Consider the following 128,059-nt stretch of genomic DNA (forward strand, 5'->3'; position numbering starts at 1 on the left):
TAGGATGTCCTTATTTTCATTGGAGAAATGTTGGAGGGTATGGAATAGGATGTCCTTATTTTCATTGGAGAAATGTTGGAGGGTATGGAATAGGATGTCCTTATTTTCATTGGAGAAATATTGGATGGGATGGAATAGGACGCCCCTATTTTCATTGGAGAAATGTTGGAGAGGATGAAATAGGATGTCCCCAGCATGTGCAGAGAGCTCAATACGTAGCAACTTCCTGTGATCCTAAAGCAGCTTACGGAAACCCATGATAGAAACAAAAAGAGAGATCATCATAGAGCAGGAATAAAAGCTGCCAATCTGAAACAGCAGCCAGTTTGAAAGTGGGCTGCATCAGGCACATTGAAAGCATGTTGATGGGCAACGCATTTGCTTCTAAGCAGTGCTGTGTGCGTTGCAGGACGGTGCTATTTAAGAAGAATATATGTTATACATTATACATAAAGTCTCGTTCAAACACAAAGACCGTTCGATCGGCGAAGGAGACGCGTTTTCTAAATGCTCCTTCGGGAATTGTCAAAGCTCTGATTGCGGAAAGAACCATTTGCTGGGTTATTTGTTCGAAAGACCATTTTCAAGCGCACAGAAAAAAGGAAAGAAAACCAGAGGTGTCTGAGAAGGGGATGAGGAGATGGGGCATTAACATTTTTTTATTTTGCTTCCCACCTGCTGGTGATCAATTTGTGGTGGGCAAAGGGGAAATCTCTTTTAGCTGAATCTCATACGCTACCTGTGGATCTCATTAGCGGAAAGGGAACAGTTCACTACCAAAGACATTTTCCACTTTAATTTTACTTCACATGCTCTGTGGATGACTTTCAGCACTGAACACCACAGGCCTTCGAACACAGGCTTGGATTAGATTCAGTCCTGCAGTAGTGGTAGCCGGGAGAAAAATTTGACAATACAGCTCAGGTTTTACAAGATCCTCTTTTTTCCTGACACTTTGGAAAAGTTTACACTTTGAACAATATTATCAGGGATAGAATATATACATACATTTAAAATCATAATTTAAAAACCCATAAAATCAGACATAAGAGGAAAACAGGGGGTGTGTGTCTAAAATAGCATTGTAAGGGGAAAAAAACCTTTAAATTTTAAATAATATTTGACAATGCAGAAATGCTTTATATATCCATAGCAGGTTTCTCACAACTGAAAACTTTTCATTTTGCAACGCTGAGGTTTTGTTATGGTGACAACTATGATCAAATTAACCAGCTCCCAAATCTTAACAAGTGAAGTCATCCCTTTTAGGTCTTAGGTGGGGTTTGGGGGTTGCGTGTTCAGATGATCCATGTAGACTTCAATATATAAAGAAAGGGTTCTCATATAAAGAAGGTATATTTTTAGTCTGGCTGAAAGGAAACGATAGCAGGTCTTGGTTTACTTGCAGATGAAAGACTTTAACTGCCGGCTACCACCATTCGCTCCTGCGAGGTTCCTGCAAGGCGTCTCCACTTCGCTTTTCTCAATGCTCCCTCGGAAAAACCAGCAAAAGAAGTGTGACAGAATCGATTGCACCTTCGTGGCAATTCATGCAGCCCTGACAAGGCTCGTTTTCTTCCTCGCGCAGCTCGCTTCTAGCAGTCCAGGTTGCTGATGCCCTGGCAAGGAAGGATGGAATGGGAGAGATCGAGATTCTCTTTCTGCTCAGGGAAATGAGAAGAGATTCCCCAGGCTGTTCTCCCTGAGTTTTTGCAGCCGCCGCCAAGATCCGCCTGGTGTTTCCTTGCCACTCTCTGTGTGTCTGCAGCAGAATGATGCTTAGGAGGGGAGGGGGAGAGGGGGGAGAGAGAGTTGAGGGAGCCTGCCTCTTTGCATCTTCTCCTCCAGCTGTGGCAGTTCTTAGCTTGCCCAGGAAATAGAAGCAGCCTCCAGAGGATGTAACCTGGCGACCTGGAACCATCATTTTCACTCTTGGATCTTTCTCAGGGACCACTGAAAGTCAGGCTTGAAGAGTCTCCAGCAATTTCAAAAAGGTAAAGGGACTCTGTGCTGCTGGACAGAAGATGTCCATCTCAAGAGACCAGGCAAAAGCCATCTCCTGCCTGACATTTCTCCCTCCTCGCTGCCTTAGAGGTGAGACTTCTTTTTCCCATTCTTTCGCAGGAAGGGTATCTGAAGTTATCAGAGGGGCAGCTTCTCATGCGCTATGTGCAGAAAGCCAATCTCAGCCTGGGATTTTTCAGGGCACAGTGGGGGGGGGGGGAGTTGTACTTCTTCTGCAGTAGATGTTTGGCATTTGTTTAAAGTGTTTTTAAGGGGAGTGAGGAGGAGAGAGACTTTTGAGAAGATGCATCTCTCTCCAAAAGAGCACAGCCGATTCATTGTTAACAGCCGAAGGAGACGAAACAGAGAGATGCGAGTACTAATGGGCACTCAGGAAGACGTCTAACCTGGGGTGATGTTGCAGTTCAGCACGAATCTGTGGGGAGCAGAGGTTGTTGCACTGCCTCAATGCTTTGCATGCGTGGCGCACATGAAATCTAATATGGTCCAAGCATCCATGGTGTTTAAAGAGATGGGATTTGGGAGAGCGATGTCTATTGGGAGTGCCAACGTCTGTTGGGAGTGTTAACTCTCTTAAGAGAAGCGGGGCACCTAAAGGTCCTAAAGTCTGACCCCACCACAAGCTCCCACTCTCCTACACATCCCACTTGCAAATCAAACCTTTGCTAGATCTCATATTGGCTGAAGGCGTCCAATCTAGACTTGTTTGCTGCCAAGTTCAAATGCCCTCTCTGTGGTTGGCAGCCCATCCCTGTTGCCTTCAGACGATGTCCCTAAATATCATGTTATTCAGCTGCTGGCTGTGGTAGGCCAGTTTCCCCCACCTAGAGCTTGCCAGTTGTTTTGTTCTACAACTCCCATCAGCTGGGACTGGTGGGTGTAGTCTAAACATAGGGAGTGCATCAAGTCAAGGAAGGCTCTTCTAGGCTATATGTGGCCATTGAGTTCCTTAATGCAAACCTTGTTAAATAGAGGGCATATTGTTTAATACTTGCACAGTAGCATTTATGTAAAATGAGGTCTCAAGGACCTTCCAGTGTAAATACCAGGATGTGGGTGAAAGGCAGAAAAAAGTTGAGGAAGGGATACCATGAGAGCTATGAACATAATTATGTTTTTGTGCTAGATTAGAAGTCTTATTGCCACTGCTCAGTTTTCAGAACTTCTTGATGATTAGAATTCATTGTCTGTCATGTTATGAGGAACGGCTAAGGGAGCTGGGCATGTTTAGCCTGGAGAAGAGGAGGTTAAGGTGTGATATGATAGCCATGTTCAAATATATAAAAGGATGTCACATAGAGGAGGGAGAAAGGTTGTTTTCTGCTGCTCCAGAGAAGCGGACACGGAGCAATGGATCCAAACTACAAGAAAGAAGATTCCACCTAAACATTAGGAAGAACTTCCTGACAGTAAGAGCTGTTCGACAGTGGAATTTGCTGCCAAGGAGTGTGGTGGAGTCTCCTTCTTTGGAGGTCTTTAAGCAGAGGCTTGACAACCATATGTCAGGAGTGCTCTGATGGCGTTTCCTGCTTGGCAGGGGGTTGGACTCGATGGCCCTTGTGGTCTCTTCCAACTCTATGATTCTATGATTCTATGATGATAATCTCTTTCTCTCTCTCCAATTTGATTTATCTGTACTTCTGATTATCTGAACAACTCGGATGTCTTGGGCTATTTTGCTAAAGTATAATTGTGTGTGCGTACCTTTGCAATATGCATCAATGAATTCACACTTGAATACATAAAATCAATCCAATATTAGACTTGCCAACTCCTTCCCACATCCCTTCCCAGGGACTTGGCTACAACATTTAATCTAGTTCCCTAATTAGAGAAGAAAGAATGTGGGGGATGGGGAGGTCCCTTAATGAAATCCACAAATGACATCCCTTCTCACTCCAGCAAATCACGTTCTCCCTCCACCTTTTGAAGTCTTCTAAAATCAGTCATGAATGGGACCAGGCCATTTCTGCCACCTTCTGCTCCAGCCACCGGTGACTCAAATGCTGGTTTTGAAGAGGTACCTGCAAAGGAAACAGAAAAAAAACAGATCTGAGATAAAGGCAATACCTTGCTTGGAGAAACTGCTGGGTGACCCTAAGCTTGTGACTTCCAACTCAGAGGTTCGCCCAAGCGAGCCCCTTTGAAATGGAAGAAGATTGTGTGGAGGCTACTCCATTAATGCAAACAGGTCACTGCCCCACAAACATCAGCCTTGATTCTTCCAAACCTGCCTGCCTTCTTTTGACCAGCCCAGAGGATGGTCTTACCTGTTTCCTTAGTCTCGTTTTTGCAGGGAGAAGCACAGGGGGAAATGTAGAATTAATTGGTTCTACCTGTCAGTGGCTCCATCTCTGTCTATCATTGGTTCTGTTGGCTTCTCTGCCCCGGCATCGTTTTTACGGTGTAAAAACACAGTAGAGAATGTCCATTTGGATTGTGGCCATTACCTGATGCTACAAAACCAGGGTAGCCAGAACGCTACCTTCCAGATGTTGTTGGATTACACGTGAGGTAATGTGGGGTATTATGTTCTGAGGCAGCACACATCTCAGTGAAATTGTGTATATCTGGAGCACCATTGGAAAAGCCCGCAAGCACCCTCTAAACGTCTGGAAACCCTTGAAAAACCCCTTTTTAAAAAATCATCAGCACTTACCAAGTCCACCAAACATTCGCTCCCCACAAGCCTCCTTGCTCAAAGGTTGCTAGGTTCATAGCAGGGGCAATCAGAATAAGGGCCACTAACTGACGGCTGATTCAGGACTTTAAATTGTGCTCTTATATCAAATTCCCCTTTCTGCGTATACTGTAATGTTTTACTGTTGCTATGGCCATTGGCTAATGCGAATAAAGTTATATCTTATCTCCTTGCTCAAACTCCAACTCTCCACAGACCTCAAAGGCAGTGGCATAGGAAGGGGGGTGCAGTGGGTCGCCCCAGGTGGCATCACTGAGGGGGTGACAAAATGGCAAAAATATGTGGTTTTGAAAAATAATAATTCCTGCACCTGCCTCACCCCCCTCTTCCTACGCCACAGCAGGAGCACTCTCCCCTCGAGTGATTTCCAAAAACCAGAAGCATTGTTGCTCCACTTTGCAGTCAGAGCACAGCCTTTGTGACTAGCAGCCTTTGACAGCCTTCTCCTCCATAAATCTGCCTAATCCATAGGCGTAGCTAGGTGAGGTGGGGGGCACTGGGTGCCAGACCACGGGGCCTGCATCGTGCCTGAGCCACGCGCCTCTCCTGAGGGGGAGGCGGTTGGTGGACTGCCTGCAAGTTCTGCGCTGCTTTTTCGAGCAGCGCGGGGCTTGCGTCTGCCCACCACCTCAGCTGTCCTACAGGGGAGGCTTGGCCCGCCCTGCCCCCACGGGCAGCTTGCCCCGCCCCCCATGGGTGGCTTGCCCCGCCCCCAGTTGCAGGGCACGTGCATAGCCCCGGGCACCCGAGCGACTAGCTACGCCACTGCTCAAAGGCTGGGGCAAGGCCTCGTAGGATTTCTGTTTTTGCTGTTTCCACAATCTTCCGGGGCTGTCCCCCCCCCCCCCGATTTTTTATTATTATTGATTTTCCAGAATTTTAAACAAACAAACATGTATCTTAACTATACTTAATCCAATCTTAGTAACATTGTTAAATGGCTTCCTCGAATCCCCCTGGCTGAGTTTCATTGTATATCTTTGTAACAGTTTTCCAAAACCAATTTCCTCATAAAATTAACTTAGTCACTTAACATCTTTCTTCCTTTTCATTTTAACTTTAAACATATTATTCTCTAACATCACATATTTAAATCCTAAGCCTATCTGGTATTTGCAAGTTTTTCCAATTAAGTTATCTTAGCATATTTAACGAAATAGTCTTTGAATTTCATCCAGTCGTCCTGGTACTCCTCCTCCTTCTGGTTGCGGACTCTTCCAGTCAGGTCGGCAAGCTCCGAAAAGTCCACCATCTTCATCTGCCATTCCTTTCGGGGCTGTTTTTGCCCCTTTCCATGCCACTTCCAGGTTCACAGCGATGCGCGCATGCGCGGTTGTGTGTGCCTTGAATGAGCGTGAATGGGGAGTTGCCTGTTCAACTTCCATCAGCCCCAAGCAGCATGGAATCATGGGAGAAGCAGTCCAACAACACCTGAAGGCTGCCATATTGACTAACGCCGCAAATATATGTTGTTTTCAGGGGAAGGGTCCGGCCTCAGAATTTGTGCCCTGCCAGTGTTCATATTTCCGAAGCAAACAATATTAATAAAGAGAGTGATCCTTTAGTGAGGAGATTTGTTGGGGTGGATTCAGCAGCACCCTTTCCCAGCCTTCCAGATACTTTGTACTACAGTTCCCATCGCAATGGCCATGGCGATTGGGACTGGCAGGAGTTATAGTTCTACAATGCCACTCCCGACATCCGGAGGGGTGTATGTTTGCGGTCTCACGCCCCATTCACACTCTCGTGGGGCTGGCTGCAGCCCCGCGGGAACAAGGGAATCCCGGGATCACGCGGTGGCGCGTAGAGTGGCAGCGATGGGTGGCCGGGTCATTGAGCACCCGGCCATCCGTTTCAGCGAGGAGGCCCTCTACCGCAGGGATGGCGTACACCTTTCCGATGCTGCTAACGACATTTGGCTGGCTGACATTTTCGAGGGGATCAGGGATTGGTTACAGGTTTGAGGGTATTGGCGGCGAGCCCGGCTCGTGTGGCGGTTAGGCATTGACAGGGGTATTGTTATGCAAATGAGATGGGGGGAGGAATGCCATCACCTCCACCAAAATGCCGAAGGGTAGTTCGTTAAAGGGGGGGCGTCGCCTCATCCGAAACCTACGGAGGCTAGGGCCTAAAGCGCGCTCCCGAGCGGTAACCCCTCGGGGAGCGCCCAGGGATGTGCATCTCAGGGGCTCCCCCTGTTGGTGCTTAACCCTTCCCGGTTAGACTGGATAGGGCCAATGCCTAAAGCCAATACCGCTCTTTCCTGTAATCAATAAAGTTGTGGCCATTTTTCGCCCATTAACCTTTATTTATTCCATTCAGTGGGAGGGGGCAGGAATAGACACGGAACACCTAGAGGGCAACTCGGCTGGGGAAGGCTGTAACAGTGAATCAGGAAAACAGTGAATCAGGAAAACGGTAGGCCCAAATGATTGCTGACCACCCAGTTGCACATCAGAATTTGCACTCAGCTCTCCACAATGTAGAAGAGCCGATTCATATAGGAACGACTACATAAAAGAAATCTTCCTGATAATATTAGTGCAGCTATCATATCTAAATGATTCATCAGCACGATTTAGCAATTTCAAGCACTTCCGAACTACTAAAAAGATGCTGTAGGCAGCAGATTGTTTTTTTAAAAAAATATATTATTTTTAATAAAAGGACTTATAAGAATTGCAGGTGGCAAGTACTGTCTTAAAAGCGACATGCCTCTTCTCTTTGACGAAGGAGAAAATGGCACTACTTGGAAGATTATACCTGCTATGAAATCATCTTCTAGCAAAGAAAGCATGCCTCTCTTTTTTGCTTTAGGACAATTCTTTTCAAACATTTGCAGATTTATGCCAGTTTTATTAATGGACCAGTGGGTAATTCAGCTTAACAGCCTTATATTTTACTGTGCCCGTTTCATTATGATTGAACTGCACTTGGGGAAACATAGAATATATATTTAAAAAGGAGACGGCAAGGAATAAGGGTTGAAAAGGAGACTGATAACTATGCTTACATGAGCTGTCTTAACTATTTATTCTCTTAGTCGCTGTGCATCCTGAAATTGGGTAATCTTTGCCTGCAGAAGTTAGTCTGCCATATATAAAACATGCAACTCACAGATCCACATAAATGCTTTTGCCAACTTCCCATCTCCATCAGATCAAGACAGGCTGCCATCTTTCAAACCTGTCTAGCTATGAGCTAGTGAGAGAACTAGCTTGAGTTGGCTGAAATCAGCTGTTTGGTTAAGCTGCTGGGGTGTCATGGAATGCTCACAAACATTTTCCAACTGGTTCAAAGTGTCAAGGATTCTCCACCCATAGAGTCCGGAAACAACTGGTGTTGGTGGGAAAGGCCACAATTCCACCATTGGTGAACTCTTAAACTAGTCTCTACCCAGCCTGGTGCCCTTCAATGCTCCCTGGTAGCTGTAGTCCAAATCAGCTAGAGGGCACCCGGTTGGCAAAGACTGCCTCAAACCGTGTGTGTATGAGAGTGGTAGGTGAGCAGTGTGTGTGAATGGTGTTTATAGCTGGCTCAAGTTTTTATGTTGCCTAAAGCAAAGAAATGGGAAGCAGGTGGCGCTGTGGCTTAAACCACAGAGCCTAGGACTTGCCAATAAGAAGGTTGGTGGTTCGAATCCATGCGACGGGGTGAGCTCCCGTTGCTCGGTCTCTGCTCCTGACAACCTAGCAGTTCAAAAGCATGTCAAAGTGCAAGTAGATAAATAGGTACCACTTCGGCTGGAAGGTAAATGGCGTTTCCATGCGCTGCTCTGGTTCGCCAGAAGTGGCTTAGTCCTGCTGGCCACATGACCCGAAAGCTGTACGCCGGCTCCCTCAACCAGTAAAGCGAGATGAGCGCCGCAACCCCAGAGTCGGCAACGACTGGACCGAACAGTCAGGGGTCCCTTTACCTTTACCTTAAAGCAAAGAAGAAGAGTTTGGATTTGATATCCAGCTTTATCACTACCCGAAGGAGTAGGCCAGATGTCCTCCCCTTATTCCACGTAGGGGAGCAGAGTGGAAGTTAACTCATATTTCAACACCGGCAATGAGACAGGGTCCCCACCCTACCCCTGAGGCAATTGGTGAGCTTAAGAGCAGCTCTGCTCAGCAGGAATGGCCAGGAATAACCCCTCTCCTAGGCACACCAGCATCTGTTGCCAGAGGCAGCTGAATCAATTGACCTAACGGTAGGGCCGGCCCTGATAATTTCTGTATCCGAGTGCTGCATTTTAGTTCCAAGTGGGAGAGCATGTGAGAGCATCGGTAGGGAAGCAGACAAAGCACACATCTGCGAATTTGCATCAGTCTCCATTTGCTGCGTCTAACGTGCCGGAGGTTTGCTTTATTTATTTTTTTGCAGCTGAAGCAATTGGCATGAAATGATAATAAGCTCGTGTCTCTTCTCTGCACAGCGGTCTGCTCGAAGCATGTTGGTCAGGATCGGCCCCAGCCCGTTTTCGGAACAGCATCTTCTCGCCGTGGAGGATTCGGGTCAGGAGTATTCCACCCGGAAGTCACCCTCAGCTCCATTCATGCCTGAAGGACCCTCCGCGTCCCCTGAGCCAGACCTTCTGCTGCCTGCCAATGCCACCAACGCCACGGACTGCGGGGAGGATATACTGCTGTACGGGGACACTGAGAAGGTCATCATTGGGACGGTCCTCTCGGTCATCACTCTGCTGACCATTGCGGGCAACAGCTTGGTCGTCATCTCCGTATGCATCGTCAAAAAGCTCCGCCAGCCGTCCAACTACCTGGTGGTCTCCTTGGCTGCGGCTGACTTGTCTGTGGCCTTTGCCGTCATGCCCTTTGTCATCATCACCGACCTGGTGGGAGGGGAGTGGCTCTTTGGGGAGGTCTTCTGCAACGTCTTCATTGCCATGGACGTCATGTGCTGCACGGCATCCATCATGACGCTCTGCGTCATCAGCGTGGACAGGTAGGGATGGTCTCCTGCTTTATGAATCATAGGCTCACAGAATTGTGTGTGTTTGTGCGCATATGTGTGTGGAAATGTTCAGTGGAAACAGCAGCAGGAGCAGAAAACAGAGAAGAGACTGTCCAGGTTCATAGAATCATTGGATTGTTGTGGGAATGTTCAGGGATGCAGGAGAAAACATATTGTTTTATTAGAGCCTTTCCAACTTGTGTTAACAAGTTCACAATTTAGCAGAGTAACAGTCCCCCTTTTAAACTCACAGCGGATGCGTTTGCTCAGGCTCACTAAAGCCTCTATAACTGTTCTGGTATTTTCCCCTTATTCCCTCATAAAAGATAAGACACGACACAGTCTTCTATAAAAGTATAAAGAGTTTACTCACATTCTGCTCACAGTTGGATCCCAGAAGGCAGACTTAGCTTAGAAAAGTAACATTTACCTGGAAACTATCTCAGAAGAAGACAGTCCCTTTGTCCTCTCTTGGCTGAAGCCAAGGGAGCATCTTTGGCTAAGCAGATGTTGCTTCTTCGATGCATGTAGTCAAAGAGAGAGAGATGGCTGCCCTGCCCTGTGCTTTTGTTGTTACCTGCACAGGTGAGGCCACGCCCACCTCTAGTCACATGCAGAGGAAGTCTGTCCCAGCCCAGAAGGAAACAGGAAGTTTACCTGCTGGCTGGACAAACATTCCTCCCCATGTGTAAACATGTTCACTCTAGGAATGTTGTACTTGACTGCTCTTGTGTTTCACATCCCACAAAATGCGCACATGGCCTTTGCAGGTCATCTAGACCAGCTTTTCTCAACTCTGGGTCCCCAGATGTCATTGGACTACAACTCCCACCATCCCCTGACCACTGTTCCTGCTAGCTAGGGATGATTGGAGTTGAGAAAGGTCTAGACCTAGATCAAAACAGGAAACCCCCGGCTAGAGCATTTGCTACGCAACTTGTTCTGTCGGCACAAGGATTTGCCCTTGTGCGAAGGAACGTTCTCCCCTCTCCTCCCCCCCCCTAAAAAATAAAACCTTTCTGAAGCAAATTTGGAGAAGGCATGGAGTGCACTATGGGGAAGAAGTAGGAGAGAGGTTCCATTTTATACCTACAAATCCTTGCGTGAACAGAACGAGCGTGTTGGATACCACCCTGGTCCCTGATAATTTCTTGCTGCTGAATGTGAAATGTATGCTATTGAAGGAGCACCGCTAAATAAGCAACTACCTTATGGATGATGATCGTGGATGTGGGTGTACAGCCTTTGCATTCAGATCCTTTTGCTCGATTGGGAACAGTACGAGGATGCGTGAAGATTGAATTCAGATGGGCAGAGTTATTGCTTAGAGGCAGGGCACATGTCGTGCATACAGAAAACCTTAACCAGGCCGATTATTTAGAATCACTGTCATTGTCTGGTGTGCTCTGTACTCAATTGCAAGATAAACTCTCTCTAAGTTCCTTGCTGCAGTACAGGGAAATTAAGAGGATAGTATGCATGGCCTAAAGGTGACATTTCCTGACGGAGGTCACCCGATAGTCTATTCAATTCAGTTGTCCAAGTGTCTTTATTTAAGTAGTGAGAACAGCCACAGGGAGATGCCGGCAGGCTTGGGGGAAATCGGAGACTTGCAGATGTAGGAGCGAGGAGAATCTGTAGAACATCACCTCTCCAAAAAGCAAAACAGCCCAATGAAGATGGCATGTACTCAGTGCCTGCAGAATGTTGAGAGGGGTGGAACTGAAAATAATAATAATAATAATAATAATAATAATAATAATAATAATAATAATAATAATAATAATAATTTATTTATACCCCGCCCATCTGGTTGAGTTTCCCCAGCCACTCTGGGTGGCTTCCAATTGAGTGTTAAAATTAATACAGCATTAAATATTAAAAACTTCCCTAAACAGGGCTCCCTTCAGATGTCTTTTAAAGAGAAGATAGCTGCATAATTCCTTCACATCTGAAGCTATTTATTTCCTTCACATCTGAAGGGAGGGCATTCCACGGGGTGGGCGCCACCACTGAGAAGGCCCTCTGTCTGGGTCCTTGTAACCTCACTTCTCTCGGTGAGGGAACCGCCAGAAGGCCCTCAGAGCTGGACCTCAGTGTCTGGGCTGAACAATGGGGGTGGAGACGCTCTTTCAGGTATACAGGATCGAGGCTGTTTAGGGCTTTAAAGGTCAACACCAACACTTTGAATTGTGCTCGGAAACATACTGGGAGCCAATGCAGATCTCTCAGAACCAGTGTTATGTGGTCCCGGTGGCCACTCCCAGTCACCAGTCTAGCTGCCGCATTCTGGATTGCAGTTTCAGCTCAGAGAGTATGGAGGATGCCATGGAATGCCAAATTTTTGTAGGGATGGGTTAATGAAAAACTGGGGGTGTGGGAGAGAGAGAGAAGTAATGGACTGGAATATTCGTTTTCCACTTTTCCTTTTTTATACATTTTTATTGGTTTTTTAAACATATTTCCAACAATCATATAACATATAACATATCTTATACAATATTTTAGTCTTCCATCAACTCCTCTGATGATTTTTCATTCTCTATCACTTATTCTGCATTTCTTAATTTCTCTATTACTCTTAATTCTCATTAACTCTCCTCATAGTCTTTCTTGCAATATTTCAAATAGTCCTCCTTACAAAACTTCTTGCAGTCCTACTAAAGTAATCTGTTCATTACAATTACTTTTCCATTTTTCACTTTTCCATACCAGTTCGTGATTGATTGATTGATTGATTTTTAAGGGGTCTGCACAAAAATCCATCAAAAATTTGAATGCAGCTTTCCCCTATGCACACGTCGATACTTTGAGTCAAATGTTGCTGAGGGCTGCCAAACAAGGGCTATATGTGTGTTGGACAGTGGCGTAGCATGGGTTGTCAGCACCCGGGGCAAGGCAAGTAATTTGCGCCCCCTAACCCGTGGATTTGCACCCCCTAACCCTAACCCCCAGATGTTGCGCCCAGTGCGGCCGACCCCCCCTGCACCCCCCACGCTACGCCACTGGTGTTGGACCACCCTGGTCTAATCCAGCCTCACACCACAAGGAAATGCCTATACGATAAATTTAAGCCCATTTCAACTGAGCCGCGTTGCGTCCAAACAACCTGTTCGTTGAGCATTCGCCTTGATTTGCTTACACAAAGATCATGGCTGGGTGTTGCAACATCCGCTGCTCATCGTGATGTCTTGGTGGGAAGATTGTGCCAAGCCATAGTGCCTTTTTCCATTGCTTTCCTTTCTAGGGAAGGGGGGAGTTGGGGAGGGGTTGAAAGCAGTTTATGGTGCAAGAGCACCCAAACCACTTTAATTTTACATCCTGAATTTTCTGGTAAGTGCTTGAATCCCAGCTACAAAACGCTCTGGAAGTCTAGAAGCCAAGCGGGCCTCACTACTGTAAATCCAAACCAAATCTGCCAAGATAATGAATTTGTTTCTTTGCGGTATTTATACCCCACTTGTCCAAGGAGCAAAAGGGGGTGCGCATGGACCTCTCCCTCCTCTCTTAATTCCCACAACAATCCTGTGAGGTAGATTAGGCTGAGGTCACCCCGTGAGCTTCGTGCCTAAGTGGGGATTTGAACTCGTGTCTCTCCCGGGTCCTAGTCTGGCACTCTGCACCGCGCTGTACAGCTATCCCTTGATGCTTTTAAAATACCCCGTTCTTCTCCCCCCAGTCTATGCACTTAATTCCTTGTCTGTGTGACTTTCTATCTTTGAAACAAAAACAAAGGAAAGAAATCTGAGCAGAATTAGGAAGCAGACACTTAAAGTTAATTGTGCAAGTTACAGCAGCAGCGTCTCTGAATGCAAAGGGTAGGCGTGTGGAATTCAAAAGCAATCCCAGACTGCACGTATTTAATGTTTGGTGCTCCCGTTAGAAGGAGCCATAAAGTCTGAGAGGTGGAGATTTATTTTATTTATTTGGAAATCTCTGCGCTGCCCTTCAGTATAAATATGCAGAGAAATAAAAAGGAGCAGCCTCTTCGGTGAAGGGTGCCCATTGTACACAAGCTGGGTTCAGCAATCGCATTTATCACTGCCTGTTGTTGTTGTTGTGGCTTTTTTAAAAAAGAATGGTTACGAAGCAGAAGTCCCTTGTAGCAGCAGTGGCGTAGCGTGGGGGGTGCAGGGGGGGCCGGCCGCACCGGGCGCAACATCTGGGGGGGCGCGCTGGCACTCGCAGCTCTCTGCCCCTACCTGGCTCACTCACTCTCTCTCACTGCAGTGCTGGCTGTGCGAATTCAATCCCAGCCACCAGGTCACTGCCCACTGTGGAGGGGGTGGGTGCCAGGCATGTGGTGCGGAGAGAGAGCGAGGGACTATCTGGGGGAGGGACAGTGCAGCGGCCGCCCAGCGCAGCGCTGAGCGCGGGAGAGAACCACACCAGACCAGACCAGGCAGCAGCAAGAAGAAGCTGGCAGCGGCGGCAGGTTAGGGGTTAGGGGGCGCAAATTACTTGCCTTGCCCCGGGTTAGGGGGCGCAAATTACTTGCCTTGCCCCGGGTGCTGACAACCCACTCTACGCCACTGTGTAGCAGGGATGGGGAGCTGTTTCCAGCCTGAGGGCTGTCTTTCCTTCTGGGCAATCTTCCAAGGGCCACATGCCAGTGTTTGGAGGGCCAGAGGCAAAGGCAGGTGGAACAATGAATATTTTTTATAGCTTTGTACAACACATACTCACACCCCTCTCTCTGCCCTCCATCCAAACAAACATGATCAGAGTTCAAGGACAAATCCTAGCCAGGCAGAAACCCTTGAGGAAGGTGAGAAGGAAGGCTAATGAGAGGTTTTGCTTGGGGATAACACAAGGGGCTGGGGTGGAGGCAATAATAATAATAATAATAATAATAATAATAATAATAATAATAATAATAATTTATTATTTGTACCCTGCCCATCTGGCTGGGTTTCCCCAGCCACTCTGGGCGGCTTCCAACAAGGATTAAAAATACATCAAATGTCACACATTAAAAACTTCCCTGAACAGGGCTGCCTTCAGATGTCTTGTAAATGTCAGGTAGTTGTTTATCTCTTTGCCATCTGATGGGAGGGCGTTCCACAGGGCGGGTGCCACCACCGAGAAGGCCCTTTGCCTGGTTCCCTGTAGCAAGGCCAGGGAGAGAGATCTAAGGGGCTGCATTTGTTCCCTTGGCCTGAGGCTCCTCACCTCTGCATTAAAGAGATGGCCCATTTGGAGGCCAACCCAGCTCAAGTGATTGATCTCTTCATCCATCCCTCTGAGATCCCTTTGATCTAAGGTTAAACACTCACATTTTTGCTAGCAGAAAACAACAATAGTTAGTTACCAACTCGGTTAGAGCTCAGTCTTTTCTTTAGCTTCAATATAAAAAAAAGGTAAAGGACCTCTGACAGTTAAGTCCAGTCGCGGACGACTCTGGGGTTGCGGCACTCATCTCGCTTTACAGGCCAAGGGAGCTGGCATTTGTCTGCAGACAATTTTTTCCGGGTCATGTGGACAGCATGACTAGGCCGCTTCTGGCGAGACCAGAGCAGCGCACAGAAACACCATTTACCTTCCTGCCGGAGTGGTACCTATTTATCTACTTGCACTTTGACGTGCTTTCGAACTGCTAGGTTGGCAAGAGCAGGGACTGAGCAATGGGAGCTCACCCCATCATGGGGATTCGATATAAAAATGGTAAAGGGACCCCTGACTATTAGGTCCAGTCGTGACCGACTCTGGGGTTGCTGCGATCATCTCGCTTTACTGGCCAAGTGGCCAGCGTACAGCTTCCAGGTCATGTAGCCAGCATGACTAAGCTGCTTCTGGCAAAACCAGAGCAGCACACGGAAACACCGTTTACCTTCCCGCTGGAGCGGTACCTATTTATCTATTTGCACTTTGACGTGCTTTTGAACTGCTAGGTGGGCAGGAGCAGGGACTGAGCAACGGGAGCTCACCCCGTCGCAGGGATTTGATATAGCCCCGTGGAAAATCCCCACATTCAAGCCTTCGTTAATGTACATTTGGGAATTCCCCATTTCAGTGTCAATTAAACAATTGTACTTAACAAGTCCATCGCCTTTGGCTTGGGCTGGGCACACCTGACCTGACCTCCAGTCGGTTGCATCATTGCTGCTTACTGGGAGGTTAGAGGGGGAGAGGAGTCAGGAGGTTGGTGCAGTGTCGACGCTCCAGAGGGAGTGCAGGATTGGCTCCGCTGGTGCATTTGCTCCACTGCGACCTCGCATGCCCCCTCAGCAGCGACGCAACTGATGGGAGGTTGGGTGAGTAACACCACCACACCTTCTTGGAATAATAGGTCCGGAATTGCCCAAGAAAGATGTTAGATTGTTTTTGTACGCCACAAATGCTGCTAGGATTTTGTTAGCCAAGAACTGGAAATTATAAGAAGCAGAAGCGCCAACAGTGGAGGAACGGCAGCTGAAGATGATGGATCCGTGACCAGAAGGAGGTGGAGTACCAGGAGGAATGGATGAAATTCAAAGACTATTTAGCTAAATATGCTAAGATAATTTAAATAGAAATACTTGCAATTACCAGATTGGCTTAGGATTTAAATATGCAATGTTATAGAACAATATGTTTAAAGTTAATATGAAAAGAAAGAAAGATGTTACTTGACTAAGTAAATGTTATGAGAAATTAGTTTTGGAAAACTGTTACAATGATATACACTGAAATTCACGGCCTAGGATCCTCGTACTTACGGGACCGCCTCTCCCGGTGTGCCCCACAGAGGACCTTAAGGTCCATAAATAGCAACACCCTAGAGGTCCTGGGCCCTAAGGAAGTCAGACTAGCCTCAACCAGAGGCAGGGCCTTTTCAACACTGGCTCCAGCCTGGTGGATCGCTCTGTCTCATGAGACCAGGGCCCTGCAGGATCTGATTTCTTTCCACAGGGCCTGTAAGACAGAGTTGTTCCACCTGGCCTTTGGCTTGGAGCCAATTTGATTCCCTCCCCCTCTTTATTTTTCCTTTCTCCTCCTGTGATGAGGCTGCATTTTAATATTTTAAGGTTTCAATATTTTAATGTTGTCTTTTAATCTTGTTTTTAAGTTGTACTCATTCAACTTGTTTTTATTATTGCTTGTTAGCCACCCTGAGCCCGGCCTTGGCTGGGGAGGGCGGGGTATAAATAATAATAATAATTATTATTATTATTATTATTATTATTATTATTAAACACTGAAATTCAACCAGGGGGATTTGAGGAAGTCATTCAATAATGTTAACAAAAGTGGAATTATTACTGTTAGGATCTATGTTTGTTTGTTTGTTCATAAATTTGGAAAATCAATACAAAAAATGGGGAAAAAATACCAAACACCACCACACCTCCCTGCGTGTTTCATGTCTTGCACACATGGTCCCTGGGGACTCAGCATGGGTGTCGGCGGGTCTGGCATCCGACCCCTCCTCACGTGTGTCTCAACGAGCTTCTGCGTGCTCTGAAATGAATAAATCCTGAGCGGTGCTGGCTGCCTGCAGGTGTCACTGAAGCAAATAGGACCTGACACTGTTCCCAGCAACTGGAGCAGACCCTGAACAGCATTTAAGCATGCATGCAGCACCCTTCTCTAAGCCTTACGCGACTCCAGATCAAAGTACAGATTAATTAATCACTTAACGATCCCTTGCAAGTCTTTTCACGACCTCCTTCCAGATGCTGTGTACGTGGAGGAGCGGGACTTCATTGCTGGTGATAGAAGCACGGCTAATCCGGATCTGTTTTTTTAAAAAACACAGAACTGAAATAAACTCTGCCGTCCTGAGGAATTTTCAGCCGAGTGCTCTTTTCTGCAAAGCCTCAGAAACTTCCGCCTGTTACCTCCATCTGAGACCTGCACCGGTGGCTGAACTGCTACTGGGCCAGGTTTAAGGTGGGGCTATTAGCATGCAAAGCGCTTAACAACTTGGGACCAAGAATGCCTGACCCCACATGCATCCACTCGACTGCTGCAATTGGGGGAACTCGCACTGTTACAAGTGCCACATAAAACCCATTTCTCATTGGTAAGAACTCAGTCTTTTACTGTGGCAGCACCTGCCCTTTGGAACTCCCCACCACTTGATAGCTGGCAGGCACTCTTTTTGGCACCTGCTAAAAACATTCTTGTTTAGACAAGCCTACCCAGATGGTTAAATAGTTGGTGCAAGTTGTTATTGTTGCTTACATATACCCTGCCCATCTGATTGGGTCGCCCCAGCCAAAGTTTAATCTATTTTTAGTCTATTGCCTAAAGTTTTCAAAAGTTTTAAATTATCAGCGTTAAAGTTTAAAATTTTCTTATTGATGATTTTGTCGCTCTATCTTTTTTTGTGAACTGCTTTGAGGCTGTGCTTGTGGGTTGGTGGTTTGTTTGTTTTTTTACAACTGAGAGATGTATAATTTTTGTGAAATAAATAAACATCATATATTTTATTTTATTTTTTGAGTTGGGTGGTTTGAGCCAGCCACACACCTCTTGTTCTACGAAGGATGTCTGCATAGCTTTGCCTTTCTAAACTTTCTAAATCCAGTCATTCCACAATAAACATAATAAGCATTTAGACAATTAAAGGTAAAGGTACCCCTGCCTGTACGGGCCAGTCGTGTCTGACTCTAGGGTTGCGCGCTCATCTCGCTCAAGAGGCTGGGAGCCGGCACCATCTGAAGACACTTCCGGGTCACATGGCCAGCGTGACTAAGCGGCATCTGGCAAACCAGCACCAGCGCCGCACACGGAAACGCCGTTTACCTTCCCGCTATAAAGCTGTCCCTATTTATGTACTTGCACTTAGGGGTGCTTTCGATCTGCTAGGTGGGCAGGAGCTGGGACCAAACGACTGGAGCTCACCCCGCCACGGGGATTCGAACCGCTGACCTTGCGATCAGCAAGTCCTAGGCACTGAGGTTTTACCCACAGCGCCACCCGCGTCCCATATTTAATAAAATTATTCTCAGCCCGGCTCTCTCAGCCCGGCTCCCTCCAGATGTTTTAGACCTCAACTCTCATCAGTCCTGGCCAGCCCAGATCCCAGTGCACCTTTGGAGGGGTTTCTGGGGCCACAGAGATTTCCTGGGATATGGATCACGACACTGCATGCCCACGCATGCCCATTTCTGTTTTGCTGGTTAAATCCTTACAGCAATTGCAAACAGTCCTCTGTATGATCTGCCATCGCAACGTGGTTATGCAACAGACCCTGGACCCTGCTATTTTTACATTAACTCCAAGAGCTAGCAGGACCCCCTGTAGGACAAGCACACACGTTGTTGCCTGGTAACCAAAGAGATGTAATTAGAACAGAGTAATTTTTTGAAAAAGAGAGGAACCCTACCACGTGGGTTCTAGTGGCGGTTCCTGAGAGGGTGCTTAAAAGGTGGCTGTGTTCACTGCTGCAAAGATTTGTGACCCACTTTGCATCGCCCAAAAGAAACTCAATTCAGCAGCCGCAGTGTCGTGGACCGAGGGAATAAGTGACCTGTGCGGAGTTTCGTTTTGCTGAGTTAGAGCATCGGGCCACCTAGCCCTGAGCAGCGTCTCCTTGGAAGGGAGAACTGTGCTTTCCCCCATCCCTGCTAACTGTGACACCGGCTGGAGAGACCAGGGATTGAATCCACCCTGGACGCAGCGCATGACAAGCACATAGAATCATAGAATCATAGAGTTGGAAGAGACCACAAGGGCCATCGAGTCCAACCCCCTGCCAAGCAGGAAACACCATCAGAGCACTCCTGACATATGGTTGTCAAGCCTCTGCTTAAAGACCTCCAAAGAAGGAGACTCCACCACACTCCTTGGCAGCAAATTCCACTGTTGAACAGCTCTTACTGTCAGGAAGTTCTTCCTAATGTTTAGGTGGAATCTTCTTTCTTGGAGTTTGGATCCATTGCTCCGTGTCCGCTTCTCTGGAGCAGCAGAAAACAACCTTTCTCCCTCCTCTATGTGACATCCTTTTATATATTTGAACATGGCTATCATATCACCCCTTAACCTCCTCTTCTCCAGGCTAAACATGCCCAGCTCCCTTAGCCGTTCCTCATAAGGCATCGTTTCCAGGCCTTTGACCATTTTGGTTGCCCTCCTCTGGACACGTTCCAGTTTGTCAGTGTCCTTCTTGAACTGTGGCGCCCAGAACTGGACACAGTACTCCAGGTGGCTCCACCTCAACCACTGGCTCTGCCCCATGTGGCGGGGACTGATGCGAGCGATGGGAATTGCGTTCAGGTCACATTTAAAGGTGTTCCTGCTTAATTCGCCTTTCTGAAATAGCATGAGAGTCGAAACGTGGCCACCTTTCAAAAATTCACACTTCCCCGAATTTTGCAGTGCAGTTCGCCAGTCAAGTAATTTGTATAAAAAAGGCATATGGCATAAATAGGCATGCCTTTGTGAATACAACATACAGCATGCATGAACCTAGCCGGACCCTGAGATCATCCTCTGCGGCCCTTCTTTGTGTGCCTCCTCTATGTGAGGTCCAGAGGGTGGCAACACAAGAATAGGCCTTTTCTCTGGTGGCTCCCTATTTGTGGGACGCTCTCCGAGGGAGGCTCATCTGGTGCCTTCATTATACATCTTTAGGTGCCAAGCAAGAATATTCCTCTTCTCCCAGGACTATCTATGACCTTTTAAACTGTGGGGGTACTGTATTTATTTGTTACGAAAATCCTCATTATTGCATATTTTTACAGGGCTGTTTATTTGTATATATATTTTTTAAAAGTATATGAATATTTTATGGTGGCCTATATTTCTAATTGGGATGTGGGCGGCGCTGTGGTCTAAACCCTGAGCCTCTTGGGTTTGCTAATCAGAAAGTCAGCAGTTCAAATCCCTGCCACAGGATGAGCTCCCATTGCTCTGTCCCAGCTCCTGCCAACCTAGCAGTTCGAAAGCACACCAGCGCAAGTAGATAAATAGGTACCGCTGTGGCAGGATGGTAAACAGCATTTCCATGTGCTCTGTTTTCCGTCATGGTATCCTGTTGTGCCAGAAGCGGTTTAGTCATGCCAGCCACATGACCCAGAAAGCTGTCTGTGGACAAACGCCAGCTCCCTCAGCCTGAAAATTGAGATGATCACCACAACCCCATAGACACCTTTAACTGGATTTAACCGTCCAGGGGTCCTTTACCTTTTTACCTTACCTTGTATTTCTAATGACTAATAAGGGTTTGAGGAAGCCAAATCCAACCTACCAACCTTTCCTTGGTGTTTTCCAGGTACCTGGGAATAACACGGCCACTGACGTATCCCGTGAGGCAAGACGGGAAGCTCATGGCCAAGATGGTGTTCATCGTTTGGCTCCTCTCGGCCTCCATCACTCTGCCCCCTTTGTTTGGCTGGGCGAAGAACATCACGGTGGAACGGGTGTGCCTCATCAGCCAGGACTTTGGCTACACCGTCTACTCCACCGGCGTCGCCTTCTACATACCCATGGCCGTCATGCTCGTCATGTACAACAGAATCTACAAGGCAGCCAAGGCCAGCGCTCAGAAACACCGATTCATGGACTTCCCCAGGCCTTACGAGCCAGACGGAGCCTACTGCATCGAACCCGGCGTCCGGCGCCAGCATAGCACCAAGAGGAGCAAGGCTGTGGAGCAATGCGCCACCTTGTCCAAATTCCTCCACCAAGACCGGAAGAACATCTCCATCTTCAAGAGGGAGCAGAAAGCAGCCAGGACCCTGGGCATCATCGTAGGGGCCTTCACCTTTTGCTGGCTCCCCTTCTTCCTGATGTCAACGGCCCGGCCGTTCATCTGCGGCAGCCGCTGTAGCTGCATCCCACTGAGGCTGGAGAGGACTCTCCTCTGGCTGGGGTATGCCAACTCCCTCATCAACCCCTTGATCTACGCCCTCTTCAACCGGGACCTGAGGACTACTTTCTGGAGCCTGCTGCGCTGCAGCTACCGCAACATCAACCGCAGGCTGTCCGCCGCAAGCATGCACGAGGCCCTGAAAGCCACAGAGAAACACGAGGGCATCATCTAAGGCTGCGGGCCCATGTGGACGCTGGCGTTTAAAAGCATTGCGGTCGCTCACTAAGGGAGGCAGACCCTCCCTACGGCTGCCCGCTCACACCAAGGATTGGGGGCTCACCTGGATGGGCACCACCAAAGCAGGGCAATGATTATCCAGTTCCCCTGCAGCCCCGGGGGAAAAGACAGCTTTGCAAATAAGTCTACAGAAGATGCTAATTCACAAAAGGACCCAAATAAATCTGTGCATCTATGGCAGCCGTTTGCGGTATAAAGGGGAAACAATATTTTGCCACTTTCAAGAATTTTCCTATGTGTGGGAATTGGGGAGAGGGGATTATAAGATCCTAGTAAACGCCTTGTAAGGGAAAGGAAATTAGCTGGCAAGCCAAGCGAGAATTGTATATCCGAGAGGCAGTAGCAAGGATGCTCAACAGAAGGCCTAGATCAGCTTTCCCTGACCTGACGCCCTCCAGATAATTTGGACTTCAACTCCCATCACCCCTGACCTTTGGCCATTCCGGCTGGAGCTGATGGGAGTTGGAGTCTCACGACATCTGGAAGTCACCAGGATGAAGAAGACGTGACATCTGCTGTGGAGCTCTTATGTAATAATAATAATACTTAACATTTATACAGTTCTTCCCGAGTGCCCAGGGCATTTCGCATTCATTTGCCTCGATTATCCTTACCGTACGACCCGTAAGGATAGTTATAGCCGCTAGAGACTGAGAGAGAGGAAGCGGTTTATGTTAACAGACCATAGATGAGGCAAGATCTCTATGTAGGGCTCTTTGTTTTCATGGGTGCACACACTGACCAAGTGAGGACTTAGATTTTGAGTATGGAACCCAGCATGCTGAGATGCTCTGTCCCCATCTGAAATAAAAACAAAAAGGCAAGTTTCTAGTCCTTTGGCTAGAAAGGGAAACGGAGCAAAAATTTTCAGGGGACCTGACATTAACACCTTGTGCCTCACTATGGTGGAGAGAAGTGGAGCATAAGATAACGGCTTTCTATCAGGCCCGATAGTTTGTCCATCTTGGCCAGCAATGTCTGCTCTGACTGGCAGCATGTCCCCAGGGTCTGAAGCAGTAAAAGGTCTTCCCCGGCTCCTGTTCTCCGATCCTTCTACCTGAAGATGCAAGGAATTGAACCAGGGGGCTTCCACAAGCATAGTATTTGCTCAACCGCTAAGCATTGGTTCAGTCCAGAAGGCGTTAAGCCAAATGAGTCAATACATTCTCATATGCACCCATGTAGACAGGTAGCAGAACACAGTTTTTCTCTGCCTTCCTTGACGATTCCCTGGCCTCCCCACAAAGAGCCATGTCCTGCGTTGATGCTGGATAGTATAGCAAGGGACTCTTAATCCCAGGGTTGTGGGTTTGAGCTCCATGTTTCGCGAAAGATCCCTGCATTGCAGGGGGTTGGACTAGATGACCCTTGTGGCCCCTTCCAACTCTACAGTTCTATGATTCTGTGATCAGAGATGCATATTTTCATTCCTTAGTTGGTGGCCTGGAGTACACCAGGCTCAACAAGCCTCTTCCATCTGCCAACTGAGCTTGCTGTCCAATGCCTCCCAATCTCCCCACATTTCTCGCATTTCGCAGCAGCTGCTGGCTCTCTTTCGCTAGTCTCTGCTGCCGTCTGGGAACCATGCATGTCCACGCATCCAAAGCAATGTACAGAAAACAAAAACACCGTTATACCCACCAGGCAGAAACATGGTTTGGCTACATGCAGTGGCTTTTAGAAAGAACAACAATGGGCTAACTTTATCACGAAGAGGCGTACCACATCGGACTGGGGGACGGCTATAGGACTGGAGGACGTGGATGGCATTGTGGTCTAAACCACTGAGCCTCTTGGGCTCGCTGATCAGAAGGTTGGGGGTTTGAATCCCTGCCACAGCGTGAGCTCCCGTTGCTCTGTCCCAGCTCCTGCCAACTTAGCAGTTTGAAAGCACGCCAGCGCAAGTAGATAAATAGGTACTGCTGTGGTGGGAAGGTAAACAGTGTTTCCGTGTGCTCTGGTTTCTGTCACAGTGTCCCATTGTGCCAGAAGTGGTTTAGTCCTGCTGGCCACATGACCCGGAAAGCTGTCTGTGGACAAACGCCAGCTCCCTCGGCCTAAAAGCGAGATAAGCGCTGCAACCCCATAGTCAACTTAGACTGGACTTAACTGTCCAGGGGTCCTTTACCTTTACCTTACTGGCTATCCATTCTGAGCTGCAACTGCAAGAGAATGGTGATGGAGCTTCGATAGCAGGTTAGAAAGTTTCACCACTCTGCCACTCTGGTAATGTAAGCAAGTAAATCGGCAGAAAGGAAATCCTCAGTGTTTTCCAGACCAAAGGCTCCTAAGTCTCAGAGATGAGAGTGATTTGAATGGCAGGGTCTAAATTGAAAACTTCAAGACACTCACTAGCTTCTAATTTCTTCAAATTTCAGCCAGCTTTGGAAATGAAAGGTCAGGAACACACTGGGTTAATTCAAGGGCAGAATGCAGCACCTTGAGAATCAATGGGAATGAAAATTGCACTTTTGTGTGGAGGCAACTTGTTTAAAATAGCAGCACCCTACAAAAACCTTTGCCAACCTGACCAACGTGCAGGTGGGAGTTGTCCTCTGAAACATCTGTAGGGCACCAAGTTGACAAGCGCTGCCCTACTCCGAACACACTCTAGAAAAACTGTGTGCATTTGTGTGAGCCTGGCGCAACCCTAGATGACACAACCATGTGGAGAACTTTCTGCAGGAACCACACAACCTCAATCATCAGCATAATCTTTGTCCCTCTGATCCAATATGGCAGACAGGGTAAAATCACTTGGCTAGCTATTCCATGGAGTAGAGATGAGAAGGCCTGAGGGGGAAACTGGGAAAATGGGGGGGGGGAAACAATTCCCCCCTGTTTTTTCCCCATTTTCCCCCAAAGCCATTTTTCCCCAGAAACATTGAAAAAAACAGTGTGATATAGTTTGAATATTCCACACACTTTTTTTCTCCATTTGTTCTGGAAAAAAACAACAACTTGGGGGGGGGAATGGGGGGCCTGTCCCCCCCCCATTTTTCCAGTCCCCCCCCGAACTTCGCATCTCTACTAGGGAGCTTTTTTCTGTCTGAAGGCTACATTCCCTTCTCACCCCCAGAAACAAAAGCTGGCAGAACAACGCGTGTGAATTTTACATTTGTACAATAAGCTATTTTATACACACACATACCCTGCAAGTCTCCCAGCAAAACCAGGACATCCCTTTAAAAAAAAAAAAATTGCTCGAGAACGGCTTGATTTTTTGAAAATAAATCAGATCTGAGAGAACACTGACAGATTCCAACCAGACTGAACTAATATCGAGAGGGTTTGTTTAAAAACACATTGGCATTTTTTTCTGCCGGGGCTGATGGGAATCCCGAGGGCACCTCCTTGGGAAAGGCTTTTTCTACCAGGAACCAGGAAAACAGGCCAGTTGTTCCAAGGGCTGAGGGTGAAATCTGTGGTAATCCAAGAGTCCAAATTAAATAAAGGTGTTACTGACTTACCAGTTGAGCGCCATGGTTATTTGAATTTTGTGCATGCCTCACGGTACTTTAGGTGTACCAAGGGCCACAGTCCTTCATGGACAACCTTTTGGGGGCCACAAACCAGCAATGGATGAGGCCAGAAGCAAAAGAGGAAAAGCAGGTGGAGAAATGGATAGGAGTCCTTGCATCAGAAGCATTATTGGCGATGGAAGACCTTCTTTGTGGTTGCTCCCATTTTGTGGAATTCCTTCCTGAAAGAGGTTAGACTGGCTCCGTTTTTCTTATCCTTCTGCCAGCAGATGAAGATCTTCAGACCAGCCCTTGGAAACTAAGGTGCAAACAGTGCTGGTTGCTCGCTCTTTCAGGAGGCAGAGACAGTCACCAACTTGAATGGCTTTAAAAGAGGGTTGGAAAAATTCATGGAGGAGAAAAGGGCAATCATTGTAATGATCTCAGACAGGCAGGCAAGCCTTGATAAGAATTAATAACTCTCTGGCAGTTTTATGGTATGTTTATTTATAAATTACATCCAGAGTGCGGCTCCCAGGCTGCTGCTCTTTGAAACGAGTTGGTCACTCTGAGTCTCCACCCTGTCACAGCAAGAAGGGCACCAAAGTCCAGCCCTTCCTCTTTTGCACTTTTGTTGCATTTTAACCCTTTCAGCTCTCCGGGTTCGGGGAGAAGGAGGGTGGAATGCCCCCCTGCTCTCAAAAGAACTCTCAGCAGGCTGTTTCTCTGCTGGTTGCATAGCAACTCTCTCACTGCCGTCTATCTCTCCCCCTCCACCTTCTAGTGAGCTGTCTGTGTCTGCTGCTCTAGCTGAGTCATGGAACTCTTGGTGAAGGGGGGGCAAGCCCTCCCCTTCCTGCTCTGTCTGCAATCTTCCCAGGAGTTCGATTCAGCCACGTCCCTGACAATCAATGGCTTCTAGCCACAATGGCCCCTGCAGCTGGAAAAAGCAATGTTTCTGGATGTCAGTTGCTGGAAAACATGGGAGGGGAGAGGGCTCTAGGGCTTGAATCCTGCTTGCTGGTTTCCCAAAAGAGGCATCTGGTCGGCCACTGTGAGAACAAGGATGTGGGACTAGATGGGCCATTGGCCTGATCCAGTAGGTTTTTCTTATGTTCACCAAAGACAGAATGTACAAAGCCTTGCACTACTAGATGGCTCAGTCAGCAGAGCACGGAACTCTTAATCTCAGAGCTGGGAGTTCGAGCCCCACGTTAGGCAAAAGATTCTTGCATTACTGGGGGTTGGACTAGATTACAGAGGGTGTTGGGCTTTTGGTCCCTTCCAAACCTACAGTTCTATGATTCCAAACCAATTGACTCATACCCTTTTGACTTGAACACAAATCTCTTTGTAGAACTGCGACAGTTCCATTGTTACGGGTGTGCAAAGTTAAACGAGAAAAATGAAATTCAGTCACGTTGCCCTTCATGACACCAGAGTGAAAGACAGAATACATGGTGCGTTTCCAAACATGGAGCTTGCACTATGTGTTTTTCTGACACTGGTGATTACTAACTGCTCTAAAGAAAGCTTTTTTTTCTCAGCTGAAAAGAATGGGGAAGGGAACCCACGGAACACAACAATATTTTAGGACAAATTTGACTCACTTTCCCTAGTGTGTTTTGTTGAGTCAGCTTCAATGAACTTATCCAGAATTCTGCAATCAGAAAATCTAGAAAGAAGCTATTTTAATTTTGGTATGCATCCTCCATAAATTAAGCTTTATCTTATGGTTTAGCATTGATTCTATTTTGAATTACATATTTGGGGCACCCTAATCTTTTCAGTGCGTAGGGTCTCTGAAGGTCTTAATCTGTCCCTGCCTCCACCCTGATGATCTATATAGTTCCCTATTCTGTTTTTTAAATAGCCAGCCCAGCCCTGTTTCTCCAGCCCCTGCTGCCTGAGGCTGCCATCTCAACTCTGCCTAACGGGAGGGCTGGACCAATGCCTCCAGGATGTCCTCAAACAAGACATGGATGCAGCAGCTTTCCACCATTGATTGTTGTCCAACAAGAGATACTCACAGGTACAGTGTCTCCAAAGCTGGAGGCTCCATTGAAGTGCAATGGCTAAATGCAGGGAGCGGAGAAGCACACAGATGTTTGAAGGCATCATTTTTAAAAGCAAATATTTATTGGACTATTAAACACTTATACATCTGGATTGTTTTCTGTCCGTTGAGTTTAGACATAAACTTACGAACATATTAATTAGCGTAAACTATCCACCAAGAATGGGGATGTGGGTGGTGCTGTGGTCTAAGCCACAAAGCCTAGAGCTTGCCGATCAGAAGGTCAGTGGTTCGAATCCCCGCAACGGGGTGAGCTCCCGTTGCCCGATCCCAGCTCCTGCCAACCTAGCAGTTCGAAAGCACGTCAAGTGCAAATAAATAAATAGGTACCACTCCGGCGGGAAGGTAAACGGTGTTTCCATGTGCTGCTCTGGTTCGCCAGAAGCAGCTTAGTCATGCTGGCCACATGACCCAGAAGCTGTCTCCGGACAAATGCCGGCTCCCTCGGCCTATAGAGTGAGATGTGCACCACAACCCCAGAGTCGTCTGCGACTGGACCTAATGGTCAGGGGTACCTTTACCTTTATCCACCAAGAATATTGAGTGGTTGGTATATCAAGGTCTTGATTTGGGCCATTAACCTAGTTAAAGAAAGGGGTCGATGTTTCTTGGAAGGTGTCTCTATTCGTTATGCCTTTAATTGGTGTCTGGTAAGATGCTCAGACATTGCTCTATTCCAGATATTATTTTCCATGTGTCCAAGGGTATTTCAGTCTGGCTCTGCTTGTGCCACAGTCAGTAAGAAGCCTACCAGTTCTCTGTGGCGCAGGGTCTATGTCCAAAGATACTAGGGCTAAGGCAGGATTTGGAGAAAGAGGTTGGTGTCAGGTTTGCGGTGTCTCTCTCACACCAAGACGCAGCAAGCTGGCAGGTTTATTACTCTTAGATTTATTGAGTATTGTCAGGGAACTGCCATCAGAGCCAGAGGCGGAGGGAAGGCTCCAGAGGGATGCCGGAGAGGGTCCCAGTAGGGAGAGAGGCAGCCCATCTGCTGGGGAAGGAAATCAGCGTAACACCAGTGGTGAAGGGGGGCAGATGGGGGAATCGGAGAGGAGGCTCCAGGACTCCTCACCGGAGACCAGAGGGGAGAGCACGGGTCCTCCGCTGCCCACACCCTCCCTGCGCAGAAGACTTCCGCGCAGGGAGAGTAGGAGGAGACTTGGCGTCAAAGAACTTCTTTGCTGGAAGAAGTTCAAGAAAAGCCCACTGACGGATTCTGCCAGCGACTGAGAGAGCCACGAAGTGAAGGGCTGTCCAGACAGAAAGGGTTCAACCCGGTAACCTAGCCAGGAGTGGCAGTAAGTTACGCACGAGCAACCCCTAGAACCATTACAAGTATTTACACAGTAGCTCAGTCCGAGCCCTCTCAGCTCAGTCCTCAACCGATGTGACAGTTGGACCGACTGGATGACGCTGTCAACACCAGCAGGATATCCTCCACTGATTGCTCCACCTCCTGCTGGGCCAGCATTGCACCTGTACTCTACTCTTCCGCCTACTCTGAGGAGACTCAGGAGCAGCCTGGTCGCTCTGGGAAGAGAAGTCCCTGACAGTTGACTTGTAATGATGGATATAATAGAGAATGCTCGGTTCCAAAAGTTTTTAACATGGGGGCACTCCCATCAAACGTGAATAATGAACCAAGTTTTTCACAACAAAAACGGAAAGGTAGGGATTCCTTTGTGCCGACCTGGCTATCCGGTGCCATCGAAGGATGACTTTGGGTGAAGCCACCTGTAAGTGAGCAGAGATGGTTTCAAAGAGGCGAATGGTCCAAATACTTGTCTGAGGGCATCCTTAGCAAAACAGCTGTTCTTCTGACTCAGGTTTTAGAGCAGAAAACAATGGAAGCGGCTAAAACGAGGATAATTCTGAAAACAGAGACTTCTTCTGTTTGGGGACCTCTGGGACACAGCCGTGGAGATCTCTGGACTTAGCTAAGGTTGTGTTTCCTTTGACAGAAGCTGGCACCATAACACAGCTATTTCTGAATATGTCTCTAAGGCAGTCGCTGTTCTGAGACAGCATCCAAGAAAGGTAAATGTTTGAAAGGCAAATCAAACAACTGCACTCAGCTTTAGCTGGGAAGTGGAGCAATCTAGTTACATTTTTTTTAAAAAAGACGTAATAACAAAATGTGGTTTTTTGGGTAGCCTTAAGGGACTGTGTTATCCTGAAGGAAGATGCGAGGAGCTTCCCCCTGACTTGAAATGTTGTGTCCATATGGTTCCCTTTAAAAAAAAGAGGAACTGCATATGTTTGCCGCTTGGGAAACATCGAAAGTCATCTGTTTCCCAGCAGGACCTCACTCTCCAGGTGAAACAACATCTGTCTTTCCACCTCGACGGATCTGAATGCCATTCCGGAATCAAACAGCATGAAATGAAGAAATGCTTTCTGGAGGAATGTGCAGCTGGCAATTTGACCAAAAGGATGCCCTTCAAATTCTCCATCCAGGGGATTAAGTTGTCTCGTGCAAAAAAGAAAATTGCACACACACACACACACACAAAGAGAGAGAGAGAGAGAGAGAGAGAGAGAGAGAGAAGAGAGAGAGAGAGAGAGAGAGCACTGTACCTTGGAAGTCGAACGGAATCCGTTCCACAAGTCCATTTGACTTCCAAAACTTTCGGAAACAAAAGTGCGGCTTCTGATTGGCTGCAGGAAGCTCCTGCAGCCAATCGGAAGGTGCAGAAGCCGCGTCGGACATTCGGCTTCCAAAAATAGTTCGCAAACCAGAACATTCACTTCCAGGTTTGCAGCATTCGGGAGCCAAAACGTTTGAGAACTAAGCTGTTCAAAAACAAAGGTAAGACTCGTGTGTGTGTGTGTGTGTGTGTGTGTGTGTTTGTGTGTGTGTGTGAGAGAGAGAGAGAGAGAGAGAGAGAGAACACGTATATATAGGATGCAGATATATATATATATACATATATAAAGGTAAAGGGACCCCTGACCGTTAAGTCCAGTTGTGGACAACTCTGGAGTTACACACTCATCTCGCTCTATAGGCCGTGTTTGTCCGCAGACAGCTTCCAGGTCATGTGGCCAGAATGACTAAGCCGCTTCTGGCGAAACCAGAGCAGCTCTGTCCCAGCTCCTGCCAACTTAGCAGTTAGAAAGCACGCCAGTGCAAGTAGATAAATAGGTACCGCTGTGGCAGGAAGGTAAACAGCATTTCCGTGCGCTCTGGTTTCTGTCACGGTGTTCCGTTGTGCCAGAAGCGGTTTAGTCCTGCAGGCCACATGACCCAGAAAGCTGTCTGTTGACAAACGCTGGCTCCCTCGGCCTGAAAGCAAGATGAGCGCCACAACCCTATAGTCCCTTTGATTGGACTTAACTTTCCAGGGGTCCTTTATCTTTACCATTACCATTACCTTACAGCAAAGCACTAAGACTGAGCCGTTCCAGTTGCAGAAGATAATTTTAGCAGATGCAACTTATTATAATCCATTAATGGCTCACCCTAATACAACTGAGCGGCGTCTTGAAATTTCCACCGTCAAAAGCCCAGCCAAAGACTTTCTCACTTCCTGCCAGAAAACAAAATGTGTGTTCAGCAAGCTGGAGCATAATTAAGAAGATTGTCGTGTGCTACGTTCCCTTGAATGTGCCTGATGGCAGCGAAGACGGAACAGCTGCCCAATTGCATCCCTCTGCTTGGCCAGGTTTCGTGGAATTGCTAATGCAAAAGTGTTGGGTGCCTCCTGGCTCCCGCCCTTTAAAGATATGTGTCATTAGGAAATGTGTCATTGGCAGCAATGGACTGGGCTGGTTGGACACAGAGGAACAGTGGGAGGAACCAGCTCGGGAACCACCAAGGGAAGAAGGCTCAGAGCCCGAGTTGGTGGTGGGACAATGAGTGCTCAGAGAGATAAGACTGGGAAGAGGAGGTCTCAGAAGCTGAAGAGACAACAGGGCTTAGTGAGCGGGGGGAGTCTGTGGCAGAGAGAAGTTCAGAATCAGAGGTGGAAAGATGAAGCAGAAGAGGAGGGAGACCAAGAGGCAGAGAAAAGTCAGGATTGGGGGAACCAGAAGAGGCATGAAAAGGGCGGAGGATAGGCTGGCTGAACGCAGGCATAGTCTCTGATTCCTTGGGGAAAGCTCTGGACAGGAGGGGACTTAGACGGCTGTGGGGAATCGGAGACTGATTCAGTCTCGGCGACTGATTCATGGGATGAGCTGCTGTGCTCATTAGGCCTGACATCCAGCCCAGTCTGTGAAGATTGTGTTTTTACTAACAAAATGTTAACTGCAACTTTGGACAGTGATTTATTGCCGGCTCGCTCTCTGACAAGCGGTTTACTTAAGCATGAGCAAACTGAACAGAGGATTCGTCTACTGGTAGTTACTAGTCGTGGCAGTTTTACTACCTCTGGTATCAGATGCAACATGCCTCTAAATATCAGGTTTTGGAAATTGCAAGTGGGCAGAGTGCTGCCCTTCTCATGCCCTGCTTGTTAAATTCCGATTGGGGCATTTGCTTTGCCACTGGGGGGACAGAATGCCCCCCACTCTTCCTTATGAGGGTCTCACGCAGGTGGGACATGAATCAGGGAAACTTAAAAACCTTGCCCATTGTTGCCCCAAATGCAACCTCGCCTCCACCCAGTTGTTGTTGTTGTTGACAGAAATCTGCACAAATTCTCTTTTCCCTGTGCTATAGACCTGGGCAGCACACCGTCTTAGCTCAGGATATCCTCCTTTTAAAATTTGAAATTTGATAAGGCAAAGTCGAAAGGTGAGACCAGAGCTGCTGGAACAGAAGGCAGCTCCACATTTGTCAAAATGACAAGGAACTGGTTGTGACGTTAACATATGAGAGAGTGCTGGAGGTGAAATAGTTAAACAGGTTGCCCAGTCTGGAAGGACAGATCCTGAAGCTGAGACTCCAAGACTTTGGCCACCTCATGAGAAGAGAAGACTCCCTGGAAAAGACCCTGATGTTGGGAAAGATGGAGGGCACAAGGAGAAGGGGACGACAGAGGACGAGATGGTGGTACAGTGTTCTCAAAGCGACCAGCACGAGTTTGACCAAATGCGGGAGGCAGTGGAAGACAGAAGTGCCTGGCGTGCTCTGGTCCAGGGGGTCACGAAGAGTCAGACACGACTAAATGACTAAACAACAACAAGCATTGGAAGGGACCCCAAGGGTCATCTAGTCCAACCCCTTGCAATGCAGGAATCTCAACTGAAGCATCCATGGCAGATGGCCATCCATCTTAAAAACCTTTTTTAAAAACCCGCTTGAAAACCTCCAAGGGAGTAGAATCCGTTTGGAGGCCCATCTGTCATGGATGTCCCTCAAAAATAAATAAATAAATATTCTAAATGTATGCAGAAAGGATGAAATGCGAATGTGATTAATAGATAGGCAGGAAGGGATGTTCTCCCCACCCCTTGAATTTTTGTGACACACTTAGCGTTGATTAAAATTCGGCTTCCCTCAGGATTCCTGCATTTGCTCCTCAACATTTTTGCTTCAGGAACTTGCATTGGTTCCAAAAACAAGGCCATATTCCAACGTCTCTCTCCCCCGCCCCCAAACTTATCTAATCCATGCAGACATCCACCCCCCCTCCTCTTAATAAATAGCTTCCTCGTTGGTCTAAATGCCTCTCTCTTCGCCTCCTTCAAAGTGACAGCTGTTATCATAACCACTATCCTGATGACTGTCTTCAAGAAATGTGCTTTTATCGTAATTTTTTTGTCCTTCCTGCGGCACATTTGTATTTATAGAATTCCATTATTATCTGTCAATCACAAGCCATGTTGAAAGCTGGAAAGAGCAATTGCTAAGCAGATCAAGGTAGAAAACCTCCAGGTAGGACCAAGGAAGGAATTGGGAAGAATTTTATTTATTTATTTATACATACATACATACATACATACATACATACATACAGTACATACATACATACCCTGCCCAGTTGGCTGGGTTTCCCCAGCCACTCTGGGCGGCTCCCAGAAGAATATTAACAATAACAATTAAAAAGCGATAAAACATCAAACATTTAAAACTTCCCTGCACAGGGTTGCCTTCAGATGTCGTCTAAAAGGCAGATAGATGTTTATTTCCTTGACATCTGATGGGAGGGTGTTCCACAGAGTGGGCGCCGCCACCAAGAAGGCCCTCTGCCTGGTTCCCTGTAACTTCGCTTCTTGCAGTGAGGGAACAGCCAGAATTGTCTGGCTTTCAGAACATGAAGGAAAAGGGGGGGAGAGAGCTGAGAAGCCTCTATGGAAGGTGAGGACCGTCAGGCTCCTATCCCAAAATACAACAAAAAAACACACACACTATTTTCTTGCAAGTAAGAAAGTGATTAAGGGACGCAAGTGGCGCTGTGGGTTAAACCACAGAGCCTAGGGCTTGCCAGTCAAAAGGTCGGCAGTTTGAATCCTGCAACGGGGTTAGCTCCCGTTGCTTGGTCCCAGCTCCTGCCAACCTAGCAGTTCAAAAGCACGTCAAAGTGCAAGTAGATAAATAGGTACCACTCCGGCGGGAAGGTAAACGGCGTTTCCGTGCACTGCTCTGGTTCACCAGAAGCGGCTTAGTCATGCTGGCCACATGACCCGGAAGCTGTACACCGGCTCCATCGGCCAATAAAGCTAGATGAGCGCCACAACCCCAGAGTTGTCTGCGACTGGACCTAATGGTCAGGGGTCCCTTTACCTTTTAAGAAACTGATTGGCCCTAACTTTGAGTCACTCTGATCAATGCGTCTTGCTTGCTTGGCTAGAGAGGGATGTTTGAGTGTGTTGTCGGCACCCATCTGCCTCAAGAGACAATGGAGTGCACCTCCAGGGGTGAAATCAAACCATTGCATTAGTGGCACTGAAGTGACCTTGCTGGGGCTCAAGCCTGGGCAGGGTATACGGAGATCCTGGGTTGTCAGCATGCAACAGTGGCCACATCTTGGGAAACGGATTCGGCTGGCCGGCTAAACCAGGTGAGGGGAGCCAGTGGGTCTCAAACCTTCATTGAGTTAGGGACTTTCCCTGCATGTAAAGACAGGCTCTGGCGAATTGAGCGGATGAGATGAATAGGAGACCCAAACAAGAGCCATGGAGCCGGTTTCTGCACTTGCTGTAGAGGGAAGTGAGACTCATGGGGGGGCTGGTCCACCTGGGAAGAAACCGGCAAAGACCTGATGAAGAGAGCACAGCAGAGGTTATATTTTCTGAGAATCCTCCGGAAAAACAATCTCTCAAAGGACCTGTTGATGGCATTTTACCATTGTAGTGTGGAGAGTGTATTGACTTATGGTCTGTGTGTGTGGTTTGGGAGCTGCACGGCCAGGGAAAAAACAATGCTGTCCAGGGTTGTAAAGACTGCAGATAGAATAATTGGGTGCACTCTTCCCACCTTGGATCAAATCTATGCTTCCAGGTGCCATAAGAAAGCTGCAGAGATAGCGCAGGATAGTGCGCACCCCGGAAATGATCTCTTTCCAGTTTCTACCCAAATGCGATTCTGGTTTTAAACGCAGTGTAAGGTAGTCTCTATGGGACTATATTGTATTTAATTATGGGGTATCGGAGTTTTTAGAGGTTTTTGAATGTCCTATGTAGATTTTCAATTTCATTGTTCTGTATGGGACAATGACAATAAAGATATTGTATCGAGAAGGAAGACTCTGACCCGAAACCTCTACACAAATCCAGACTGGATGGCGCCTTGTAGCTACATCTCCTTCCCAGAACTCCTGCAGCCAGTCTTCCTCCTCTTTTCTTTGGACCACATCAAGAGGGGGAGTCTTGTCCTCTGGGCAGCCCAGGATCTCCATCCACACTGCACAGTATATTTTCTTTTAATTGTTGAATGATTCTGTGTACATTGCGGCAGCCTTTGGCTACGTGCAATAAAACTGACTGACTGACTGACTGACACTGCCCAGGCTTGCACCCCCAGTGGTTTGACTGCGCACTCCACTGTCTCTCTAGACCAGTGTTTTTCAACCACTGTTCCGCGGCACACTAGTGTGCCACGAGATGTTGCCTGCTGTGCCATGGGAAAAATTGAAAAATTCGAAAGATTTAAAAATAAAGTATTTTATAATTTTTCATATTTCTGTTTACTTACTATTTCATAATAAAGTAATTATAAAATACTTTCTTTGTGTTTATTTGATTCCTGTTCAAGAGAATTACTTTATATATAGTCAAAGAGTTAATTTTTTTAACATTTTCTAATGGTGGTGTGCCTCGTGATTTTTTTCATGAAACAAGTGTACCTTTGCCCAAAAAAGGTTGAAAAACACTGCTCTAGTCAGACAGGTGCCAACAGCAAGGCCTATAGAGTGGGGGCTAGGTCAATGCTTTGGAGAAGGGAGTTGCAAAACCTGGTCATGGAGCAAGGACTCTGCTGATAACACAAGAAACTGCCTTCTACCAAATCAGGCCTTCGGTCTGTCTGGCTCACTGTTGCCCACACTGACTGGCAGCTGCTCCTTAGGGTTGCCAGCAAGGTTCTCTGACAGCAATACCTGCCTTCTGCGTGCAGAGGAAATGCTCCACAATTGAGCTGCCACCCTTCCCCATCAATGAGTTGGAGGGAGAATGTGTGCCTTTAAACACTCAGGATCTTTTCTCTATGCTACGGCTGCAGCAAGAATAGTCATTGCGACAAATTAGAAAAGTGATAAAGTCCCTTCTAGATCAGAGTGGATTCAAAAAATGACCAAATATGCAGAATTAGACCAGTTATCAGAAAGAAAAAGAAAAAAAAAAATCAAAGGAAGTATTTACCATAAAATGGGAAGTCTTTAAAATTTATTTGAAAAATAGCAATGACAGTTTGAAGTCTGTAGAAGCGTTTGAATAACTTCAGTAGGAGTTTTAAATCTGATGGAAAACCTAGGATAGAATAAATAACATTAAAGCCAAAATATGTTATAATATGGCACTGAATAACAGAGGAAAAATGGAAGTAAGGAGTAAAGAGGAAGTCAGCTACATAGGAAAAAGTCATTTTTATGTTAAATGTATTGTGAGCAATATTCAATGTATTGGTGTTGTTGTTGTTTTATTTTTATTTTCTTTCTTTCTTTCTTAGTTGTTAGGAGGTGATGGATATCTGTGTATCTGCATATTTTCTTTTTGTATGCGGTGTATTAAAATGGAATAAAAACTAATTACAAATAAAAAAATACTCAGGATCTGGGCCACGAAGGGCTCCCACTTGCTGAGGGTTAGTTCATTCTGTGACTTCCTAAACTCTGTCCTTGCAGAATGTTGTTTCCTGGCATGGCGCGCTTACATGCCAGTCTGTCTGCCAGGGCGCCAGTAAACACAAATCCATTTTCTCCTGTTCTGTTTGGCAATGCAGAAGTGGCGCAGGAGCCTTAACGGACCTTTCCTTGCTATTCCGCTATTCCCCTTTCTTCTGTCCTTGCCGAGAGTTATTTAAGGTGTCGTCATGACTACTGAGAATAATCCAACTTCCTTTAGGAGTCTTTTATTCCTTAGCAGTCAGTTAGTTTAAATAACGGGGGATCCTTTTTGTGTGTGTAGCTGTTCTCTCCTCTCTCTGTGTCTAAAAATGCATATTCCTTTTGAAGGGTTTCTCTCCTCCAAACACTTGTTCGGAAAAAGCACACGGCGGAATCAGCCAACGCCGCCACATCGTCTTTTTAAAAATGCGAGGCTGCAGATTCAATTATCAGCCTTCGCAGTTTTGGCAACCCGCAGGTCTCTTTGTACAGAGCAAAAGGTTAATCAGATAGGAGGCCGGCCAAACTTTTGAAAAACCTTCCCATTCTAATGTACCCAAAAAGCCTTCTGGTCTGCGTTTAAAAAATCATCGACTTCTTTAAATTTTAATAATGAGATATCCACAGGAGGCAAGATTCTGAAACACCATCGAAAAGCGGGGAAGTGGAACGAATGAATTGGTGGCATGCGTCCGCCCTAAGACCAGGTTCCAGAATCTGCCAGAGACCATCTCCTGAGAGTTCTTGGTTTGCAAAGGTATTGAAACAAGGAGGGAGGCACGGTGTCATGTGATTTGTTATGTGGGTGGGGCTTACCTGCTCCCCCTCAAATATTTTATTCAAGTTGGCACCCCTGCGAGTGAAGATGCAGAACTGAGCCCCCACACATACCCACACAGCGGTTTCCATTTTCATATTTTCTTTTTAAAAGGAGGCAAATCAAGTTTTTTGTTTTTTTATGGGGGATGGAATCAAGCTTTGAAGTGGGGTGTTATGTACTGAGCTGAATCTTAGAACAATAGGATCCAGAATGAAGCAGTCTGATTGGTCCGCAGAAGCCACCCAATCAGCTCCAGGTGGAAGTGACTCAGCAACCTGATTGGCCTGCAGGAGCAACCTATCAGGCTCCTGGATGAAGTGAATCAGCAACCTGATTGGCCTACAGGAGCAGCCCGGAATTAGCCAATCACATGTGGCTCATTGTGTAAATAATGTATATATAGCTAGATGTTTTGGGGGAAAGTTTCATTCATTGCTACTATGAGCTGAATAAAGAGCATGAAATTCACACTTGACTCCGAGTATATTTCATGGGGGAATCAAGATTGCAAAGGCAGGCGTTGCAAATAGAGCCCTCGAAATTATTAAGGCAGGGTTGGACACTTGTGGCTTTCCACCCCCAGCCAGTATGGCCAATTGTAAGGCAAGGAGTGTTCAGGGTGAGGAAGTAACTCTTCATTGTCAAAAGTATACTTGCAGGTTAGGAAAGGGTATGTCCCACGTCTCTCAGCGACTTCTAGGTGTGGACCCGATGAGGCAGTTGCAGCAACAGAGACCCCCATCCCCAGCTTATGGATCTCCCCCCCCCCCACACACACACACAATTTGTGCTCAAATAATCAGAGACTAAGCCTGCATGCAACTTCTGTTCCTCTTCAATCCTCTCCTGGTCCTGGGAGACAGTGGAGCAGGACAGGTAGGGGCAAGAAGATGAACTTCTGTTTTGGGGGGGACAGGGGGCAGGCAGGTGTGGAGGACTCCCTGGTCCGAAATGGGGTAACTGTTCCCCTTGAAGGACCAGGTCTGCAGCCTCGGAGTCATTTTGAACTCACAGCTGTCCATGGAGACGCAGGTCAATTCTGTGTCCAGGGCAGCTGTCTACCAGCTCCATCTGGTACGCAGGCTGAGACCCTACCTGCCCGCAGACTGTCTTGCCAGAGCGGTGCATGCTCTAGTTATCTCCCATTTGGACTACTGCAATACGCTCTATGTGGAGCTACCTTTGAAGGTGACCTGGAAATTACAACTAATCCAGAATGTGGCAGTTAGACTGGTGATTGGGAGCGGCCACCAAGACCATGTAACACCGGCTCCCTACATTGGCTCCCAGTATGTTTCCAAGCACAATTCAAAGTAACATGTATGCTTGCCTGCGGTAAGAAGTGAGAGTTTATTGTGCGGTTATTATGAGAAGTAGAGAGGGATCGGGGTGTTTCCTTGCTGAAAAGGTGCATTGTGAACCTATCATTCAGAAACCTTTCTGGAATGTTTGTCATGCCTTTTTACGGGTTTGCGAAAGGAAGCCTATTGTGCAGTAAATATTTTGCAAAGCTCATAGCTCATTGACTTTGACAGTAAAGTTATGCGCGTTTTGCTCAGTCCCACTCTCCCTACGTGCTTGTCGATGATCGCATTGTAGTGTGCACTAACTCTGTTCCTAACGCTGTTCTTTTTTGTACTGCTGTTCTAATACAATAGTAAAACTGATTTTTTGAGAAAACAAGTTCCACGCTCATTTTTAACTACTTAGCTACAGAATCAAGCATTTCATTTCCTTTGCACCTTTCGCTTTCCCCTTGTTCACTGTCCCCTTTGTATCCCTTTTTGCTTTTGAAACCAAAAATACGCCAGTCATTTAATTCTTGCAGTTCATATTAAATTCTCTGCCACTTGACCTTTACATAACTCATTATGTAAGTTAGCATACACTCTCTGCATGGAGGAGAAGGTCACTGACTTCCCCTTCCGCTGGCCTGGCCTTCACATCTTCCCCACCTCACATCTCTCCATGGGTGCAGGGAGGTCGAGCATCATGCGCACATATCCATGCCCCACTTACAAATGTGGCCGCCCCACCTAACAAGGAAGGCTGGCGATAAGGCTGATTAGGGTACAAATCTCAGCATGTAGTTAAGCTACAGGATTTTCTGACAGTGAGAGCTGTTTGACAGCGCAATGTTGCGTGGCAATTCCCGGCCCCCCCCAGTGGAAATAATGACACACGACACAATTATTAAGGTTAATGAACTAAATAAGGCCACAGCTTTATTGGTTACAGGTGATGAGCGGTATTGGCTTGGGAATTGGTCCTCACCGACTATATTCGACTTCAGCCCGTCCGCTTGAAGTCTGGGAAGGGTTAACCACCAGTAGGGGGAGTCCTGCTGATGCACATCAACTAGGAACTCCCCCGGGGTCACCGCTAGGGGGCGTGCCTTAGACCCTCACCACCCCAGGCTTCAGACAGGGCCACGCCCCCCATAATCCTTTATCGGACTACCCTTCAATATGCGGGGCAGGTGATGGCGCTACCTCCCCTCTTCCATCTACAGAACTATACCAATGCCTAACCGCCAATACCCAGAAAGTTGTGACGATTTGCTATGAGCTAGGCGAAAACCAAGTGGCTGGTGACAATTTGCCAAGTGGAAAAATGCCTACCAGGTCCCTGAATGGCGACCAATCAAGGTCCATAGCAAGGTCAAGGAACGAAAACCTTATAGGGCGGGAGAGTGGGGAAAGCAGGAACAGCTGGGAGGCAGCCAAGAGGGAGATCCCTGGCTATGTCCTGCCTTAAATAGGGCAGGCCACGCCCCCTGAGCCAGCCGATTGTCCAGCCAGGGAGTGATGTGGCCGGGAATCCCCCCAATCACGCGGGGGCTGGGCTCCAGCCTCTGAGCGCATCGAGGGGACGTGAAGCCTGCAACCCCACCTCCTCCATAGGGCAGAGGTTTCTAAGCAGAGGTTGAATGGCCATCTGTCAAGGATACTTTAGCTGAGATTTCTGCATTGCAGGGGGTTAAACTGGATGACTCCAAGGTCCCTTCCAATTCTACAGTTCTATGATTCTGTGATTCACCTCCATGCTCTAACACCAACATAAGGACAGCTGATCAGAGAGCAGGAATAATCAGATTTCACTTGCAAAAAAACACAAACCGGATAAGCATTGGAAACATTATTCCGTGACCTCGGAACAAGGTTCCCTTGGTTCTGAATAGATGCAATTCGTCCGAACCGTTTTCCGCATCTGTTTGACACTGCTTCTTTCCAAACAGCTTGTATGCTCCCTGACACCTCTAGGCTACAACCGGCAGTTGAGTCAGGACATAAACCCAGAATTCGTTTCTCTACCCCAGTTGCACCTTGAAGTACAGCGGATCAGACAGTGTGTCTTGCAAGATTCTTCCTTCTGTCTCTCAAGAATTCAGTTCTGCATCTGAAATTCAGGTGTTGTAAAAGGTACACCGTAGAGTACGGCTAGAAGATAGCTTATTTCAGTGTTTTTCAACCACTGTTCCGCGGCACACTAGTGTGCCACGAGATGTTGCCTGGTGCACCGTGGGGAAAAATTGAAAAATTCAAAAGATTTTTTAAAAAATGTCAAATTTTCGCCCACTAGGCGGGCGCCGGACTGTGTCCACCCTATTTTCCATCCGTCCTGGGTGGGGATCAGATCGGATGGGATTGGATGAGAGCGGACAGGCAGTCCGCTCTCATCCAATTCCCCATAGAGAGCAGCGGGGCTCTGACTCTCCCTCTCCGCACACAGTGCAGAAACGGAGCTGTCATCCGCTAGCTCAGCGGGGATCAGCAGATCGATCCTCGCTGAGCAGAGAACGGTCCGCAACGTTTTTGTTTGCCATTAAAGAAAAAAAATTAAACATTTTCTAATGGTGGTGTGCCTTGTGATTTTTTTCATGAAACAAGTGTGCCTTTGGCCAAAAAAGGTTGAAAAACACTGGCTTATTTGATTGTGTTGGACTGCTGGCTGTTTCCAGATACGGGCGATTATTGTGGGATGGGAGCTCTTCAAGAAGGCAAGTTATTTTGCAGTGTCCACACAATGTTGTTGGCACTAATATGTCATCCCATATTTCTTCCCCTTTGACTCTAGATGCACCATTTCCAGGGGAAATTGAATAAGTTAAAAACACACACACATAAAACCACCAGGCATCTGAAAGCTAGACTTTAGCAAATCTTTATTTTCTATTTGATGCCTGAAAGTGTAAGTGGGTGTTATATTTATGATGACAGAGCTATACATAGGACAATCCTTGGATTTTGTTCTTCCTTTCCTCTTTATGTCATTTGGGAATTATCAAACATATATGCAGGAAAGTACATTTTGATATATAATTTTTTTTAAAAGCCAACACACACAGCAAAGAACCTGTTGCTGTATATCTGCTTGCAATCTCTCAATGACCTGTTTGCAAGTAGACTCTCAGACACCCCCTTTTATTATTTGGTCCTCCCTGTGATCTCAAATGGGACGCGGGTGACGCTGTGGGTTAAACCACAGAGCCTAGGACTTGCTGATCAGAAGGTCAGCGGTTCGAATCCCCACGACGGGGTGAGCTCCCGTTGCTCAATCCCTGCTCCTGCCCACCTAGCAGTTCGAAAGCACTTCAAAGGTGCAAGTAGATAAATAGGTACTGCTCTGGGGGGGGAGGTAAACGGCGTTTCCATGCGCTACTCTGGTTTGCCAGAAGTGGCTTAGTCATGCTGGCCACATGACTCAGAAGCTGTACGCCGGCTCCCTCGGCCAATAAAGCGAGATGAGCGCTGCAACCCCAGAGTCGGCCACGATTGGACCTAACGGTCGTGGGTCCCTTTATGATCTCAAATACGGCATGGCACAAACACCCCACACTATAATTTCATGGAACCATACGATCATTTTCTAAACTGCTCAGTAATGCCGTCATATTATCTGCAGTGCCAAGAATGCCCACCATCATTCCTTGCAAGAGGCAAACCCTTTTCAGGCATCTCCTTGGCACACACATAAACACACTGTGACCTCATTTCTTAAAGGAGCCCATCCCAACATTGGCCGAAAGAAACGCCGTCTGAACAGCCGGCATAGCTCAGTCGGTAGAGCTTGAGACTCTTAACCTCAGGATTGTGAGTTCGAGTCCCATTATGGGCAAAAGCATTCCTGTATTGCAGGAGGTTGGACTAGATGGCCCTCGGGGTCCCTTCCAACTCTACAATTCTGTGATGGCCTGGGACTCGGGATCAGAACCAGTGGAGATGCAGTCTGCACCAGATCCTTTGCCTCAGGCATCATCTGAACCAAGTCTGAAGAGCCCCAGTCTGCACAGGTTCCCCTGCAACAAGCACCAGCTGGGCCGAGTCAGGGGCCTGAGCCTGCCCTGGCTCCAGATGTGGGGATTACCTCCTTGCCTCCAGCTGGGCCATCACTTACAGCTGCTCCACTACCGGTTGGGTCAGGGGAGGCTGAGGTGGCCTCTGGGTCTAGTAACCCACCCAAGTCTCCCAAGCTGCAGAGACTAAGGTCTGAGAGAAGGAGAGACCTGAGTACTCGCAGGAGGAGTGCTCGCCTCCGGGCGAAACAGGGAGGTGAGTCGCCGGGGGATCAGGACCGGCCATTACCCCAACAAAGATAAAAGGCTGTCGGACCTCACCCCGGGTTGCGGGAGCAACATTGCTGTGTGCTAGATCCTGCCTGAGATCCTGTACCTGTCCTTGCCTGGTTTCCTGCCTCGTGTCCTGCCTTGGCCCTGTCAGACTGACTCCCAGCGGAACCTTCGGATTCTGGACTAGTCCTGGACTGCCTTTCACACGTTACACCCAGGCCCAGCACAAATTCTATGATTCCAAGCTCTAAACCATTGCCATTTTCTTTTCCGCCTGCAGATTGCTCCCTGTGCATCCTATGTGAGCAGATTTTTTTTTCCTCTCAGAAGGCTTTAGCAGCTGGGAGGGAGGGCTCCCACCCCCCTTGACTCATCAGAGCATGGCCGAGCATGAAAAGTGGGGCATTTTTAAAAACAGCGTGCAGAAATCAGATGCGCTGCACATGACAACACCTAGCAAAGAGGTCCCTAGGCAGCACGATGCAGAGCAATGTGTTGTGCATGCAACATGGGGTAAGCATACGTCAGCTATGCGCTATCCAGTAGCTACGAAAAGTACCAGGATTAGACCGTTGTTGGCAGCAGTCGTGTGAAGCAGCTCAGGACATTATGTTTCGCACAGAATTTCACCACCGGGGAAAAATACCCATGGATGCCAACGTTGGGTGAGGGGAGCCTGGACAGCAATGTGGGGGCAAATGGGTACATGAGAGTCTAATCAGGCTAGGTCATGGATAGGCAAACTAAGGCCTGGGGGCCGGATCCGGCCCAATTACCTTCTCAATCCGGCCCGTGGACGGTCCGGGAATCAGCATGTTTTTACATGAGTAGAATGTGTCCTTTTATTTAAAATGCATCTCTGCGTTATTTGTGAGGCATAGGAATTCGTTCGTTCGTTTACTTATTCATTCATTCATTCATTCATTCAAAATATAGTCTGGGCCCCTACAAGGTCTGAGGGACAGTGGACCAGCCCCCTGCTGAAAAAGTTTGCTGGCCCCTGGGCTAGGTGATGGAAGTGTGGGGAGAAGCCTTCTGCAAGTGATTGATTTTGATCTCAGACAAGAGCATCCTGCCCATCAACTCTATGATTCTACGTCCATGTCTTATCTCTCTAGGAAGATGGGGAGCTTAGCAGCTGGCCTTACAACAGTGGAACTCACAGTTTGCATTGCAGAAGGCTCCAGATTCAAACTCTGAGAGCATCTCCAGGCAGGTCTGGGAATGTCCCCCAACTGAAACCTTGGAGAAGCTGCTGGCAGTCAGGGTAGACAACACTGGCTATATACATACTTTTTATACCTTGGTTCTTGAACACCTTGGTACTCGTATGTTTTGGCTCCCGAATGCCGAAAACCTGGAAGTAAATGTTCTGGTTTTTGAACACTTTTCGGAAGCCAAACGGATTCTGATTGAGTACAGGAAGCTCCTGCAGCCAATCGGAAGCCGCGCCTTGGTTTTTGAACAGTTTCAGGAGTCGAATGGACTCCTGGAATGGATTAAGTGTGAGAACCAAGGTAGACGAAAGAAGAATGGCAGACGAAATTAATGGACTATGCAGAATTGGACAAAATGACAGGAAGGATTCGAAACCTGCTGGAACAGAGATTTACGGAAGATTGGAAGAAGGAAATGAACTATTTGAAGAGCAATTGTAACCAACAAATTACGCTAATAGGGTTACAATAAGTTTTGTAAGGAGAAATATATGAAACGTTACAAACTAGATAAAGAATAGAGATATCGGTTATGAGTTTTAAATGTAACAGGGAAAGTAAGAAACCTATACTAAGAGATTAGACTGGAAAATTTTCAGACAGGATTGATGGAAGTCAAAAAATTGTGTAAGATGTAAAAGTATGTTTAATTACTGTTGAAAATGGTATGTTAAAAAAATTATTGTGTGTGTGTGTGTGTGTGTGTGTGTGTTTGAGAACCAAGGTACGACTGTATTAGAAGTGGTTGAAATGCCATACATTATTGTTAAGGGTTTTTTGTAAGCTACATACAGAGTTGCTACGTTTCTGGTTCGTCTCTCCGTATTCCTTGTCCGTTTTAAAAACAAGCAGAGGCCCACAACTTTTAAAAGTAAAGACACTTGGAGAGAGAGATAGCAAACTGAGTGGACAAGTATAATAATAATAATAATAATAATAATAATAATAATAATAATAATATAATATAATATATACTATTTATATGTCACACATCTGACTGGTTGCCCCAGCCACTCTGGGAAGCTTCCAACACATTAAGACATCCCAAAAGTATCGTCCCAACCTTCCTCTGCCCTCTGAATGATAACACTGTGTACGTCACACTCAGAACGTTACTTTTCAATCTTGCGTCTAAATCAGACTTGGAATAGTAGATGCAATTGTGCCAGCTCTGTTCCGCAGATTTGGGGAGATGGGTCTCCAGCCTGGGGCAAACTCATCGAATGGAATTAATGTTGTGTCTCCTAACCTGGAAAGGCAATCAGCACCGTAACGGATGGGATTCTTTTCTGAAATTGAACGGCGAGGGAGACAGTGATTGGTACAAATGCTCTTTCACGGAAAGGTCATTGAGAATTGTAAATGCCACTCCGGTCCATCTCTACAACGTCAGTGAGGCTTCCTTTTTCATCTTTCCGCTGTTTCTGCGCCTTGCCAACGCTCCTGTTGTTTGCCTAGACAAATAAAGAGCTGGCAAGGAAGGCTGGCTTGTCCTTGTCATCGCTGGCATTAGGGACTGCTAAATCCACCCATCTTTTAATGAGGGTGAAAGAGGAGAGCGCAATATATGTTTTGAAACTCAACATCAAAAAAATGAAGATCATGGCCACTGGTCCCATCACCCCCTGGCAAATAGAAGGGGAAGAAATGGAGGCAGTGAGAGATTTTACTTTCTTGATCTCCAGATAGGGTGACAGCAGTCACAAAATTAAAAGACGCCTGCTTCTTGGGAGGAAAGCAATGACAAACCTAGACAGCATCTTAAAAAGTAGAGACATCACCTTGTCGACAAAGGCCCATATAGTAAAAGCTATGGTTTTCGCAGTAGTGATGTATGGAAGTGAGAGCTGGACCATAAAGAAGGCTGATCGCCCACAGCATGAAGCCAAGTGGACTGTGGCCAGAGAAGAGAAGCTCCCTCCTCCAAGCCAACATAGTGAACATTTTTGTAGGCTAGTGAAAAAAGGACAGCAGGGAGGGAGCCATGGCTGGATCACCAGCTTCTTGTGGGAAAACCACTTCCGCCTTTCAAAGGTGGTGGAGTTGTGGGTTTCACAGCCCCACCACGTGCGTGGGGAGAGGGGATTCCCATCAGGGGGTATGGCCTGCCCTACTTAAGGCAGGACACGTCTGGGGATCTCCCTCTTTTCCCACCTACCAGCTGTTCCTGCTTTTCCCACCCTCCGCCCTATAAGGTTTTCGTTCCTTGACCTTGCTATGGACCTTGATTGGTCGCCGTCAAGGGGCCTGGTAGGAATTTTTCCACTTGGCAAATTGGCACCAGCCATTTGGTTTTCGCCTACCTCGTAGCAAATCGTCACAACTTTCTTGGTATTGGCTGTTAGGCATTGGTATAGTTCCATAGATGGAAGAGGGGAGGTAGCGCCATCACCTGCCCCACATATTGAAGGGTAGTCCGGTAAAGGATTCCGGGGTGTGTGGCCCTGTCCGAAGCCTGAGGAGGTGAGGGCCTAAGGCACGCCCCCTATCAGTGACCCTGGGGGAGTTCCTAGTTGATGTGCATCAGCAGGACTCCCCCTACTGGTGGTTAACCCTCCCCGGACCTCAAGCGGACGGGCTGAAGCCGGATATAGTCGGTTAGGACCAATGCCTAAGCCAATACCATTCATCACCTGTAACCAATAAAGTTGTAGCCTTATTTAGCCCATTAACCTTAATAATTGTGTCATGTGTCATTATTTCCACTCGGGGGGAGGGGACGCACCACGCAATGATGGAATAAAAATATATTAAGGATGTAAGAAGACCCTGCTGGGTCAGGCCAATAGCCCATGCAGCATCCCGTTCTCCCAGTGGCCAGCCTGTGGGAAACCCACAAGCAGGATTCGAACACAAGAGCACTCTCTGCTCCTGTGGTTTCCAGGAACTGCTGTTCCGAAGCACTGCTGCCTCCAACTATGACGGCAGACAATAGACATCCTGGCTAGCAGCCTTCAATAGCCCTCTAATCCTCTTTTAAAGACATCTAGGTTGGTGGTCACCACTGTTTCTTGTGCATAGTTTAGCTTTGTGCTCAGTGCCAGATTTACATAAAAGCTAAACAAGCTATAGCTTAGGCATGTCCCTTCTGCAGATCTTCTTGTTTATACCTGCACTTTACCTTGCCTGTTATTGATCTCTTTCTTAGTTTCTTTCCTTTCTCACTGAAGAGTAGGTCTCGGGGATACTCCAACCCAAAGATATCTCCATCTCCCCTCAGCAGATCAGCCCATTCCCCACAGTCCCATTCCCCACAGTCAACAGTGTAATCCAGAAAGTATTTAAAAACATGTTTCAAAGTCCCTCCAAAATTAAGAGCCCCCACAACTCCAGACCCCCCCTGGCCCGCTCCAGATTCATTCTTCAAGAACAGCGGCTTGTGCTCCTGCAGGGCCTCGGATCTCTCCAATTGTGTTACTTGTGGTTTAGCATCATGGGCCCTGCCTGCTAACCTGCTCCCTAAAATATCACTGGTTTGCTCATTTCTATATATAGGGTGCCTACATTCTGCATGGACTGGTTGCACGGCAACATGTGCAAATGGTTTTAGATATCTCTTAGGTCCATAAATTACCATATAGCATATATTCAACACAAAAAACAGCGACTGTTAAGTTGTGGGCAAACATATCAGACGACACAGCAATTCTTCAAACAGCTCTTGTTTATTCAAAGGCCAGAACAGAACAGAACTGAACTGAAGGCCTCAGTCAGCCTGCTTATATAGAGCTCCAGAACAACGTAACTGTAGCAACTTTCTAAAACTATCCAATCACTGAGCGTCACTTTTGATCCTTCATTTGCATAACTATCTACAGTATCCACCTGCTGGCCCAGGGTGAGAACTTCAGTACATAACAGTGACAATTTTTTGTTGACAAAGGACAGCTGGACATATAAAGAGCCCCATTACCTTCAGTAGCTTGGGGTCTCATCAAACATAAATCCAGCCCTGTCTGCGCTGCGTAGGTTTCATCTTTTTCCAAAGGAGAGCAAAGACCTGTCTTTGTAAATGGTTCAAAGTGTTCTGAGGGGTCTCCTGTCAGAGTCACTCTCATCGAACGTCGGGGAGCCTCTTCGTTTGTGTCAATGAGCTGTCAGCCAGCAGACATTTTCTCAAAAGACGCTGTTCCCTGCCTATGTGTCAGGGACACAGGGAGGACGGAACTCGTTTGCCTTTTTCCCTCGGAGTGGGATGACATTGGGTGGCTTCTATTTGTGCATAGAAAGAGATGGCCTGGCCAAACCTTGTGTGGCATTGATGAGCACCTTTGGCCATGAGCAAATGTTAAGAGCCTGAGAAATATACTGCAGTGGTGCACGGAAATAAATAGTCTGGCAAGACCAATGGTTGGAAGAATAAATAAATTTATTGTTTATTGATTCTGGCCAACAAAGCCTTTCCGAGGCTTTCCAAGAAGTTAACACTGACACACTGGCGATACTGGCCAACTTTGGAGAAGAAGCAGGAAGGAAGTAAAGGCTGACAGGAAGTGATGTCATTTACCAACAAGTACCGTATTTTTCGCCCCATAGGACGCACCACCCCATAAGACGCACCTAGGTTTTTTTGGGGGGGGAATAAAGGGGGGGAAATTTTCCCCAGGCGCGGGGGTGGCGCGGGGGAAGCCCGAGCTTCCCCCGACCCCAGCCCCCAGAACAGGCTGCTGCCTGCAAGCCTTGCGCGCAAGGCTTGCGGACATCTGGAGGTCCTGCCAGGTGCTGGAGGCTTGTGGACACCTTCCCGAAGCACGGGGCGTCCTCTGGAGGGCACCCCGTGCTTCGGGATCCAGGCTGCCGCCCCAAGCCTTGCGCGCCCAGCGGGAGGTCCTGCCAGGCACGGGAGGCTTGCAGACACATTCCCGAAGCACGGGGCGTCCTCTGGAAGGCGCCCCATGCTTCGGGATGCAGGCTGCCTCCGCAAGCCTCGTGCGCCCGGCAGGACCTCCCGCCGGGCTTGCAAGGCTTGCGGACACCTTCCTGAAGCCTGGAGAGCGAGAGGGGTCGGTGCGCACCGATGCCTCTCGCTCTCCAGGCTTCAGCGAAAGCCTGCCTTCGCCCCATAGGACGCACACACATTTCCCCTTCATTTTTGAAGGGGAAAAAGTGTGTCCTATAGGGCGAAAAATACGGTACAGTACGTACTAAAAGAGAGAAGTGATCAGTGAGAAGGAAGAACGAGGAGTCTATCTGTCGCCCCCCAGTGGTTCAAGTACAAGTTTATTGCACACCCTGTTGTTTTCCGCCCAACACTAAGCATCTGGCAACATCCTGTAATTCAGGAAGTAGCATACAGCCATCACGATCAATGGCTACTGATCTTAATGGCCATAGGCGACCTCTTGGATCAGAGGCATCCCACCTCTTAATACCAATTGCTGAGGAGAGGCTCTTTAAAAAAGTATATAATTCTTACCATTCATGGAGCAATGGATCCAAACTACAAGAAAGAAGATTCCACCTAAACATTAGGAAGAACTTCCTGACAGTAAGAGCTGTTCGACAGTGGAATTTGCTGCCAAGGAGTGGGGTGGAGTCTCCTTCTTTGGAGGTCTTTAAGCAGAGGCTTGACAACCATATGTCAGGAGTGCTCTGATGGCGTTTCCTGCTTGGCAGGGGGTTGGACTCGATGGCCCTTGTGGTCTCTTCCAACTCTATGATTCTATGTCTTCCATGAGTTGACCCCCAGCATGTTACTGAAGTACCCCTGGCACACCTGCTTAGGAGAAAAGCCATCTGCTTTGCATGCAAAGGTTTCCAGGTTTGATCCGCAGCATCTCCAGGTAGGGCTAGAAATGGCCTCTGCCTAGTCCAAAAAGGACCGGGAAAATCAGGAAGACCAAAATGTTAATAAGGAACAGGGGAAAATTATAATCTGTCTTAAAAACAATTGTAAACATGTAAAATCATTAGTGGGACTGAAATAATACTTGTGGTTTAATGGTGAATTTTGGACACAATGGAGATGCAAAAGATTTGGATTATTATAAAAGATGCAGGAGGAAAGGACTAACAATAGGACCCACAAAGGGGAGGAGGGAAGTCCAGGAGATTCTGTGGAATCTTGTTTCTATATTGTATGTTGATATGTTATTGTAAAAATTTTAATTTGAAAAACCCAAATAAAACAAACCTAGACAGCATCTTAACCTAGACAGCATCTTAAAAAGCAGAGACATCACCTTGCCGACAAAGGTCCATATAGTTAAAGCTATGGTTTTTCCAGTAGTGATGTATGGAAGTGAGAGCTGGAACATAAAGAAGGCTGTTCGCCGAAGAATTGATGCTTTTGAATTTTGGTGCTGGAGTAGACTCTTGAGAGTCCCATGGACTGCAAGAAGATCAAACCTATCCATTCTGAAGGAAATCAACCCTGAGTGCTCACTGGAAGGACAGATCCTGAAGCTGAGGCTCCAATACTTTGGCCACCTCATGAGAAGAGAAGACTCCCTGGAAAAGACCCTGATGTTGGGAAAGATAGAGGGCACAAGGAGAAGGGGACGACAGAGGACGAGATGGTTGGACAGTGTTCTCGAAGCTACCAGCATGAGTTTGACCAAACTGCGGGAGGCAGTGGAAGACAGGAGTGCCTGGCGTGCTCTGGTCCATGGGGTCATGAAGAGTTGGACACGACTAAACAACTAAACAACAACAACCACAAAAAAGGAAATGCCCTCTGCCCTCTGCCTACAGGTCCCCTGCCAGAAGACTATACTGAGCTAGATGGAACCACAAAACACCCATTTCACAGAACAAAACTGAGGATGCTCAGAAACAGCAGTTTGGACTGCACTCCTATTTTATATTGAGGACAATAAAGGGGGGAAAACCGACCAAGAAATATTGATTGAACTCCCTTGCTCACCCTCACCCCCCCCCTACAACTCCCACTAACTCAGGCTTGCCACTCTGAGTCTGAATATAACAATCTAATTTCACACTTCCTAAACATAACAATTATCACTGCTGGATTGCTTCCACCGTGAGAGGAAGCAGCGCCCGCAAACCTGCACTTTCATTCCTCCCAGAGTATTTATTTAATCGACATGGGCCTTGACTAAAAGGGTTTAACACTTATCATTCCCAAATATGCATGGGATTAAAAAGCACCATATTTCCAGGTCTAGATCTCTGTTACCTTTGCAGCCGGCGTTGTTCCACACCGGGGTATCTGCTGGTTTTTTTCCTAACGGGTCGGGGTCCCAATCCTTTTGGGACTGAAGGCATCTTTGAAAATCCAATAAATTGCCACAAAATGCCCACATCTCCATTTGGAAAGGAGAGAAGATTTTGGGAAGAGAAAGAGACATGAAAAATGAAATCAAAGCAAGGACTTGGCTGTATAATGATGATTTGTTCATACAAAGACCCCATGAGCCTTTTGGAGATCAGGCAGCTCTCGCAAACACAGTCCAACCACTAGGACTCGTTTCCTTCATCCTATAAACACGATCACTCTGATTTGCAACATTGCTAGGATTTTTGCCAGTCATGTAAACCACCACAAGACTCTTTCCAACGTTCCTCCTGTCCTAGGTACTCATTTTTGCAGTGGCATTTTGTCCAGGCAAGTAGAATACTCTTGTCACCTGATTCCCAAGCAGGAAACGTTAATTCCCCCCAAACTCCATCTATAGAACAAACAAACAAACAAACAAACAAACAAACTCCCCAGGAATCGGAAGCAGGCAAGTTGATTAATAATAATAATAATTTATTTATACCCCGCCCATCTGGCTGGACTTCCCCAGCCACTCTGGGCGGCTTCCAAAAAAATATTAAAATACTGTAATACACCAAACATTCAAAGCTTCCCTAAACAGGGCTGCCTTCAGATGTCTTCTAGAAGTCTGGTAGTTGTTTTTCTCTTTGACATCTGGTGGGAGGGCGTTCCACAGGGCTGGTGCCACTACTGAGAAGGCCCTCTGTCTGGTTCCCTGTAACTTGGCTTCTTGACTTCTCACAGTGAAGGAACTGCCAGAAGGCCCTCGGAGCTGGACCTCAGTGTCCGGGCAGAACGATGGAGGTGGAGATGCTCCTTCAGGTATACTGGACTGAGGCCACTAGATTGATGGGCTTGCAAGTTACAGGAGTACTAGCCTTGGCAGTGTGAGCTTAACCGAAAGCTTGTTGCCTGAACAAAATTAGGTGAAAAAGTGGTTTGGTTTGAAGTTCTCAAAACAATGCATGAGCCAAAAAAAGCTCTTCCTCAACAGCTGGACTTCTCCAGAGTTTGCAGTACAGTCCTCCTTCCAAATAATTTGCATGGTAGGGGAAAGTGGGCATAAAAATGCATGTATTTGTGAAATTCATTGAGAGTAAAGCAGTGATGAGCAAACTTGGCCCTCCAGCTGTTTTGGGACTACAACTCCCATCATCCCTAGCTAACAGGACCAGTGGTCAGGGATGGTGGGAACTGTAGTCCCAAAACAGCTGGAGGGCCAAGTTTGGCCATCGCTGGAGTAAAGCAACAACGCTTGCAATATGTTACCTGAACCAGTGGGGGGCAATAGACAGAAAGGCAACCTGTTCTTCCTCATCACAGACTCCTCCTTGATAACCCGTAGATAGTTGTTTCTCAGACTTTTCCTTCCTTCCTCCCTCCTCCAGTTCAGTGAGGGTTGAGTTTTAGACCTTCTTTGGTTGACCTCATGACTCCATTACAGCCACATGGAAGCTGGTGTTCAGAATGGGCTTCTTTGCCAGGAATAATAAATCCAAGTTTTGTGTTGTTTTTTTAAAAAAACATTCTTTCAATCAGCACACTTACCAGACGATTTATTTCGGCATTCTGCTGCTATATATACCAAACTCCAACCAAAACAACAGACAAAGAATGCATTGTATTAGGGGAAATTGCTTGCAAGTATGCATACATTAGCAGCACTAAAATAGTCAATGAATATTCATGAGGGCCGCTTCTTTTTTAAGCAAACTGGTGTGGAAATGTGGAGACCAAGGAGGAGAAGAGGAGGAGGAGGAGGTGGTTTGGATTTGATATCCCGCTTTATCACTAGCCTAAGGAGTCTCAAAAAGGGACGCAAGTGGTGCTGTGGGTTAAACCACAGAGCCTAGGACTTGCTGATCAAAAGGTCGGCGGTTCAAATCCCCACAATGGGGTGAGCTCCCGTTGCTTGGCCCTTGCTCCTGCCAACCTAGCAGTTTGAAAGTACATCAAAGTGCAAGTAGATAAATAGGTACCGCTCCAGCGGGAAGGTAAACGGCATTTCCGTGCACTGCTCTGGTTCGCCAGAAGCGGCTTAGTCATGCTGGCCACATGACCTGGAAGCTGTACTCCAGCTCCCTCAGCCAATAAAGCGAGATGAGCGCCGCAACCCCAGAATCGGTCATGACTGGACCTAATGGTGAGGGGTCCCTTTACCTTTAAGGAGTCTCAAAGCAGCTAACATTCTCCTTTCCCTTCCTCCCCCAGAAGAAACACTCTGTGAAGTGAGTGGGGCTGAGAGACTTCAGAGACGTGTGACTGGCCCAAGGTCACCCAGCAGCTGCATGTGGAGGAGCGGGGAAGCGAACCCGGTTCACCAGATTACGAGTCCACCGCTCTTAACCACAACACCACGCTGGCGTCAAGACGAGAAAAATGAGAAACAGAAATGGGCAGAGTGGCCCATTTCTAGTGGTGACAGCCAGTGCCTTAAAACAGTGGTTTCCAACCAGTGTGCCGTGGTACCCTGGGGTGCCTTGAATGATGGTCAGCTATGCCGCGGGCAATACTGGCCTCTGTCACTCTTTCCTTCCCTCCCTCCTCTGATGCCCTCTTGAGTCTCTGCCTCCCAAAGGCTTGTGGGGCTGTTTGTTGCAGCAGCCCTGGCTACGAGTTCTGCAGGCGAATGGTGCCTGGCCAGGGGGTGCTGGATGCCAGGAGCTGAGGCGGCCTCGGAGTAAGCAAGCAAGTGGGCAAGCCAGCCAGCCAGTCCACCAGCCGTTGCTGTTGGGAATGGCCAAACAAGTGTCCAGTATACCTAAAGGAGCATCCCCACCCCCACCGTTCTGCCCAGACACTGAGGTCCATCTCCGAGGTCCTTCTGGCGGTTTCCTCACTGCGAGAAGCAAAGCTACAGGGAACCAGGCAGAGGGGGGCCTTCCAGGGACCACGGCTGCATCTGAATGACGCCTCATGCATTATGAAGAATGGCTGGGTTGCATAAGAAACTCTCGCCAGCATTCACCAGAGGCTAAACCTAGAAAAAAAAAACTGCTGATGCTAATTCATAGTATGCAATACTCTGGGCAAAACAAAATGCTTTTAAAAAAACAACAACAGCAGCCATAAAAACCTAGCCATCTTTGAAAGGGGAGCAAGCAGCAATATCTAACTTGATTGCATTAAAGGATATTTTTCGTTCAGGCTTCTTACAAGTAAATCTACATTGCTTCTCATTTTAACAGCTGCACAGATGTGTGCATTCCATACCTCTAGGTATACTTTTGGTGCCACATGCAAAATTCAGCATCCCAAGAATCTCAACATTTTACTTTTTTAAAAACCACAAGTTTCTATATGATAAGGGTGTGGGCAATGTGAAGGGAAATCTGATTGGTTAGTAGCCATGAAGAACAGTGTACAGTGGTACCTTGGGTTAAGAACTGAAACTGTTCTTAACCTGAAGCATCACGTCAGCTAATGGGGCCTCCCGCTGCTGCCACACTGCTGGAGCACGATTTCTGTTCTCATCCTGAAGCAAAGTTCTTAACCCAAGGTACTATTTCTGGGTTCGCAGAGTCTGTAACCTGAAGCGTCTGTAACCCGAGGTACCACTGTACTCCTATATCTGACACCGGTCAGAAAGGTACAGTAAAACAGTCGCCTTGGTTGTTGTTTTTTAAAAAACAACACAATTGTTTTAAAGAACTACAAAAGCTTCTGCAGCTGAATGAGGTTGTCTTTATTTATAAGAAGAGGTTGCTTCAAATGGAGGTATCTTGTGACCAATACTTGTGACCACAAGTAACCAGGAGAAAGTTCACTTCCCATGAACATTTCACCACAACAGCTGGCATTATTTTTCTGGTGCAAAACTCTGAGTTATGTTTTGTTTACGTCTGTATCCTGCCTTTTTCTGCAAGAGCAAGCAAGAAAGAAAAAAGCAACAGTAAATCTTCATTAAAATACATTAGGAAAAAACCAGATAATTAGAACAAAGCACAAGCAAGGAAACAAACAATCCTGACGTTTGATACAAAATTTGTCTATAGGGCCCATTTAAAATTGGCTGGTGGTTGGTCCAGCCACAAGGAAGGAAGGCATCCCTCTGGTGAGGCAGTTCCTTAGTCTCATCCAGCAAAGTGGTTTGCATGCATTGGTAGGCTCACCCAAGTGGGGCAAAAAATCCAAGGGGTGTACCTTGGGTCTCAAACGGAATCCGTTTCAGAAGTCCGTTCAACTTCCAAAAACATTTGAAAACCAAGGCACGGCTTCCGAATCGCTGCAGGAGCTTCCTGCACTCAATCGGAAGCCGTGGAAGCCATGTCGGATATTTGGCTTCCAAAAAAATGTTCGCAATCACTTACTTGCGGGTTTGCGGTGTTCAGGAGCCAAAACGTTCAAGAACCAAGGTACGACTGTAGTGCTGAACCAGGTTTGGTGCGCTTTGGAAGAAAGTTACTCCAGAATCCTTGGCATTTAATATATGGTTACCAGATGTCTCTGTTTCTCAGGGACAGTCCCCGGATTTACAAATCTGTCCCCGGACAAAATATGTCCCCGGATTTCATTTAATGTCCCGGTTTATCTTTTAATGGTTGTAGATTTCTTAGTAGGGAATGAATGTTGCATGATTGGTTCAATGGCACAAGACACATCATATGGGTGCCATGGCAGCGGGCAGCTCCTGAAGCCAGCCAGAGCCAACTGCTCTACCTGGCTGGCTCCAGGCTGCTGAGACTGCCGCTGCCACTGCCAAGTGGGAATTGGGGATGCCCGGTGCATCAACTGGGGGAACCACTGACACACACACCCTGCGAAACAAATCAAGCCAGGAGCGAGAGTGCCCGGCCAACTGCCCAGCGGTGCTCTGGGACCAAGAAAAACCCGGAGCTGACGCAGGGAGAAGGAGGAGAGTAGAAGGAGGAGAGAAAGAGAAAGAAGAAAAAAGAGGGGAGCCCCAACCTTGCTGCGCCACCGCCGCCGCCGCAGCTAGGGAGGAGAGGAAGGAGAGCACTGGGAGGGCAAGGACACGTGGCTGAGCCCAGATCCGGCCTGAGCCTACTCCATGGCGGCTAGCGCTCCAAGAGAGCAGGCCAGGGCCCAGAGGAAGGCCGCGTGACAGAGGATACCACAGAAAAGATTACTTCTTAATTATTATTTTTTAAAAAATAACTTTTTTTAATAACTTTTTTTTCACTTTTCAAAAAAAAGGGTCCCCAGATTATTTGAAAAAAAAATCTGGTAACCTTATTTTAATATTTTGTATTCATTTACAGAAATGCAGGTTGTGCCTACGTGGCAATTTCACAGCTCAGACACCCAAACAGGCAAAGACCGCTGCTCCCCCCATCAAATCTGCAGGAAGGCTGCCAACATCCAATAACGTCCAAACTCAGTTCTCTTTACTTTTCTTAGGCTGCAGTGCTAACACCGCTTTACACAGGAGTAAGCCCCTTTGGATGCATTAGAACTTCCTTCCGAGTAGATTATTCTCCGGGCTCCTCCTGTGCAATCCAAAGTCTTCCAACAGTATTTTAAACCCTGGGCATTATCTGGGACACTCTGCCTTTGCAAACTCTCCTTCAAGGTAACGCTGCCCTGCCTGTCAATCACAACAATTCCACGCTTCCCCTCCTATTCCCTCTCCTCCTTTGAATTTCGGCGGAATGCATTATATGCGCTTTGCTAAGCATAGCAGCACACTGAGCTGACATCTCCGTGGGGCTGTCAATGCGAACGCCGAGATCTTCTGGGCATCGTATGTATATATATTTATATATTCCGTCTTCCTTTCCTGGAGAGAGTTGAGGAAGCGTCAGCATGTAGAAATGCCCTAAATTGGCCCCTTCTGCATGCATTATGTTCGGCATAATCGACCAGCGAGTTTTGCACATCAGGTCACAAAGCTGTGTGTGCCACTCGTAGGTTTGCTGGAGTCTTTAGTGGTGCATTGTGGGAAATGTTATATTGGACTTGATGGACCTTTGAGATGATCCCGCAGGGATCTTCTTTTTTTTTCTTCTTTTTCTTTTTTTAAATAATATTTTTTTCTTGGTTTTACACAATTTTGTGCATTTTAACTTTAACCATTTTGTGCATTTTAACTTTAACCAACTTTAAATATTAAAATAAGAGTTTCTTTCGAACCTTCAGACCTCTTTCCCTCCCTCCATGGGTTCCATATTTAAGATTATTATTAATATTTTGCATCTTTTACTGTTATCCATCTGTTATATATCCACAATTACAATAGTTAATTCCACATTACAAGTGTCATTACATCCCTGCCAATGATTTTAACTGTTTACAGTGGTCTTTTAAGTAAATTAAGAATTTACTCCAGTCCTTTGAAAATACTTGATCTTCCTGGTTTCTGATCTTCTCAGTCAGTTTCGCCATCTCTGCATAGTCCATCAGTTTCTACTGCTATTCTTCTTTAGTTGGTACTTCTCCTTTGTTCCATTTCTGGGCAAGTAGCATTCTCGCTGCTGTTGTTGCATAAATGAGAGAGAGAGAGAGAGAGAGAGAGAGAGAGAGAGAGAGAGAGAGAGAGAGAAGATATGGATTAACTAGAATATGCCGTAGTAATGGAAGCTTGGATGAAACCATGGAAGGGGGGGAAAGGGAAGTTTAATGGATTGTTATTTTCAATGTGGAAAAATTGTAACGATGAAAATTATATTTTTTAAAAAAAGTTAAGACATTATTGTGACACCAGGTGATTGGCAGGAAAGGCCCCTCTCATGGGTCAAAGTTGGCTGCAGCAGGTAGAAGGATTAGGGAAGGATACACTGTCTGCATCCACTTACCTGGCCCAGCGATACTGCAGTCCTAAAATACCGTATTCCCTCATACGCACCTGCCTGGGCTCTGAGATCTTCAGGAAAGGCCCTTCTTCTAGTCCCTCCACTCTTACAGACATGCTTGGTGGGGACTCAAGAGATGGCCTTCTTGGTGGCAGCTCCCAGACAACTTTGGGACTCCCTTCCTAGAAAAGCCAGACTGGCTCCTTCCTTGTCCTTCCGCCAGAGGACTGTTGGGATACTGCCAGGGAGACAAAGGCCATCACTGCCTCCACGTCGTCTCCGGACGATCTGTTGATGTCCCGTAGTCACGCAGTATCAGCAATTAGCGGCACCAAGCCTCAGAAACAGATTGCCACATTCCTGGGCTGGTGCACACTCTATCAGCAGAATTCACACAGCAAAAGTTGCACTCAGGAGAGTATCATTGAGAATGTTTATTCAGCGTTGGTCAGAACAAAGAAAAACATGACCGACTGCTAGCGTGTTCTGGCGCAGAGAGAGAAAACGAAAGCAATAGCAAACTTAGGCATCCTGAGAAACAGGAAATACGCAGACTCTGTGACTCACAAGCCTGCTCTCTCTTAAGGTGGAACGGAAATATCCTAACAAGTCTTTCTTGTTCCAACAGGCTTCTGGGAACGGACTGCTTTTAATGAAAAGTCTGGTGCTTACACATGAAGCTCTGAATAAACATATGTTTCATGAGGACTGGTATCTTAACTTTGGGCTTCTGCAGGTATATTCTGCGACATGTCATTGATGCAATAGTGGTTGATTTCTACTGGATTTTCCACTCCTCATTCTGCTTTACAGTGGTACCTCGGGTTAAGAACTTAATTCGTTCTGGAGGTCCGTTCTTAACCTGAAACTGTTCTTAACCTGAAGCACCACTTTAGCTAATGGGGCCTCCTGCTGCTGCCGGAGCACGATTTCTGTTCTCATCCTGAAGCAAAGTTCTTAACCCGAGGTACTATTTCTGGGTTAGCAGAGTCTGTAACCTGGAGCGTCTGTAACCTGAAGCGTTTGTAACCCGAGGTACCACTGTGTTAGATGCATGCAGAAAGCCAAAGTTTAAATTCCTGCCATCTCCAGGTAGAAAAGACCCCTACCTCAAATCCTAAGGAGGTGCTCTCACTGAAGCCCACTCTTGAGTGATAGTGGAAATTATTGGGGAACATCCTTAAGAGTTTTATTCAAAGTGAAGTTTGGCCATCGGGGCTAGGCACGTAATAAGGAGATTGGGATGTTAGCATCCTTTCGGGTGTGTTGAGTTCTTTCTACCTTCGTTTTATAGTCGCGCTGCTTTTAAAGCATTATCCTGTCAGAGTGCGACGGGCGGGGTGGAAGAGAAACCGATATAATAAATATTTTAGCTGTAGGTGAAAGGCACCCTGGATCTGTTGGTTCTGATTTCCGCAATGCGCTCTGCTTCGTTGCCTTAGAAGACTCCTGCAGAGTTCAAGCTCTCTCAAACGCAGGCCCAGGAGAGTGCGGGAGAATGCAGGGAAGGTTATGTAGACGAGAGCATTTCCTCATTATCAGGATTTTAAATGGGAACAGCGAATTTAATAAAATAAAATAAAATTACTATACTAAGAGTTTGGTATTTTGTTGGACAGAGTGGGGCACCCCAGACAGTTCCCCGTTTGCCAGAGGCACCATCTTCTTAGGAGAATTGAGCGGACCTTTGGATGATACCATGGGACATAGGTGGCGCTATGGGTTAAACTACAGAGCCTAGGGTTTGCTGTTCGAATCCCCGCGACGGGGTGAGCTCCCGTTGCTCGGTCCCTGTTCCTGCCAACCTAGCATTTCGAAAGCACATCAAAGTACAAGTAGATAAATAGGTACCACTCTGGCGGGAAGGTAAACGGCGTTTCCGTGCGCTGCTCTGGTTCGCCAGAAGCAGCTTAGTCATGCTGGCCACATGACCCGGAAGCTGTACGCCGACTCCATCGGCCAATAAAGCGAGATGAGTGCCGCAACCCCAGTTTTGCCTTTTCTCCAGTCTGGAGCTTGGGGTGCCTTAAAAGCATTCTTCTTCTTTGGCGATCACTTGTAGCCAAGTAAGATGGACTTCCATAAACACGGTTTTAACAATGAGTCCATAAGTGACTGTGGAGGCCAATTCTGGGTCTACACATCCTTCCCCAGTGGGGACATTGGTTTCCGGGCGGGAGTTGATCACGGTGAGGGTTTACCAGTGGCGTAGCATGGGGGGTGCAGGGGGGCCGGCCGCACCGGGCGCAACATCTGGGGGTTAGGGTTAGGGGGCGCAAATCCACGGGTTAGGGGGGTGCAAATTACTTGCCTTGCCCCGGGTGCTGACAACACACGCTATGCCACTGGGGTTTGCCAAGTGTGTCTTCCTTGTAGCACATTTCTCCCTTGCGTCCTGAGTTCGAGAGTCTTCAAAGCCCATGACACCTTTGGTAAAGGCTGTTCTCCAACTGGAGCGTTTGCAGGCCAGTGTTTCCCAGTTGTCGGTGTTTATACTACATTTTTTTAGTTTTGTCTTGAGACAGTCTTTAAACCTCTTTTGTTGACCACCAGCATTATGCTTTCCATTTTTAAGTTCAGAATAGAGTACTTGCTTTGGAAGACGATCATCAGGCATCCACACAACATGACCAGTCCAACGAAGTTGATGTTGAAGAACCATTGCTTCAACACTGGTGATCTTTGCTTCTTCCAGTACACTGATATGAGTCTGCCTGTCTTCCCAAGTGATGTGTCATTTTTTTTGGAGACACTGTTGATGGAATCTTTCGAGGAGTTGGAGATGGTGTTTGTAAGTGGTCCATGCTTCACAAGCATACAGTAAGGTTGGGAGTACAATAGCTTTGTAAACAAGCATTTTGGTTTCCCTGCAATGTCCTGGTCCTCAAACAGTCTGCACTTCAATTAGGAGAAAGCTGCACTCGCAGAGCTCAGGCAATGCTGGATTTCAGCATCAGTGTTGACCCTTGTGGAAAGATAACTGCCTAGGTAGGAGAAGTGATTGACATTTTCCAACGTTACACCATTGAGTTGGATTTGTGGCGCTGCAGATGGGCTATATTGTACTTGCTGGTGCAGCACTTTGGTTTTTTGACAGTGACACACCTGCCCAGAAGCTGGCATAGTGGTTCCAGCCCACCTGGAAAGTCACTTCTGATTAACCCGCCTCCGCTTTTAAAAACCAAGAGGGATGTAACAAAAGGCAAGGCAGGGACAAAACATCCTAGGGACACTTTTCCTGCACAAGTCTGTTTTGAGATTGAAAAGAAAATCGAGAGTGGGGGGGGGGGAATCCCACCAGGAAAACTGAACAGTAGTTTGTTGACAGCAATCCCTAAAAGGTCTCTCCCCCTGCAGTCTTTGCCGCTGTCTTCAGCCAGAGAAGCCCATTCTGTAGCCATCGCTGCCTTCGGTAGGAGGTGCTTGCTAATAACATGTTTCTAATTCCGTCCCGCAGTCCTGTCAAGAGGCGAATGGCCCCAAGGCGATCGTTTCCCCTGTCATCGCCTCCCCACCAAGCTGGCAAAGTCCTCATAAAGGGCGCCACGCTGAGTTTATTATCCATCTCTCCGGCGCTCGTCCAGTCTTCCTTCTCTCGCAGGCCTCTTGGCATCTGACAGTAACAAGGGAGAGAGCGATTGCAGCTGCTCTCGCAGCAACACGTTGCAAAATGTCAGATTTAAGTGGTGTTGTTTCCAGGGCTGAAGGGGTGGGAGAACAAGCTACTTCTTCTGGGTTTGCAACTAAGGACGCTTTCAGGATAAAAGACTGGGAACCATGTTGCATTTTGCGTACGTGCGTGTGTGTCAATTTTTTAAATTAAACTTTAAATATCTCTACATAAAAATTCCAGAATTCAAATTTGTTTTCTCTTCCGTGTGACAGCCTTTAAGATGGCTGTCATATCTCCTCTCAGGAATTTTTGCCTGTGTTGGCAAAATTTCACCAGCAATTTCTTCGAATAGGCACGTTCCCACATGTGTTTGTGCCAAATGCACATATTTTTGCAAGCATTCTCCCCACAATGCACCCATGGTTTGGGTCAGAGAACTGCATCAGACAATTCGGCACAGTACAAATTGCAAAGGACCGGTGTCTTCTGAAGGCAGCTGAAATCAGAATATAAATGGCATGGATGTCTCCTTCGTCCCTAGACATCCCTCTTTCAGTCGTAATCCTTTCCATTCAGATCTCAGCTGCCTTGCTTCAAATCTCATTTACGCTGGATCTTTAGGGCTGCAAAATACCCATCAATTTATTTAAACCACTCCACTACATGTTAGATGAGCCGTAAATGCAAGATCAGACTTGTTCGGGGTCTCTGGAGGCCGTTTTGCAGTTTTGAAAGAGTATAATTTTAATTATTATGAAAGCGGTTGCTTTCAGCTTCTTAAATCTACCTCCCTTTATCTCCTGCTGTTGTAACTGCTACCGCCTTAACATTTGCAGGATTCATTGACTTCATCGGAAGAGACGTGGCAACTTGCCTGTTGAATTGTGTTTTCCTCCGTGACAGTTCAATAGAATTACTCTGTTTAATAAGCCATATAAGAGCCATTAATTATCATTTACGTGCTCTGTCCTGTCGCCAGCATCAGTAACAAACACAGAGTTCTGCTAGGCTGAATAACCATTTACTGTTTTGTTGTATTGCTCATGGGAGAAACGAGTTCTCCTAAGGTCTTCTCTTCAGGGTATTTCCACACGTCTCTTTAAGCTGTGAACGTCCTTGTTACTGGAACAAAATACAAAACACTACCCCTCACCAGCCAAATGAAGTGAACGAGTGTGGAAATGGGGGCGTAGCACAAATTTGAGGGGTCACAAACCAGGGCCCCCCATCCTGCTCTGCCTGCCGCTGGGGCTCTCTGGGCTTCGGAGCCGGGCTAGGCCTCGCCGTCTCGCATCCCTGGTCCCCTCACTGAATGGCCGCCTGGCCAGTGCTTGTTGACTCCTTGCTTGGACAGAGAGCGGGTGAGGACAGAAGGACGTGGCAAGGGGTGACCCCAACGTGGCCCAGCCCAGCTTTCCTCTCTGTGGGCATCAGGGGGGTTCACCCACCAAAACCATGTTGGCTGGCTGGGCTACCCCCTGTGCAGGTGGGCAGATGGCCCCGCTTGGCTCTGGCGGTGAGGGCAGGGCTGGCATGGCAGGCTCTGTTCATCCTCTGTGCCCTGCTTCTGCCCAGTGCATGCAAGCACACATCCCGGGCACCAGCAAATGCCGCTACGCCACTAGTTGGAAAGTTGAAAAGAGTTTATTCAAAGCTGCAGCACTGAGTCTTGGTTTGGATATCTCCAAAAGAACCGAGCCCCGAAGAAAGGATACACACAGCTTTTATACAACTGTAGCAAACACACAAACACATGCTCTCTCGCGTCACTGCTGGCGAGGAACACACACAGAAAAAACATGCTTAAGTCAGGTCTACTGTTAAGGGACGCGGGTGGTGCTGTGGGTTAAACCAAAGAGCCTAGGACTTGCCGATCAGAAGGTCGGCGGTTCGAATCCCCGCAACAGGATGAACTCCTGTTGCTTGGTCCCTGCTCCTGCCAACCTAGCAGTTCGAAAGCACGTCAAAGTGCAAGTAGATAAATAAGTACCACTCCATCGGGAAGGTAAATGGTGTTTCTGTGCGCTGCTCTGGTTCGCCAGAAGCGGCTTAGTCATGCTGGCCACTTGACCCGGAAGCTGTACACTGGCTCCCTTGGCCAATAAAGCGAAATGAGCGCCACAACCCCAGAGTCGGTCATGACTGGACCTAATGGTCAGGGGTCCCTTTACCTTTACCTCGGGTTAAGAACTTAATTCGTTCTGGAGGTCCGTTCTTAGCCTGAAACTGTTTTGCAAGGAAATGGATGGGGCAGGACCAGCCCATAGCATCTCTCCAATTGGGCAGTGTAACTGAGAAGGGAGAAACAGCAGGGTATTTGTAATGTACTGAGTTGAATTGGATCCAAAAGGCAGCAGTCTGATTGGTTCTAGAACAATAGGATTCAGAATGCAGCAGACTGATTGGTCCGCAGGAGCCACCCAATCCAACTCCGGGTGGAAGTGATTCCGCAACCTGATTGGCCTACAGTAGAATCCCAGAATTAGCCAATCACGTGGGGCCCATTGTGTAAATAATGTATATAAAGCAGACATTTCGGGGGAACTTCCATTCCTCACTACTATGAGCTGAATAAAGAGCATGAAAGCCACACTCGACTCTGAGTATATTTCAGATGTGGTGGCTTGGGAGCCTGAAACGGCAACGTGAGGCTTGCGTCTACGCCCCGCCTCTACCTCAGCTGCCCTACAGCTGAGGGGGTGGCGACGAAGAGGCTCCACACAATGTACCCTGCCCCATGGGTGGCTCGCCCCGTCCCTGGCAGCAGGATACGCACACCGCACCTGGCACCCAAGCGGCTAATTACACCACAACATTAGCCCCAGGGCCCTACGGACTGGGACTGATGGGAGCTGTGGTCCAAAATTTCTGGGCAACTTCAGGTTGGTGAAGACTGCCTTAAAATAAAATACTGGAGCCTGAGGCTCACCCAAGAATAAAGAAAATAAGGAGAAATGAAATGGAACCTATTAAAATGAAATCTATCCCCAGGACAAAGCTGAGCACGCTACGTGTAACAGTTAATCAGTGCTATTAATAAGCCAAGCTGGTAAAGGTTAGCTCTGTGTAAAAATAATCAGGAACAGCTCTGATAAGGAGCGAAGCACAATCTTCCAAATGTAGTAACAAAGATTAATTAGGAGGCCACGGAAGTGTGACAAACTCAGCGCAGGGAAACCAAACCTGGTGCAAAATTATTATAAGAGGCAAGAACGGAATATAAAAGCAATTTTCTTCTTGTCTGGGTGTGTTCCAGGAAAGGGGTAAGTTACAGCCCGCAAAGTTATAAGGGTGGGAAAGGTGAAAAGGCTGTAAAGTCAAGGAGTCAGCGAAGGAGATTCAAAGCTTTCTGTCTGCTCCCCAGCACTCCACAATATCTTCCAGCTCAGTGACTGTGTCTTAAATTATCAGTTTCCTCAAAATTTGGCTCCGTGGCCCCGATTCAACTAGCCCAGCACATACCTGTCAACCGTCCCTTATTTGGCGGGAAAGTCTCTTATCCCAGCGCTGTGATGTCCCTTAAATTTCCCCGGTTTCAAAGGAAGCAGCTCCTCTCCCTCCCTCCCTGCCAGCCAGGGAGGAAGGAGGATCCAACTGTGTTGCTTGATTGCGTTGCTCACCCAATAAGGAGTCTAAGAACAACTGGGGGGTGGAGCTTGCATGCCTTGTGCCGATCAAATCGGCCGCATTGCCTGGGGACTCACCTTTGCTCAGCGCTTCCCAGCGGAGAGGTGATGGTGGTTTTCCTTGCTGCATCCCCTTTGCTGGGTTGCTGTGCTGTGGGAACCACCGCTTGAGGCTTTGTTTGGCTTCTGGCTGGGCTTCCTGTCTTTGGCTTGGAGGGGCTCAGAAGTTGAACATATCTGTGCCCGGAAAATCTCTTATTTTGGCTGCTGATCCCTTATTTTCGAGGCTGCTGGTCCCTTATTTTCAAATCTGTAAGTTGACAGCTATGACCTGGCACGGTGATGGAAACTAAGCCTATGGGTCCCAGTAGCTTCCCCCTTTCCCCTCCTTCCCCAAACAGGCACGCCATCCATGTGGGGCCGTAGGGGCCAAGGCTCCCCAAAAAAATTGAGTGAAGGGGCTAAAGGTAAAGGTAAAGGTACCCCTGCCCATACGGGCCAGTCTTGACAGACTCTGGGGTTGTGCGCCCATCTCACTTAAGAGGCCAGGGGCCAGCGCTGTCCGGAGACACTTCCGGGTCACGTGGCCAGCGTGACAAAGCTGCATCTGGTGAGCCAGCGCAGCACACGGAAACGCCGTTTACCTTCCCACCAGTAAGCGGTCCCTATTTATCTACTTGCACCTGGGGGTGCTTTCGAACTGCTAGGTTGGCAGGCGCTGGGACCGAGCAACGGGAGCGCACCCCGCCGTGGGGATTCGAACCACCGACTTTTCGATCGGCAAGCCCTAGGCGCTGAGGCTTTAACCCACAGCGCCACCTGCGTCCCTTTTGTGAAGGGGCTAGCCCCCCCCCAATATTCTGCAGCTGGGCAGCACCTGGAGACAGACAGTCAAGTTGTGGATCCACAGCAGTGGCCACAGAAGGAATGACTGCTGGGACGAGCACAGAGAGAAAAAATGCCTCTGTGCATCTGCAGCAGCACAACCAGACGCCTTTGTCTGCCCCCGCTGCAACAAAACATGTCTCTCCCACATCGGTTTCTACAGCTACAGCAGGCGCTGTAACTCTCCAAAGGTTTGACTTCACCTCTAAAGGCGCCTTCCTCTGTTGTCTCCTGAGACAGACAGATGCCTGTGATGGCCTGGGAATTGGATTCAGAGGCTGAACCTGAGGAATCCCAACCTGCACAGGAGTCCCCGCCTCCAGCTGAGCCAGGGCTGGGGCTTGAGCCTGAAAGGTCCTCACCTGTGCTGGATCCTCAGGTGCAGGTACCAGCTGAGTCTGCTCTGGTTCCGGAGGTGATGGAGGACCCATTGCCTGCAGGTGCTCCACTCTCAGCCCCGTCAGGGAAAGGTGAGGTTGCCTCTGGGTCCAGTAACCCTCCAGCCTCTCCTGAGCTGCAGAGGCTCAGGGCAGAGAGGCGGAGGGAACTAAGTTCCCGCAGGAGGAGTGCTCGCCTCTAGGCCAGGAGAGGCGAGTCACCTGTGGACCAGGGCCGCCCTATGCCCCAGAGCCAGCCAGCCCAGTCCCAGGTTGGGAGGAGCAATATTGTTGGTAACCTGCTCCTGCTGGCACCCTGTCCTGCTCTTCTGCCAGAGTTCCTGACCACACCCGACTCCTTGCCTTGGACCCCGCTTCAGCCTTGACGGACAGCCTCCATACCACACCCTTGACCTCGGACTGGACTCGGAACACGCCGCACGGTAACCCCCCCAGGACCAGCACACTGCCCTTTATCCAAAGATCACAGGACAGTTCACAACATAAAAATGCAAAATGAGAACCCAAAATACATTATAAAACAAGAACAACAACAAACGCAACAGCCCCCTCCCACCAGCACATTTAAAAGGACATCGAATGTTTATCAGCCCAAAGCCTGTGTTATCAGCTTATTAAAACTGTGTTTGTTAAATGATTAATTCTAAATTTAAAAGACCTATTAGATCACTTTTAGGTAGAGATGAATAGATCTGTTTTTCTCACTTTATGCTTGTGCTCGCAAGTCTGTTCCATTCTGTTTGTTTCTGCATTCATCTGCTTTTTGTTTTAATCCACATGGAAACCAACTCTCTCTGGTGCGGAGAGACATTGTGGGCGAGTGATTAGTGTGGCAGATTAAGACTTGGGTGAGCTGGGTTCAAATAGGCCTTGGGCTCTCCACCTTCTTGCAGCCTAACCCACCTCACAGGGTTCTTGTCGCGAGGATAAAATTAGAGACGAACCACGTCAGACAACTTGAGCTCCCTGGGGGAAAGGTCGGGGGGAAATATAAGTGATAAACAATGTGCTTTCTCTCAAAACATATGATTTAAAAGGCATTTTGATAGACTTAAGCTAACACAAAACTGCACCCCAGCATTTCAGACAGAAGTACGGAACCTGACCTTCCAATTCTCACCTTAGTCTGTGAGGTGCAGACCAGGCCAGGCCAGTACATGTGAAGATCTGCAAAGATCAAATTCCCCAAGTACCGTATTTTGCACTCCATAAGACATACTTTTTTCTTCCTAAAAAGTAAAGGGAAATGTCTGTGTGTTTTATGGGGCGAATGCGTGGTCGCTGGAGCCGAATTGCCCAGGGGCAAGAAGCAGATAGTGTTTTCTTTTTTTTTTGAAAGAGTGAAGTAGGTGTTGAAACAAAGCCACTGATCGTTCGCCTATTGGGGAGAGAGATAAGTGACGCTAGAGATAAAGGAGACTGCCTGGGAGGGGGGAGGTAAAGACAGCAAACTTGCAAAGGGGGGAAACAGGAAGACTAAAGCAATAAGGAGAGAAATTAGAAGAAAAGGAGGAGCAAAAAACTCCTCCAGCTAAGGAAAAGACACTAAGGCAAACAAGAGGGAAGGGAGTCTTGAAAGGAAGCAGCTGATCAGTGGGATCGGAAGAGAGATAAGGGATGCTAGCGGAGGCTGCCTGGGAGGAGGAAGGTAAAAGCCCATGGATCCTCAGGATTTTTACATTGGGTCACCCCAAATTCACCATCAGATCACATATCATGTCCATGGCTACAGCCTGCACCCAAAAAATCATGCACCCACTGTTGTGTAGGGCTGCAATGGTGCAAAAACGGGGTTACAAAACACGGATCCACATGGATACTCAGGATTTTTGCATTGGGTCACCCCAAATTCACCGTCAAATCACAGGTCTGTGGCCATAGCATGAACCACAAAAATCATACATCCACTGTTTCGTTCAGAATTTTTTTTCTTCTTTTTTTCCTCCTCTAAAAACTAGGTTTGTCTTATGGTCAGGTGCATCTTATGGAGCGAAAAATATATATCTGCCTACGCATGGATAAAAAGAAACACCTCCAGCCCTTTCTGAATGTTCATTTTAACAACAACAACATTTTCTGGTCCATCACTCTCCCTCCTGCCACAATTGCTAAAGCCTTGAACTGGCCACTAGATGGCAGCAGAAACAAAACCTGTAAAAGGAAAAACAGGTTCTCTTTTGCTCCTTTCCCCATATTTGCGCCCATTTTTATAAAAGTTAAACTGATTTGCCCAGCCCTTGACAGAATGCAGACATCTCACATATTGTCCGGTAGCCCAACAGGAAAAGCTAAGGTCTAAGATCGGAGAATATCCTTCTGTGGAGCAGATATGCTGGCTGCTGAAGCTCATCTCTCTCTTCCCAGATGGAGAGTTCTAGGAGTGGCACTGACCTTGCGGTGCATGACAAACTTGGTGGTTGGAATATTCTAGAAGAAACTTGTAAATGGCCTTGAACAAGTTCCTAGGCAACGGAAAATTTCCCCAGCAACTGCTGTCCTTACCAGGGAATGCGATCAGCTAAGTCTGGGTCAGTGTAAAATGAGTATGTGAATGAATCGGCATTAGGTCTCTGGCCAGATGGCTGAAAAGAGAAAAAGATTGTGTTTCTTTATTTCTTTCTTTCTTTATTAATGGCCAGCGTAAAGTTTTGTAAATAATAAAGACTCCAAACAGTGGTGTAGCAAGGTGAGGTGGTGCCCGGTGTGGAAAATTTCTAGTCAGCCCTCCCCACGTTGAAATTATTAAAAGAAGGAAAAATAAGATACAATTGCAAGTGTTATTTTCAGGTTTATTTATTTAACATTGTGAGCACAAGCACTTAAAATCTTTTTTTCCTAACTTGTGTTCTCTTCAAATTTTGAAATCGCATCATCAAAATCGATTCCTTTCCTTGGACAAGATGGCTCAGCCAGAAAGCCGAGCTTGACTCATAATGGACATAAGATAACTCTTGATTGAGAAATTTATCCTTACAACAACAACCTTGCGAGGTAGCTTAGACTGAGAGGGAGTGGCCTGCCCAAGTCTCTAAATGGTGTTTATTCCTGTAATGGGAATATCACTAAGAGAGAGGTGGAATGCTGCTGCTGCTATAAAAAAAGTAAAAGATGCAAGAATTTTTTTCTGTTAAAAGAACACTGCTGCAGAAAGAAATGAGAACCCAAGAGTAGATGTTCACGTACCAACAGGTTGGATCTTGATGAACCTCTGACCTCTAGCTACAGAGCCGCATCCTGCACCAACACTATTAGCTGCAGCCAGCAAAATTCTTGCAAGGATCTTAGCAAACCGTCTCTTAACAAAATCTGAGGTGACCCTTCCTGAATCCCCAAATGGTTTTTGGCCTTCTAGGGGGACAGTGGACATGATTTTCACCGCTCAACAGGTTCAAGAAAAATGCAGAGAGCAAAAGCAACCCCTGTATATGGCGTTTATTGACCTAACTAAGGCTGTCGACACTGTAAATCGTAATGCCCTGTGGACTGTCCTTCTGAAAATTGGCTGCCCATATAAATTTGTAAACATCTTTCGGCTCCTCCATGATAATATGACAGCAACAATCGCAGACAACAATGGCTCTCAAAGTGAACCATTCACAGTGGGATCAGGCGTTAAACAGGGTTGTGTTATTGCCCCAACTCTATTCATTATTTTCATTGCCATGATCCTACACTTTGTGGAAGGGAAACTCCCATCGGAGTAGAAATCATATATCAAACAGATGGAACGCTCTTCAATCTGAGCAGGCTGAAAGCAAAGAGTAAGGTTACCATAACTTCCGTCATAGAGCTTCAGTATGCTGATGACAACGTAGTCTGTGCATGCTCAGAGGACGACCTCCAAACCATCCTGAATATCTTTGCAGAAGCTTACGAAAAGCTTGGCCTATCACTCATCAGTGTTGAAGCAATGATTCTTCAAGATCAACTTTGTTGGACTGGTCATGTTGTGCGGATGCCTGATGATCGTCTTCCAAAGCAACTACTCTATTGTGAACTTAAAAATGGAAAGCGTAATGCTGGTGGTCAACAAAAGAGGTTTAAAGACTGTCTCAAGGCAAATCTAAACAAAATGTAGTATAAACACTGACAACTGGGAAACACTGGCCTGCGAGCGCTCCAGTTGGAGAACAGCCTTTACCAAAGTGTCATGGGCTTTGAAGACACTCGAACTCAGGACGCAAGAGAGAAATGTGCTAAGAGGAGAATGCGCTTGTCAAATCCACACCATGATCAACTCCCGCCCGGGAACCAATGTCCCCACTGTGGAAGGACGTGTGGATCCAGAATTGGCTTCCACAGTCACTAACGGACTCATTGCTAAAACCGTGTTTATGGAAGACAATCTTACTCGGCTATGAGGGATCTCCAAAGAAGAAGAAGAAGAATGCCCAGGGGAAAAACCAAAAGTACCACCACCAAGCTGCAGTTGTGATGGTTGTCCACAGGGGGGCAGTCCCACTCAGAGCCTGCCCTTGTTTTAGCCTGATGGTGTAGCAGGGATACCCTCTTAGAAGAGCTATTCTCTTCCATGAGAAAGGTGGGCGAATGCATCTGTGGAAATGCAACTGGCCACCTGCACTTTTTATATGCTCTTGCATTAAAAGTGATAAATATCCGTGCATTTAAAGTGCAGCATTTTATGAGTTAAACACAGCGTGATTTGGTGCATCAGAGTTAATAATGCTGTCTGCTTCATCAGAGGCTGCCCTCTTAGTCAATTCAAAGGACTGGGTTTTTCACCGAAAGAATTAAGCTTACAGGAATGGCTGGGTCTGTGTGCAGCTCCCTCATGTGGCTGAGCTGCTGAACTGCAGGTGGCAGCTTCTCAGTGACGTTCGTTGCCTTTTTATGGTCTTAGATATATGGTAATCTTCATAAGTGTACCAACCAAGCACGTACATAGATCAGCACAGGAATACTGACCTGGAACCATTTTGATTCCTAAACTGAGCAAATGTTTTCTCTGCAAGGTCAAAGTGGGAAACCTCCCATTGTCTCTTTCCTCACAAATCCTGTCTTAAGGGCACATTTAAGATATGAATAGGGTGTGAGCCTGTGACCTGGCCCAGGAACTAAGTATTTATCATTACAAAAGACTAGCCAGGCTCCCCAGGCAATCCAATCAAGTAACCTGCCAGACAGGAGATAAACAAGGACAGGAGAAAAAAAATATTCAAATGTTCTGTTTTAGACCGCCTTTTCTGTGATGTAGGTGTGATGTATCTGAGGGGTGGTCTTAGGTTACACCCCTTCTGTGATGTATGTTTGCTGTTTCTGGGGGTGGTCTTGATCGACAGCAGGGGAATTCAAAAGTCTTTATAAGGCCTTGCACGTCATTTTTCGGGGTTCCTCCTCTCTCCTGCGTGTAAGGGGAGCACCCTGTTGCAACAGATCAATAAAAGATCAAGCTTCCTAGCGGCTTTGCTTCTCAATATTCTCTGGTTGGCCTCTGTTATTCTCTCCTACCAATAGGGAACCTATGTAAGGACTCTATATGGGCTCTTGGATACCCCATAAGGGAAAAGGGCAATTTTTGTTTACAACACTTGTCCTTCAGTCCTGACTTCTGGCTTGTCTGTTGGTCCTGGCTTGTCCTTCAGTCCTGACTTCTGGCTTGTCTGTTGGTCCTGGCTTGTCCTTCAGTTCTGACTTCTGGCTTGTCTTTCAGTTCTGACTTGTCCTTAGGTCTTGGCTTCTAGTTTGTCCTTCAGTTCTGGCTTGTCCTTTAGTTCTGACCGACTGAGAGCCAGTGTGGTGTAGTGGTTAAGAGCGGTAGTCTCGTAATCTGGGGAACCGGGTTCGCGTCTCTGCTCCTCCACATGCAGCTGCTGGGTGACCTTGGGCCAGTCACACTTCTCTGAAGTCTCTCAGCCCCACTCACCTCACAGAGTGTTTGTTGGGGGGGAGGAAGGGAAAGGAGAATGTTAGCGGCTTTGAGACTCCTTAAAGGGAGTGAAAGGCGGGATATCAAATCCAAACTACTACTCTTCTTCTTCTTCTTCTTCTTCTTCTTCTTCTTCTTCTGGCTTGTCCTTCAGTTCTGGCTTGTCCTTCAGTTCCGGCTTGCCCTTTGGTCCTGGCTTGTCCTTCATTCCTAACGTCCAGCTTGTCCCACAGCTTTTTTGATCCTGACCCTAGTCACGCACGAGACAGTTCCTGTGGCCCAGCTCACCAATGAACCAAGACAGCTATATCCCAGATCTTTTCAAGCAAGCGATCAGAGAGAGAGAGACAGCATGCAACTTTCTGCAGGTTGCCAGCGCTGCTGCTCTCCTGGCAACGATTCACCCCCTTTTGCTAATGTGTTAGTGTTTTTCTGGCTTCTCCCATATGTTTTCGTGACGCACACTTGCTTAATTAAAATCACATTTCCCCGATGCAGCTCAACACAAAGTAATTAACTTCACACGTTGCAAGCAGATCTTTGACACAATTGGGAGTGTTCAGAGAAGGTCTGCAAGGGCGTGGAGATACTGGGGGCGCAGCTTTTTCAGAAACCCCAATAATGTCTTCAAGGTAGATCTGGTTGCTCCGAGTGGTTGACATGACCACAAAATGAGCATCAGCAGTTCCCATAACAGATGTCCAGTTATCAAAACCATGCTAACTTATGTAAGCGAGATTCTCTTTCTGCATGGAATTAAGCATGCTTCAAGGGGCATTTAAGTGACTGCAGCAAGTCTAGCAGAGTAGCGACTTTATACCTTCTCTGGAGGGCAGGACTCGAACTCATGGCCTCGAGTTACAAGAAAGGAGATTCTGACTGAACATCAGGAATAACTTTCTGATGGTAAAAGCAGTGGAACAGAGGACCACGAGATGCAGTGGATTCTCCTTGACTGGAGGTTTTTAAGCAGAGGTCATGAATGCTTTAGTTGAGATTCCTGCATGGCGGGGGGTGGACTAGATGATCCTGGGTGACCCTTCCAACTCTGTTTTTACGATATACAATACGATATACGATATCTTTATTGTCATTGTCCCATGCAGAACAATGAAAATGAAAAACTACATAAAACTACTACAAAACTACATAAACTAAATAAAACATTCAAAAACCCCTAAAAATTCTGAAACACCATTTTAAAATACAATATACTATAGAGACCCCTTATGCTGCATTTAGAACCAGAATTGCATTTGCGTAGAAACTGTTTCTCAGGCGGCTAGTCCTGGCCTTCATAAGCCCCCCGTACCTTCTTCCATAAGGCAGAAGCTGAAAGAGATCATTTCCGGGGTGCACACTATCCTGCGTTATCTCTGCCGCTTTCTTATGGCACCTGAAAGCATAGATTTGATCCAAGGTGGGAAGAGTGCACCCAATTATTCTCTCTGCAGTCTTTACAACCCTGGACAGCATTGTTTTTTCCCTGGCCGTGCAGCTCCCAAACCACACACAGAGACCATAAGTCTCTGTGTGTTATTCTTACAGGGTCCAGTGTCATCATCCTAACACAGCAGAGCGCATTCTGACATTAACACACCACTTATGGGAGAGGCAGGATTTTGAGACAGTCGTATGTAGACCAGGAATCCCCAGTGTCTGGAGGCAATATTTGGAAAGCTAAGAAACTGCTGAGGTTGCCCACAAGAGACCGATTTCACAGAAGGAAAACTGGCGATACCCAGATTGAGGCTGAATCCTGACAAAGCAGAAGTACTGTTTTTGGGGGACGGGAGGTGGGTGGGTGTGGAGGAATCCCTGGTCCTCAATGGGGTCACTGTGCCCCTGAAGGACCAGGTGCGCAGCCTGGGAGTCATTTTGGACACGCAGCTGTCCATGGAGGTGCAGGTCAGTTCTGTGTCCAGGCCAGCTGTCTACCAGCTCCACCTGGTACGCAGGATGAGACCCTCCCTGCCCACAGACTGTCTCGCCAGAGTGGTGCATGCTCTGATTATCTCCCGCTTGGACTACTGCAATGCGCTCTACGTGGGGCTACCTTTGAAGGTGACCCGGAAACTACAACTAATTTAGAATGCGGCAGCTAGACTGGTGACTGGGAGCGGCTGCTGAGACCACATAACACCGGTCCTGAAAGATCTACACTGGCTCCCAGTACGTTTCCGAGCACAATTCAAAGTGTTGGTGCTGACCTTGAAAGCCCTAAGCAGCCTCGGTCCAGTATACCGGAAGGAGCGTCTCCACCCCCATCATTCAGCCCAGACACTGAGGTCCAGCTCCGAGGGCCTTCTGGCGGTTCCCTCGCTGCCAAAAAGCCAAGTTACAGGGAACCAGTCAGAGGGTCTTCTCGGTAGTGGCACCCACCCTGTGGAACGCCCTCCCACCAGATGTCAAAGAGAACAACTACCAGACTTTTAGAAGACATCTGAAGGCAGCCCTATTTAGGGAAGCTTTTATTGTTTGATGCATTACTGCATTTTAATATTTTGTTGGAAGCCGCCCAGAGTGGCTGGAGAAGCCCAGCCAGATGGGCAGGGTATAAATAATAAATTATTATTATTATTAACCAGCCCCGAAAAGCAGGCGAAATATTCACACACACCAAAGCCAAAGGAAACGCAGAGAAAGAAAACAGGAAGCAACCCCCACAAAAGTGTGCCCCCCCACCCAGCCAACCAAACCCTTTGTTGTTGTTTAGTCATTTAGTCATGTCCGACTCTTCATGACCCCTTGTACCAGAGCACGCCAGGCACTCCTGTCTTCAACCAAACCCTACCCCACTGATTTTCTTTTCCCTAATGAAAAGATTAAAATACAAGGTTATGGCAGCCTTGGGGATCACCGAAGGGGGTTGACTGAGGGAAGCATGGTGCCCAGAGATGCAACGTTGGAGATACCATCATTACACAACAGCTACCTGCACTGGTTTTGTGAACAAGATCCACCTTTCTCCAGCCCAGCATCCTTCAGGTGTTATCCAACTCCCATCGACTTTGCAAGTGTATCGAAGTTTTAACCTTATAAACCACCTTTTCGGAGCCGTGCAGCTGGGTGTGCTTGTTGTTGTTGTTTAGTCGTTCAGTCGTGTCTGACTCTTTGTGACCCCATGGACCAGAGCACGCCAGGCACTCCTGTCTTCCACTGCCTCCCGCAGTTTGGTCAAACTCATGCTGGTAGCTTCGAGAACACTGTCCCACCATCTCTTCCTCTGTCGTCCCCTTCTCCTTGTGCCCTCCATCTTTCCCAAGGGTCTTTTCCAAGGAGTCTTCTCTTCTCAAGGCCTTCAACTGTATGGGAATCACATGCCTTCCAATATTTCTCCAATGAAAATAGGGACGTCCCATTCCATAATGATAATTTTACTATTTATACCCCACACATCTTACCGGGTTGTCCCAGCCACTCTGGGCAGCTTCCAACATATATAAAAACATAACAAAACATTAAACATTTTTTTAAAAGACCTTCCCTTTACAGGATTGCCTTCAGACAGCTCAGGGGTCGGATAACTCCATACCCTCCAACATTTCTCCAATGAAAATAGGGACATCCTAAGGAAAAGTGGGGACGCGGTTGGCGCCGTGGGTTAAACTACAGAGCCTTTGGCTTGCTGATCAAAAGGTCAGCGGTTTGAATCCCAGCGACGGGGTGAGCTCCTGTTGCTCAGTCACAGCTCCTGCCAACCTAGCAGTTCGAAAGCACGTCAAAGTGCAAGTAGATAAATAGGTACCGCTACGGCGGGAAGGTAAACGGCGTTTCCGTGCACTGCTCTGGTTCACTAGAAGCGGCTTAGTCATGCTGGCCACATGACTCAGAAGCTGTACACCGGCTCCCTCGGCCAATAAAGCGAGATGAGTGCCGCAACCCCAGAGTCGGCCACAACTGGACCTAATGGTCAGGGGTCCCTTTACCCTTTACCTTTAAGGAAAAGTGGGACATTCTGGGATCCAGTCAGAAACTGGGACAGCTTCTCTAAACCAGGGACATCCCTGGAAAATAGGGACACTTGGAGAGTCTGGAATCAGATTTAGGCTACCCTTTCTCTCTCCCCAAAATCCCAGCCAACATGGGTTGCGTAGAAAGTAAACATTGGAAAGAACAAAATCAGGGCAAGAACGATGACAAATGACTGGTGGGTCCTTTCCTGGTTGCAACAATGGTTGAACGACAACCGGTTTTCAATCACTGGATAAAGATTTCTGTCCTCAGCAGATTTCCCAGCAACCAACAACAAAGGCACTTCGCTGTTTCCAAGAGATCCTCTGCATGTCTCTTTGCCGCAATTCAGTAGCCAGCTGTGTGTTCTCATAGCATCTGTGGGCAAAATCCAACCTCCCTCTTACCACCAGATCACGGCCACAGGTGCGAACTACAGATTATGCATGGAAGTGTTCTTTAAAGACCTACCCATGTCTTTTTTAAAAAGAAAGCAAAAAAGGAAAACAGCTTTGGATGATGCAAATGAGAAGGGAGCTGTGTACTTAACCCTCCTCCCTCACTGACCACTTTTTTGACAATGCTTTTAAAATGTGTTTTTGCAAGGAAACGGACGGGGCAGCACCAGCCCATAGCATCTCTCCAATTGGGCAGTGTAACTAAGAAGGGAGAAACAGCAAGGTAGGTTTGTGCTTAACCCTCCCCCCACCCACCGTTTCTCCACCCCCAAATCTCTTTCCAACCGCTGTACCTTTTAAAAGCTGTGTTTACGAGAAAGCGGAGCAGACAGGATTAGACCTAGGTAGTAGCAGCCTGTGGGGCGGGGCGGAATTAGAAATCTGCCCCCTACCTAGGCGGGGCATCAGTGATGTTGGGGAGGGAGGGCCAGCCCACTCAGGAAACAGGATGAGGCAGCTGCACCGGGCAGCAGATTTGGACCCCCTTTGGCAGATCTGTCTGCTGCTGCCTCTGCCATTGCCAACTCCTCCTCTTCCAATTCAACGTATATACAGCTCGCTAGCTAGATCTTGAATGCTGCAAATCTCCTTCTTTGCACTTGCAGAATGGAGGGTGAATTCAAAGCGGCATAAATTAGAGCGAGCGGTGCATTGAGTACATAACACAGGGCCAGTCAACATGGTGTTCTGCAGATGTGGTGCGCCACACCTCCCACCACCCCTAACCACTGGCCACGCTGGTTGGGGCTGGTGCCAACTGAAGTCTGACATCGCCTGATGGGCATCCCTTCGGCTACCCCCCTCTGAGCACATCTGAAAGTTGTTTTGGCCACGTATACGGCCTCGTGTTCCCTCCTGCATCCTGCTCCCTCCCTCGGTTTCCTCCATGCCTTGGCACATTTCTTATCAGCCCCTGGCTAATCTGCTTTACACCTGACCCTTTTCAGCAAAATAAGATAACAAGCCTTATGCAAATAGCAGAGTAATCATGTCCCCGGTGGGAGTGCGCCAGGAGAAATTGTGCCCATATAAAAGAACACCCGGATCTCATGAGCAGGGGGGAAATCACCTTCCGGACACCTGCCTTTGATAGGGTTGCAAAGAAGCTGGTGTCCTGTGTCAGACCGGAGAGCTACCAAAAGGAAGCCAAACAAAGAAGCGAGGCGCCTGGAACCCGGTAATGTGCGTGCGAGGCCCTGCCTCACCATGGTGCATGATCTCATGTTCGCGACATCCATCCTTATGTACCTGTCGTCCTTCGTCGGCATGGTCGGAAACCTCATTGTCCTTTTTGCCTTCATCAGCAACGCCATCCGGCACAAATCGCTGCAGCCTCTGGACCGCATCATTGTCAACATGTCCCTGGTGAACTTCCTCCTCTGCTGCTACAAGGCCATTCCGGGGCTCCTTATCTTCAGCAGCACCAAGGTGTTTGGAGAACTGGGCTGCAGGATCCTGCTCTACACGTACCACACCCTGAGACTGATCAGCATCTGGTCGGTGGAGAACCTGAGCTTCCTGCACCTCATCAAGATCCGTCGGCCCAGCTACCGGTGGTCCAAGTTCATCTACCAGCACCAGGGCAAGTACGTCAACAGCACCCTGGCTGGGTGTTGGATAGTCAGCATCTTCTTACAGATACCTTACTTGCAGTATGAGAAGACGGCTGGCAGAAGGAACAAGACCATCGCCTACCTGGCGACGTCAACCTGCTTAAGGTCCACAGGGAGCTTCGCCATGAAGTTCACCACATACGCCTCAGTGAGTTTGGACCTCGTCTTCGTCCTGTTGGTCATCGTCCTCAATGTCTTCATCATCGACCTTCTCTGCAAACACAGCCGGAAAGTCAAAGCGGCTTCTTCGGTCACCAGCGGCAGCTGGAACAAGCACACTGCCCAAGCCACGAAAGTCTTGCTCTCCTTGCTGTCCATATACGTGGTCTGCTGGATCTCCAACGACATGGTCTGGATCGCCATCGCCTCGGGGTACATCAAGAGCAGCTTCGAAAATAGCGTCCTCAGCGCCCTCTACGGCATCCTGTCTTCCGTTTATTACTCGGCCAGCTCATACGTTGTGGTCTTTGGCTACAGGAAGGTCCGGGAGTACCTGGTGGAAGCCTGCTGGTGTTTGAGGTGCACCAGGCAAACCATGGTTGAGAACCTGTCCTAGGAGGATGTGCCCCACAGATGGTGGCCAAGTCTAGCCGCCTTGCCCAAACTCACAAAAGGCTGTTCCTCCATGGGGAAGGAAGCCACAACCTGAGAGAAAACAGATCACAGTTTGGGAGCCAATGTTCCTTCAGAATATCAGCTATCTATCTCCTGGATCCTGACCAGTTGATGTGTTCAGTATCCTCGGTGGTGGGAAAGGATGTCAGAAGACTTCACAAGGAGGATGGCAGTCAGATGGGCATGGAGAACTCATAATTGTTGCACTGGATTCTGGCTTTTATGCCGCTGTCTCCAGTTCTTCTACGCAGGTTACAATTATGGTTATTATTCTTTTGATATCTCGCCTTCCACCTTGAGTTTACATCTCAGATTTCAAGGAAGCGCGGCGGCCACCACCTGACCACCTTTGATCATTCTAGCTAGCCATGTAAATGGACATGAGAAGAGGGGAAGGGGAGATGCAAGGCAGACAGGACCAGAATACTGGGGAGACAGAAGTCAAGCAACAGCAATTATCCCAGGGAAGACGGGAGCATGCAGAAAACATAGACTAAACCTGGGGTGGGCCGATGTCAGGCTCTTGGGATTCACTTTATCCTTTTACTTCATACCCGGGATCTACCAACCCGAGCCAGGTACACATAGCTGTCAACTTTCCCCTTTTTTAAAGGGAAATTCCCTTATTCTGAATAGGATTCCTCGCAAGAAAAGGGGAAAGTTGACAGCTATGCAGGTACAGAATGAAAGAGCAGGGCATCTGTGAGTTCAGGCATTTGTTTTCAACAACAGAACCGAGCACACAATCCTTTCTCACCATAGTCTGCTCTCTTCGTTTCACTAGCCAAACAGAGGTGGAGTGTGGTCGTTCCATCGGTGCCACTGTTAAAACAATTGAGAGTCGGAAACTCTGGCCACACCTGTTCCGAAGGGGGGAAAGGTGAGAGGCGGGGAAGGAACATGTGGTGTGGGATGGGGACTGGAAATGGCAGTTTTGCGGCCCTGTGTGCGGGGAGGAATGGCCACAAAGGAAGGCAAGGATTGGAGGAGGGAAATGGAAAACCCAGAGCAATTGGTTGGTGTTGTTTTCCGAGTACAGAGTTCCAACTCTGTGTTGACCACCATGGACAGCATCCAAGGGTCCTTTGAAGGAGAGCAATTTTAGATTTATTCTTCCGGCGGCTCTGCTCTACCTGCTGAGATACTGGTAACCTCCCTCAAACCATTTATTGTTGTATGTTCCCAATGTCCCTGTTTATCAGGGAGGGGCTCAATTGCCTGGGCAGCAATCTCTGAAGAAACACTGTCTCCATTCAGTCTCGGTTTTGGCCTTTTGGACATACCTTGCTATTTTAAAAAATTCCAGTGTTCAGATTCAGCTAAATCTCTGACTGCTTGGTTGGGTTGTAGCATTACCAACAGTTTGAAATAAGCCATAGGGTATAACAGGAATACTTGTGCTCCGTTACACCTTAATGTCCTTATGCCCTCCTTCGCACGTAGGTGCGTTGGGGAAAAGATGTGTTCGTACACCCCCACACCTCCATCTCCAGTCAGAGATTTAGCAAGGTATGTCCAAAACCAAGACCGAATGGAGACAGTGTTTCTTCAGAGATTTCTGCCCAGGCAATCAAGCCTCTCCCTGATAAATGTTTTGTGAGCACCTCTATCATATGCTCAGGTTGTACATAGGTGTAAATAATACACCCCGTATACCAGAAGGAGCTTCTCCACCCCCATCATTCAGCCCTCCAGCTCCAAGGGCCTTCTGGGGGTTCCCTCACTGTGAGAAGCGAAGTTACAGGGAACCAGGCAGAGGGCCTTCTCGGTAGTGGCGCCTGCCCTGTGGAACGCCCTCCCATCAGATGCCAAGGAAATAAACAACTATCTGACTTTTAGAAGACATCAGAAGGCAACCCTGTTTAGGGAAGTTTTTAATGTTTGTATTTTTGTTGTGCTTTTAATATTCTGTTGGGAGCCGGCCAGATGGGTGGGGTATAAGTAATAATTTATTATTATTATTATAAAACCATATATCTTAAAGACACCACAGTCTCTGCTGACCTTCATTCCGAGGAAATCAAACTTGTAAAAGCACCTGGAACAACCTGGAGCCCCTCTCTGCTCCGAGATTGGGGTGACGTGTAGCAGTAGAGACTTCTTGGTACCTTTAAAGCAACTCTCAGCCCTGACACCTTGCCTTTGGAACTGCAAAACGGGAGTCCCGGGTTGGTTCCCCTGCTTGATACGAGAACTCTACGTAAGCAAAACACCCACTCCTGATGACCGATTTTCTGGGGGAAAGCGAGTTCTCCTTTCCAAAGGCGAAGGGAGGCAGGTAAACATTTGCCTGCAATCAGCTGAAGGCAAATGAACAGCTCCAAGCATCGACAACCTGCCTGGAACACGGGAACAAAAGCTCACCGCGTAACTGACCCTTTGGCGTCAAAGTGCTCGTGTTTGGTTATCTTGGCGTCAAAGTGCTCGTGTTTGGTTATCTTGCAAAGCGGGGAGGGGGTGGGCAAGGGAGAGGCACAGTTTTCAGAGGCTGCGCTGAGAATGCCCAAGAGCAGTGAAAGTGAAAAAAATTGAACTAAAACAGAGTGGGGTAAGTTGGCTAGAATATCACAAGCTAACAGCAATGTTCAAGAAGGATAAAAAATATCAAAGGGTTTTGATTTAAAAAAAAATTCAGTGTGGGAAAAGGAAGTATTATACAATAATCAAAAGACTATCTCAAAAATCTACAAATGGTTAAAGGTAAAGGGATCCCTGACCATTAGGTCCAGTCGTGGCTGACTCTGGGGTTGCGGCGCTCATCTCGCTTTATTGGCCGAGGGAGCCGGCGTACAGCTTCCGGGTCATGTGGCCAGCATGTCTAAGCTGCTTCTGGCGAACCAGAGCAGCGCACGGAAACGCCGTTTACCTTCCTGCTGGAGTGGTACCTATTTATCTACTTGCACTTTGACATGCTTTCGAACTGCTAGGTTGGCAGGAGCAGGGACCGAGCAACGGGAGCTCACCCCGTCGCGGGGATTTGAACCACCAACCTTCTGATCAGCAAGCCCTAGACTCTGTGGTTTAACCCAAAACGTCACCCGTGTCACCTGACATTATTATTACTATTGAAGACTGAAGGCCACATTTCCCTTTGGGGGGCCATATGTTGGGGGCCAGAGGCAAAAAAGAGTGAAACAGCAAATGTCCATGTTACCTTTTGCTACACAGTGGTACCTCTGGTTGCGAACGGGATCCGTTCTGGAGCCCTGTTCACAATGTGAGCAGAACGCAACCCGCGTCTGTGCATGTGTGGGTCGTGATTCACCACTTCTGCGCATGTGCATGACTTCATTTTGAGCGTCTGCGCATGCGCGAGTGGTGAAACCTGGAAGTAACCCTTTCCAGCACTTCCGGGTCGCCGCGGGAAGCAGCCTGAAAAGATTTAACCTGAAGCAAACGTAACAAGAGGTATGACTGTACTAGGCTAGTTTCCACACACACTCCAGTCCCGTACGCACCACACATTTAAAGCGTGTGACTTTCCCAAAGGATTCTGGGAGCATCAGCTCACCTGTCACAGAGCCGCCACGATCTCCTTGACAAACGACAGCTCCCAGAATTCCTTGGGGGAAGCCATGGGGTGCTTGTGCAGCCGACACTGAAGCGTCTGAAGCAGGGTTGACATATTTCAAAAAGGCAAAATCCGGACCCAAAAGCTGTTCCGTAAAATAAAAATAAAATAAAATTGAGCTTATTTGCAATTTCCGCCTGGACGCTGTTTATGAGGGCCAAATCCTGACTATGTCTTGGAAATTCTGGGCACATGGAAGCCCTGTTCTGAAGAATTTCAGGGCCTTGGCGGACACCCCATTTGTCCCCACCATTTTACAAGCAACATGATGTTTTGCTCATTTCTCCCCTGGAGAAGATTGGTGGGGCAGGCAGTGGCATTCTCCCCCCCCCCCCTTTATTCATTTCGCTTTTATAGAAGGGCAGTATACAAATTATGAGGAACGGCTAAGGGAGCTGGGCATGTTTAGCCTGGAGAAGAGGAGGTTAAGGGGTGATATGATAGCCATGTTCAAATATATAAAAGGATGTCACATAGAGGAGGGAGAAAGGTTGTTTTCTGCTGCTCCAGAGAAGCGGACACGGAGCAATGGATCCAAACTACAAGAAAGAAGATTCCACCTAAACATTAGGAAGAAATGACAGTAAGAGCTGTTCGACAGTGGAATTTGCTGCCAAGGAGTGTGGTGGAGTCTCCTTCTTTGGAGGTCTTTAAGCAGAGGCTTGACAACCATATGTCAGGAGTGCTCTGATGGTGTTTCCTGCTTGGCAGGGGGTTGGACTCGATGGCCCTTGTGGTCTCTTCCAACTCTATGATTCTATGATTCTATGAAATTAAAAGCGAAATGAAAAGGGGGAGGGGGAATGTCATAGACAACAGAGACAGCAGAGACCACACACGTGATAACAATATGATCAAAAAAAAAAAAAAATCACAATAACTTTAAAATGTACATCTTATATCAAATAAAGCAAAATTCAATAATGCATTAGAATATAATAGTAAACAGTCAAATTAAATATCAGCAAATAATTTAACAGTTGTCAATTACAATTAAGAATTACTAAATTGTAATCAGGGGACACAGGTGGCGCTGTGGGTTAAAGCCTCAGCGCCTAGGACTTGCCGATCGAAAGGTCGGCGGTTCGAATCCCTGCTGCGGGGTGCGCTCCCGCTGCTCGGTCCCAGCGCCTGCCAACCTAGCAGTTCGAAAGCACCTCCGGGTGCAAGTAGATAAATAGGGACCGCTTACCAGCGGGAAGATAAACGGCGTTTCCGTGTGCAGCTCTGGCTCGCCAGAGCAGCGATGTCACACGGGCCATGTGACCTGGAAGTGTCTCCGGACAGCGCTGGCCCCTGGCCTCTTGAGTGAGATGGGCGCACAACCCCAGAGTCTGTCGAGACTGGCCCGTACGGGCAGGGGTACCTTTACCTTTTTAATCAGGGGATGCGGGTGGCACTGTGGGTAAACCACAGAGCCTAGGACTTGCCAATCAGAAGGTTGGCGGTTCGAATCCCCGCAACGGGGTGAGCTCCCGTTGCTCGGTCCCTGCTCCTGCCAACCTAGCAGTTCGAAAGCACATCAAGTGCAAGTAGATAAATAGGTACCACTCTGGCGGGAAGATAAACGGCGTTTCCGTGCGCTGCTCTGGTTTGCCAGAAGCGGCTTAGTCATGCTAGCCACATGACCCAGAAGCTGTACGCCGGCTCCCTCGGCCAATTAAGTGAAATGAGCGCCGCAACAGGAGAGTAGGCCACGACTGGACCTAATGGTCAGGGGTCCCTTTACCTTTAAACTGTAATCAATAAAAAATAACGGCTAGTCACAGGGCATAAAATACCACAGAACACACAAAACAATGTAAAAGGGTCGTATTGGGAAACAAGGACACACAACTTCTTCCTCTTCTTCTTCTTCTTCTTCTTCTTCTTCTTCTTATTATTATTATTATTATTATTTTATATCCCTGAACTCCTCTCTTCCCAGCAGCTTCTACTGTTCTCAAAGAGATGGTCTGGGAAAGGATGCCAGGGCTGGAGGGTAGAACAAGGCAGGTGGAAAAATCCATTGCCTGGTGAACCACACAAAGTCTCTCTCTGCTCACGGCGACACGCCTCTGTAGTTCACCCAACCTCCCCCCAAAATGAGCAGCTCGAGCTGAAGAGCAAACACACCTGGGCGGACTCAAAGGCGGTTTGCTTAGCTGTTTGGCAAACCGGAGCCATCTCGGTATACAAATAGTCAGACGGGGAAAGAGCCCGGCAAAGGGACAGATTAGGACATCTTATCTTTACATTTCCTTCCCGCTGGCTGGCCACGCTCAGATTCTCTCTTTAATCACGCCATTGTAAGATCATCAGTTTTCCTGGACAACAATAACTGTCAGTTTCACATCTGGGCATGGCGAGAACAGATAGGGATATGCAAACAAGAGGGGGACCCCCCCCCAAGTCTTGTTACAAGGTGGCCAAGTTCCAATTTTGCAGGTGAAATTCCCGTTTCGCCATATCGCTCTGCTCCTAGCAGGCTCGCCGATGGTCTTGATACTATCTTAACAGAAATGAAGGTACCAGCATCACCTGGCAGGATGAAGCCACAGGTCCCGACACGGCTCCTGCTGCATCTTATCTGGGCATCTTACCTTACGTTGGGTGGCACAGGCCAAGTCAATCTAGGGCTCATGCCAATGTTCCCAGGAAGCCCCAACCTCAGCACCCCAATTCTGCCATTTGGGGAAATCTCCCACCAAGGGCCCCGTCTGTGTATTTTCTGAGGCACAGGAAATAAACAGGCACCTGATGAGGAATTACATCTTTATTCTTTGCTCAGATACACATATAATATTTGATACTTCCAGCTGATGAAGGTGAATATGTAGAAACAGGGCCCTGTCCTGGTTTCTGATCCATAATTGACTTCTGACTTCTGCTCAATGATTGAAACTAAGACCTTCACGTCAAATCTGACTATGGACTAACATGATCTTATCTCTACTCATAAACTCTTATTTCTAATTCTGTAACGAATTATTGTGTTAAACATATTCTTATGAGTTTGTAATCTCTGTTAGAGTTTGTAATCTCTATTTGAGTTTGTAATCCTTGTCAGAATACATACTTTTGAATGGATTAGTTTTTGTTACAACTATTGATTTGCGAGTAGGGACCACTCCCACTACTGAAACTTACACTGGCCTGAGTTCTTGGTGTGCTTTTTTCTTGGTATATTTAATAACAAGAAATCCAACTTATTTAACAACAGAACAGGGGTCGGCAAACTTTTTCAACAGGGGGCTGGTCCACTGTTCCTCAGACCTTGTGGCGGGGTGGACTATATTTTGAAAAAAATATATGAATGAATTCCTATGCCCCACAAATATCCCAGAGATGCATTTTAAATAACAGAACACATTTTACTCATGTAAAAACACACTGATTCCCGGACCATCCACGGGCCGGATTGAGAAGGCCAATTGGGCCGGATTTCTTTATAACCAGGCCTTTGGCTGATTAAACCATCTATAGCCTTTTAAATGTGCTTTGGGGAGGGGCGCTATTTGTTTTTGTTTGTTATTGTAGCAGGAACCCCCCCACCCCAATCATTCTGTTTGTATAAACTTCACACACACACACACTCACACACTACATACGCCACATTTCTGTTATAAATTCATAGAAAATCTACCATACATCGGATTTGCACTGTTCCACTTTTATTTTACTCCATGAAGGAAGAACTACAAAATGGAGAAGGTTTGATACAGGCCAGCCATAATCCCTTCACCATCCCAGCACATCCACAGGAGCCCTGCCCATGCCAACCCTGATGATCCCAGACAGAAGACAATCAAGATCACAAAGAACTTGCATATGGGAGTGGATTCAGCATGGACTGAAACAAAGGACAATGATCAGATCTTCCCTCTGGGGGCAGGAAACTGCAAACTCCCCTTTGTCTCCTGGAAGTGACTCATGGGGAGGAGGGAAGGGAAGAACCAGCCAGGTGACAAGACAATCAGGTTACCACCAACTCCTCCCTCAACCCCTCCTTTCTGTAATGTATGCATGAGGTTTCTGGGGGTGGGCTTGATCTAGAGGAGGGGAATTTCAAAAGTTTTTATAAGATCTTGCACACTATTCTTCTGGGTCTTTCCTCTCTCCTGCAAGTGAGGGGGAACACCCTGTTGCAACAGTTCAATAAAAGCCAAGCCTACAGGCTGCTGTTTTGCTCCAAGTTATCCTGGTTGGTGTCCTTGTTTTGTCCAAGGGAGCCCTCGGATTTTTCCAGTAACATTATGCATTCTGTGTTCCCATTTAGTATCTTTATGTCGTGAACTGCACTACGATCTTGGGATGACAGGTGGTATACAAATAATAATACAGTGGTACCTCGGGTTAAGAACTTAATTCATTCCTGAGGTCCATTCTTAACCTGAAACTGTTCTTAACCTGAGGTACCACTTTAGCTAATGGGGCCTCCTGCCGCCGCCGAAGCACAATTTCTGTTCTCATCCTGAAGCAAAGTTCTTAACCCGAGGTACTATTTCTGGGTTCTGTAACCCGAGGTACCATTGTAATAATATTAAACTACCCTGATTATTGTAGGAAAATGCATCTTAATCCAGCCTTTCCTTTGAAATCTCTAGTGGCTCGGGCGCTTTCTTGCTTGAAGTACAGTGGTGCATTGGGTTGCAGACGCTTCAGGTTACAGATGCTTCAGGTTACAGATTCCGCTAACCCAGAAATAGTACCTCGGGTTAAGAACTTTGCTTCAGGATGAGAACACAAATCGTGCTCCGGCGGTGCGGTGGCAGCAGGAGGCCCCATTAGCTAAAGTGGTACCTCAGGTTAAGAACAGTTTCAGGTTAAGAACGGACCTCCTGAATGAATTAAGTTCTTAACCCGAGGCACCACTGTATCTGCAAGAGACGTTGCAGGAACAGATTTGCAAAGGGTCGCTGGTACCCCTGACTTCTGTAATAAAATGCATCTTAAATGAGATATTCCTTTGAAATCTTCGGCGGCTGTGCTTGTTTGTATTAAGTATCTACAGGAAACGGTGCAAGGAACAGATTTGCAAAAGACGTTGGTACCCTGAATGGTAAGAATATGCAATTCTGCCCCCACTACCTTTTCTAGCGCACTTGCAAGGACAACCTTTGTCCCCATCAGAGGTCTATGGAGCATCTTTGGTACTGCAGCGACATCTAGTGGCCAGACAAGGAAATTGCAGGAACACTATTATTAATGCCCTCCAGGTGTTTTGGACTACAACTCCCATCAGCCACAGCGTACCTGTAGAGTCAAGACCCAACGCGCCCCACACCCACTCCTCAGCAGGCAGCTACTTAGCCAGCCCCTCGGGTCCATTTTTTTAAAAAAGAACCCTATCTTTAAAAAGCTACAAAAAGCGGCACCGTCACGGAAAGTGCCGGCGCTGGGGTCCATTTAGGCCTTGGCCTGCTTTTCAATCGCAAAGGGAGGGGAAACGTGGCACTTTCCAAGCAGGCATCCTCACTAGGCAGCCATAGCAACTGCCGGGCGGGGTCCTCTCCGGTTGCTAGGCTACGCCGCGGGGGAACGCCCCTTAGCGCTTCAAGCTTCCTCACTCCGGAAAGCTTCGTCGGCGGTTGGCTCTGGAACCGCCCCTCTCTCCGAGCGGTGGGCGTGGCTTGCTTTCCCGAGCCGCGCCGAGCACGTCGCCTCTGCCGGATTGGCCGGGCTCCTCTCGGCGTCGGAGGGAGGGGCGCGGCCAAAAGGGGCGGAGCTTGCGAGGCGAAGATGGACCCGGTGCTTTACGTCTTGGCGGCGGCGCTGCTGGCGGCGCTTCTCGTCTTCGTCAGCCGCGTCAGGGGACAGGCGCGCGCGGGTAGGACGCGGGGGGGGAGAGTTCTCTACCTGGTCCGCAAGGGGGGGGCGCGGAATCTCCCACCTGCTTGGAAAGACGGGGGGGGGAAGGTTGTGGGAAAGAGAAGTCTATGGGGGGGAGTCCTAATACGTATATTATATTATATTATATTATATTATGTTATATTGTATTGTATTATATTATATATTATAGTATTTATTATAATGTAATAATGTAGTATAAAATAATATAGTATAAATAATATCTATAATATTATATTTGACATCTTTAAGAGCTTTGTCCCTTTGGGGTGGGTGTCTAAATAAGACTGCCTCTGAGCATGTGCCGAGTGCCTCTTCCTTTCTTCCCAACCTCATGACTAATACCCATTCCCCAGGCCCAGAGGCTGCTTTTCACTTCCTGGTGCAACCCAGTAAGATGGGTGGCTACGTATTATTATTTTCATTATTATTATTATTATTATTATCATCATCAGTGCTTTTTTCTAAAAATTATATATTTAGAGTTACTTTCATTTTCCTACTCATATTGAAACACTGCCGCTCAATGAGGCCAAACTTAGATTCACAACATGTTTAGGGGGATGTGGACCCCTGCATCCCCCCTCCAGCAAAAAAAAGCACTGATTATTTTTGTTACTATTATTGCTTCTGCTACCGAATGCTGTGTGCTGTATCAATGAGTTTTGTCCTGCATTTCAGGTCTCCTCTCTCTGCCAAGTTAAGGCCATCCTGTTAGTATGCAACAGATTGTAATGGATTGCTTTTTTTCAGCGGCAGATTTTTTAAAAAATAAAATAAAATCGTGCACCACTCGCCCCGCCCTGTCCTGTATTTTGCCAGAACAAAGGTGCCTCATACAGGATGGAGTCGGCCCATTACATTATTATTATTATTATTATTATTATTATTATTTATTATTTATTAAATTTGTATACCACCCATCATCTGAAGATCTCTGTGTGCTTCACAACGTAAAATTACAAGATAACAACAAAATCTGCCTAGTAGTCTGATACCTTATAGGGGTAAGTGCTGTGGTGTCTGCCTAATGTTGGCAGACTGCAGCTTCTGCCATCCCTAGTTGCTAGCCAGGAGCCCCTGGGCTTTGGGAGTCTGGTAGCATCTGGAGAGCGCCACGTTGGCAACAGCGCCTGGATAATGAGCAGGAGTTGTTCCTGGACTTAGCTGGAGAAGCTTGGCTTCTTTGGATAAAGCCTATACTCTACCACTGACTTACGGTCCCATTTTTCTGGCATTGCTGACCTAGGTAGGCTGTGCCAGAATCTGTTTTTTGCACACCCTGTGTCTCTTGCCCCCTGGAAAGAGTGCCTCTAACCATGTGCAGAGTGCCTTTCCTTCATTGCTACCCTGGAGGTAATTTCAGCGTCACATTTTTGAGGAGGCACAAACAAACGAGATGGGGGAACTTTTCCTGGCCCCAGACTTCTGATTGTCGATATTCAGCATTTAAGGAGTGATTCCTTGGCACGTGCAACAACTTTAATCCAGATCAATGCAAAATGTTGGCTGTGGCTGCCACCTCAGTTTTTGCTTGTGCTTGCAGTTACAGTGCCCCCACCGTAGCCTATAAGCGTGCAGTGGATATAATCACAGCTGCATGTCTTACTGTGCTTTAGCTGTGCTGGCAGTGCTCACCAGAAATTAAAAAATAACCACCCTTATTAGATACACACATTCATGCGCTTTGGGTTCTGCTGTATTTGAGAGCACATCAATCAGGTACAGTGGTGCCCCGCAAGACAAACGCCTTGCAAGAAGGAAAACCCGCTAGACGAAAGGGTTTTCCGTTTTGGAGGCGCTTCGCAAAACGAATTTCTTTATGGGCTTGCTTCGCAAGACGAAAATGTCTTGTGAGTTCCTGCGGGTTTTTTCCCTCCCCCCCTTTTCCTAAGCCGCTTATCAGCTGATCCGCTGATAAGCTGCTTAACAGCTGATCACTAAAAGCCGCTAAACAGCTAATAGCGTTAATCCGCTAAGCTGTCAATGGGCTTGCTTCGCAAGACGAAAAAAAGCTATACGAAGAACCTCACGGAACGAATTAATTTCGTCTTGCGAGGCACCACTGTATTTAGATCATCTTCTCCTGTTGTCCCGAGATGAGCCTTTTTAAGCAATTGCACCCTGAACCATAAAGAGGTGCACCATACCAGGCACTCGGTGTTTGAACTCTGTGCACAGAGGCCAGAAGTGACTTCTGGTCATTTCTGCGGGGGTTACTATACGTCTGACATCCTTTCTGCATGGCACTTCAAGGCAGATCATTAATGACGTCTCAGGCATCACCCACGTCAGCAGACTTGACATTTCGCAAGCCGAGGAAGGCTGAGTTGGGTACTGTATTTGAATCTGAGGTGTCGCAGGATGTGGTGCAGCAGGGGGGAAAAGATAACTGCACAATTGCACAACTCTGTGTGTCTTGGACAATTCTGTACTTTCACACAACCCTGACTCTCCATCTTTACACTCTTTACATAGTGCAGGCGGGTCTTATACGATGTGTCTTGGCGGTAGCATCTTCTCTCTCCCCTTTTTGATTTAGCATCAAGGCTGCAGGAGCGTTCAGTAAAACTTTGTGATGGGGGGAGCAGCGGCAAGCCAACAAAGTTTCTATGTTGCTGTTCTTATTTGGATATTTCAATGAAGCACATGCAAAATAAAATTTAAAAAATCATGTGGGTCCTTTATCCACATCCTGGCAGTGTGAAGGACTATTTTCTTAGATAAATAATTTGCACACAGAAATTTCTGTAGTTTTGTCCGAGTTGGAAGTTCACTCTGGGGCTACCATTTTCATTCCATTTTAATATCCAATTCTAGCAGGGGTTTTTTTTTACTATCAGTCCTTTTATAGTGTGCCCAACGGCCAACAAAGCTGAATATTAACTGAACAACAAATTGTAAAACATCAGAAAAAATAGGTAATAAAATTATGTGGGTTTTTTTACAGACAGAATGAATATGCAGCAACTGTACTCCTAATCCTATTATTATTATTATTATTATTATTATTATTATTATTATTATTTCAATACTGCCCTTCATCTGACGATCACAGGGTGGTTTACAATATAAAAACACAAACCATAGTAACAAACCAACAAAATACCCCCACCCACACATTTAATTAAGGCCATATTTAATTAGCCAGAGGCCTGGGAGAAGAGAAATCATTTTGCTGTAGAAACCATTACTTTGCTCAGATGAACTTTGTGTGGCTGATCATTCAGGGCACAAGGAAAAAGACATTTTCCACTTCCTCAGACCCACACAGTCATGGATGTGCTGCAACAGGTTTTCCTGCCGCATGTTTTGAAATAAGCAAAGTAATACATGCTGCTACCTAAAAGAGCCCCCCTCCTGTCCCCTTAATGGGATGCGGGTGGCGCTGTGGGTAAAACCTTAGCGCCTAGGACTTGCCGATCGCATGGTCAGCGGTTCGAATCCCCGCAGCGGGGTGAGCTCCCGTCGTTCGGTCCCAGCTCCTGCCCACCTAGCAGTTCGAAAGCACCCTTAAGTGCAAGTAGATAAATAGGTACCGGTTTATAGCGGGAAGGTAAACGGCGTTTCCGTGCGCTGCTCTGGTGCCGGTTCACCGGAGCAGCGTCGTCACGCTGGCCACGTGACCCGGAAGTGTCTTCGGACGGCGCTGGCTCCCGGCCTCTAGAGTGAGATGAGCGCACAACCCTAGAGTCTGGCAAGACTGGCCCGTACGGGCAGGGGTACCTTTACCTTTACCTCTTCCCTTAAGAACCTTAATTCATGAGTCTAAAAATCACCTGACTGCAGCACTCCTTTATTTATGTATTTATTATTAGTAGTAGTAGTAGTAGGAGTACTTCTCACAAGAGATGAGGCATGCAAGACCCACCTTGCCTTCTGATGGGGCCGGTTCAAAGTGTCTTGTAAATATTACTCCAGCAAGTAGAGGCAGGATTCATTGTGCTGGTTCCATCAGTGCAAGGACGTTTGGCTGCACGCCAGAACTGCACCCCTTTTCTCCCTGTGTGCCCCCAAAATCTGTTTTGGAAGTAAATGGAAGTCCTTGTGCTAACCGAAAAAACACTTTAAATACCACTCTAGGTCTGAAAGCACTGTTGCAATTTGTTCCTTGGGATATCCTGACTTTCTCCAAGAGCATAAAACTCTGAGAAACCTCAGGGCATATTTCAAAATTCCTGGCGGGTGGCACTGTGGGTTAAACCACAGAGCCTAGGACTTGCTGATCAGAAGGTCGGCGGTTCAAATCCCCGCGACGGGGTGAGCTCCTGTTGTTCGGTCTCTGCCCCTGCCAACCTAGCAGTTCGAAAGTACGTCAAAGTGCAAGTAGATAAATAGGTACTGCTCTGGTGGGAAGGTAAACGGCGTTTCTGTTTCTGTGCGCTGCTCTAGTTTGCCAGAAGCGGCTTAGTCATGCTGGCCACATGACCCGGAAGCTGTACGTCGGCTCCCTCGGCCAATAAAGCGAGATGAGCGCCGCAACCCCAGAGTTGGCCACAACTGGACCTAATGGTCAGGGGTCCCTTTACCTTTACTGAATACTTAACATGTCAGCTCTGCCATTGGTTTTCCTGTTTGTAGAGTTGCAACTAGCAGGGGAAATCAGATTTTCAGATGCATCGCCGTCTCGATCTCTGCTAAGCAATGCTTTCTGCGGCATTTGGGTTGCAATCCTGTACAGCAGAAGAGATGAACCTGTTTACCCCCTGACCCGTGAGGTTCGTGGACTCCCAACTCCCATCAGCCCCAGCCAGCAAGGCCAATGGCCTTGATGACGTTGGATGCAGTCGTTCCACAACATCTGGCCGCAGGATTTGCCACACCTGCTACGCACAGTCGTCTGAACGCAGTGGGACTTGCTTCTAAGTAGACCTGCGTAGGATTGAGCTGTGTGTCCTGTGGGTGGTGCCATTGAGCCATGAGTTCAGTACGCATTTAACTCCATGCTTAGGGTGCCCCGTTACATTCTTTTCAAAAGCATTTTGTGCACAAATTCCTTAGTAATAGTACTGAACCAAAAGACTGGGTTCTGAATAATCTAGCTGTGGTGGAGACACAATCAAAGATGTCCCCTTTCTCTAGGTGATGAGGAGCACCAGCAGAATGTGGCGGCCGTTGTGGCAGCTGGCAGGCCTCAACCCCACACCAGTGAGCGGGGAGAGGGGATGCCCCGGCGTCGGAGGAACCTGGGGAACCGGGTGCTGGTTCAGAGACGCTCGCAGCAGGCAGAGGATGCGGCAGAAGGTAACTGATGCAAGCAGCTTCTCCTTGTCAGATTAGTTTTTGGCTGTTTGAAGAGTCTGTTCGACCAATCTCATCCCGCATCCCATCTCCATCCACAGTGGCCCACTAGGACCCATGTTCTCGCTTCACAAATGTCTGTTTATTTCTAGCATTTACAGCCCACTTTTTGAGGATCCAAGACAATGCACCACAGCAGTTAAAAAACACTAAAAGTACAGTGGTACCTCGGGTTGAGTACAGTGGTGCCTCGCAAGACGAAAAGAATCCGTTCCGCGAGTCTCTTCGTCTTGCGGTTTTTTCGTCTTGCGAAGCAAGCCCATTAGCGGATTAGCGCTCTTAGCGGGCTTAGCGGATCAGCTGATAAGCGGCTTAGCGGATCAGCTGATAAGCGGCTTAGCGGATCAGCTGATAAGCGGCTTAGCGGCTTGGGGAATGGGGGGGGGAGGAAAAAAACCCCGCAGGAACTCGCAAGACATTTTCGTCTTGCGAAACAAGCCCATAGGAAATTCGTTTTGCGAAGCACCTCCAAAACGGAAAACCCTTTCGTCTAGCGGGTTTTCCGTCTTGCGAGGCATTTGTCTTGCGGAGCACCACTGTACTTGATTCATTCCGGAGGTCCCAGCAGCTGCATGTGGAGGAGCAGAGACGAGAACCCCGTTCACCAGATTACGAGTCCACTGCTCTTAGCCACTACACCACACCGGCACATACACAAAACCTAAAAGTAGCTTTCCATGAAAGGTTTTAATGACCAAGACTCCTGAAGGTCACAACACAAATTAATCCCCTCCTCCATGAATTGCCGATATGAAAAATAGGCACGCTCGAGTTAACATGGTGGCTGTCATTCAGGGTTGAGACAGAACTATGGCAAATCTAGCTGCTCCTAGAGTCCGACAGCCTTGGTCTAAGACCGAAGTTAGCTGTCCAACTGCTAAGCGCCGCTGCCAATATCCATGGGTGGGTTAGGGTAGCCATTTACGCAATTATGGAATTATGGGGGTTTCAGAACAGATCAAACTACAGTGGTACCTCTGGTTAAGAACTTAATTCGTTCCAGAGGTCCATTCTTAACGTGAAACTGTTCTTAACCTGAAGCACCACATTAGCTAATGGGGCCTCCTGCTACCGCGGCACCACCGGAGCACGATTTCTGTTCTCATCCTGAAGCAAAGTTCTTAACCTGAAGCGCTATTTCTGGGTTAATGGAGTCTGTAACCTGAAGCGTAAGTAACCTGAGGTACCACTGTACAGTGATCCAGATTGGACACTAACTGCAAGTCAAATCGTGACCAAGTGCAAACAAGCAAAGGTCGGAGTACTCAGAGCAGAAATTGCAGCCTCTTTGCTCTTCCCCTTGTGTTGCCATCCTGCTGAGACTAAAGCCATGGTTTGGCTTAGCATGAACATCTAAATGCAGGCTTGTGGTTTGCATGAACCCAAGTTTGGACATAACACTAAGCCCAAACGGTGGCTCAGCTCTGGGTAGCGTGGCAGCGGCTGCGATTTCCACCCTTGCGTCTCCGCATTCTTGGTTGTTCACACTAAACCATGGTTTGGTTTAACATTACGTGCTCACTGTTTTACTATGCGGCCTAGGACCCATGTACCTACAGGACCATCTCTCCTGGTATGCCCCGCGGAGGACCTTAAGGTCCACAAATGACAACATTTTGGAGGTCCCAGGTCACATGGTGATTAGATTGGTCTCAACTCGGGCCAGGGCCTTTTCAGTACTGGCCCCGACTTGGTGGAACGCTCTGTCACAAGAGACTAGGGCCCTGCGGGACTTGACATCTATCCACAGGGCCTCCAAGACAGAGCTGTTCCGCCTGGCCTTTGGATTGGACTCAGTCTGACCCTGATGTTTTCCTCCCCTTATGGTCTTGATCTATCGGCTACTTTTAAAATGAGGCTGCATTTTAAATTGCATTTTAACCTGTATTTTAAATTGTTGTTTTTTTCCTATTATGTTTTTACTGTGATTTTATTGGTGTTAGCCACCCTGAGCTCGGCTCTGGCTGGGGAGGGCGGGGTATAAATAAAATTTATTATTATTATTATTATTACTATGCCAGTAAAATTGCAAACAGCACTAAATCTGGAAAACGAAAGCAGCTGAGCCAGCTGACGAATAGCAGTATTCTAGGAATATCACCTCCAGATTCATGATAGATCATCTAAAAACAGGCAGCTTTCAGATAGCACTGGGGCCATTTTCTGGTTTGGCCACAACTGTGTAGCAGGCTATAATCTATGCCGGAGTTTGCATGTGGGATAGGAAACGGATGGGGAATTTCAGACCTGGGGGACCAAATGTAGCCTTCCATATCTCTGTGTTTTGCTCTTGCAATTCTCCTCAGCCACACCCCCTCACCTGCTTTGCCTCACATCCTCCTTGGGTGGTTTTGCCTGGCTGGAAAGTGCCCTTGAGCCCTGGCCATGCTTCTTGTTTCTCTGGGTGGAAGATAGAGAGGGTACATGGGAAAGTGGGTTCAAAATGGCCTACCGTAGAAAGCTACATTTTAAATTATTATTATTATTATTATTTATTTATACCCCACCCATTTTGCTGGGTTTCCTCAGCCACTCTGGGCGACTTCCAACAGAACACTAAAATACAATAACCTATTAAACATTAAAAGCTTCCCTAAACAAGGCTGTCTTCAGATGTCTTCTAAAAGTTTGGTAATTATTTTTCTCTTTGACATCTGATGGGAGGGCGTTCCACAGGGCGGGTGCCACTACCAAGAAGGCCCTCTGCCTGGTTCCCTGTAACTTGGCTTCTCACAGTGAGGGAACCACCAGAAGGCCCTCAGCGCTGGTCCTCAGCGCCTGGGCAGAATGTTGGAGGTGGAGACGCTCCTTCAGGTATACTGGACCGAGGCCGTTTAGGGCTTTAAAGGCACATATTCCTTCCTTCACCCTGCCTTGTGGCCCCTGGAAGTGTTCCTCCAATGGAATTGCGGCCCTCGGGCTGGAAAAAAAGATTTCCCTGCTCCAGAGATGGGAGATGGTGGCTCCCAGCATATACATAAAGTCAGTGAGAGAAGTTCCTAGGTGAGAGAGCCATGGGTTAAGGTAGATCAGGAGCCATAGGTTATGTTGGTAATTCCACACTGAGAAGTCCTTGCCACTGCTGCCAGCTTGCCACACAGCCCGGAACAATTCTGTTGGTGGGAACTTGCACAACCGCTGGAACGGAAGGTGCTTTGTTTGCTGTGAAATTGGTAGCACATAAAAAGCGTGCGAGGCTGCCTCCCCTCTTTGAAAGGGGTCTGTGCTTTTCCACTTTGAAAGTGGCAGAGCCTCGCCTTTGATCTGCACGAACCGTGCGCCTGCTGAATTCACGATTGCGTTTTAGCGGCGCCCAGATGGTAAATTGACAGCTCTGAACTTTTCAACTTGGGGTGGGTCTCTTTGAAGTGCGAAGGCATTTCAAAAAGAGTGAAATAAGAAAAAAGCGCTTTTGATGTTTTCAGGCCAGGCTGCTTATAATTTCTGTCAAATTACCAAACCCATTGAAGTAATCTCGGAGGTACGGCACTGCTTGTGTTGAATCTTTCAGTTCAGCGAAGGAGTTCACCATCAGGGACTGAGTCGAGGCTGCATTAGGCTTGAGTCACTTGCCCGCTGACCAGGCCAATGCCATAAGTTGGCTCCCTACTTTTTGACCATGGCTGCTTGATATTGCCAGATACATCGCAACATAAAAAATATTTTGACCTAGTTCATAAGGAACAGTTGTTTAGGGAAGTTTTTAATCTTTGGAATTTTATTCTGTCTTCAGTGTTCTGTTGGGAGCCGTCCAGAGTGGCTGAGGAAACCCAGCCAGATGGGCGGGTTATAAATAATAAAATTATTATTAATATTATTATTATGCACGTATGGGAAACCTGTGTCTCTCGTGATATTTTTGGAGTGCAGTTTCCATCATCCTTGGTCATTGACCATGCCTGCTGGGGAATCTACAACATCTGGAAGTTCACTTCCCCACCTGTAGTTTCGTGCTACATACCGTATTTTTCGCTCTATAAGACGCACCAGACCACAAGACGCACCTAGGTTTTGGAGGAGGAAAACAAGAAAAAAAATATTCTGAATCTCAGAAGCCAGAAGAGCAAGAGGGATCGCTGCGCAGTGAAAGCAGCCATCCCTCTTGCTGTTCTGGCTTCTGGGATAGCTGCGCAGCCTGCATTCGCTCCATAAGACGCACACACATTTCCCCTTACTTTTTAGGAGGGAAAAAGTGAGTGTTATAGAGCAAAAAATGTAATTACCTTTGGGCTTGTACGCTCCTCCCTTACGGTTGCAACAAGGAGATTGGAAGCTTCCCACCACCCCGTCCCCTGGCAGCAGCTTGTCAGACTTTGTATCTTGCCTAAACCATGGTTTACAGCTGGATAAACCTTGGTTAAAAATAACTTCAGATCCTGGTTCGGATGTAGCAAACTTTGGTTAGTTGAAAATGGAAGCAAGCGCTTCCATCCTCCTCATCGTCGCAAGAGTCAGGATCACACCTGGATGAACCCTTCATTCAGGAGCAAATACACAAACACACATACACTAAGCCACAAATTTCCCTAGTGTCAGCAGCTTGTCAAACCTTGACCCTTGCCTAAACCATGGTTTACAGCTGGATAAACCATAGTTTAACTTCAGATCCTGGTTCGGATATAGCAAACGTTGGTCAGTTGAAAATGGAAGCAGGCGCTTCCATCCTCCTCCTCGCAACTGTTCTGTGGGAGGAGAGGACAGAGAAGGCTTGTGGATGTTAAACCACAGTTTAGTGTTACACCAAGATCTCATCTGGGAGTAAGTGGTAGCCTAACTTTTTGATTGTGTTATGGGGTCATCTGATGAGAGTGGCAACAGTAAGAGGGAGAGTCCCTCACACACGGACCCTGCAAGAGTCAGGATCACACTTGAATGCACCCTTCGTGCAGGAGCAAATACACACACACCCCAACACACACACACACACACACACACACACACTTAAGCCACACATTGCCTTAGGGTCTCCTTTGGCCCTGTGTTGCAGCTACCAGAATCTCTGAACAGAAACAAGAACACAGAACCAGGCTCATTGGACGCCAGTAGTCGTCGCAACAGGGCAGGTTTCCTATAGTGATGTGGGCATATTTCAGAACTGGGGGTTCAGAATATGAACCCCTCTAGTTGGAGAAGCCACAACCTGTTCTGAACCGGGTTCAGACTCCTCCCAATGCAGCCAGCCTTCTTTTCCAGCCCTCCCACTCCACAGCCAGCTCACAACTGATAAGGAGTAAAGTTTATTAGTTAAACCTTGGTGTCCTCTTCCCAATTGCCAAGTATGTTCAAGAGTTATCGTTTCTTGGCGTCCTTAATCTTTGCCTCCTCATTCAGGTCATTCTCTCTGTCCATCATCTGATTAGGGTTGGGTGATACATCAATATCCAAAACCAGTTTGAAGTCCATATTGTGATAGGGGTTTCATCATTTCTGACCCTGCCATATATCGCAAATCATGATGTGCATGTGTGCACTATGCAGAAATCATGGTGCAGGGAAAACCATGAAGCTGGCCAAGGCCTCTGCATAGCCCAATCCTTATTTTAGACATTATGCCATATTGTTATTTTTTGCAATGTTTAGCTGGTGATACATCATGATGTCAAAAACCAGGTATCGCCCAGCCCTAACGCCAAATTTTTTTGTGTTAAGATAGATTCCCCTCCAACTGACTCAAAAGGTTCTCTCAGGAGCCGGCAATAAATATTCAGCGAAACAGATGAACAATTTATAACTATCCTATATAAATAGCCTAAAATCAGAATCTTTCGTGCACGAATATCATCACGTCCCAGCCCCCAGGGAAGACTTAAGAAGTTTCCTGAAAGACAGGTAGAAGCCAACCAAGTTGGCCCCCTGTTGTGCGATCCCTTTGATAATGGGCTCTCTCTCGTTACTTTTTCATTTTCTCTTCTTAATCATTTAATATCCTTATGCAGAGGAGAACGATGGAGCCGAAGCGGCTGAATCTCAGTTTTCTGGGAAGGTTGGAGCAAAGAAACAGCGGAAGCTAGAGGAGAAGCAAGCCAGGAAGGCTCAGCGGGAGGTGAGTGTTCTCCAGAGTTTGCAAAGTAGGGATAAGGAACTTCAGGCTTGCAGGCCAATCGCAGCCCTGCAGGATTCCCCCTTCATGGACCTACCGTATTTTTCGCTCTATAGGACGCACCAGACAATAGGACGCACCTTGTTTTAGAGGGGGGAAAACAAGAAAAAAAATTCTCCCCCTCTTTGCCCAGCGCCCCTTCAGCAAAGCGGCAGGAGGCGTTGCGCAGAGAGGGGGAGAATTTTGCCGCTTTTGTTTTCCCCCTCTAAAACAAGGTGCCGTTTAAGGTGCATGCAGTCACCTTCAGCTCTCGCTCTCCAGGCTTCAGGTTCCTTTCGACCTGCTCTTTGGGGCTGGCAGGCGGAAGCCCACCACCAGCCCCAAAGAGCAAGTCGGGGAGAAGCGGAAAGGCGCAGCGGAGAGGCTCCTGCCATAGTCGCGCGTCACCTCTCCAGCTGGGAGAGGGTCGCGGGGCTATGGCTTCCTATAGAGTGAAAAATACGGTAGTTTGCTTGACTCCCTCCAAGGCATACACCTCACAAGCCTTTATTTGCACCCCAACTGCTTTTGCCTGGCTGGAATGTGATACTTGTCTGGATGGGGGATAGAGAGAGGTTTGTGAGTGTGTTTCGTTTCGTTTCATTTATTATTATTATTTTGAAATAAATAAATTTTATTTGTTTTTCCAAAATATAAGCATACAACACGAAACAATACAAAATCCAAATATCGATATTGCTCTGAATCTCCTGACTTTCCCCCAAACCTTCCATGGGTCCTATTGATTCTATTTTCAACTGCATATCAGTACTTCTCCAAGTTTTCATCTTCCTAGATTATACGTTCTATTGCATTACAAGTGTATTTAAAATCCTGCTAATGTTTTGACCTGTTTACAATGATTCTGTATATACATTATAAACATTTCCCATTCTTTTTTAAATTTCTTGTCTTCTTGATCCCTGAGCTTCCCAGTTAATTTTGCCATTTTGGCATAGTCCATCAACTTTATTTGCCATTCCACTCTGGTCAAGGTTGTCTCTTCTTACCATCTCTGGGCTAGTAACTTCAACAACAACTTCTCCTTCTTCTTCTTCTTCTTCTTCTTCTTCTTCTTCTTCTTCTTCTTCTTCTTCTTCTTACTGAATTTTTCGCTCTATAAGACGCACCAGACCAAAAGACGCACCTAGTTTTTGGAGGAGGAAAACAAGAAAAAAATTATTCTGAATCTCAGAAGCCAGAACAGCAAGAGGGATCGCTGCGCAGTGAAAGCAGTGGTCCCTCTTGCTGTTCTGGCTTCTGGGATAGCTGTGCAGCCTGCATTCGCTCCATAAGACACACACACATTTCCCCTTATGTTTTAGGAGGGAAAAAGTGAGTCTTATAGAGCAAAAAATACGGTATATACTGCCCATCTGATTGAGTTGCCCCAGCAACTCTGGGCTGCTTCCAGCAAAATATGAAAGCACAATAAAAAAATTAAACCTGGAAAACTTCCCCGTACAGGCCTGCCTTTAGATGCATTTATTTCTATGTCGCTTTTCACTCAACACGAGTCACAAAGTGTGTCGCAAAAGATGAATAACAATAGCCTAATAGGACACCACAGTTTCAACATGTCATCTAGAATTATTAACAAATCCTCAGTTAAACCATTACGGGACATCACTAAAACAATCACTTTATCTAAAATGCCATTAACAAGACAACTGAAAAAAAGAAGCACAACCACAGAAAAGTCGTATTCTAAGTCTTGCAAAGCATCACAGCACAAATAACCCATGAAACAATGGTTGCAGCATTAGCAAACTAGCAACCAAAAACGAACGAAGCGCTGCTGAATTCACATTCTCCCCACCTCCATGTCTCATAGTCTTCCACTCGGTTCATAAAAGACAGGCATAAGGCCCATGGCAGCAACTCTGTTCTGCAAGGCGGGTGGGAAAAGCCCTTGTCTGACGGTCAGACCATGTCTCATTTCCCCTGGAAATGAAAGGAAATGAGTGTGTGCAGAAATTAGCCCGGGTTACAATGGTAAAAAAACTGCCTTTGGGCCAGCGACAGTCTTTCAGCCTCGCCTGCCTTGTTGTGAGAATGAAATGGGGAGGAAGGGAACCGTGTGCACCAACTTTGAGCTCCTTGGAGGAAAATTGGGATATAAATGCAAAAAATAAAATTAAATGAACAAAGAGGGGGCAGAGGTACTTTGCCAAGGGGACGGGGCCACGACTGAGAAGGCCCCGGGTGGGCCAACACCTAGGCAGCACAAAGAGTTGGCTCCACTAAGAGCTTTCTGATTACAAGAACCAACTGAGAAGGTTGATCTGGGGGGAGATGATCTTCTGGTCAAGGTTCGAGAAGCAAGGGCTGGGTGTGGACCCCCAGTCCTTCTCCCCTGGCCCTTGAAAGCCACACACACACAAACACATCACAAGCTCTGCTCGTCTCACCAAGTGGTTTTGGAATGTGTCCTTGGACTCTGGCCGTGTCTCTTGCTGGGATGGAGGTTGGAAGAGGGTGTGTGAGTGTGCCTACAGACTAGCCTTCTGCACAAAGGTCACATTTACGTTTGTGGCCCCGCCTCCTTTTGCCTCTGGCCCCGCCCACCGATGGAATGCGGCCCTTGGGAGGTTGCTCAGAAGGGAATCTGGCCCCTGGACTGAGAAAGGTTCCCTCCCCACTCCTGTCTGATGTACTTGGGTCACATGCCCTACATACGTATGTGTGTACGTGTGTTAGGTGGTTAGGTAGCAGGTAGGTGGACTTAGCCTGCAAACCTGCCAGAGAATAACACTCGCTTTTTCTCCCTGCTCCCCAATTTCCAAAGGCCGAAGATGCGGAACGGGAGGAACGGAAGAAGCTCGAGCAGAAGAGAGAGGAGGAGCGGCGCAAAGAGGACGAGCGACTGCGCTTGGAGGAGGAAAAGCAGGTAGGGGCGAAAGGATTGGGATTTGAGACGGGTGTGCCCTGAATTCAGAAACGTCCTGTGTGGGGACCTGATGCAAAGACATCAGAAAATAAACCACCAGGGAGGAGGCTGGTTGGGACATGCCACCAGGAGCTTTCCGGAGAAAGGGCAAAAATATAAATATACAATGCATCTTACACAGGGGTTCAGTTCCAAGGGTTCCATGTATCCGTGGAAATTGTGTAGTCCCAAACCCTTGGCTAGCAGGCGAAGGGGAGAGAGAGAAAGAATGCTCCGTACTGCTGGCACAAAGCTTTTGAGCTCTCTGCCTTACTTGTGGGCCGATCGGCAGGGAGACCTGCTCAGCATGCTGGCTCCTGAAGGCCAGGGACGCTCACGCAAGATCTCGTGAGAATTCAGATGGCCTCACAAGAGCATCCTAGAGCTGTCGGGCTGAACCTTTAAGCTATTCCCCTTGTGCACTTTCAGCTGCACATGGTTGAATTCACGCACCTAAGATGTGATTTGTTATGTGCCGGCGTGGTTGCTCGAGAGCAAACAGGCAAGGCTCCCACCGGTCTTTTCCAAGCTTTATTATCTGTACAAAAACATTTACAGTGGTACCTCGGGTTACATACGCTTCAGGTTACAGACTCCACTAATCCAGAAATATTACCTCGGGTTAAGAACTTTGCTTCAGGATGAGAACAGAAATGGTCTCCCGCGGCACGGCGGCAGAAGGAGGCCCCATTAGCTAAAGTGGTGCTTCAGGTTAAGAACAGTTTCAGGTTAAGAATGGACCTCCAGAACGAATTAAGTACTTAACCTGAGCTACCACTGTACAGTGCAGAGCGTCTCAAGTCCATATCTGCTCAGTCGCTAGCAGAATCTGGGAGTGGGCAGTCCTTAAACTTTCCCCAGCATAACAGTCTTTTGACCCCCATTCTTCTCCTCCCCTCTCTGCGCGCAAACCGACTGCGCAAAGAGGGCGTTGGCAAAGGGGACTTGCCTCTCCCCCACTTTGCTCAGGCTCGGTGTTTCGGCTCTCTAGCATCTTCCGATCCCTGCATCCCTTCCCCACTGGAGGCGGGGCTTCCCTCCTCGCCAGAGGAAGAACTGCTTCGCAAGATCTTCGGAGGCTCCCTGTAACACAACTGCCCTTCCACCTCTCGCCTCTGAGCTGATGGCAGTTCCCTGACATGATTGTACTGCGATATGTGTCATAATTTCAATTGGTGATTGTCCCCAACTTGGATGGCTTCGAAAGAGGATTGGACAAATGATGGTGATGATGTGCCACCCTTCATCGTAAGATTTCAGGGCAGCTCACAAGATAAAAATACACGGTAAAAGCACAAGTAAATAGTTAAAACAGAAACAACAAAACAGTACCCCCTCCCAAAAACACATTTAAAAGGCAGTAGACTGGTGACTGGGGCGGCCGCTGAGACCATATAACACCGGTCTTGAAAGACCTACATTGGCTCCCAGTACGTTTCCGAGCACAATTCAAAGTGTTGGTGCTGACCTTTAAAGCCCTAAACGGCCTCGATCCAGTATACCTGAAGGAGCGTCTCCACCCCCATCATTCTGCCCGGACGCTGAGGTCCAGTGCCGAGGGCCTTCTGGCGGTTCCCTCATTGCGAGAAGCAAAGCTACAGGGAACCAGGCAGAGGGCCTTCTCGGTAGTGGCGCCCGCCCTGTGGCATTCAGAAGACATCTTAAGGCAGCCCTGTTCAGGGAAGTTTTTAACGTGTGATATTTTACTGTATTTTTGGTTTCTATGGAAGCCGCCCAGAGTGGCTGGGGAGGCCCACCCAGATGGGCGGGGTATAAATAATAAATTATTATTATTATTATTATTATTATTATTAATCAGTCCAAGGCCTGGTTAAAGAGGAACACTTTCGCCTGGCACCTAAATGAAGGCGCCAGGCGAGCCTCCCTGGGGAGAGCATTCCACAAACAGGGAGCCACTGCAAAAAAGGCCCCGTTCTCATGTTGCCACCCTCCTGACCTCTCACGGAGGAGGCACACGGAGAAGGGACTCAGAGGATGAACACAGAGTCTGGGTCGGATGCTAGCTACTAGTTCCAATGGCTATGTTCTGCCACTTCTCTGGAGCACCTACAAAAGTGGAAGACACAGTAGCAGGGAAAGCTCTGTTGCACCCGGGTCCTGTTTGTGGGCCTTCTCGCAGGGATCTGGCTGTCGATCGTAGGACCAAGAGTTTGGACTACGTAGAACACCATTGTCCTGGTCCAGGTCCCAGTCGCTCCTTCAGAAATTTTGTATACTTGCAGCCTGACCGGTACTTGATAAGTTGGGAGACACTAAAAAAGGGTTGCTGTTGTTGTTGTTCTTTGTACAACACCTTAAGTTTTTTTTTAGGTGCTTGATTGAAAAGCAACACGCAGGCTCACAATCTTAATAGAAATGACGCACAAGATAAAAGGGATGGGGGGGAGAGAGAGAGAGCGCAGGAGCATATTCAGGGCACCGTTTCTTCATCAAGTTACATAAATGCATGAAGTTAGGGAGGTTTCGTAATACCCTCAAAATGCTTCGTGTCTGCAACCCTGCAAAAGAAGATCCTTCTTACTCTCACGTCGTAAATGGGGGTGGGGGGAAGCTGAGAAAGAGTGGGTTGTGTGAAATTGTCTGGCGGGTTTATGAGCGAGGTGCGATTGCATTGGGCACTTCCTGCTCTCAGCTCAGTCTTCGCCTCTGTGCCGCAAGACACCTTAAATTTCATGGGTGGGTGTCTGGGCACCCACCCACATACATATTATACAGTTGTACCTTGAATCCTGAACACCCTGCAATGTTTTGGCTCCTAAATGCCGCAAACCCGGAAGTGATTGTTCCGGTTAGCGAACGTTCTTTTGGAACCCGAACGTCCGAAGGGGCTTCTGCAGCTTCTGATTGGCTGCAGGAGCTTCAATCAGAAGCCACGATTTGGTTTTCAAACGTTTTGGAAGTCGAATGGACTTCCGGAATGGATTCCGTTCGATTTCCAAGGTACGACTGTATGTGTTTATACATACAGTGGTACCTCAGGTTACATACACTTCAGGTTACAGACTCCGCTAACCCAGAAATAGTGCTTCAGGTTAAGAACTTTGCTTCAGGATAAGAACAGAAATCGGGCTCCGGCGGCACAGCAGCAGCGAGAGGCCCCATTAGCTAAAGTGGTGGAACAGTTTCAGGTGAAGTACGGACCTCCGGAACGAATTAAGTACTTACCCTGAGGTACCACTGTGTAACCTGAGGTACACACACACACACATAGAGAGAGAGAGAGAAAACGAGAATTGCATAGACGTTGAGTAATGCCAAGCAGTATTGGCACAGGAAATTTGGGCACTTAAGGCTTGCACAGAGCTGAGAAACACACAGGAGTAAGGCTTTTGTTCTAGTTAGTATTGTCTGCACGGACTGGCAGCAGCTCTCCACGGTTTCAGGTAAGGGTCTTCCAGCCCCACCTTCAGACGTTGGGGGGTTGAACTTAGGACCTTCTGCATGCCTATGGATTCTTTGCCACTGAGCTACAGATCTCCCCCCTACACCCCTTGTTCTTCTCGTCCCGCACGGGCAGGGAGTCTTCACCCTTAGTCTCTCAACTCCACCTCCGGCGAGACAGCAGCTGCAGCACCAGCCTTATTTCATGGATTCAGTATATATTTTGTTGTTGTTGTTGTTTAGTCGTTTAGTCGTGTCTGACTCTTCGTGACCCCATGGACCAGAGCACGCCAGGCACTCCTGTCTTCCACTCCCTCCCACAGTTTGGTCAAGCTCATGCTGGTAGCTTCGAGAACACTGCCTAACCATCTCATCCTCCGTCATCCCCTTCTCCTTCTGCCCTCCATCTTTCCCAACATCAGGGTCTTTTCCAGGGAGTCTTCTCTTCTCATGAGGTGGCCAAAGTCTTTGAGCCTCAGCTTCAGGATCTGTCCTTCCAGTGAGCACTCAGGGCTGATTTCCTTCAGAATGGATCGGTTTGATCTCCTTGCAGTCCATGGGACTCTCAAGAGTCTCCTCCAGCACCATAATTCAAAAGCATAAATTCTTCAGCAATCAGCCTTCTTTATGATCCAGCTCTCACTTCCATACATCACTACTGGGAAAACCATAGCTTTAACTATATGGACCTTTGTTGGCAAGGTGATGTCTCTGCTTTTTAAGATTCTGTCTAGGTTTGTCATCGCTTTTCACCCAAGAAGCAGGCGTCTTTTAATTTTGTGGCTGCTGTCACTATCTGCAGTGATCATGGAGCCCAAGAAAGTAAAATCTCTCACTGCCTCCATTTCTTCCCCTTCTATTTGCCAGGAGGTGATGGGATCAGTGGCCATGATCTTCGTCTTTTTGATGTTGAGCTTCAGACCATATTTTGCGCTCTCCACTTTCACCCTCAATAAAAGGTTCTTGAATTCCTCCTCACTTTCTGCCATCAAGGTTGTCTCATCAGTATATTTTACAGGACAGCAAATTGTGTACAAGATTGTGCCCTCGGTGCAAGTGTGCATGAACACATGGGATCAGGCAGACGGCTCTTCAAAGCCAGTGGTGGCCAAGCTGACACTTGCCCAATGTTGTTAGACTACAACTTCCATCATCCCTGACCTCTGCCCAATCTGGGTGGGACTGGTGGGAGTTCCTGCTGCCTTCTTGTGCTCTCTAAGCCCAGTGGTGTCTGTTAGTGAAGCAGTATAGAAGTGATCCAAATAAATAAAGATTGCATCAACCTGGGACATTCTGCGAGCAAAACCTGGCGACTTAACGGATAAGTCAGCGGGGTGCAAATCGCATAAGGAATGAAGAGATAACTCGATCTGTTTGCAACTGGTAATAAGGTGCAGAAAACTTACATGCAGAAAACCGGTTTGCTTTGCCTGAGTTTCCACAGGAGATCACAGGAATCTCTCGCTTCAAACTGAGCTTTGCATTGCTTATTCTCAGACTATTTTCTTAACTTCCTCAAAGCAGGGGGGAAATCCCCTGTTACCAAGCAAAACTAAAGCATTTCCATGTTCTTCTTTCTTTGCTCACGTTTGCAAAAGCCTTTAACGAACAGTTGTCTGTTTGCAATGCAAAATTTAGATTCCTTGCTGATTCCAAAATAGAGAAGGGAGAGCCTAGCCAATAGAAGCGTCAAAGAGAAGTTTTGGTTTTCATACGTTGGTTGAGCTTGCTTAACCGTTCGAAACTTGTTTCTTGCTTTAAAAATAAATAAATTGGGCCAGTGGTTCCCAAACTTCACTCTCCTCTTCCCACCACAAACCACCTGAAAAGAGTCCTGCCTGTTGTAGCAATTTTAATGCCCTGTTTTTAACTGCAAATTTATTGCTTCTTCTTTTATTCCTCTATATTGGTTTTATCATATGGCAATTTGAATTCCACTGAAACATAGTGGTTCTGGGTAAAGGAAAGTATAGTGTGGGAGGTGGGGGTCTCCATTGGGGAGAGGAATTGGGGTCGTCCTATCTGCCTGTCCTCCAGTCTACGACTGCCTCTTATGAACACCAGGTCGGTCTTGAATAAGACCTCCCTTATCCATAATTTGGTTGTGGATGAGGAGGCTGCCCTGGTCTGTATTACCAAGACCTGGGTGGGTGAGCAGGGAAGAATTGGTATTGCCCAGCTATGCCCAACTGGGTGCTCTGTCCAGCATCAGAACAGACTTGAGGGAGTTTTTGTGATCTACAGAAATCCTCTGTCTCTCTCTCTCTTTCCAGGATTCCTGTCCACTTCCTGTTGCATTTGGCGTAGGGTAATTGGGACAGATTAGGGATTCTGCTGGTTTGCCTCCTGCCCCTCTGCCCAGCAGTCTCCCTTCCTGAGCTGACAGAGATGGTGTTGAGGACTCCCAGTGTTGGTTCTTAGGGGCTTCAGTGTCCATGCCAAGATGGTGGTCCCAACATGTCATTGGCCTGACTCCTGTGGCAGGCCACACTCTGGATCTCAAGATTATTCAGAAGATAATCTGAGAGTGGGAGGTGGGGTAGGGGTTGCATCAGTCACTTGTCATAGTTGGATCACTTCCTGGTGAGATTTAGGCATTCAGATCGGCCTAGGACCCACGTACCTACGGGACCGCCTCTCCCAGTGTGCCCTACAGAGAACCTTAAGGTCCACAAATGACAACACTTTGGAGGTCCCAATTTGCAAGGTGGTTAGATTGGTCTCAACTAGCGCCAGGGCCTTTTCAGTACTGGCCCCGACTTGGTGGAACGCTCTGTCACAAGAGACTAGGGCCCTGTGGGATTGATATCTTTCTGCAGGGCCTGCAAGACAGAGCTGTTCCGCCGGGCCTTTGGTTTAGACTCAGTCTGACCCTTATGTTTCCCTCCCCTTATGGTTTTGATCTATGGGCTACTTTTAAAATGAGGCTGCATTTTAACCTGTATTTTAAATTGGGGTTTTTTCCCCTATTATGTTTTTGCTGTAATTTTACTGGTGTTAGCTGCCCTGAGCCCGGCTCTGGCCAGGGAGGGCGGTGTATAAATAAAATTTATTATTATTTATTATTTATTATTTATTATTATATGGCCCACCCTCAGAGGTTGATGGATCCAGCTGACTTACAGGCAGCTTGGGCTACTGATACAATCACCCCAAGTGTCCTCTCCTGCTTCATAGGGCCCACCTGGGTAAAGGTAAAGGACCCCTGGACGTTTAAGTCCAGTCAAGGCGACTGGGGTTACGGTGCTCATCTTGCTTTCAGGCCAAGGGAGCCAGCATTTGTCCACAGACAGCTTTCCGGGTCATGCAGCCAGCATGACTAAATCACTTCTAGTGCAACAGAACACCGTGACAGAAACCAGAGCACACAGAAACGTCGTTTACCTTCCCACCCCAGCGGTACCTATTTATCTACTTGCACTGGTGTGCTTTTGAAATGCTAGGTTGGTAGGAGCTGGGACGGAGCAACGGGAGCTCACTCCATTGCGGGGATTTGAACCGCCGACCTTCTGATTGGCAAGCCCAAGAAGCTAAGTTGTTTAGACCACAGCGCCTTAGCATGTACTGGAGCTCAGGGCAATGAAACAAGCCGGGAGACAGCTTGAACACAATTGCAGAAAAACTAGACAAATGCAGTCAAACGCTGGGGAGTGCTCAATATCGCGCCTACTGGCAGCGAAGGCAATGCAACAAAGAAATGCCACTTAGCAGAAATTTTCTGGGTGGCATGGGCCCTTTTGCCCACAGTTATCAACGGGGGCTTCTTTGCAAAGCATTCTAGAGATTAAATCACTTGGCTCCACCAAGACCTTGAGTCTACTGTTGCAGCAGATGAATCTCAAGAGGTGTCCATAGTTCTGCCTAGTTCCATTGTGTTGATTAAGTTTCAGTTAGCATGGCTCAAGGGCATGAACAGGAGGGCATGGTTCGGACTGGGCAGCAATCTGTGCCCTCTGCCCTCGTGGCTGATAAAAACTAGCAGGGAGTAATTATTTTGCATTCATTTTCTAGCCTGGGCTTCCATTATTCTTGCATTTTCTTGGTCAGACTATTAGAGGGGAAGGGGAGCACTGATTTTGAGCATTCATACACACTCTCACGCAGTCTTTTCCACAAGTCTTTTCTGGCATTTGAAAAAACCAAAATGTATATTTTTAAATTGCTCTGTTTCCTCTCAAAATCCCCAGTGGCCCCGATAGATGCTTCCACCCCACAACCGCCCGTTGCTTCAGCATGCAGCAGCCCTGGGAATTTCCCTTTCGCCCATGGAGTTTTCTTGTTGGAGGAAATGGTTTACCACAGACACCTGATCAGCGAGAGCAAATATCTCACGTTGCAGAGCTTCAGCTCCTTGCGAAGTGCTGCTGCCGAAAAGCCTCCCTTGTGTTATACACACTCCCCGGGTTTTGTTTTTTTACATGCAAACCCAATTTTATATCAATAACATTTGAATGCAGCTTATTGGTTTGAAAGGAGAATAAAGGGTCTTAACGAATTATGCAGGCATCCCCTCAATATACTGGCCTGGCTCTTCTGTTTTAATTGCCACCTACATTTAAACCACAGAGCCTAGGGCTTGCTGATCAGAAGGTTGGCGGTTCGAATCCCCGCGAAGGGGTGAGCTCTTGTTGCTCGGTCCCTGCTCCTGCCAACCTAGCAGTTCAAAAGCCTGTCAAAGTGCAAGTAGATAAATAGGTACCACTCTGGCGGGAAGGTAAATGGCATTTCCGTGCGCTGCTCTGGTTCGCCAGAAGCGGTTTAGTCATGTTGGCCACATGACTCGGAAGCTGTACGCCAGCTCCCTCGGCTAATAAAGCGAGATGAGCATCACAACCCCAGATTCGTCTGCGACTGGACTTAACGGTTAGGGATCCCTTTACCTTTACATTTAATTGTAGGGATGGGAAACTTGCTGTGGCCCTAAGGTAGTGTTAGAAGCCAACTCCCATCAGCGCCAGCCAGCATGGCCAATGGATCTTGTCAGGGATGGTGGGTGTCGGAGTATGGAAGCAACTGCAGTGCCGCAAGTTCTCCATCTTTTGTCTGTTGCAGTGGGATTCACTGCATGTTTTAATTGCGGGTGCTTAAATGTTTGTGTAACTGGTTTTTACAGCTTGCAATCTGTTTAGAAACCTGTTTTGGCATGTTAAGCAGTAAGTTGTCCACAAATGACAACATTTTGGAGGTCCCAGGTCACACGGAGGTTAGATTGGTCTCAACTAGGGCCAGGGCCTTTTCAGTACTGGCCCCAACTTGGTGGAACGCTCTGTCACAAGAGACCAGGGCCCTGCGGGACTTGACATCTTTCCGCAGGGCCTGCAAGACAGAGCTGTTCCGCCTGGCCTTTGGTTTGGACTCAGTCTGACCCTTATGTTTCCCTCCCCTTATGGTTTTGATCTGTGGGCTATTATTAAAATGAGGCTGCATTTTAAATTGCATTTTAACCTGTATTTTAAATTGGGTTTTCCCCCTATTATGTTTTTACTGTAATTTTACTGGTGTTAGCCGCCCTGAGCCCGGCTCTGGCCGGGGAGGGCAGGGTATAAATATTTATTATTATTATTATTATTATTATTATTATTATTAAATAATTTTCTCATGTTCCCCCACGAAGAGGGAAACCAAGATGATCCAGGGTCTGGAAACCAAGCCTTATGAGGAACAGTTGAGGGAGTTGGGTCTGTTTAGCCTGGAAAAGAGGAGACAGAGGAGATACGATAGCCATCTTCAAATATCTCAGGGGCTGTCAAATGGAAGAGGGAACAAGCTTGCTTTCTGTTGCTCTGGAGAGTTGGGCTCGAACCGATGGCTTAAATCCAAAGAAAGGAGATTCCCACTAAACATCAGGTAGAACTTTCTGATGGTAAGAGCTGTTTGACAGTGGAAGGGTCTCCCTTGGGACGTGGTGGACTCGCCTTCATGGGGGGCTTTTAAGATGAGGTTGGATGGCCATCTGTCATGGATGTTTTAGCTGAGATTCCTGCATTGCAGGGGCTGTACTATATGATCCTTGGGATCCCTTCCAACTCGACAATTCTATGATTTTAGAGCTTGGTATTTGAACAGAGGTTGCATCTTTGTGGATTTCAGAAATTAACTTGCACCTTTGCACCAAATCGTGGTCAAATCTGATAACTGGGGGGGTGGAAATTATACCTTGGCTTGAGGGGTGGGGACTTCCTCTTCTCTGCGAATGATTAGAGACGGCCTCATGCAAATTGGTAGTGCTGTTTTGTCTATAAGACCGTTGGTTTCCCTTTTGGTCTAAGCCAGCGCATGGAGGTGAGCAGTTCTAGAAACAGAACTTCTCAAGAGGCAGCTTGCTAAAATGAAGAGTTTGAAACAGAGGAGGGTTCTCTGGAACTGTCTCCCCGGCCTGCCTCTCCCCCTGGGGAATTGGAGCTCTGTCCCCTTAGCAAGGTAAGCAGGAGTCGTGTCGATGAGAAATCCCAGGGAGCTGCCTTAAATCCAGTTAGATCCTTGGTCCATCTAGTTTGGTCCTGCTCACGCTGACCATTCGTGGCTCTCCAGGGTTTCAGGCAGAAAGTCTTTCCTAGCACCACCTGCAGATGTTGAAAATTGAACCCAAGACCGTCTGCCACGGCCCTTTCGACTGCATTGCTTTCCTTTTTTGAACCCTTCCCTTACTGACCCGTCACCTTGCTGGAAATCGAAAACAGGTTTCCTCCGAGTTCTTTTTTTAAAAAATATAATTTTTATTGAATTGCCATTTTTTTACAAACTGACTTCAAATTAAATAGCTTCATGTATTGACTTCCCACCCATACCTCCACAGTGTTTCCCTTCACAACCTTTTCTCCTGTATTATATATCAGACAATCTTCTCTATTACAGAAATCCCTCTGATACAGTTAAAGAGAGTTTTGATCTGACACTGGCATTGGCAGTTGGTTGATTTCCCGTTGTTTTACAGCATGGGTAGGCAAACTAAGGCCCGGGGGCTGGATCCGACCCAATCGCCTTCTCAATCGGCCCACGGACAGTCCGGGAATCAGCGTGTTTTTACATGAGTAGAATGTGTCCTTTTGTTTAAAATGCATCTCTGGGTTATTTGTGGGGCATAGGAATTCGTTCATATGTTGTTGTTTTTTCAAAATATAGTCCGGCCCCCCACAAGGTCTGAGGGACAGTGGACAGGCCCCCTGCTGAAAAGGTTTGCTGACCCCTGTTTTACAGCAGTCTGTTTGATTCATTATGACTGCTGTTGTTCGTTTGATTAGCCACTTGCTACCACCAAGGTTTTATAATCTGCATTGTTTAAAATTCTGCTTAATTGGTTTCCGACTATTACCTTTTACAAGTTTGGGGCTTTTTTGTATTTGGAGCTGCGGCGTTTGAATTTGCTGGATATAAAGAAGTATAACACTACTAATATAAAGGATGCCTCGCAGTGACTGGCCGCCCGTAAGCAGTCCTGAAGTGGGTCCAGGCAGCAAGATGCACCATTAAATAATGCAGTTCTGTCTTCCCTCACTTTCCAGGAAGAAGAAAAGAAGAAGGCGAAAGAGGAAGAGGAGAAGCGGGAATATGAGGAATACCTGAAGCTGAAGGAGAGTTTTGTGGTGGAAGAAGAAGGAGAGGATGAAGGCATGACCGAAGAAGAGGTAAGTTTGGCCAGGCTGGAGTGCAATGACCGGCTTGAGGGATAGTTGCAGGTGCTTCTCTTGAATAGATACAAAAGGTTGGATCCAGCTATGGCAGACACCTGATTAGACTAAGTTGCAGTTTCCATAGGTCTACCTTGCGTCTTAAAGGGATGCGGGTAGCGCTGTGGGTTAAACCACAGAGCCTAGGACTTGGCGATCAGAAGGTTGGCGGTTCGGATCCCTGCGACGGGGTGAGCTCCCGTTGCTTGGTCCTTGCTCCTGCCAACCTAGCAGTTCAAAAACATGTCAAAAGTGCAAGTAGATAAATAGGTACCGCTCCGGCGGGAAGGTAAACGGCGTTTCCGTGCGCTGCTCTGGTTTGCCAGAAGCAGCTTAGTCACGCTGGCCACATGACTTGGAAGCTGTACGCCGGCTCCCTCGGCCACTAAAGCAAGATGAGTGCCGCAACCTCAGAGTCGGCCACGACTGGATCTAATGGTCAGGGGTCCCTTTACCTTTACCTTGCATCTTGACTTTGCTGACTTCACCCCAAAGAGTTCAGGCCTCAGAAGGCTTCTTTTTCCAGGTGAAATTCATATGCGCCAGAGAGAGGGTCACAGCACGTCAGCTGTGGGAGGTGGAATTATTAGATTGGCGCAGGACATGAGGCCAAAGACCCCCATTTAGATGAAGGACTACGGCACGTTAGGAGGAAGTCAAGTTCCTAAAAGCAAAGATACTTAAGAATCGGATCAAAGTGACTCCCAGTTAGTGATGGCATTTAAGCCAATGGGTCAGCTGGATAGTGTTAATTGGATGGTCAGCCAACCCACTTGTTATTTGACTGCGGTCCAATATTATCAGGTATCCCCCAAAACATGGGTAGGCAAACTAAGGCCTGGGGGCCGAATCTGGCCCAATCACCTTCTAAATCCGGCCCGCGGACGGTCCGGGAATCAGCGTGTTTTTACATGAGTAGAATGTGTCCTTTTATTTAAAATGCATCTCTGGGTTATTTGTGGGGCCTGCCTGGTGTTTTTACATGAGTAGAATGTGTGCTTTTATTTAAAATGCATCTCTGGGTTATTTGTGGGGCATAGGAATTCGTTCATTTTTTCTTCAAAATATAGTCCGGCCCCCCACAAGGTCTGAGGGACAGTGGACTGGCCCCCTGCTGAAAAATTTTGCTGACCCCTGCCCCAAAACATCACTGTCTCAGTTGCGACAATCATTCTCGGCTTAGTAAACCAGAATTTATGAAGCTAGGAGTAAGTGCCTTCTCGCTACAGGCAGGCTTCTTCGTGAATATCCTCGTTTGAGTGAAGCCCAGTTTCGTCCAAAGCAGAGAACTTTCCCCTAATGTCAATTAACAAATAGGATAATGAGCCAGGATAAGATGCTCCTTGGGTGATGCTTGGGCAGCCTTAGCCTATATCATTTTGCAGGGCTGTTGCGAGTTTAAAATGCGGATTCTGTAAGGAGGTAATAAACTCAATGGTTGCATGTTTTTAAAAAACCAAAAAAAAACCTATTACTCTGTAATAAAATTATTGCTTTAAAAAAACAGAAATAGCAGTATCGCTGCACAATAACTGCTATCTGCCTTTTGGTTTGTTACTGACACTCACACCTATTGATTATTTTGTTCTTGGTTGATGTCATAATGCTAAATTATTATTTTTTAAATAAAACGTATACTGTATTTTTCCGTGTATAACACGCCCCCTATTTTGGGGGACTCAAAATTAAGGAAATGGGGGGAGATTGCCTCTGTGTATAAGACTCCTCCCCCCTTTAACATTATTTTTTAGTAAAAAAAAAAACACCTAGTCTTATACATTGAAAAGTACGGTAATTTGATAAAACACTATGATTCTTTTTGAGATTCCTGCGTTTCAGGGGTTTGGGGTGGATGACCTTCGGGGCCCTTCCAACGCTACAGTTATATGATTTGGCTGGCTAAATGGACAAAAAAAAAATTCTTTTATTTTTTGGACTGGTCAAATGCCCAGCCCTTCTCTCACCGGCTTCTGCTTAGGCCGTATGTCAGCCTAAAAAAAATAAGGTTCAGGATTCAACACCGTAGAGTCTTAGTAATTCAGCGTCTGCTGCCGTTGAATCATTAAACAAAAGGCACAGTGTCAGCCCAAGTCTCTTTCATGTCGATTGTTGCAGCCCATCGATGCCGCCAGCTAAATTCTGCTCTCAGGTGGAACATGAACAGACTGTGCTGGAAGGGAGGGTGTGAAACTATTTCCTCTATTAAGAGCAAAAACAATCTTGAGTAGATGGCAACCTTCTAAGGCAGGCATAGGCAAACCCGGCCCTCCAGATGTTTTGGGACTACAACTCCCATCATCCCTGACCACTGGTCCTCTTAGCCAGGGATGATGGGAGTTGTAGTCCCAAAACATCTGGAGGGCCAGAGTTTGCCTATGCCTGTTCTAAGGTCACGTCGCATGAATTTTCATTTTCTCTTGTGCCAATTTTTTTTTTATTACAAGCTTATGGGTCAAGTGATAGTCCTTTCCCCATAGTTTTATTTACAAAGGGCGATGGTCAACATAGTCCTACTCAGAGTAGACCCACTGAAATCAGTGGGCGTAAGTATGACTGCATTGGATTTCTCCCAAAGGTACTCAGTGCTGTTACAATATTTCTGATACCAAAAGCCAAGACCACTTAATATCTCCTGCGTTTACTCAGTTCCCTGCGCCAAATTAGAAAAAGTGATTCAACACAACCCCGAGGTGATGATACCCCACTGTCTTTTGGTAGCTTGTGAAATAGACTTGACATCTTTGATGAATTATTTTATTTCGCAAACAGTGTTTTGGGGCAGGGATGAGCCAGTCTGGTACAAAAACTATCATAAATATTTATCATGTTAGATTCCAGAGTAGCTTTATTTTCTCCTCGTTTTGTCGTTGTCCCATAATATTTTGGTCGGTATACATCAGGCATATTGAAAAATAAATAAAATTAATTTGAGTGTTACACCTGTTGCATTTTTAGCACTTAGGCTGCAATTCTCTGCCCAGTTACGTGGGAATAAGACCCATTGAACTCACAGAGAGTTACTTCTGAATAGACACCTTTGCCCTATAGATTCTGATTTGAATTAATGGCTATCAATATGGAAGCCAGGATGATATCCTCTTTTTTAAAAAAAATACGTATTTAATGCAGATTTTTTTTTAATTAAAAGCATGTTCAGTAGTTACAAGGGGCTGTCCTTAAAAAATGCCATATAGGATTTTGGTGCTCTCTTGTGTGTCTGTCAAATTTTGTTTTTAAAAAAGGAAGAAGTCGGTTGAGTACATAAAGACACACACAAAACCTTGAGCCTGCTCCAAAATAGTGGCTTAATTTGGTGGCCGTACAATAAAGAGTTGAAACATTATGCCTCTGAGCACATGCTCAGTCCAGGAATTTACCGGTATGGTCTGTGCCAGAACCAAGCTCACAAGGCCTTTCATATGAAAATCCATTCCTGGTCCTCTGTCTCTCTCCCTGCTCCCAGCATTCTTTTACCATCAACTGGTTTTAAACCATTGCTCTTGTTGAACGACGGGGAATCGGAAATCGAGAGTGATATATGGCAAATTGTCGAAGAGATATGCCAAGTGGTCTGCCCACTCCTGCGATTGTGTACACGGTGCTTTAAAAATAAATATATGCAAAGAGAAAGTCCCTGCCCAATGAGCCCATAGACTCACCAGTTAAGGAGATTGCAGAGGGTAGACCAGGCATAGGCAAACTCGGCCCACCAATTGTCTTGGGACTACAATTCCCATCATCCCTAACCACTGGTCCTGCTAGCTAGGGATGATGGGAGCTGTAGTCCCAAAACATCTGGAGGGCCGAGTTTGCCTATGCCTGGGGTAGACCGAGGCAAGGGGACAGCAGTAGAGCAGCGAGCATGCAGAGGTGCAGTCACACAAAAAATGTGCTTCGGTTGTGGGTTTCCAGGAAGGATTTGAAGAGGAAGAAGGAGGTGAGAGAGACCATAAGTAAGATTTCGGGGAAGGAGCCCCAGGCATAAATTCCTCACGAATGCAGAGCCGTCTGAACGCAGCACATTTTTGCGTGGCGCCATCTACGAAAGTCAAATAAATTGGAGTTCTTGTTATTAAATATGCCAAGAAAAAAGCACACCAAGAACTCAGGCCAATGTAAGTTTCAGTGGTGTGAGTGGTCCCTACTCACAAATAAATAATCAGTTTTAACAAAAACCGATCCATTCAAAAGTATGTATTCTCACAAGGATTACAAACTCAAATAGAGATTACAAACTCTAACAGAGATTACAAACTCAAACTCATAAAGATATGTGTAACACAATAATTTGTTACAGAATTAGAAATTAGAGTTTATGAATAGAGACAAGTTCATGTTAGTCCATAGTTCAGAATTGACGTGGAGGTCTTAGTTTCAATCACTGAGCAGAAGTCAGAAGTCAATTATGGATCAGAAACCAGGACAGGGCCCTGTTTCGATGTATTCACCTTCATCAGCTAATTTTTAAAGGGTCGTGTACGTTTGAAGACTTTCGGATAAATATATCCTGTTATTTTCTACGTTTCTCAGAGAATAGCAACTACACGTAGGTAAATCAATGTGTATCTTGAGCTTTTCTGTGCAAAAGTCATGCACGAGCCGATTTCATGACACCTGGAAGCTCCTGGTGGTGGTGGAAAGCTTTTTAAGACATTTCAGACAAAATCCACAATAAACCGGGTGGTCAGTTGCAGGACAGAAGTTTTTCCCAAAGCAGAATTACCCACCCGGACATTCCTAACTCCAAGGGGACTACGCGTACTTAAGCACTGAGGGCCTTCTGTCCCTGACACGGTTGGCCCTTTGCATAGAAATTCAGGCGGAAATTGGTTTTATAATCTATAGCAGCATCAGATTAATAATAGTTTCTTTTGCTGTACCTAGTCTCGCAGCTTCGTATCAGAACTTCTCGACTACATCAAGGTATGTTACACTCCTTTTGCTCTTTCCCTTTAACAATGAATATCATCCCCTTGTGCTGCATATCTGTTGTTCGACAAAGCGCCTCGTTCTCACGCATAAAGTGTTGTGTCTCTTGTAAGCTACTTGTCTGCACTGCATCTGTAAAATGGGTTCACTACTCAGCTTGGCCTGTGGCAGAGAGTGCTGCAGTGAGTTCTTTCAATACTCTGCCCCTTTGGTCACTCGGGTTCGTCAGCAGAACTGGGATCTGTATCTGCCGTTTGCAAGCTCAAACCGCAGCCACAGAACACGCTCCTGGTACTCTCCTTCAATGGAGGTTTTCTAAACGGAGGTTGGACGGCCACCTGCTGGGGTTTCTACAACTCTTGATTCCTGCATTGTGCGGAGTTGGGCAAAATGACCCTTTGATTCTCTTCCAAGTGTACAGTTCTGTGATTCTATGAGCTTTCCAGCCGGTGCTGGGGGAATAAAAGAAAAAGAGGTGGCAGGAATCTGAGAATACAAGGAAGGAAGGGCTAATGGCTTTCAGGGCAGGAGGTTTCAATGACTTGTCCTATTTTGGTCAGACTGTACAGCGGATGCTCAGGTTGCGAATGTGATTCGTGCATGATGCACATTTGCAACCCGCAGCATGCGCAACCTGCGTCTGCGCATGTTGCAATTCGGCGCTTCTGCGCATGCACAAAATGCAATTTAGCGCTTCTGCGCATGCACGGCCGCCGAAACCCGGAAGTTACCCGTTCCGGTACTTCCGGGTTTCGGCGGTCTGTAACCCGAAAAAATGCAACCTGAAGCGGCTGTAACATGAGGTATGACTGTATAACATTCTCTTAATCATTGGGCTCAGGGGAAGCCGTTTGTAGCAGAGGGGCAATGCACAGCACTGATTGGTCAGCATTCGGGACAATAAGCCTCCTACTTGACAGTGATTTTTTAAAAAAAAAAGTTTTAAGAAAACTGATGAGGGTATTTGAGGGGAACACCCAACTCACACACACAAGACAGAGGTACCTTGGTTCTTAATCGGTTCCGGAAGTCCGTTCCAAAACCAAAGCATTCCAAAACGAAGGCACACTTTCCCATAGAAAGTAATGCCTTAAACCAGCAATTTAACATGAATTTTACTATCTAACAAGACCATTGAGCCACAAAACAAAAGCAATAATCAATGTTCTGTACTATAAAATAAATAAGACAGTTTTGTAGATTATAAAAATTAATTTTTTTTCTTACCTGCACTGATGATAGTCATATATTATATATATATATATATACAGCTTAACATTAGGCCAGGATTCTCATCTATGCCTTGTATTGTCAAGTTCCTTCCCTTATGATTCTCCTGTTTCTATGGTGAATGAATCCGTACACCCCACCCTCTGCCCGCTCAAAGCACATTTTTCACAATTAAGGTCGCATAAAACCTTTAACGCTGCTTCCCCTCCCTGTTCAAACCTGAAAGCCTTAAACCAGCAAGTTTAGCACTTGAAGCAATCCCTCCCACGCAGCCCAAATGAAAGCAGAAGATCTTAGCTTTTGTCAGATCGCTGCTAACTGAAAGCTTTTCTCAAGAGGAGAAAAAGCAGAGCACGAAACACCGATTCTGGCTTTGGCATTAGCTAGTTGGCGGGACAGCGGCTGTCTGTAAGAAGAGCTCTTTTGGATCAGGCCATTTACCCACCTGATCCGGCATCCTGCTCTCACAGTAGCCACCCAGATGTGTGCGAAAAGCCCATTCAGCAGGACCTGAGTGCTTGTTCCTCTGAGGCATGAACAAGGCGGAGGAGAGATTGTCTGCACACATACGCAGTCTATGATTGCTTGGGGAAAACCCTGGAGAGGAAGGGGAACTTAGATGGATGTGGGAAGGCAGGGACCTTCAGTCTCAGCACCTGCTTCATGGGAACAAGACCTGCTGGAGATGAGTTGCTGCACTCATTAGGGCTACAGTAGTAGAAGTAGTTGTTGTTTAGTCATGTCCGACTCTTCGTGACCCCCTGGACCAGAGCATGCCAGGCACTCCTGTCTTCCACTGCCTCCCGCAGTTTGGTCAAACTCATGCTGGTAGCTTCCAGAACACTGTCCCACCATCTCGTCCTCTGTCGTCCCCTTCTCCTTGTGCCCTCCATCTTTCCCAACATCAAGGTCTTTTCCAGGGAGTCTTCTCTTCTCCTGAGGTGACCAAAGTCTTGTAGCCTCAGCTTCAGGACCTGTCCTTCCAGTGAGCACTCAGGGCTGATTTCTTTCAGAATGGAGAGGTTTGATCTTCTTGCAGTCCATGGGACTCTCAAGAGTCTCCTCCAGCACCTTAATTCAAAAGCATCAATTCTTCGGCGATCAGCCTTCTTTATGGTCCAGCTCTCACTTCCATGCATCACTACTGGGAAAACCATAGCTTTAACTATACCGGTCTTTGTCGGCAAGGTGATGTCACCCAGTAGTAATAATAATAGTAATATTTTTTATTATTTATACCCCCACCCATCTGGATGGGTTTCCCCAGCCACTCTAGTGGCTCCCAACAGAATATTAAAAACACAATAAAACATCAAACATTAAAAACTTCCCTAAACAGGGCTGCCTTCAGACATCTTCTAAAAGTCATATAGTTGTTTATCTCTTTGACATCTGGTGGGAGGGCTTTCCACAGGGCGGGCGCCACTACTGAGAAGGCCCTCTGCCTGGTTCCCTGCAACCTCACTTCTCCCAGTGAGGGAACCGTCAGAAGGCCCTCAGAGGTGGACCTCAGTATCCAAGTTGAACGATGGGGGTGGAGACGCTCCTTCAGGTATACTGGGCTGAGGCCGTTTAGGGCTTTAAAGGTCAGCACCAACACTTTGTCACCCCTGTGCAGATCACGGTTGTTTTGCTAATAAAGAGTTAACTCTAACGTGCACAGTGTGATTTACTGCCAGCTAGCTCCTAACATGCCTGCTCCTGATCACCAACCCGGTCAGCAATTTGGCTGCAGCTTTATGAACCAGTTTAAGTTTCTGATCCCTTTTTAAAGGCAGCCCCATGTAGAGCAGGTTGCAGTAATCCAAGCGGGATGGAGCTAAGGCATGTGCTGGCACATCAGACATCTCAAGGAATGGGCTCAGCCGGCACACTAGTTTTAACTCTGCCAATTCACTCCTGGCTACCGCAGAGACTTGAGTATCCATGCTCAGGGCCGAGTCCAGGAGCATGTTCTAATTGTGAGCCTCAGGAGGAGTGTAACCACACGCAACACGGGTTGAATCCCTATTCCCTGTCCTGCCTTACACGACTGACCAAGAGTTTTGATTTCTTTCGCCCTCATCCAGTCCACCACGGCTGCTGTTGTGCGGGTGACTATGGGCTGTTGGGAACAGGCAGGCAGGATCCAGGCTGCGTCATCCTGGCAAAGCTGGTGCCCAGCTGAGCAGGACCGCAGTTGGCATTCTTCCCCCGTAATCCCTTTAGAAGAAGATATGCAGAACCCTGGCAGTTCCAAGCTCTGAGAACTGGTTTTCATGGACTGGTTCCAGTTCAGTATGTTCAGTCCATAATGCTCAGTTCTCTAGCTCGGCTGCATCTGACTTCATAACTTGGGGACCTGGAAAGGCTGGCCTTTATCCGATGAAATGGGTTTATTTGTTTACACACTGTACATTTCCCTTTCCTTTTTTAAGGACTGCTATTCACGTTGGTTGGGACGCGGGTGGCGCTGTGGGTAAAACCTCAGTGCCTAGGACTTGCCGATCATATGGTCGGCGGTTCGAATCCCCGCGGCGGGGTGAGCTCCCATCGTTCGGTCCCAGCTCCTGCCCACCTAGCAGTTCGAAAGCACTCTTAAGTGCAAGTAGATAAATAGGGACCGCTTTATAGCGGGAAGGTAAACGGCGTTTTCGTGTGCTGCGCTGGTGCTGGCTCGCCAGCTGCCGCTTCGTCACGCTGGCCACGTGACCCAGAAGTGTCCTCGGATGGTGCCAGCTCACGGCCTCTAGAGCGAGATGGGCGCACAACCCCAGAGTCGGACACGACTGGCCCGTACAGGCAGGGGTACCTTTACCTTTACCTATTCACATTGGTTATTATTTTTTAGCCAACTTTGCGTTTGGAAAAGTGTCTGTAGGTATAATAATTACTAAGTGCCCAGTGTAAGATTTTGGGCTGTTTTCCATTGAGTTGCAATTACGACTCACGTTACCGAGTTTAAGCAGAAGAACAATTATTTTGACAAATGTATTTTACATTGGTATCATCAAAAAATATTCAGCGACATTCATCTTGGATAGCAAACAACAGTTTCTTTAGCAATATTCAAAACTAAGTTCCCAAAATCTTTCACCAACTGATAATATAGTACATACCAAAGTCCAGTTTGTGTTAAAATAAAGCTGCAAAATGTGTACTGTTTGACTCACTAATTTCAGTTTTTTGCCCCTTCCTCATAGAGTGCCAAAGTGGTTCTTTTGGAGGATCTGGCCTCCCACCTGGGCATAAGGACACAGGTACGTGTTTGCAGGCCGGGCCACAGGTGCATGAGCGACAGAGACACCGCCAATCCAATCCATATGGATGTGAGGGCGATCTGGCTGCGACATCTGTCACCCCATTGATCGCCAGGGTTGATTCGGCTGATCTGGCTGGCTAGGCGGGTGTCCCCTTCCCAATCCATATGTTTTGACACCGACCTCATGGGATGGTGTCCTATCAGGACTGCATATCCTCTCTGTTGGCATCCAGCGACGTTCGCTGGGGAAATGCGCTACCCTGTGTTATCATAGCACAGGGGAAGGGTTCCTGGACATAATGAGAAAATTTGGCACAGTAAATGAGAAAGCCCTAAAACTAGGATTCTCGCCAAATGCCACTCTTGTTGTGGATTCTGCAAAAGCCAACAAAAACATGCGCCAGTGCATCTGGGATGCCAAGTTGCAAAATTATATAAGCACAGTTTCTATTTTTCCAGCTTTTAGAATCAGAGCGGGCGTTTCTTCGTGGAGATCATCTGATCCATCTGACTATTCCAAAATTTAGGAAAGCATTTACCCAGGCTAAATTTAATGTGCTTCCATCTGCAGTACAGGAGGGTAGTTGCAACAGTGCCATACAATGGGCGCTTATACCCCTGTCAAACAGAGAAAATAGAAAATGTGGAACATGTTTTATTGCATGCCCTGTTCTTCCTATTGTGATATCCGCCACCATTTCACTAATCAAATTTTACAAAGTATACTAGGCAGATCTGAAGTGTGTTATATTGACTATCTTTTGGTTGACCAGTCTCCCGAGATTATCGCCAAGGTAGCTGGTTTTTGTGCGGCAGCGATAGCTTGTCAGCGCAGGATCTTGCCCTAACTTTAAAATTGCTAACACCTTAAGTTGCTCCTCATCATTAAATTATCATTGTTTTATAGTTCTCCCATCTGTTTTTATATTCTGCATTGTTTTTAAATTCTGTATTTAATATTGAACAATGTATCATACTGTGTTTTACGTATTTTCCTTTCTTCCTACCTTCTCAACTTGTTATTGATCGAAATAAATAAATATATAGGCATTCCCTCTTCGCCTTTAATGTATGCTGATGTGTAAGAGAAATGTCCCCTGAAGCAGACACTTGCCAGGCCTTTGTGGAAAGGCTGGTGTGTCGTGGTGTTGTCTGAAAACATGCCTCTGCCCCTGGAAATGTGATATTTGCTGCTTACGGGGTTTGTTTTTCCTCAACAGGATGCAATTAACAGAGTGCAAGACCTGATGGCTGATGGAACGCTCACAGGTAACAGTGAAAACATTATGGGGCCGATCGCCTTGTTTAGACTGAAGCAGCAATATAGCAGCAGCACCTGAACATCTCCAGTTGATTATTTTTGATATTCAGTTGCTGTTTCAGCTTGGTATCATCCAAGTGCTGAAAATGTCAGCCGTCGGAGTAAAAATAATTGCAGATGGGTCCAAATTGTTGTTATTGTTTAGTCTTTTAGTCATGTCCGACTCTTCATGACCCCATGGACCAGAGCACGCCAGGCACTCCTGTCTTCCACTGCCTCCCGCAGTTTGGTCAAACTCATGCTGGCAGCTTTGAGAACACTGTCCCACCATCTCGTCCTCTGTCGTCCCCTTCTCCTTGTGCCCTCCATCTTTCCCAACATCAGGGTCTTTTCCAGGGAGTCTTCTCTCCTTCTGAGGTGGCCCAAGTATTGGAGCCTCAGCTTCAGGATCTGTCCTTCCAGTGAGCACTCAGGGCTGATTTCCTCAAGAATGGAGAGGTTTGATCTTCTTGCAGTCCATGGGACTCTCAAGAGTCTCCTCCAACACCATCAATTCTTTGGCGATCAGCCTTCTTTCTGGTCCAGCTCTCACTTCCATACATCCAAATTAGCACAACTTAAACGTCAAGGATTACTTCTGAGAAGACTCGCGTCTGGCCGTTGCTGGCTGACCAAAAACTGAGATAGTAGAAAACATCAAACATTAAAAACTTCCCTGAACAGGGCTGCCTTCAGATGTCTTCTAAAAGTCAAGTAGTTGTTTGACATCTGATGGGAGGGCAGTCCACAGGGAGGATGCCAAGAAGCCTGCCGCATTCCTATAGTGGGGTGGAGGAGATGCTTTAAAAAAAGGCTGATTGAATTTTTGTAGAGGGGGCCATCAACTCTTTCCTCCTCCATCAAGCGACATGCTCCAGGCAACATGATGATAGAGTAGGCAAATCTGCCAAGAAGAGTAAAAGCAAACCCACCCACCCCCATTAATTAGTGGGACACTTAAAATCACATTTAGGCCCCTAATGGAACCAATTTGTCAATTAGAGGTTACAGGCCTAAGTATTTATATCGTGCAGCCAAACCCAAACCTTTGGAGATGGGCTGATTAAGAAATCCTAGCTAGGCAATAAAACAAATGTAGAAAGAGCAGCTTGCGGAGCTTAATTCCGGTTTGGCCTTGCCTCTAGGCGTAATCGATGACAGAGGAAAGTTCATCTACATCACGACGGAGGAAATGACGGCCGTGGCCGACTTCATTCGGCGGAGGGGACGCGTCTCCATTACAGAACTGGCTCAGCAGAGCAATTCTCTCATCAACCTGGAACCCGAGGCCAGAGCAATCGCTAAGGGGGTGGCATAAAAAGGCAATTTTTACACACTCAGAGGAAATAAAGTGTGATTATAAAACGGGTGTCTCCATCAAATTTTTGTTTTCCTTGTCATTTCATTTATATGCCACTTAATATATTTTAATATATTATATAAAGTAATATATAAAATATATTATAATTTATATGCCACGATGGCTTCTAAGCAATTTACAAAACCCAAATGCCAACCGTACAACATTATTAAAATGTGGTGTCGTTTTATGTACTTTCTTATGCTTGTTCAGTATCATACAGAATCAGAAGATGGGTGTCGTCGCCGTTTTTTTAAAAAAATCAGACCAATTAAAATACATAATGAAGTGGTCTCTTTATAAACTATGCAATAAAATAATCAAATTAAAACAGGAGACTCAGGTGAAGAAATCACCTGATTTCTTGGTGGAAGGCCAAAATTGTGTGGGAGAGAAAAAAGTAAACATATATATATGACAAATAATTTTTTTGTTTGTTAAGTGGTGTCATCATTTCTTCTGCTCCTTTTCATACTGTGAGTGCCATTATTTCTATAATCAAACCAGTGTCACCGTCCACAAGAGAGAGGTATTGGTAGGATTGAACAAACCTGCAGGTTTGCAGAAGTCCAAAAAATAAAAATAAAAAAATGTTTCAGGAGGGGAGAAAAATGCCAGAAAAGCAGAGGAAACTCCAGATAGTGTGATGAGGGCTTTGGTGTAACATTTGGAATTAGGGGACATTCAATAAAGTTGAGTAAACACTTACAACTGATGTAAAAAGGATAAGAGAATACTATTGGATATAAAGAATTAAAAAAAAAACATTTTTATAGATTTTCCAATAAAAACAGCCAATCAACATATCCACTTCATAATCCAATTAAAAACAAGAAACTAAAATAAAACAAGTACTCCAAATTGTAATTATTTATTTTTTCGGGCTCCCCATAGTCTGGACCTCTGAAGCATATCTCCAAATCTTCAGTCCTGCCTCTTCTCATTGTTTTCATATTTTCCGCCTTCTGGTCTTAACGCTTTAAAGTTATTTGTCCCTGGCTATGCAATTCTCAATCATGTCAAAAATCATATGTCCTTCCATCCACCGAATACAGCTTTATTTGTAAATATATATATTTTCAACTGTCTATTTACCAGAGCAGCTTTTCCTGACTTCATTCCAATCCAGGTTTATCATTTGAAGTTAAACGACGCAGCAACTCCCAAGTTGTTAAATCACTCCAATCCGAGCTGTTGTCCAAACCTTTCTTTTGAGATTTAGTGACGCAGTGTCTTCCACGTTTTTGAGTTGTTACTATAGATTGTTAGGCAGACTGTTTGCAATATTGCAGTGTAAATGAACTGTATTCCACAGATATAAATCATTTGGCGATCGATCAGCCTTCTCGGAGACCACACCACCCCCCACTTCGTGGATATAAAGAATTTGATATAAAGGGTAATATAGCAAGCAGGGGAAGGAAATGTGTTAAAAACCAGAATTAGAAGTTGAGAGAAGTTGGGGGGGGGGAAATCTGGGGACTCTTCAGTGTGTGATTTGATATGTTATTATAATGATGGAATTGTAAAACCTAATAAAAAATTATTTAAAAACAAGCAAACAATAAAGATGAACGGAAGGCTCCAGAGAAACAAAAGGAGGTCCTTTTTTACACAGTTGGCAGAGGACTTTGTGGGTACCAGAGGAGGACCACAAGGATACCATTGGACCCACAGCACCACACTGTCAACCCCTCGAGTAGGCTCACGATTTTAGGGCAGAAAAACTACCCAGATAGCACATCTCGCCGGATTATTAGGAACAGCAGTGTTGCACACAAAATTCAACGGAGATGTCTAACATTATAGATGCAGAGCCACTGGCTATTTAATACACAGCACATTTTCTCACCGGGTCTGGTTTCTGGGGCTCACTGAATGTACATACTGTACTTAATAATAGCTGTTTACCAGCTCCATCTGGTATGCAGGATGAGACCCTCCCTCCCGCAGACTGTCTGGCCAGAGTGGTGCATGCTCTGGTTATCTCCCGCTTGGATTACTGCAATGCACTCTATGTGGGGCTACCTTTGAAGGTGACCCAGAAACTACAACTAATCCAGAATGCGGCAGCTAGAGTGGTGACTGGGAGCGGCCGCTGAGACCATATAACACCGGTCTTGAAA

General features: G+C 47.0%; 3 protein-coding genes and 1 long non-coding RNA gene across 7 annotated transcripts; 3 read left to right on the forward strand and 1 right to left on the reverse strand.

Moving 5' to 3' along the window:
- Window positions 1–321: 321 nt before the first annotated feature.
- On the forward strand, window positions 322–74,241 carry LOC309377621 (5-hydroxytryptamine receptor 7-like). 3 transcript variants are annotated; one of them, XR_014171614.1, is made up of 4 exons: window positions 322–2,094; window positions 9,147–9,673; window positions 20,883–22,908; window positions 74,227–74,241. XR_014171614.1 is itself a non-coding variant. In XM_081925172.1 (3 exons), exons 2-3 carry the CDS (start codon window positions 9,162–9,164, stop codon window positions 21,652–21,654), a joined length of 1,284 nt encoding a protein of 427 aa, XP_081781298.1. In that variant the 5' UTR covers window positions 322–2,094; window positions 9,147–9,161; the 3' UTR covers window positions 21,655–23,453. The 3 variants fall into 3 exon arrangements, 2 of the variants coding, with proteins under 2 accessions (XP_081781298.1, XP_081781299.1); XM_081925172.1 differs by lacking the exon at window positions 74,227–74,241 and having other exon boundaries at window positions 20,883–23,453; XM_081925173.1 differs by lacking the exons at window positions 322–2,094; window positions 74,227–74,241 and adding an exon at window positions 4,372–4,539 and having other exon boundaries at window positions 20,883–23,453.
- Window positions 54,956–69,150, reverse strand: LOC309377828. Its single transcript, XR_014171700.1, has 3 exons — window positions 68,829–69,150; window positions 67,274–67,534; window positions 54,956–55,153 (listed from the first exon to the last, which is right to left on the reverse strand). It is a non-coding gene; the product is annotated as an uncharacterized lncRNA (long non-coding RNA).
- Window positions 74,242–77,838: 3,597 nt separating the features above from the next.
- On the forward strand, window positions 77,839–80,434 carry LOC309377668 (olfactory receptor class A-like protein 1). 2 transcript variants are annotated; one of them, XM_081925276.1, is made up of 2 exons: window positions 77,839–78,044; window positions 78,172–80,434. In XM_081925276.1, the coding sequence occupies exons 1-2, from the start codon at window positions 77,917–77,919 to the stop codon at window positions 79,034–79,036; spliced, it is 993 nt and encodes a 330-aa protein (XP_081781402.1). In that variant the 5' UTR covers window positions 77,839–77,916; the 3' UTR covers window positions 79,037–80,434. The 2 variants fall into 2 exon arrangements, with proteins under 2 accessions (XP_081781402.1, XP_081781403.1); XM_081925277.1 differs by having other exon boundaries at window positions 77,976–80,434.
- A 7,892-nt stretch (window positions 80,435–88,326) lies between these two features.
- DDRGK1 (DDRGK domain containing 1) lies at window positions 88,327–125,938 on the forward strand. Its single transcript, XM_081925328.1, has 9 exons — window positions 88,327–88,475; window positions 93,578–93,739; window positions 99,733–99,839; window positions 102,664–102,765; window positions 113,709–113,831; window positions 118,758–118,796; window positions 123,215–123,271; window positions 124,494–124,542; window positions 125,719–125,938. The coding sequence occupies exons 1-9, from the start codon at window positions 88,388–88,390 to the stop codon at window positions 125,889–125,891; spliced, it is 900 nt and encodes a 299-aa protein (XP_081781454.1). The 5' UTR covers window positions 88,327–88,387; the 3' UTR covers window positions 125,892–125,938.
- The last annotated feature ends 2,121 nt before the right edge of the window (window positions 125,939–128,059 follow it).

The sequence above is a fragment of the Podarcis melisellensis genome, assembly GCF_964234715.1.
Source record: "Podarcis melisellensis genome assembly, chromosome: 9".
Lineage (NCBI taxonomy): Eukaryota > Metazoa > Chordata > Lepidosauria > Squamata > Lacertidae > Podarcis > Podarcis melisellensis.

What these genes read in the sequence shown, in the direction of transcription:
- LOC309377621 (XM_081925172.1), top strand. Translation starts at nt 9,162, where the DNA reads ATGTTGGTCAGGATCGGCCCCAGCCCGTTTTCGGAACAGCATCTTCTC. An exon ending in TGCGTCATCAGCGTGGACAG is followed by an intron (nt 9,674 to 20,882) that starts GTAGGGATGGTC and finishes GGTGTTTTCCAG; the next exon opens with GTACCTGGGAATAACACGGC.
- LOC309377668 (XM_081925276.1), top strand. Translation starts at nt 77,917, where the DNA reads ATGAGCAGGGGGGAAATCACCTTCCGGACACCTGCCTTTGATAGGGTT. An exon ending in AGCGAGGCGCCTGGAACCCG is followed by an intron (nt 78,045 to 78,171) that starts GTAATGTGCGTG and finishes TGCCTTCATCAG; the next exon opens with CAACGCCATCCGGCACAAAT.
- DDRGK1 (XM_081925328.1), top strand. Translation starts at nt 88,388, where the DNA reads ATGGACCCGGTGCTTTACGTCTTGGCGGCGGCGCTGCTGGCGGCGCTT. An exon ending in CAGGGGACAGGCGCGCGCGG is followed by an intron (nt 88,476 to 93,577) that starts GTAGGACGCGGG and finishes CCCTTTCTCTAG; the next exon opens with GTGATGAGGAGCACCAGCAG. An exon ending in AAGGCATGACCGAAGAAGAG is followed by an intron (nt 113,832 to 118,757) that starts GTAAGTTTGGCC and finishes TGCTGTACCTAG; the next exon opens with TCTCGCAGCTTCGTATCAGA.